This window comes from Heteronotia binoei, chromosome 16 (assembly GCF_032191835.1).
Source record: "Heteronotia binoei isolate CCM8104 ecotype False Entrance Well chromosome 16, APGP_CSIRO_Hbin_v1, whole genome shotgun sequence".
NCBI lineage: Eukaryota > Metazoa > Chordata > Lepidosauria > Squamata > Gekkonidae > Heteronotia > Heteronotia binoei.
Window position 1 is genome coordinate 44,748,809 of NC_083238.1, and position 144,179 is coordinate 44,892,987.

Sequence of the window (144,179 nt, forward strand, 5' to 3'; positions counted from 1 at the left end):
CTTCCTCCCCAAGGGAGAAGCCTCAGCCATTGGAGAAAATAGAGGTTATGCTCTGTAGCTCCTGTGTGATTGAGCAAACCTTGCAAAGCAAGCTGTGATGCACAAGGAAGCAAGAGAGAAAAGGAATCAGATGACAGCTAGTTGCTCGGGGGCCTGAATGGAGCTCTCTGGGGGCCGGATACGGCCCCCGGACTGCATGTTTGACACCTCGCACTAGGGGTGGGTTGGGTTTCAAATGTAAATGAAATGGGGAATTAATCGGGGCAAGATCGTTTCAAGCTTTCGGAGTACAATGTGAAGTTATTGAAAAGGATTAATCATCCAATGGCGTTCCATTTCAGCTTGCCAAGCTACAAAGGTAGGCACAATGAAGAACTGCCTTAATGGGAGTCTCGTCACAGGACCCCGGGAATGGAATGTTCTTTTAAAAAACAGAAGTCCTAAACCTGGCGGAAAGTGGCATCCCCCCTAAATGCTGCTGTGCTTTTTTGTTGTCTCCCTGTTACTCTTCTGAACGCTGCTGTTGCAGAACAGGTCATGCACACTGCAGGAGTAGGCATATGCGCTGAAGTTCCTGGGATGCATCGCGCTGCTGGCACGATGGCAAAAATAATGGGTGTAACTGGGCCCAAGGTAAGCTTTTTAAAAGATTCAGTGCCTTCAGTGGGGAAAAGGTCAGCCCACGTGCCGTGAAATGCAATGAAATTTAAACACATTTGACTTGGGCTGGTGATGCTCAACAGCTTGGATCCCACCTAGAATATCTGTAAATTCAGAGTGTTTGCAGGGCTTTTTTTGTAGAAGGAGCTCCTTTGCATATTAGACCACACCCCCTCCCCTGACGTAGCCAATCCTCCAAGCTTCCAGGGCCTAGTACAGGGCCTACTGTAAGCTCCAGGAGGATTGGCTACATCAGGGGGTGTGGCCTAATATGAAAAGAAGTTCCAACTACAAAAAAAAGCCCTGAGTGCGTGCGTGTGGTTTTTAATTTAATTTTTAGATTTATATCCCAATTTTTTAAATATATATAGCCAATTCACTGCTCCCACAGGAGACCTCTATTGACTTCCAAGCTATTCCCTGAGGGTTATCCATTCTTTTGGAGGAGTGATGTTTTGGGAGAGTTCTGGACTGCCACTGGAGGGGGGAACTGGCTTGTGCACCAAAATTCTAGATGTAATCCAAGCCCAAATATTTAAAGGGCAACAGGAACCAATTTTGCTGCCATGTAAAGGGTCAAATGTCTAAGGGAGGAATTATGATGTCACAGCACCCAAACAAAGGTTTCATTAATTGTTCATGCGCATATTAATGCTCAAGTGAATGTTACTTAAAGGAGCATTTATTTTCCTCTAGAGTCCATATCTAAAGGTTATTTTGCTTTGCTGTTCTTTCCGGTGCGCCACCACTTGCTCCCTGCTTCACCCAGCACTCATATAACTCAAAAATATTCCTGCTCAGGGATTACTTCCAGTGGGAAAGGCTCTCCTCACTGTCCGACCAATCAAAAAGTCTTATCTGGTAGGCACATGGGAGAGGGCCTTTTTGAGGGCTGACTATGGAGCAACAACCTCCCCACAGAGATGCACCTGGCCAGTTAACTTTTGATCTTCAGGAAGGCAGCTGAAGACAGTTAATCTACTTTTGTATTGTTGCAATTTTAGTATTTGTGCAGCCAAACTAAGCATACGGTAGTTTTAATTAGGACTGCATTTGAGTAATTTTTTTTAATTGACATCCCTAACTGGAGATTTTGAATTGTGGTTTTTAAGGTTTTTCCCCCCCTTTATAATAATTTTATTTACATTGTAAGCCACCTTGAGTTCTGCAATAAATAATAAAATCTGTGTGGAAATAGCATCTCTCTACTGGAAAGAAGAAGATATTGGATTTACACCCCGCCTTTACTCTGAATCTCAGAGTGGCTTACAATCTCCTTTACCTTCTTCCCCCACAACAGATGCCCTGTGAGGTGGGTGGGGCTGAGAGAGCTCTCCCAGAAGGTGCCCTTTCAAGGACAACCTCTGCGAGAACTATGGCTGACCCAAGGCCATTCCAGCAGCTGCATATGGAGCAGTGGGGAATCAAACCCAGTTCTTCCAGATAAGAGTCTGCACACTTAACCACTACACCAAACTAGCTCTCGGTTGCATTACTCTACTGGCATGTTCTTTGAGTTACAGTGTCCTCGCTTACAACCAGAGGCCCTTCAACAGGTTCCATATGGTACATTAGTAGTACCTTATGCATGTTTCCTGAGAAGTCCCACTGGATTCAACTGGCTCTCTCGAGTGAAAGAGTGCAGGACTGCAGTGCAGTGCAGGATTCCCAAGGAAATCACTGTTTCTGATTGTCAGGTACATATAGATCCAAACCTTCCCTTCCATGATTGAAGGCATGGGGTTAGATCTCTGGGACAAAAATGGACAGACGCACTGTTGCTGGAGGCAAACAAGAATTGTCTAGCAACTCATGACACTTGATGGGAATCCTCTCACTGACAGAGGCGGCTGCGGCACAGCCAAGTGACTGCATGTCTGCGGCAAAGAGGGCATTTTGCAGACCACATTCCGTCGCCCGCCCGAGGATTACAAGCTGCCTGTGTGTCAACTGCGGCAGATGCTATTCTGCCCTGTGTTTGACCCTAAGAAGCCACAGTACTGTGGCAACTATGGCAAAAGGCATTCAATGATGTGAAATCCAACATTAGCTGGGAAAGCAACTCCCTTAGACCACGTGCTGGGATAAAGAAAAAGGCTCCTTTGGAAAAAGCCAGTTCAAATTTAGACTCTTGTCTATAAACAGAGAAAATCCAGAACCTTGCTGAACCCCAGAAGTTTGGTGTCTGAACACAAGCTTCCACTGCCCACAAATAACCAGGGTTGTGTACTGTAAACTAAATCCTGATAGGTCCCTCCCTTTAGAAAACATGTGATCTCCAAATGGTCCAAAGTAGGTGACTTTCCAGCTATCAGGGAACATGTATTATCTAAAGTACAGGACTGAAGGGGAGACAGGAGATGCCTTTTACAAGGCTATCTGGTGCTAACAGATAGCGCTGCCAATTTGGGGAGTCTATAAAAAGCTCTCTTGCTTTGGTACTAGATATACTGATTTGGGAGAATGAGAATCTACTACCCAAGTGGTCTGAGATGGACTGCATGGCATTATTTTGTTATTCTCCAAAATTTGCATCCCGCCTTTCTGCCCTCAGATGGGGCCACCAATGTGGCTAACGAATCAAAACATGCATGAATAAAAATTCACATTTAGATCCATTAACACAAACACCATCATTAAAACAATTAAAACCAAAGCTAAAAATACTTACAGAGACATAAAAACAACAATTAAAACAATTAAGTAAATGTGTTTTAAAAACAAGCTGTCAGAGTCAATAATTATGTGCACAAAGTTCTATAAAGGTACTAAAGAAAAGTGTATGGAACACTATTGAAAGATTGTGTCTTTTTTTTTTTTAAAAAAATGGCAATCGCTCAGTTGAGACAATTCTGCAGCCACTGCTGAAGCGTTGACATCTATGTAGCTTTGTGATGATAATTAAGCAACAAACAACAATTAATGCTAGATTTAAAACTAATGCACTGTTACCCTTGATTCAACTACAACATTTAAGTTAATCAGCATTAAACAAGTTTTTTAAATAATGCAACAAATTAGCAATGGTCTTCTATAGACGTTGGAATAGTTTTCTAAGTGTTCTTGCTACTGTTCACGCTGCAAAGGATTCTATAGAGATCTGGTCATAATGAAAAAAATAGCTAAGCCTGCTGAATACCTTGGCAGGTATGAACATTGCCCACCTTAGACAACATTTTCTAAATCTGTCTTTTATATTGGAAGCATTTCTGAAAAATTCACCTACGATCAGTTCTTCAACTTTAAAAGCCCAATCAGACCTCATCAGTCCAACTTCAAGCCCAGAGAAATTAAAAGCAATTTCTACACTGGTCATGCATTTGAGAGAAAAAATGTTTCGAAAACATATTAGAACTCAGATCCTGGATTTCAAGATGCTGATAAGAATTTTATTATTATTCGTTTCATGTTGCATTGTCATGAACAAAGAAAGGGGTCAAAATTGAATAGGAGTTGCCCTGATTAGTATTTCTAACCTCCCTTAATCACTGTCCATCACCTTGCGGTCCAGACATCTCTCTTTCCCGACACGTGAAGTCCTATCCGTTCACCTTCTCTGCAGAACCAAAAGATCCCCCCATTCCGCCCAAAATCATCCATCCCACCTCAATCTCAATTGCCTTACACACACACAAAACCCCCCACGCGCTATATTGCAAGGACACTTTTAAAACTTACCTTTGCAGAATTGCCAGACGAGCAAAAAAGTTATTAAACTTCAGGGATGGGGAGGAAAAAACCCAAAACCCTGGCCTGATTTTTAATTCCACCCCCCAGAAAAAAATTATTAAATCATAGAGGAGGAGGAAAAAAACTTACTCCAGGATTCCTTGCCCACCTTTTTTTTTTTTTAAGTTGCAAGACAGCTTTCCAAGAGAAACCGTTTGCTAAGTGGAAAAAAGGGAAGAAGAAAAACTGCAGCCCCACTAGACTTCTACTCCAAGGGGCCCTTTTTCTACAAAGTGCCCTTTCCACCCCCTGTACTTTACTTTACCCTCCTTCTTTCTCCTTCTCCTTTCTGGTCTCTCCTACCTCCAAGATGGTAGGAAAGTTGTTGTTTTGGAGGGCAGAGGAGCGGCTCTCTGGTGTTATGTCCTCTCAGTGCCTGTAGTGGTGCTGTAGGAGGCTGGCTAAGCTCTCTCTCTTCTGGAGCAGCTCCGGCAGCCCTGCCTTCTTTGCTGGAGAATATATTCAGGGATTCCCCCCCTTCATAATCACCTACCCCTCTTCTGAGCACTTTGTAGTTTTTTTTTTATTTTTATTTTTAAAAGAAATAATAATAATAAAGAGCCTCCCGTGCAAAAGCTGGCTTTCTTCTTCTCCCCAGCAAAGGAAATCTGGCGGCGGCGGTGGTGTGTTTTTTTTCCTTCCTTCCCTCCCTCCGAGCCAAGGGGGCAACAACCAGCAGCAGCTCCTCAAGCACTGAAGCCGCTCCGAGCCCCATTCCCCGGTCCCTCTGCTGGGGAGGAAACTCCGGTCCGTCAGCCCAACAGAGGGAAACGGGGGGAGAGGCGAGAGAGGAGAGCGAGAAAAAAAAGCAGCTGGAAAGGTAAGCCAGGCCCGGCCTCCATCCCCGGGCTCGCGTAGAAGGGCAGGCGGCGCTCGCGGGGCGGGGCGGCCGGCCGGGCGCGCTACGCCAGGCCGGGGATTCGGGAGAGCGAAGTAGGCCTCGGAGGCTAAAGCGGGGCCGGCGGGGTTGGGGAGGCCGGAGGGGTTGCCGGAACGGTTAGGGGCCCACTCCGAGGCCGGGAAAAAGGGACGGCGGCGCTGGGCCGGAGCCGGCCGTGAGGCGGAAAGGAGAAGAGGGCCCGGGCCCGAGCGCGGGCCTAGCCGCTTCCCGCCTCCGCGGGGTCCCGCTCCGGCCCTAGAGTTCAGACCCCGAAACAGAGGACTGCCGTCTGCCCTACGAAGGGGTTCGGGGGGACGACGACGAGGAAGGGGCCGTCTCAAGGCGACAGCGGCGGCTGGGCCCGACGCCGCGCCGTGGCCGAGGGAGGGGAGGCGGCGGCGGCGGCGGGAGAGCGATCTGGAGGGACCGGGACGGAGGCTGCGGGGGGCGACGGCGGAATTATGACTCTTTATTGCGAATCTGGAGGCCTCATTTCCCCCCCGGAGGGCTCTCTTGGCCCCGCTGGTTGCTGAGCCGGGAAAGGGGCGGGGGGGGGTGTCCCGGCTGGGTCCGGGGTTGCGCCTGGAGCCGCCGCCGGCCTTGAAAGTTTCATTGCAGGCCTCGCCGCCTTCCTCCCGGGTGGGACCCTGCTTCTCGGTTCCCCCCGTTTGCATTCACACGGGATCCGGACCCAAAACGCGTGTAGGAAGGGCGAGCCGCTCCTGCCTAAAACCGGAGCCGAGAGCCGCCTCCCCCCTCCCCCCCTGGACCTCTCCGGCAACCCCCCCTTGGCAACTCGCCTTTCCCCCTAAAACCTCCCACGTTCCCTCGAACCCACCCTAGTTAGGATCGTGGGAACTCTCCAAGACGCCCCCCTCGCTGGCTTGCCCCCCCCCCAGTTGTGGGGTTAGCAAAGGGTGCCAAGGGAGGAGTCCCGGGGGGCAGTGTTCCCTCTAAGCTGAGTTAGCCCGAGCTAGCTCACAGATTTTGAGCCTCCAGCTCACACAGTTTTGTCTTCGCTCAGGAAGGGTGACCCCAGAGGACACTCATTGATGCAGGAGCTCACAACCTTCATGCCAAGAGCTCCCAAAGTAGAATTTTTGCTCACAAAACTCTGCGGCTTAGAGGGAACATTGCTGGGCGGGTGGGGTGGGCAGGCGGCCGCTTGGCTGAGAGATGGTGCAAAGTTCCCTCTGGGATGGACTATGCAGCGCTTGACCGCAACCTCCGAGGGTGAAGATGGGGCCACTCCCCGATCCCCTTCTCCCCCCCCCACCCCAGTCCTCAGTCGTCTTCCCGCTTGGCCAGTCTGGAGGTGCTGTCAGTGGGAAACCAGCCATGCCAACACATGCCGGGCTTCTCGGATCAAACTTCACTTTTACCCCGTTGTCAGTGAGGTGCAGTCAGGGTCAGATGAACCATTAGGCCAAAAAGGCATTGGCCTATGGGCATGTCTTTAGGGGCCCTGGGCCGCCTCCCCTCCCATTTCCCCCCAGCTTGCAGTCCTCCCAGTCTACATGTGCAGCCAGCAACTGAGCCACTCTTTGCGCAACCTGCCTGGTGCAGTGGCTGCTGGAGTAGTCGCCAAGTTTGCCTCTCTCTGCCTCTCCCTTGCAGTTTAGTAAGAGGAGCTTTTAAGAAGGCTGCAGCAGGGGTAGTGGGTGGCAGGGCGGGCGCTCCGACTCTCAGATAATTTGCAAGGGGGCCCCCTGAGATTTTGACTGCCTAGGGGCCTCCACAGGTTTAATCTGGCACTGGGTGCAATGCTTGGGGCTGATCCCTAATGCTTGGGCCTGGAAGTCATATATACCGCCTGAGCCTCCCAGCCTCATGCAGCAGTGTGGTGTGCAATAAATATATATTTTCGAGGGTACAGATATCATATTGGTGCCATGGTCAGTGTGGGTACAATTGCTCTTCCGAGCCATCCCTCACCCTGTTGCAGCTGACTCAGATGGACCTGTTATACTCTGTAAATTTGGACTGATTTTGCACTAGGGCTTGTTCCGGTTGGAGAGCCCTTTTGATCCCTGTGCTTTGCTTCGTTTTTGCACAAGTTGCCCTGGAGCGGCGAGTTGGCGTGCTGTTCTCCTGAGGCAAGCAGAAACCGCTTGCAAGAGGATCCTGCTTGCTACGGAAGAGCACTGCTCCAACTCGCAGCTCCGGGGAAACTTGTGCGAAAACAGAGGGTGTTTTCGCACTGACCTTAATCAGCAGCGACGCCCCTCTTCACCGCGCAGGATTGGCACGGATTTCGCACTAATTGCCGCGGAGCACCCGGAAGAGCCGGAAAGTCCCGCGGCTTTTGGAAATCCGCGCCGATCCTGCGCGGTGAAGAGGGGCGTCGCTTCTGATTAAGGTCAGTGCGAAAACGCCCAGAGAGACGCCCCGGGGAGCAAAAGGGCTCTCCAACCGGAACAAGCCTCATGCGAAATCCGTCTGACAAAGGCTAAATCCAGTGGCACCTTTAAGACCAGCAAGTTTTATTCAGCTTTATGAAACCAACAAGTTTCATTCAGTGCAAGCTTCTTCAGATACATTGGAAACGGTGTTGGTCTTAAAGGTGCCACTGGACTCAGACTTCGTTCTGCTGCTTCAGACCAATGCAGCTACCGACCTGACTCACTCTGTAGATTGTTCAAGATGGGCAGCAGTGTTAGTCTGTCTGTAGCAGCAGAAAAGAGCAAGAGTGCGGTAGATTAACAGAATTCTAGCTGTACCTGATGAAGTCAGCAATGACTCACGAAAGTTCATACCCCGCTACAAATTTTGTTAGTCTTTACGGTGCTACTGGACTCTTTCTCCTTTCTGGAAACTGTATGTGAGTAAAATATGGTTTGGGGAGTTGGGAGTATCTCTGTAGAGGTCAGCATAAGGCTGGTATCTTCAAACTGTTTGTTAAGGACTGGCAGTATGGGAAGAGTTTGGATGCCCATAATATGTTCATTTAACCCACTTTAAAGATAAACTTTTAGCCAGGACCCAGAGAATGGTATATTTAGTTCTGCATGCTCAGGTGGTTTTGGAATTATTTCATTTTTTAATGCTTTTAAAATTTATATCCCTTTTCTCCCTGATCAAGAGCCAAAGCGGCTTTTTACGTCATTCTCCATGCCTCCGCCTTATCATCACAACAACAGTCTTCTGAGGTAGGGTTGGCTAAGAGATTGTGACAGGCCAGTGAAAATCCATGGCAGCGTCGGAATTCGAACCCTGGTCATCCCAGATCCTAGCCTGTTACTCATCTTTAGACTGCAGCTTCCATATGAGAAGCCCCTTTTGAAACTGGGGAGCATTTCAGAGGCAGCTGGTGATGAAGCCTAGAAATTTGTCATTTGCCAGAAAGAGAAAGTTAAAAACCCCCTTTGAATGCATATAAGGCTGTGGGCACCTGGAGATAGCTCTTTAGAAGAAGACAACTGCAGATTTATACCCCGCCCTTTTCCCTGAATCAGAGACTCAGAACGGCTTACAATATCCTATATCTTCTCTCCCCACAACAGACACCCTGTGTGGTGAGTGGGGCTGAGAGGGTTCTCACAGCAGCTGCCCTTTCAAGAACAGCTCTGCGAGAGCTATGGCTAACCCAAGGCCATTCCAGCAGCTGCAAGTGGAGGAGTAGGGAATCAAACCCGGTTCTCCCAGATAAGAATCTGCTTACTTAATCACTACACCAAACTGGCTTTAGACCCCAGCATTCAGAGCAGAGGTTGCATTTCCATGCAGAACAGCTATCCTATCCATAGGGCAAAACCAAATTCATTGAGGAGAAAGTCTGAAAACTGTAATGGGAGAAATTTGTGGGCAGATTGGGCCTCAGTCACGAAAACTGGTTTTTGATGCTTGACTAGGCTGTGGGTTGTTTGCTCCTCTGTCTTGGCAGGGAGCCTGGGTTCAAATGTGCTCGTCCAAAGCACTCAGAGGTGGGCTTTCTCTGAGGAGTGCAGTTCGAGACTGCGTCTCTTTCAGTCATAACATTTTAAGAATAAGTACTGTGATGCTGGGTGGGAGGACAAGAAATCTGCCAGGCTTTAAGAAGGCAGAGCTTAGGAGGAGCCACATAGATTTGTTAGGTACTGAGTGACTTGCTGGGCCAAACTGAACCTGCACAAAAGAGACGGGCTTCACTCGAACCAGAAGGGAACAAGGCTGCTGGTGATTATTTTCAAAAAGGGGGCAGAGCAGCTTTTAAACTAATCCCAAGGGGAAAAGCCAACAGGAGCGGGAGAGTCTCCAGTTTGGGACAGGTCAGTCCAAAGGGATGATTGCATAAACCAGGGGTGGCCAAACTTGCTTAATGGCAGAGCCACATAGAATAAACGTCAGATGTTTGAGAGCCGCAAGACATGAATGTCAGATATTTGAAAGCCAGAAGGAAGGAAGAAGAAGCAGATATTGGATTTATATCCCACCCTATACTTTACCCACCCCCCACAACAGACACCCTGTGAGGTAGGTGAGGCTGAGAGAGCTCTCACAGAAGCTGCCCTTTCAAGGACAACTGCGAGAGCTGTGGCTGACCCATTCCAGCAGCTGCAAGCGGAGGAGTGGGGAATCAATCCCAGTTCTCCCAGATAAGAGTCTGCGCATTGAAACCACTAAACAAGGAAGGAAGGAAGGAAGGAAGGAAGGAAGGAAAATAGATGACAGGAGGGAGGGAGAGGTGGAAAGAAATCAACTTTTAACTTTAAATGCCTTCTCCAAGCTGGCTGATAGAGTGAGGGGGGGCTTTGAGAGCCACAAAATATGTCTGAAAGAGCCACATGTGGCTCCCAAGCCACAGTTTGGACACTCCTGGCATAAACACTTGGCGTAGTACTGATAGGAGCATAACATATACTAATTTAGATACAATAAGTATCTCAAAAACGGTGGAATGGGAAAAATCTACGGGATTCAATCACTCCTGAGTATAAGCTCTGTATGCAGGACAGGGAGGGATGGGTTGTTGTTGGAGTTGCGTTGTGCATCAAAGAGGGCATAGAATCAAAAAAGTTAGACTACATCAGGGGAATTAACTCCGCAACAGGAGCAATATGTGTGGGAATACTGGGCCTTTTAAGGGTTGGTTCCGCAAAAGGGAAGTTGTTTCACCAACCTTTTGGAGTTCTTTGAGAAAGTGAACCAGCATCTAGACCTGTCAGACATGACATCTTTGGACTTTCAGAAGGCTTTTTGACAAGGGACCTCACCAAAGACTCCAGAGTAATTTAGCAGTCATGAGATAAAAGGATAGAGTCTCTTATGGATTAAAAATTTATTAAATGGCAGGAAACAAAGAGTTGGGATTACTGAACAGCTCTCACAATGGAGGGAAATAAGCAACGGGGTCCCATAAGCATTGGTATTGGGGCCGGTACTATTTAATTTAGTCATAAATTATCTGGAGCTAGGGGTGAGTAGTGTAGAGGCCAAGTTTGCAGATGACAGAAAATTATTTGGGACTGTGAAAACCAAGGCTGACTTTGAAGAGCTCCAAGAAGATCTCCACAAACTGGGTGAGCAGGTGACAATGTGGCAAATGAAATTCAGCGTTGGTAACAGCGTTCCCCCAAAGCTGAGTTACTGTGAGCTAGCTCACAATTTTTTTAGCCTCCAGCTCACACATTTTTTTACTTCGCTCAAGGAGGATTGGCCCCGGAGCAAACTAATTTATGCTGTAGCCGAATCACTCACAACTTTAATGCCAGTAGTTCACAGAGTAGAATTTTTGCTTACAGGACTCCACAGCTTAGAGCAGGGGTGTCAAACTCATTTGTTATGAGGGCTGGGTCTGACATAAACGAGACCTTGTCGGGCTGGGCCGTGTGTGTACCTATTTAAGATTAGGTAGCAGAGAAAGGGCCCCATGGCACAGAGTGGAAAAGCTGCAGTACTGCAGTCGGAGCCCTCTGCTCACGACCTTTCAATCCCAGTGGAAGCTGGTTCAGGTAGTCGGCTCGAGGTTGACTCAGCCTTCCATCCTTCCGAGGTGGGTAAAATGAGTACCCAGCTTGCTGGGGGGAAAATGTAGATGACTGGGGAAGGCAATGGCAAACCACCCCGTAAAAGGTCTGCCGTGAGAACGTTGTGAAAGCAACGTCACCCCAAAGTCGAAAACGACTGGTGCTTGCACAGGGGACTACCTTTATCTTTACCAGAGATATAAGCTTTTTAAAGGACACAGACAAACACAACTTTAACCCCCCCCTTAAAACATGCTTAAAACATTAGCACTTGGTCTTAAAGGTGCCTTCTTTGTATTTCTCCTATGGGATCCCTCTCTCTCTCTCGGCTTGGCTTCGCGAACGAAGATTTAAGAAGGGTGCAATAGTCCACGTTTGCTGCAGGCTCGCTGGTGGCTGACAAGACCAATGTGGGACAGGCAGGTCCGGCCACAGCGGCTGCAGGGAAAAGTCTGATTTAGGGTTGGTCCTGTAGCAGTGCGATTCTTCCTCAATCTCCTTTTGTCCTCAAGACCAGCTATGCGTGTGTTCTCAAAGGAAGAGACAGCCTGGTGGATGGTGTGCCTCCATGCTTTGCGATCTGAGGCTAGGTCAGACCACTGGTGATGGAATTTGCTGCTGGGCCGCATGTTTGACACCCCTGGCTTAGAGGGAGCATTGGTCAGTAAGTGTAAGATGGTGGTCATTGAGACAAAAAAAAAAAATCCCAGCCTCAAGTGGGATCCAGGGAACTGGGCAAAGGCGGCTCTGGTTGTTTCCCCCCCTCCACAGGGGGCCAGGAGGGGGAGGAGCCTCAACCACTGTAGAAAATAGAGGGTTTGCTCTGTAGCTCCTGTGTGATTGAGCAAGCCTTGTAAAGCAAGCCGAGATGCAGAAGGAAGCAAGAGAGAGGGAGAAGGAAGCAGATGACAGCCAGTTGCTGGGGGCCTGAAAGGAGCCCTCCGGGGGCCTGATTTGACCTCTGGGCCGCATGTTTGACACCCCTGGCTTAGAGGGAGCATTGGTCAGTAAGTGTAAGATGGTGGTCATTGAGACAAAAAAAAAAATCCCAGCCTCAAGTGAAAGCAAATGGACTCTGTACTTGCTGGGGCTGAAAGGGGGAAAAAATCTTGAGGGATCATAATGAATAGCTCATTTGAAAGTGTCTACCCATTGTGTTGCAACAGTGAAAAAGGCAAACTCTGTGTTAGGGATGGTTAAGAAAGGGATTGAAACTAATATGCCTGATATTATTATGTCCCTGTATTGATCTATGGTGCAGCCTTATCTGGAGCACTGTGTACGGTTCTGGTCGCCGTATCTCTAAAAGGATATTGCAGAGGTGGAAAAAGTACAAAGGGGGGCGACCAAGATGGTTAGGGGGTTGGAGCACCTTCCCTACGAGGATAGGCTGAAGAGTCTGGGGCTTTTCAGTTTAGAAAAGAGATGACTAAGGGGGGGGCATGATAGAGGTTTATAAAATCACGCATGAGGTGGAGAGAATTGACAAAGATTAATTTTTTCTCCTCTCAAAATATTAGAACTCGAGGACATCCAATTCACGATGGACAAAAGGGAATTGCTTCTTTACACAGAGAGTGGTTATAATGTGGAATTTGCTGCTAGAGCATGTAGGGATGGCTGTAGGAATAAACAGTTCTAAAGGGGAATTAGACAGAGTCATGGAAGATAGATCTATCCCTGTATACTGGCCATGGTGACTGAGGGAAACCTCCATATTCAGAGGCACTAAGCCTCTGGGTCCCAGAGCCAGGAGGCAACAACAGGGGAAGGCCTCGACCTCCATGCCCTCTTGTTGGCCATCCAGAGAAATTGGTTGGCCGCTGTGTGAGCCAGGATGCTGGACTAGATGGACCACTGGTCGATCATCCTGAAACACAGCTCAACCATCCTAGACATATATAGCGTTGGAATTGCACTGAACTATTTTGGTGTACTTTATTATAGGCAATTCACAGTGCCAGTAAGCAGAGTTATGCTTTTTTAAAGCCTATGACTTAAAACAGTAGTCCCCTGTGCAACCACCAGTCGTTTCTAGCTCTGGGGTGACGTTGCCTCACGATGTTTTCATGGCAGACTTTTTATGGGGTGGTTTGCCATTGCCTTCCCCAGTCATCTCCGTTTTACCCCCAGCAAGCTGGGTCCTCATTTTACCGACCTCGGAAGGATGGAAGGCTGAGTCAACCATGAGCCAGCTACCTGAACCCAGCTTCCGCCAGGATTGAACTCAGGTCGTGAGCAGAGCTTGGACTGCAGTACTGCAGCTTACCACTCTGCGCCACAGGCCCATGACTTAGAAGGGTATAAATTCTAGTTTGGGGAAGCATGGTGTCCAGAACACGTGAAGTGATTATATCCTTTGCTCATCTAGAGTAATTTATTCAGTTTTGGCTACCACAATTTAAGAAGGATATAGACAAGGTGGAACAGGTCCAGAGGAAGGCAATGAAGATGGTGAGGGTCTGGAGACAAAGACCTATGAGGAAAGACTGAAGGAGCTGGGGATGTTTAGCCTGAAGAGAAGATGACCTAGAGGTGATATGATCGCCAGCTTCAAGTATCTGAAGGGCTGTCGTATAGGGGATGGTGCAGAATTGTTTTCTGTTTCCCCAGAAGGTCAGACCAGAACCATTGTGTTGAAATTAAAGTTTCCAGCTAAACCTTAGGAAGAACTTCCTGACAGAGCAGTTCCTCAGTCGTCCTCTTGAGGTGGTGGGCTCTCTTTCCTTTGAGGTTTTTCAACACAGGCTAGATGGCCATCTGACAGCAATGCTGATTGGGCAGATCGTGAGAGGGAGGGCAGGAAGGGTTGCATCAGTGTTCAGTTCTCATGGCCCTTTCTTACACACCCAGGGAAATGCTGATTGACACTTTGAGATCAGTCAGCAGTTTTTCCCCAGGCCAGTTTGACCAGGGATCCTGGAGGTTTTTGCCATCTTCTAGGCATGGAGCAGGGCTCACTGGGGATGTATGTGAAGGGGAGAGAACGCATGGGGTTGGACTAGATGACACTGGAGGTCCCTTCCAGGGCTTTTTTTTGTAGCAAGAACTCCTTTGCATCTTAAGCCACACACCCCTGATGTAGCCAATCCTCCAAGAGCTTACAGGGCTCTTAGTGCAGGGCCTACTGTATACTCCAGCAGGATTGGCTACATCAGGGGTGCTTGGGCTAATACGCAAAGGAGTTCCTGCTACAAAAAAAGTCCTGATCCCTTCCAACTCTACGATTCTATGAGATGGCACTGTCAGAGCTAAAACTGAAACATGCTGTCATGAAGCTATATGAAAAAAAAATAATCTCAGAATAACATCGACATCTTTCAGGATTTTCTCGCATTGTTTAAGTATGAGCATTTTGGGATATGCTATTTGGCTTTGGTAAAGTCATGCACGTCTGTCTTCCTAAGTCAAGAATGATGTTTTTATTAAGTTTCATATGTACCGTAACTGTCTTGTATATCAAGCATCCCAGCATTTAACAGCCAATGCTTGATTTCGAGAATATCTGCTCTGCCCCCCCAACCTGAAATCCTAAGCCTTACTCATTTATCAGTTTGCTTTGTTAGAATAAGTAAATATGTTTCAAGGATACCAAAATTGCTTGCTCTCAGATTGACAATGTGCACGGAAGACTTCTAATTAACGCACACTTCTGCTGTTTTTCTTGGGCTCAGATTTTTCTAACATCCCACATTTGAAATGAGATGTTCGCTGGGATATAAAAATTAATCTAGTTGCGGAACAAAACAATCATTGTGTGGGCCATCTGCCGCAGTTTCAGAAAAGTCAACTAGCCCTTTATTGGGTACACACTTCGCTGAACTGCCGATTAAGACCGATTGACGGGTCAGTCCTCTGCCTTTGGTGTGCCAGATTTTGTTTTTTTAAAAAAACATATTGGATCCAGTGCAGTTAGATCTGAGTTTAGTTACACCTAGAGACCAACAAGAGAGTCCGTTTGGTGTAGTGGTTAAGTGCATTGGCTCTTATCTGGGAGAACCGAGTTTGATTCCCCACTCCTCCACTTTCAGCTATTGGAATGGCCTTGGGTCAGCCATAGCTCTTGTAGGAGTTGTCCTTGAAAGGACAGCTTCTGGAAGAGCTCTCTCAGCCTCATCTACCTCACAGGGTGTCTGTTGTGGGGGAATCATAGAGTTGGAAGGGACCTCCAGGGTCATCTAGTCCAACCCCCTACACAATGCAGGAAACTCACAAATACCTCCCCCCAAATTCACAGGATCCTCATTGCTGTCAGATGGCCATCCAGCCTCTGTTTAAAAACCCACCACCTCCCGAGGAAGACTGTTCCACTGAGGGACTGCTCTAACAGTCAGGAAGTTCTTCCTAATGTTGAGCCGGAAACTTTTGATTTAATTTCAACCCATTGGTTCTGGTCCTACCTTCTGGGGCCACAGAAAACAATTCCACACCATCCTCTATATGACCGCCCTTCAAGTACTTGAAGATGGTGATCATATCACCTCTCAGCCGCCTCCTCTACAGGCTAAACATGTCCAGCTCCTTCAACCTTTCTTCATAGGGCTTGGTCTCCAGACCTCTCACCATCTTTGTCACTCTCCTCTGGATCCGTTCCAGCTTGTCTATATCCTTCTTAAAATGTGGTGCCCAAAACTGAACACAGTTCTCCAGGTGAGGTCTTACCAGAGCAGAGTAAAGTGATACCATCACTTCATGTGATCTGGACACTATACTTGTGTTGATACAGCCCAAAACTGCATTTACCTTTTTTAGCCACTACATCACACTGGGGGAAGAAGATAAAAGATATTGTGAGCCTGTATCTGAAGGGCGGAGTATAAGTCTGTGGTCTTCTTCAGGGTGTTAGCTTTTCAGTGTCAAAACTCCCTTCTTCAGATACAGGCTGGAATGGAGATCTCTTGAGCCCTGATATCCTCAGTCAGAAGCTGGGAGGAAGTTTTGGATCTTGAAAACTTCTGACACCCACCCCACCCTCCCTCCTCAAAAAAAATTCTTGTTGATCTCTCAAGGCGCTAGTGGTCTCGAATCCAGCTGTTCTACTTCAGACCAGCACAGTTTACCCCCATCTTCACCAACGGATCCAGCGCAAAACCTTTTGGTCCGGAGCACCAACAAGAACTGTGGTATTGCACCAGTGTGGTGAAATGCTCTGAATACCCCTGCGATGGAACAAATAATTGCATTTCAACTCTGCATTGCGCAAATTAGAAGCGGGCAGAAAGAGCACATAGCGGGGACAGGATAGCAAAGCAGCAGTATCCAGCAAGGTCTTGATCAGCCGGTAGAAACCAGAATGCTGCACGGGTGTAAGGGTGTGAACACAAAACAGAACTATCCATTCAAAACCTGCAGAGTCTAGCATCAACAAACTAAGCTGCAGACTAGCTTGCCCTCAGACAGGGGCAGCTCTTTCCCCCAAAAGGGACTGTTCTGCAATCCTGTTGGTTTTGATAGTATTAAATTAGAAATATTTGGCCTAAACTAGTTTGTGACACAAGCTGTAGCAGTGGTTCCTAGGTGCTGTAAGTCTGAGTCTCGGATCAGGATGAATTCAGATGAATATCACTGACTTGCCATGGTGGACATGTAGTCATATAGAAGAAGAGTTGGTTTTATATCTCACCCTTTACTACCTGAAGGAATCTAGGAGCGGCTTACAATCACCTTCCCTTTCTCTCCCCACAACAGACACCCTGGGGCTGAGAGAGTTCTGAGAGAACTGGGACCAGCACAAGGTCACCCGGCTGGCCTCATGTGGAGGGGGAGTGGGGAATCAAACCCAGTTCTCCGGATTAGAGCCCGTCGCTCTTAACCACTACACCAAACTGGCTGTCATGGGTTAGGGTTAGGGTTAGGAAGTTGACAAAGAGAAATAAAAGGTGCTAGTTACCTTGTACATTGGTCCATGGGGAAGAGAGAACTTTTTCATGTGTCTGAACAGAAATCCAGGGAACTAGGAGAGTGCTAAGAAATCTCATCATGTGGATGATGCCATGAAATAATGATGCACCATAGGTTGTATATACACAGCAGAAAGAGCCAGTTTGGTGTAGTGCGCGGACTTTTATCTGGGAGAACCGGTTTGATTCCCCACTCCTCCACTTTCAGCTGCTGGAATGGCCTTGGGTCAGCCATAGCTCTCACAGAGTTGTCCTTGAAAGGACAGCTTCTGGGAGAGCTCTCTCAGCCCCATCCGCCTCACAGGGTGTCTGTTGTGTGGGAGGAAGATAAAGGAGATTGTGAGCCGCTCTGAGATTCAGAGTGGAGGGCGGGATATAAATCCAATATCATGATCATTGTCGTCTTCGTCTTCTTCCTCATATGCACTTGGTGAATACTCTCCAAAAGTATGTTTGTACACAAGTGCTGTCAAATCGCCTCTGGCCAGCAAGAGGCTTCCAAGGCAAGTGAGAAGCAGAGATGGTTTGCCATTGCTTTCCTCTGCAGAGTCTTCCTTGGTGGTCTCCCTTCTCTGCAGAGTCAGTCTTGCTGGTCTCCCATCCAGCTTAGCTTTTGCGATCTCACCAGATCAGACTATACCTTGCTGCCTTTGCTCCTGCTCCCCTGAAGTATAGAAATCTATAATGTAAATACTACTCTGGAGGTGTTTGTTCTGCAAAGTACTGTAAAGGTTGGGATTCCCTGATGTAAGGCATATCATAGCGTTTTGTGAGGGAAAGGAACACTCCTCTCTCAAGTAACAGATATCTGTCAATGAGATAGTACACCTTTTTTAGTTGAATATTTTGGTTCCACCAGCCTACCCTTTTTCAGACTTTAAAACTACATTAGTTTTAGAAAGACAGAATGGGGGCAGTTTTGTCACTTCTAGTTTCTGGAGGTTTTTTTTTTTTAATGGCTTGAAGTGTTCAAATATAGAATTGCAGACGATAATGAGAAAAATGCTACTGGGATTAAATTAACATCTTTCTGATATGTGGGAGTTGGTACTGAGCACAAGATGACATGAGTCACTTTCATTCTAATTCTAGATCCATAATGTGGAAATAACTCCCGTTAATTTGAGTGAAACTTAACTTTCACACTACAGCTGCAGTCCCAATGGGTGCAGTTGGGCTTACTTAAAAATGTAAGAGAAGCCACGTTGGATCAGGCCAATGGCCCTTCCAGACCAACACTCTATCACACAGTGGCCAAAAAAAAACCAGGCGCCATCAGGAGGTCCACCAGTGCACTTGTCCACGTTGAACCTCATTTGCCCCATTGACAGCCACTAACCCAGCCTCGACAGATCCCTTTGGAGTGCCTCACAATATTCTTTTGGAGTGCCTCACAATAAATGTGCAGAAGCGAGTCATTTCTACTCAGTGCTTAGTGCACAGACTTCACCAAGAGCTTCTCCTAGATCAGGGGTGGCCAAACTTGCTTAATATGAGCCACACAGCATAAACGTCAGATTTCGAGAGCCACAAGACATGAATGTCTGATGATTGAGAGCTGGAAGGGAGGAAGGACGGAAGACAAATAGATGGTGGGGAGGGTGGGAAGAAATCAACTTTAAATGCATTCTCCAAGCCGCTGGCTGGCTTGGCTTGGAGAAGTGATTTAAAGAGACAAATGCTTTCTCCAAGCTGGCCAACGGGGCGGTGGAGGCTTCGAGAGCCAAACAGTATGTGTGAAAAGCTGCAGTTTGGCCACCCCGACCTAGGTAATTCAACTGCATAAAGCTCTATGCCAAGGGGGAGGGGGATTGCCAGGTCCCATGGGAACACTGCTGCCCCTGAAGAGTGACAGAGGCCATATACATATGTGCGCGTGGATTGCATTTTTGCGTGAGGCCTTTCAGACCATGGCTAGCATGCTTACATCCTGGAGCCAGTGTGGCATGAAACATCCACCTCTCTGAGACATCCACTCCACTGGGGTTGCCAGAAGTCAACCATGACTTCCAGGCATGTACTCACACACATACATGTGTGTCTACACATGTGAGCACACAAAGTACCCACGAAATGGCTGTGGTGGTGATCATGGGACCTGCATAGACAAAAGCTATGTGGGATAGGGGCTGCAGTAAGTGGGAGGAGTTACTCACAGCATCATAGAGTTGGAAGGGACCTCCAGGGTCATCTAGTCCAACTCCATGCACAATGCAGGAGATTCCCAAATGCCTCTCCCTCCACACACCCCAGTGACACCTGCTCCATACCAAGAAAATGATGGTGATGACAGCAATAATAATAAACAACCCTCCAGGATCCCTGGCCAAACTGGCCTGGAGAAAAATTGCTGCCTGATCCCAAAGCAGTGAATAGCATTTCCCTGGGCGTATAAGAAAGGGCCACAAGAATTAAGCACTGATGCAACCCTTCCTGCCCTCCTCATGATCTGCCTAATTCACAGACTCAACATTGCTGTCAGGTAGCCATCTAGCCCCTGTTTAAAAACCTCCAAGGAAGGAGAGCCCACCCCCTCCCAAGGAAGCCTGTTCCACTGTGGAACTGCTCTGTCAGGAAGTTCTTAAAGTTTAGTTGAAAACTCTTTCTGATTTCATTTCAACTTGTTGGTTCTGGTTTGACCTTCTGGGTCAACAGAAAACAGCTCTGCACCATCCTCTATATGACAGTCCTTCACATACTTGAAGATGGTTATCGTATTACCTCATAGTCGTCTCGTCTCCAGGCTAAACATACACAGCTCTTTCAGACTTTCCTCGTAGGACTTGATCTCCAGACTCCTCACCATCTTTGTCACTCTCCTCTGGACCCGTTCCAGCTTGTCTATATCAAATTGTAGTGCCCAAAACGGTACACAATACTCTAGGTGAGGTCTAACCACAGCAGAGTAAAGCGATACCATCACTTCATGTGATCTGGACACTATACTTCTTTGATACAGCCCTAAATTGCATTTGTCTTTTTAGCTACCACATCACACTTCTGACTCATGTTCAATGTATGGTCCCCTAAGACTCTTCAGATCCATTTCACACATACTACTGCCAAGACAACTCTCCCTCATCCTATAAGTTTGCATTTCCTACCTAAATGCAGAACTTTACACTTATCCCCGTTAAAATTCATTTTATTTGTCTGAGCCCAGTTTTCCAGCCTGTCAAGGTCATCCTGTATCCTGTCTCTGTCTTCTACTGTGTCTGTGACCCCTCCCAATTTAGTATCATCTGCAAATTTAATAAGCCCTCTATTCCTTCATCCAAATCATTTATAAAGATGTTGAACAAAACAGGTCCCAGGACAGATCCTTGAGGCACTCCATTTGTCACCCCTTTCCAAGAGGATGAAGAACCATTATAACAAGTACTCTTTGGGTGAGATCTGTCAACCAGTTACAGATCTGCTTAACAGTAATAGAATCCAAACCACATTTTTCCAATTTGTCAACAAGAATATGATGTGGAACCTTCTCAAAAGCCTTTACTGAAGTTAAGATAAACTGTCTACAGCAGTGATGGCGAACCTTTTAGAGACCGAGTGCCCAAACTGCAACCCAAAACCCACTTATTTATCGCAAAGTGCCAACACGGCAATTTTACCTGAATACTGAGGTTTTAGTTTAGAAAAAACAACTCATAGTGAAATTAACAAAGAACATTTGGTCTGGATAGCATTTGCTTAGGAAACTAACAAAATAGTTACATGTCAGAATGAGAGAATGATGGTGAGAGTGTCATAAGGCAATAAATGGAGGCTGTTCATTGCTCTGTTGCTTGCAGGTCTGGGTTAAACTGAGAACATGCCTTTCCCAGAGGTGCTCCTGTCCACCTAATTTACTTTTTAACATATACATTATAAACATCATTCTAGTTTGCCATTAGGAAAAAAAGAATACATTAAAATATAGTGTGTTTAGTAGGAGCTGGTGGTTAGGGTGTCCAAATCAGATCTGGGAGATCCTGATTCATATGCCCACTCTGCCCTGGCAATTTGCTGGGAAACCTTGGACCAGTACTCTGAGTTAACCCACCTCATAGGTTCGTTGTGAGGATAAAAGAGAAGGGGAGAGTGTGTCAAACCATTTCAGTGTCCTTTTGGGGAGGAAGGCAGGGGATACATGATGTTAGTTAATAAGTTGATGAAAGGAGTCAACTGATTTATATGGCTAAATCTGAGTCCAGCAGCACCTCAGAGAACAAGATTTTTGAGAGTCAAAGCTCCTTTTATCTAATCGAGGGAGCTCTAATGCTGGAAAGTTTGTGCCCTTTCCCCCAAATCTTGTTGGTCTCTAAGGTGCTCCTGGGCTTGAATCTAGTTGTTCTCCTATGGACCAGCATGGCTACCCTTGGAAACTTCAGGGATAGTCTGAATTGTATTAACTAGAGAGTCTGATGTGAGAAAGGAAGGCCAGTTTGGTGTAGAGGTTAAGTGTGTGGACTCTTATCTGGGAGAACCGAGTTTGATTCCCCACTCCTCCACTTTCAGCTGCTGAAATGGCCTTGGGTCAGCCAGAGCTCTGGCAGAGGTTGTCCTTGAAAGGGCAGCTTCTGGGAGAGCTTCTCTCAGCCCCACTTACCTCATAGGATGTCTGTTGTGGGGCAGGAAGATAAAGGAGATTGTGAGCTGCTCTGAGACCCTGAGATTCAGAGTGAAGGGCAAGATATAAATCCAATATCTTCTTCTTTCTTTAAACTAAAACTGCAATCCTGTGCATGTGTAGAGAGTAGGTGCCACAGTGCTCACTGTAGATTACTTCCGAGAAACCATGGAGAGCAAGCCCAGTGAGGAAAGGCTAAGGGACTTGGGGATATTAAGTCTGGAGAAGAGGAGGTTGAGGGGGGAGACATGATTGCTCTTCTGAAGTATTAGAAGGGCTGCCACTTAGAGGAGGGCAGGGACTTAGAGGAGGGCTGGCAGCAGAGGAGAGGACTGGCATAGGAAAAACTTTTTTAACAGTAAGAGTTCAACAGTGCAATTGACCCCCTCACTGGCAGTCGTTAAGCAGTGGCTGGACAAACACTTGTCAGGGATGCTCTGGAAAACCAGAACAGCAGTGCAACAGTTCAAAAACAGCTGATCAACAATTTGCCTTATGGTCCCTGTAGCTTGAAAGAGCTCTGCTCAAATACTGCTATCAGAAGCATCATATTTGAAAGCAAGGAAGCCTGCAGTTCCTCCCTTTCCACTTCAAAACCAGAGGCAATCCCAGCTGCTGTTTCTGCCAGATTAGTGGGCTCCACATTTCCTGTAATAAACCCACATCCCTTCAAAAAAACATGCTTGATTCAAGGTCCTGATCTCTCTTCCCCACCCCACCCCCATCCCCACACACCCATGCTCTCTTCTTCCCTTTGGCTTGGACCGTGCCACAACAGTTTTGAAATAGAAAATGCAACCAGGTCTTGGCCACATGAAAACATGAAGCTGCCTTATACCCATCTCTCTAGTGCAGGAGTGGTCAAACTGTGGCTCGGGAACCACATGTGGCTCTTTCACACTCATTGTGTGGCTCTTGAAGCCTCCACCAGAGAAGGCATTTGTCTCTTTAAACCACTTCTTCAAGCCATGCCAGCCAGTGGCTTGGAGAATGCATTTAAAGTCCAAGTTGCTTTCTTTCCACCTCTCTCTCTCCCTTCCCATCTACCTTCCTTCCTTCCTTCCTTCCTTCCTTCCTTCCTTCCTTCCTTCCTTCCTTCCTTCCTTCCTTCCTTCCTTCCTTCCTTCCTTCCTTCCTTCCTTCCTTCCTTCCTTCCTTCCTTCCTTCCTTCTCTCAGACATCTGATGTTCATGTCTGGTGGCTCTCACACATCTGACATTTACTCTGTGTGGCTCTTACGTTAAGCAAGTGTGGCCTCCCCTGCGCTAGTGGGTCCCATCTAACCCCCTCCCTAAAACTGCAAGAACACCTGCAAGGAATTTTCCTCTGTGTGTTGTGCCTGGGGGCTGCGTTGTGGTTGCACCCCCCCACATCAGAATTCCAAAGGTGCCCACGAGCTCAAAAAGGTTGGAGTGCCCCGTTGTCTCTCTGAAGGAGGCCCAGTTAGGATTGCCAGGTTTGGGTTGGGAAATACCTGGAGATTTGGGGGAAGGAGCCTGAGTTTGGGGAGAGGAGGAGCTTCAATGAGATATGACTCCAGGGCCTCGTGCACGGGGGGTGGGGAAGGAGTGTGCCCACAGAGAAGGCTCCAAGTGCTGCCTCTGGCACCCGTGCCATAGGTTCACCACCACTGGTCCACAGCATTCCCTTGACCCAGCACGGTAGTAACTTTCTCAAAAAAAGAGATAAGATTAGTCTAACATGACTTGTTCTTGAGAAACCCAAGCTGGTGCTTGCAGTCATGAAGTATAGTCAGTAACGCTCCGGTATCAGTTCAAAACTAAGCAACAGCATTAATCCACATTACTGGTTTTGGAGATACATTTGTACATGTCTTCATGCGGGGTCAAAAACGAGGTTAAAGGATTATTTGCCAATCTGAGTTGCCACTCAGTTGCACAGTCGCTTCCGCAGAATTATATTTTTAAAACCATGTTGAATCTCTTCTGTGGTAGTGAGAAGTGCAATCTTTTGCATTTGTTCAGGTCTTCTTCAAGGACTGGAATCTTCTTGCCCTCCAAAGCAAGAGACAACGCTGAGCATCTGTGTTTGTACACAAAAACAGTTCCCACCATTCTAGTGTGACTAAGAAACAGACAGCTTGTTCATTTTGGGGCCATTTCCTAGAATTTATCCAGCCAGTCCAAAGCAAGCTGTAGGATTTTTGGTATTGTCTGCTCGAGTCAGGTCTAAATAGTATATGTAGGGCTTAGTCTCTAGGAAGTTATTACAATAGTAAATTCAGGCTATTTTCATATACTTAAAAATACAGTGGTTTATTTATTTTTGTTAATTTGTATTCCTCCCTTTCCTGTGAAGTGGGCTCAGGGCGGATAACAACAAAAGTTAAAGTACTTAAAACTGCAAGCTAAAACCACAAAATACAATAAAACAAATAGCATATATATCACAGGCGGCGGTTTCCATTGGGCGCATTCTATATAGCATTACAGCAGTAGGCCCAGAGATGGAATAATAGATTAAGATAAGATAATATAGAAGAAGAAGATTGCAGATTTATACCCCGCCCTTCTCTCTGAATCAGAGAGACTTAAAATCTCCCATATCTTTTCCTCCCACAACAGACACCCTGAGAGAGCTTTCGCAGCAGCTGTCCTTTCAAGGACAACTCTTGTGATAGCTATGGCTAACCCAAGGCCATTCCAGCAGCTGTAAGTGGAGGGGTGGGGAATCAAACCCGGTTCTCCCAGATAAGAGTCTGCACACTTAACCACTACACCAAGTTGGCTCTCTTATATAGCATCATGACAGGTAAGGGAGGCCAAGCACATGCAAATAAGGATGTCCGCTGCCTCAACCGAAGACCCAGTGGAATAGCTCTGTCTTGCAGGCCCTGAGAAATGGCATCAAATCCGGTAGGGCCTGGATCTCTACAGGAAGCTGATTCCACCAGGCCGTGGCCAAGGCCAAAAAGGCCCTGGCCCTGGTCGAGGCAGGTTGTGCAGATCTTCCTTGAAGTTCTTTGTTTGAATTTGCTGTAGAACTATGAGCCCCAGAAGGCATAAAGCAGTTCAATCTGCACAGAATTCACAAAAAAAGAAAGAAAGGGGAAAAAAACAAAAACTGAAATAAGCCTTGAGTCAAGGACAAAAAAATATTCCATGTGACTTTCAAAGCCTAGAAAAACGCAGAGCATCTGCATACATGCAAATCAATCCTGAACTGTCCTGACGCTTCCTGTACAGTCTAGTAAAGGGTATTCACGTTTCCAATTAAAAACCACATGTAAGAAATGGAGGCCATATCCAGTTAGCAGGAAGTAGAAAACAGTACCCACTTTTGAAATCTAGTTCAGATTTCCCTTATTCATTCATTTTATACCCTTTTTTTCTCCCCTGTGGGGATTCAAAGGATCTTACAACACCATAGAATTATCGAGTTGGGAGGCTCCTCCAGGGTCATCTAGTCTAGTCCTCTGCACAATGCAGAAAATTCACAAATGCCTCCCCCACCACTACCCCAGTGACACCTGTTCTATGCCCAGAAGATGGCCAAACAAACAAACGAAACCCTCCAATATCCTGGCCAAACTGGCCTGGAGAAAAATTGCTATGTGACTTCAAAGTGGCAAATAGCATTTTCTTGGGCATGTAAGAAAGGGCTATGAGAAGTAAGCATTGATGCAACCCTTCCTGCCCTCCTTCCCATGATCTGCCTAATTCACAGAATCAGCATCGCTGTCAGATGGCCATCTAGCCTCTGCTTAAAAACCTCCAAGGAAGGAGAGCCCACCACCTCCCGAGGAAGCCTGTTCCACTGAGGAACTCCTATAACTGTCAGGAAGTTCTTCCTAATGTTGAGCTGGAAACTGTTTCGATTTAATTTCAACCCGTTGGTTCTGGTCTGGTCTTCTGGCACAACAGAAAACAAGTCTATACCATCCTCTATATGACAGTCCTTCAAGTACTTAAAGAGGGAGATCATATCACTTCTCAGCTGTCTCCTCTCCAGGCTAAACATACCTTCTCCCCTTTTCCATTTTATCCCTGTGAGATTTGAGAGAGCGTGACTGACCCAAGGACATCCAACGAGCTGCCTTGATAGAATCTGAGCCTGGGCCTCGTCCCCCAGTCTGATGCATTAAACACTGCAGTACACCACACAGTCTTGGCCCCAGCTTTGCCAGTTTCAGTTGCACGTTTCTTCCTCCTGTTTTAGGAGCCCCGTAGTGCAGAGTGGTAAGCTGCAGTACTTCAAACTCTGCTCATGACCTGAGTTCGATCCCGGCGGAAGCTGGGTTCAGGTAGCCAGCTCAAAGTTGACTCAGCCTTCCATCCTTCTGAGGTCGGTAAAATGAGTACCCAGCTTGCTGGGGGGAAAGTGTAGATGACTGGGGAAGGCAATGGCAAACCACCCCGTAAAAAAAAATCTGCCAAGAAAACGTAGTGTGACGTCACCCCATGACTTGGTGCTTGCACAGGCGACTATCTTTACCTTTATTGCCTCCTGTTTTTGCCCCTCTCCCATGAAACTGGAAAGGCCCTTTGCTGATATTGCGATGTTTTGTGATTCACCCTGGGCACCAAAATAATTGCAAACATGTCGACCACCAGCTGTTGTCTTCAAAGAGAAGAGAATCCCAAAATGTACTATATTTTGAAAATCCACACCTGTTTGTTGGGTAAAAAGACCCAGAACACAAGTCCATTTGCAGTTTCTATGCCCTTCCAGAAAAGTTTGATGGGAATTATTTGCTGACAGCAGGAAAAGTGGGAGATGGCCTCTGCAAACTCAGCCCTGTTTGTGATGGGTTCACAATGTACATCTCCAACTTGTCTGAACAAATTTAGCTTATTTGGTAGATTCTGCGCAGGCAGATGGAGGTCTTTTTGAGGTTTGGTGATACAGCAAGCCGAAGTGTTCATTTTCATATATGGCTGAGGACCTGTCTACCTTGGAGACCATCTCTCCCCGTATGTTCCCCAGAAAGTACTTAGATCTGGATCGCAGAATTTACTGTCAATCCCCAGGCCAAGGGAGGCAAGACTGAAGGCTACCAGAGAAAGAGCTTTCTCAGTTGCTGTCCCCCACTGGTGGAACCAACTCCCAGAAGATGCAAGGGCCTTGCGGGACCTTGCCCAGTTCCACAAGGCCTGTAAAACAGCTCTATTTCGACTTGCCTTTAGTTAAACTACAGTATAAGTAGATGCCCAACATTGCTGAATGTAATGGTACCAACACTAGCACCAAAAATTGTTTTAAATTATTTTAAACTGTTTTAAATTGTTAATTGGTAATGATTGTTAATTTTAATTGTTTGCTTACTGTTCTATTGTTTGGGTTTGATTGTTGTTAGCCGCTCTGAGCCTGCGTCGGCAGGGAGAGAGGGATATAAATGCGAGGAATAAATAAATACTACATCTGCAAAAAAAATTTGCAATGCTTTAGATATTAAAAAAAGGTAAAGGTAGTCCCCTGTGCAAGCACCAGACTCTGGGGTGATGTTGCTTTCACAATGTTTTCCTGGCAGACTTTTTATGGGGTGGTTTGCCATTGCTTTCCCCAGTCATCTACGCTTTCCCCCCAGCAAGCTGGGTACTCATTTGACCGACCTCAGAAGGATGGAAGGCTGAGTCAACCTTGAGCCAGCTACCTGAACCCAGCTTCCACCGGGATCGAACTCAGGTCGTGAGCAGAGCTTGGACTGCAGTACTGCAGCTTTACCACTCTGGGCCCTCATTGGTCTGATCCAGCAAGGCTCTTCTGATGTTCTTAGGAAGGCCTTGGCCTCTGTGCGCTGTTGCTGGTTGTCCAGAGGAACTGGCTGGCCACTGTGTGAGACAGGATGCTGGACTAGATGGACCACTGGTCTGATCCAGCAGGGCTCTTCTGATGTTCTTAGGAAGGCCTCAGTCTTCCATGCCCTGTTATTGGCTGTCATTGTCGTCAACATCATCATCATTATCTACAAAATTCATATCTCACCTTTTGGCCCCTTCAAGGGTCACCAAGGCAGCTAACAATTTGAAAACTATATAATTACATAATAAAACCATTCTAATAAAAACACATATTAAAAACCACTCTAAGAAGAGTTAAAATAAAAGCAAAACAGTTAAAATACATAGAAACAGGGCTTTTCTTTGAGCAGGAACGCAGTTCCAGCTGGCTTGGTATCAGGGGGTGTGGCCCAATATGCAAATGAGTTAATGCTGGGCTTTTTCTACAAAAGAAGCCCTACATAGAAAACATCAAAACACTGGTTAGGAAGGAGAGATTGTTGAAAGAATGCTAAACAAAATGAAAAAATCTTCACCCACTCGTGGCAGATGTCAACAGAAGGGCAATGGATAAATCTCTCTACAGAGAGAATTCCAGAGCTATGGGGTCATGACTGAAAAGGCTCTCTCCCTTATAGCTACTTGCCTGATCTCAAAAAGTGGAGGCACTCCTATCAGGGTCTCAGAAGATGACCGTAATGGTCATGCGGGTTAATAAGTAAATTAGGTGGTCCTTCAGGTGTGTTGGTCCCAAGCTATTGAGGGCTTTGAAGGTCAAGACAAGCACCTTGAATTGTGCCTGCAGAAGATTCCAATCAATAAATAATGAACTAAATTAATCAATTTAACCAGCCTCTGGGAAAGCTACAGAAATAGAATATGCTGTGTCAACAGCAGTGAAGTGTATAGGTTCTGGGACTGCAGAAGAAGGCTTTTAAAATCCTTAAAAACTCAACTTAAAAAAAACAAATCTCAACTTCACTGCCATACTTTTGTTGGCAGGGTTTCTATGCCATTGTGTGACAAGCAGGCATTGAGCAGGTGAAGTGTTTGTGATGAGACGGTGAGCACTGCACTGTTAAATTGTTACCTGTCCCAATGCAGTCAAATGTGTGGGAACTCTGTCAAGAAGAGAAAAAGAGCACCTTTCTCTGGTGAAGCTCTGTAAAGTGGGTTTATGTATTTGAAATATTTCTTCTCGGCCTTTGCTGCTTCAGCCTCATAAGGACATCAGAAGAGCCCTGCTGGATCAGAGCAGTGGTCCATCTGGTCCAGGATCCTGTCTCTCAGTCACCAACCTCTGGAGGCCTTCTCCTAGAGATGACAGCCTCCAGGTGGGACCTGGGGATCCCCTGGAATTACAGCTCATCTCCAGACTCCAGAGATCCATTTCTCTTGGAGAAAAGAGATCCTTTGGAGGGTGGACTCTAGGGCATTGTACCCCACTGAGGGCCCTGTCCTCCCAAGGTTCTATCCCCAGATCTCCAAGAGTTTCCCAACTGGGTCTGGCAATCCTAAAAGCAGGTTTATGTATTCATCCTTTGGCAATGGCCAGGGGGACTTGGCAATCCAACCTTCTCCTAATGTTGCCTCCTGGCTCTTGGATTCAGAGGATTAGTGCCTCTGAACATGGAGGTTCTCTTTAGTCGCTCTGCGTAGTAGCTGATGATAGACATAGCCTCCATCAAGCAAGACAATCAGATGTAAAACGGGATGCAGAACAGCAGGGATGGAATTCTAGCAGGAGCTCCTTTGCATATTAGGCCACACCCCTCTGATGTAGCCAATCCTTCATGAACTTACAAGGCTCTTTTTTGTTAGCTCTTGGTGGATTGGCTACATCAGGGGTGTGCAGCTTAATATGCAAAGGAGCTCCTGCTAGAATTCCACCCCTGCAGAACAAATTGCTTGAATAGTTACTGTCTCTGCTAGCAAGTCTAGGATTTTATTTTGTAGCCACTGAATCTTAAACATTTCCTAGAAGTATGTACAGCACAGTACTCATGTTTATCTGGTGAAAGGTTTAATTTTGTCTTTGCAAACTATCTGAGCACTAACAATTATGTCTACGTGATGTAGCTGCTGATGTAGAAAAATGTTAGGCTCTGATATGGCTGGGAAATAACAACCCAATAAGGGTAGTCTATATTTAATGTGTAGATTAAAAGACATGTTGGGAACCCAGCAGAGAAACATTCAACAGCTGGGGGGTGCAGGAGCAATTGAGAGTATAAGAACAGCCCTTCCACATCCCCCCCCCCCCGGTATGTGTCCAGACCTCTGGCTCCTGAATGAATTTTTTTGTGTGTGTGTGTGGGGGGGAATCATCATCAGCAGGGGGTTGGGTTTGACTGCACACATTAACATGTGCGATGTGTTGGACATCCTTAGAAGACTTTTAGCGAAGTCCTTCCAGTTTCTGAACGAACCGTGATTCGATACACAAAGGACATAACGCGAGCAGATCTCAGAACTGCAACATTTAGGGAGCGGAGGACGTCATCTGCCCCATTCTTGACCAGTAGAATTCAGTAGAGTATCTCTGAATGACGGTTGGCCCCTGATATAACCTTCAGCAAGATCTTATGAGTGCGGTTTTAGACTGGCATTTCAGTTAATAGTAGAACTTAGGGTGATGGGATTCATTCAGTTGCATTCCATTGGGTGATACAGTCTTTTCTGTCTTGTACACCATCATTAATGGGACTTCTTTGTCTTTCTCTCTCTGGATTTTTTTTGCCTTAGACAATCTGCTTCATCTCACCTTGCCATCATTCCAGGAAACTGGTGTCCCTGGGGCTGCTCTCCCTGATAACAGTGACATGGTACAGATGATTTAAGATCAGGTAATTGGTTCCCTCCAAATGGATTAGAACCAAACATTCCTCCTCCTTCCCCCCTCCCACTTTGAAAAATGGTCTTAATTTGTTGTTGTTGTTCTCCCCTTTCAGCTGATGTTCACAAGGAAAAGAGTCACGTGATGTATGAAGGCAAACACATACACTTTTCTGAGGTTGACAATAAGCCGTTGTGCTCGTACAGTCCCAAACTGTGCAAGCAGAGGCGACTCAACGGCTACGCCTTCTGTATCCGGCACGTTCTGGAAGACAAGACCGCCCCCTTCAAGCAATGTGAATATGTGGCCAAGTACAACAGCCAACGTTGCACCAACCCCATCCCCAAATCAGAGGACCGCAGGTGAGCGATGGAGGGGGGAGGATACATACATGGTTCCCAAAAGGAGGACACTCGTGGGTATGACAGGAGTTTCAAACTCATTTGTTAGGGTTTCCAGGTTAGAGCACTCACTAGGCACCAACTCTAAGATCCGTTCAGCAGGGACATGCTGGCTCAAAGCATCAACCCTTTATTTGCAAGGTCACACAACTCCAGCAAGGAACAGCTTCTAACTGACCATATAATCACTGAAAAGTGGAACTGAGCTTTCCTTAATGGAAAGTCCATTCCACATTTTCTTGGCAGCTTTGCAAGCCCAGAATTGCTTCCTACTTCAGCCTTCAAAGACAAGAAGGAGCTCGAAATTTCGGCAGGCGGAGCTTCATAGGGTGAGGATGGGAAGGGGGGGAGTAAAGAGCTCCAGGGGCCTGATTAAAGCCCTGGGTGGGTCATTCTGGCCCGCAGGCCTGGCATTTGACACCCTGACCTAAGCAGTAAAACACACGTGGCTGTTCTAGGCAGTCCAAGAATAAAACACAATATAGCAGTTGACTTTGACTATCCAGATATTGAGCAATAACTTCCCTCCACAAATTATTCATGCCCAATTTGAATTACGAGTCTCCAAAGCACAAGTATGGCCTTTTCCAACCTGTTCGTTGCTTTGTGGAATGCTGGCCGGGGTTCTCGAGCGACAGCCCAGCTTCATTTTTAGCACCCAACAGAGTTTTAATACTGCCATATTCCACCTTGAGAATCAGAATGCCCTGAAGGCTGGTGACCAATGTTCCCGCTAAGCTGCAGAGTCTTATGAGCAAGAATTCTACTTTGTGAGCTACTGGCACTGAAGTTGTCAGCTACTGGCATTAAAGTTGTGAGTGACTGCATAAATTATTGCGCTCTGGGGTCATCTTTCTTGAGCTAAGACAAAATGCGTGAGCTGGAGGCTAAAAATCTGTGAGCTAGCTCACGCTAGCTCAGCTTAGAGCAGGGGTGTCAAACTCATTTGTTATGAGGGCCGGATCCGAGATCTTGTTGGGCCAGGCCATGTGTGTCATAAAATGTAATGCCAAGTAGCAGAGATATAAACTTTATAACGCACACAAACACAATTAAATGTTTTTCTTTAAAAAAAACTTAAAACACGCTTAAAACATTAGCACTCATTGGCCTTAAAGATGCTTTTTTTGTATTTCTCCCGTGGGATCCAGGGAACTGAGCAAAGGAAGCTCTGGCTCTTTCCTTCTTTCCCAAGGGGACCAGGAGTGGGGAGGAGCCTTAGCCAATAGAAGGAAGAGAAGCTTGGCACAGTAGCTCTGCTGTGCAATTGAGAGAGCCTGGCAAAGCAAGCTATCCTTTCCGCTCTCCTCCCCAAGGGAGGAGCCTCAGCCAATGGAGAAAATAGAGGCTTTGCTCTGTAGCTCCTGTGCAATTGAGCAAGCCTGGCAAAGCAAGCTGAGATGCAGTAGGAATCAAGAGAGAGGGAGAAGGAAGCTGATGACAGCCAGTTGCTCGGGGGCCTGATCGGAACCTCCGGGGGCCTAATTTGGCACCCAGGCCGCATGTTTGACACCCCTGGCTTAGAGGGAACACTGCTGGTGACCTGCCATGATATAACCAAGGGCATTTGAGGCTTGCAGTTACATGTTAGCATCCCTTTCTTCTCTGGCTTGGTAACATTGGAAGCAAAATAAAAACTTCGTTAAAGGATGGCCTGGTCTGTTAGAGCAAGCTGGCAGTGTGTTTGCTTTCTCTCATCTTCAAGCACAGGATCGGAGTGTTAGGGATGCGAGTTTTCCCACAGAAATGTGTTAAACCTAACACAGCTATTTTTATGAGAGTTAGAAGAAGATTGCACTGAAAGGCTTCTGTTGTGTTTAAATATCACATCTTCCAGAAATGGTCTCTCTATAAATGCAGGCTTTAATTTTTGCAAATGTTCTGGTGTGCATATTACATTGAAAGTGCATGATTTATGTGGCTAGAATTTATCTAATGTAACCCCCCCACCCCCGGTAATTCAAAGCATATCTTTATTTTATTTCGTTTGGAAGTTTGCAGCTAATTGCGAGATGATTGTTTAAATTTGCTCCATCCGTGGTTTGCATATACAAGAACAGGAAAAAAAAATCTTATCATTAAATTATTTGTTGGTTATTTTGATCCTTTCATTTTTGCTTTCTAAGTTTCCCCACCAGGGCTTTTTTTTGGAGCAAGAATGCACAGGAACACAGTTCCGTCTAACTTGGTGTCAGGGGTGTGTGGCCTAAGATACAAATGAGTTCCTGCTGGGCTTTTTCTACAAAAAAGCAGTGTGAAACAGTGGTGATGTCAGGTGGTGTGGCCTAGTATGCAAATGAGTTCACATTGGGCTTTTTCTACAAAAAAGCCCTGTGTGAAACAATGGTGACATCAGGGGATGTGGCCTAGTATGCAAATGAGCTCACACTGGGCTTCTTCTACAAAAAAGCCCTGTGTGAAACAGTGGTGATGTCAGGGGGTGTGACCTAGTATGCAAATGAGCTCACACTGGGCTGCTTCTACAAAAAAGCCATGTGAAACAATGGTGATGTCAGGGGTGTGGCCTAATATGCAGATGAGTCCACACTGGGCTTTTTCTAAAAAAAAAAAAAAGCCCTGCCCCCGACCATTTATAAGCATGCTGAGGGGGAGAGATAATGTTGCTCTTTTTGCTTTTCAAAGGTACTGCAACAGTCACCTACAGGTTCTTGGGTTTATCCCGAAGAAGGAGAGGAAGAAAAAGAATGATCCAACAGAAGAGGTGAAAGTTCGGCACCAGATGGATTCCATGGCTTTCAGCCTGACGGTTCCCCCACTGGCCTTGAAGATGCCCAACGGGCTGGACGGGATGTCCCTCTCTCCGCCGGGGGCCCGACTTCCTCTGCACTACCTGGAGGCTGACTTGGAGGACCCGTTCGCTTTCCACGAGGAAGACGAGGATCTCAAGAAAGGGGCGACCGTGAAGAAGAAGCTGCAGAGCAAGCTAGCCCAAAACCGACAGCGCCAGAAGGAGACGGAGATTCTGAGAGTTCGCCAAGAGCACTTTAGCCCCCTCCCTGCACCGCCGCAGCAGCCTCTGCAACAGCAACAGCCACCGCCGCAGCTGCCGCCCTCCCATCTCTCACCTTTACCGACCGCTTTAAAGCCAGCAGGGCTACCGCAGGGCTTAGTCTGCAAGTCACCTCAACCTCAGAACACCAGCCTACCAATGCAGGGAGCGGCGCCCCCCACCCACACGATAGCACAAGCCAGGCAGCTGCCGAACAAGAGACCCCTGCCTCTCCTGCACCCCGTCAGGGGTCCTGCCCCAGACCTGCCCCGGGCTGACAGGATCCTCATGAAAGCCACCGCCTTCTCGCCACACTCATCTTGCATGAGCCGGCTACAGAGACTGGTGAAACTGTGCACTCAGAAGCAGCAGCTGGACGCTGATCTGTTTCCACATTTAGGTAGGCAGGGGATTCTTCCCCCCTTCCGCCCGGTTTTGTTCTTTTACCTCAATTTTTATTCAAATGTTTGTGCTTGACCCTTCCCCATCTATTTTCCTTCCTTCCTTCTTCCCCTCCCTCCCTCCTAGCTCTCAAATATGTGACGTTTATTCTATGTGACTCTTACATTGAGCAAGTTTGGCCACCCCAGGCTAGCCCAATCTCGTCAGATTTCAGAAGCTAAGCAGGGTCGGCCCTGGCTGGTTCTTGGATGGGAGACCACAAAGGAAGTCCAGGGTTGTTATGCAAGCAGACAATGGCAAACCACCTCTGTATGTACCTTGCCCTGAAAACCCTACAGGGTCACCATAAGGTGGCTGCAACTTGATGACACTTATAACCACTAAGCTGCATATTCGTTGGCTTCCTTGTGTATTGTTCTAGCCTTCGTGGCAGATCCTAAAGGTAAAGGTAGTCCCTTGTGTGCAAGCACCAGTCGTTCCCGACTCTGAGGTGATGTCACATCACAACGTTTTCATGGCAAACTTTTAACAGGGTGGTTTGCCATTGCCTTCCCCAGTCATTTACACTTCCCCCCCAGCAAGCTGGGTACTCATTTTACCGACCTCGGAAGGATGGAAGGCTGAGTCAACCTTGAGCCGGCTACCTGAACCCGGCTTCCGCCGGATCCTAACCAGGGCTTTTTTTGTAGCAGAAACTCCTTTGCATATTAGGCCGCACACCCCTGGTGTGCCAATCCTCCTGGAGCTTACAGCAGGACCTGTGCTAAGAGACCTTGGAAGATTGGCTACATTGGGGGGGGGGGGGTGGCCTAATATGCAGAGGAGTTCCTGCTATAAAAAAAAGCCTTGATCCTGTCTTTTCTTGGGCAGAAGACACTTCTGCCAACGGGAACTGGGGGCAATTATTCCAAATTCTCTTCTCCTTTCCCACTGTAGATCCCTGCTTTTCCTCCATACTGTTCAGTGACCCAAATAGACATGAAGCAGATGGTTTGCTGTTGCCTTCTTCTGCAGAGTATTAGTTATGCATCCAAGTACTCACCCTGCGTAGCTTCCATGATCTGATGAGATCAGGCTATACCCGGGGTGGTCAAACTTGCTTAATGTAAGAGCCACATAGAATAAATGTCAGATATTGAGAGCCGCAAGATGTGAACAAATACTAGTTTGTCGCTTCTGAGCCTCAACAGAGCAGAACTAGAGGCTCCACAACCTCATGAGACCTTTTCTACATGTCACTTCACCAATAAAAAAAATTATTGTCGTCAGACAGAGTACATCAGATGAAGGCATTCTCTACAGCATCCTCTACATATATTGTGTGTATTGTCCTAAGAAATTCTTGGATACTTGGGAACAGCTGAGAATGTTTGTTGTGTTTAATTGAATATGTTTTCTTTATTATTGTCATGTTTTAATGGTGGAAGCCGCCCTGAGCCCACCTTGCGGGATAGGGCGGGGTATAAATTTAAATTCAATTTTAAAAAATGTTCTTTTAATTCTATTCTTTCCAGGGTTGGACTGGTCTGAAGACAGTGGTGAAGAATGGGAGGAGTGGGAGCAAAGTTCACCATACCAAGTTGCGTGGTCTATCCGAGAAGCCCTCAGATACGAAAGGAGTCAGTAAGTACATATGATTTCATTGTATATGAATGAGAAATCCAGAAAATGATGGAATTGTAAGTAGCAAGCCTGTTAGGGTTCCCATTCCCCCACTGCTGGTGGAGGTTCCCCCGATTTCGGGGCCTCCAACCCACCACAAGGGGACTGGCCAGCGGGGGGAGCCCCATCCCCAAAGAGCGCCAATGTGCCTCACGTGTCTGGTGCAATGACATCACCTAGAAGGACGCTCTAGCATTTGGGTAAAAACTCTTATGATAAACATAGAGTTTTCCCTAAAAGCTAGTGTGTCCTTCCAGGTGACTTAAGTTTCCCCCCAAATGATAGAGGGCCCCCCCCCGTGTGATGTGCTCGGCGTGATGACATCATTTCCAGGTGATGTCATCGTGCCCAGCACATCGGGCGTGCAAAGAAAGACCTAGGGAGGTGGGCCATTAACCCCCACCAGTTGCCAGATAAGACCTGGAACCCTAACACCTGTTCAAATACTCTCTAAACTCTTTTGCTGTTCCGGAGGGGAGTAAGTGGAAGGAAGTGCTGGTGGATCGAGAAAGAAGAAATTAAGTCCTTTATTAAATAAGATTTAATCTGAACCCGATGATCAGAACTTCCACATTCTCAAGGTTGGATCCCATAGGTCCGTTCTGCTAACAGCGATGCCTTTCGCTGGCTCAGGTCAACAACAATAAAAAGCAGCAGCAGGGCTGTTGTCACCAATCTGAAAATGCTTGGGCAAATAGGTAGGTCTTACTGTAGGTCTGGGGCAGTGATGCTCTGTATTCTTGGTGCTTGGGGAGGGCAACAGTGGGAGGGCTTCTGGAGCTTTGGCCCTACTGGTGGACCTCCTGACAGCATGTGGGTTTTGGCCACTGTGTGACACAGAGTATTGGACTGGATGAGCCACTGGCCCATCTTATGTTGTCTTATATTCTTGCTGTGCTCTGGAAATCACGTCAAGTAGGTGTGGATAGATACAGGGAATTCGAAAGATGGAGCCTTAAGTGACAATGAACCCGTTGTCTGGTTAAAAAATGGCTAAAGTATGCTATGGGAGCTGAAGTCAAAATGAAAGCAGCCAATCACGACCAGCAGTGTTCTTTTTCCTTGACATCAGTGGTGGTTCTGGCTAGTGTTCATTTATGACCCAGTTCAGTGAGTGTTGCAGTGGGGAAACATAGGTTGTGTTCACACTACACTTAATACTGTGTTTGCAGCTGGATTTTTACTGTGTAAGAATAGAAAAAATCCTGTTGCAAAATGCATTATTTAGTGCAGTATGAATGCACCTATAGTGTACAATCTGGCCATAAAGAGCTGTGCATCATCTGAAGTCTCTGATTGCGGGTTTATACTAGCAAGAGGGTATTGCATCAATACCTGCAAAGTAAGTTTCTGGTGCCAGGCTTGCAGAACAGCCATCATTGTGGGATGAGTAAATAAAAAAACCGCTAAGAGACACCACAAATTTTAAACAACAAGACAGTTTAATGTAGAGGTCAGTGGTGTACTGACAAAACTTGCACATAGAACATCAAATAGAAGGGTTTCTTTTAGTTCCATGAACTAAATACTGGACCATTGTCACTCCTTTGTGACTGGAAAGACTGCTTTTGAACTGTCTTCTGTTTCTGCTTTTTTGCTACATGCTTTCTATTTGAAGTTCTATGTGCAAGTTTTGTCAGTACACCACTGACCTCTACATTGCACTGTCTTCTTGTTTAAAATTTATGGTGTCTCTTAGCGGTTTTTTTTATTTACACAGATGTACGCTAAGATCCTATAGTTTCGCTATACTCCTTTAAGGAACCACTGTGGGATGAGGCAGAGAGGCGTTGCACAAAGCTGGTGCGTGTCCCAGCACTGAGGGGAAGAGAGAGGACACAGTGGCAGAGAGGAGAGCAAAGCTGGAAGATACGCTTTTTGCCATTTAATGGCCTTTTGGGCACAAAACCAACCATGTTAGATTTGTTTGAATTAGCTTGTGTTGTGTGTAAAGGTAGACATAGCTATCTAGTTATAGATAAAAAACAATCTCCTGGGAACAGCCCACTAGGCAGCTGCTCATGACAGAAGTGCAATTGATAAGGGGGGGGGGGAGGGATCCTTTTCCAGTATTATCATAGAGGTGGAAGGGGCCATAGAGGCCACCTAGTCCAACCCCCCCGCTCAATGCAGGATTAGCCTAAACCATCCCTGATTGTCATTTGTCCAGCCGCTGCTTGAAGACTGCCAGTGAGGGGGAGCTCACCACCTCCCTAGGTGGTCAGTTCCACTGCTAAGCTAGAAGGAGGAGGGGGGAGGAGGAGGAGAAGAAGAAGAAGAAATTGGATTTATCTCCCGCTCTTATCATCTGAGTCTCAGAGCGATCACAACCTCTTTTATCTCCCCCCCCCCCCCACAACAGACACCCTGTGAGGTAGGTGAGGCTGAGAGAGCTCTCACAGCAGCTGCCTTTTCAAGAACAACTCTTGTGAGAGAGCTATGACTGACCCAAGGCCATTCCAGCAGCTGCAAGTGGAGGAGTGGGGACTCAAACCTGGGTCTCCAAGATAAGAGTCTGCGCACTTAACCACTACACCAAACTGGCATTACCGTAATGCATTTTGTACAGTAACAGTTGACAGGTGATAAAGGAAGCGAAACAGCAACCTTAATAGCCCAGACTAGCCTGATCTCATCAGCGCTTGGAAGCGAAGCAGAGTCAATTCCGGGATAGGAGACGGCTGAGGAAGGCTAGGGTTGCTACGCAGAGGAAGGCAACGGTAAATCACCTCTGCTCATCTCTTGCCTTGAAAACCCCCTGGCCTTGGGGCTGCCATGAGTACATTGCGACTTAATGGCATACGATTAAAGGAAGCAAAAAGGAGTGGAAAAGCGAGAAAAGGCTTGGAGATAAATATGGAAAGCAGGGGAGTAGCCAGTGGGGTTTAGGGCTGTGTGGCAGGAGGAAATACATCAGGAGACCTGGAGACACACCAGGAAATAGCTGGTTACTTGATGATTCTAAGGAAGGTCTGTAAGAGATCACAGGCAAGTTGCATTCTTTAGGGGTTTTATTTAGTGGAGTTCTGTGCAGCCTTTTAGCCCTAAACAGGCCTGCAGGGCAAATCACAGCAATAAGAAAAGCATCCTAAATATTTAAAACATCCTAAAACAAACCGAAGAACCCATTAAAAGAGGAGAAGGTGCCATCGGCAGTCATCCCGCTACTATGCTCGTTCAAACGACCTTCAGGCGGCATCAGCCTCTCACGTCTTAGTTCTGTGTAGCCACATTAAGTCTGTCACCAAGAAAGACTAAACCGCTTATTGTAGCATTGCATCTGATGAAACGGGCTCGAGCCTTGTAAAAGCTGAGGCTATAATACAGCCATTGGTCTTCAAGGTGTCACTGGGCTTTTTGTTAGGGATTTTGTTTCCGCTTCTCAAAGGATGATGTTCCCCAGTCTGAGGAAAAGCAGGGTCTTCCGCAACATGGTTGGAGCCCAAACTGCAAGGCTGTTTATCGATTGTGGAGGCTGTGACGGACAGGCTCGGTTCCGCTTCTCTCCAAGAGCAACCAATGAGAGCTGATGGAGTGTTGAGAAAAGGAGACATGAAAAACAGCCATTGAAAATGGCAGTTGGGAGTTGGCAGCAAAGGAGTTGGCAAACTTAGGATCTGAGGGGAGGAAAGGAGGTCTGACAGAGTAGAACTGTGCGGAAATGCTGCTCAGAGCAGGCTGAACGTAGTCAGTTTGTAACTGAAAGATCTCAGTTGCAGGAATAAGACGACAGTTCTGAACTTGCAGTGAAAGTGAAGCATTGACCTTACTTTCCTTAATGTTGTGGTCATATAAATAAAAGGTTCCTTCTTTTATTAAATCATAAGGATTGCAAGTCTAAGAAGCACACACACAATTGAGTATCTCAGTCTATACATATAGGCAGGATTTTTTTTGTAGCAGGAACTCCTTTGCATATTAGGCCACACACCACTTGATATAGTCAACCCTCCAAGAGCTTACAAGGCTCTTCTTACAGGGCCTACCGTAAGCTGCATGAAGATTGGCTACATCATGGGGTGTGGCCTAATATGCAAAGGAATTCCTGCTACAAAAAAAGCCCTGCATATAGGATATGAATAAATTGGGGGGGCAGTGAGTGATCAGAACAGTGTTTGAGTCCCAGTTCCAATAGCTCTGTGTGAGGGACAGCTTGTTATAAAAGGGGGCTGGCCTACTCTGTCTGTAGATGTCTGTGGAAGTGAGAGAGAGGACCTGAGGTGTGAAACGGTCATGGTGGTCTGTATATTTTAAAAGAGACAAAGAAGCATAACTTGTGCTATCCTGACCTACATATAACCCATGACCTGAGTGAGAAGTTAAAGAGAATAGTGGGCAGGGGTCATATTGTAGAAAAAGAGGTGCCAGAGCTTATTAGCACAACTTATTTACATAACTCATTTGCATGTGCCACACACCCCTGACATCACCAGAAGGTGGACTAATTCATATCAGTTCAGCATGTACCTTAAAATGCTTCTTGAATTAGAATTGTCATAAGAAAACCGTTCCATCCTACTTTTCCAGTTACTTTCTCCTATGTGGCCACAGTGGCATGATGAAGATTTCCATCTGTCTGCTTCATATGTTTTGGTTATTTTCCCATTTTTTGTGGGGGAGTTAAGAAAGCAAGAGCACAATACAAGTTAGAGGTTTCTGTGAGCTTCTGCCCAAAATGAGGCCTGGTGGGGGGGTGCTCTGTGTGAGTGGACAAGGGGCGTCATAGAAGCAAATCCGCAACCACCCCGATGTAAAAGAACAGACACCGTTCAGTCTGGGGTCTAGAACCCTGCTGCTGTAGTTTGCCCTATACAGAAAGAGATGGCTATACAAAAAACTGATATTGTTAACAAAAAGAAAAAACTGTATATAAGTAACAACTGTTGATACAATCACAGAGAGACACTTTGATTCTGACAAAGGGTAACCCCTAATGGAAGACTGTTGATCTCTGAGGCTCCAACTGCAGCTGTCTATACAACAATTGTAAAAGCTGGAGAGTGTCTAAATATAAGTTTGAAGTTTCAAGACTTTACCTAGTGTATTGCAGTCTGAAGAAGGTGAATGAAATGGATAGTTATCTAGTCAATCCATTGCTGCTGCTGTTGATGTAACATCAGCCCTCTGTTGTAGTTTTGCCAGTGTTGTTAAAATCTGGCATCTAGTGTGTAGTGTTTTTTTGTCAATAATATTGATAATAAATTGTTTGTTTCAAAATATGGAGTAGCAAGCCAAGACTTGTATCAACAGTTCTTACTTTTATACTGTAGTTTGCCCTAGCTGAGGCATCTGGACTGTCTGCAAGGGCATTCCCAGTTAAAGAATATTACAGCAGTCTAATTTTGATGTTGGTAAAGCAAGTCTGACCAACCAGATCAAGGGTTGGATCCAACACCAAGTACCTTTGAAGGATCCCTCATCTTCCCAGCTCTCTCTTCCTGCCAGTAGTCTTTTTTGACCCCAGGAATCCCCCCACTTCCCGCCGGTGTCATGAGACCTGTGTGGAACTTGTCATGTGCAAGATGTGGAAATTTTGCCCCCTCCCTACTGCAGCCTTCTGACCCATACAGCTGTTATTCTACACAGGTCCCCCCCACTCCTGCAATAAATATTTCCCGAGCCCGGAATTGCTGCTTGGGGGAGGGGAAGATCTGCAGCCAGAAGCACTTTTTGCTGATAAGTCATGGGATCTACCTGCAGAGGTACAGATGGCCACTAGGTCCAGGATCCTGTAAGAAGGTGCAGGGATGCCATATTTATGTTTTCTATATGGTGCTATAACGCCTGCCATTAGCATTGGAACCAGCATGTATATAAAACATATGGTTGCGTTCTATGAAAATGTGATTTTGGTGTTAAACGTATGACCTCGCCAGTAGCACAGATGATGGACTTTCTCGCTGCGAAAACCCTTAGGTTTTTAAAATTTAATTGGAAACCATTCCCTCTTGTATATTCAGTCCCGGCCCGCCTGGAAGCTAACAAGAGTCCTGTGCGCATGCTAATTTCATGATAATGCGGCCTTTGAATCCCCCCTCTCTGACTTCTCTCCCTTTCCTTCCCTCCCGCCCCCCCCCCCCCAAATTCCCAGGTTGGACGACAACAACGATGCCAGCGGCAGGCGTTCTCGCATTTCCCAACTTTGCACTTACTTCCAGCAGAAATATAAGCACCTCTGCCGCCTGGAGCGAGCGGAATCGCGTCAAAGGAAATGCCAACATACATTCCGAAAAGCGTTGCTGCGGGCAGCCAGCAGAGAGCCGGAATGCGCTGGACAGTTAATAAGAGAACTCCAGAGAGCATCGTGTGGTCGAACCAGGTGAGAAACCACCTTGCACACTTGTGCAGCAGAAGAGGAGGAGGAGATTGGATTTATACTGCACCCTTCACTATCTTGAAGGAGTCTCAAGAGCAGTTTACAATCTCCTTTCCCTCCCCTCTTTGCAACAGAGCTCTGACAGAAACTGCTCTTGAGCAGAAAAGCTCTGAAAGAGTTATGAATGACCCAAGGTCACTGCAGTTGCATATGGAAGAGTGGGGAATCAAACCCGGTTCTCCCAGATAGGAGTCCATGCACTTAGCCACTACAGCAAACTGGCTCTCACCATGATAACAGCTGTAATAAACGTGAGCCGGGGCGCACATATTCCAGTGATTTCAGAACCTGGAATGAAAGCTTTTGTAGAGGAAGCAAAATGTGAAAATTTAAATTTTTTTAAAAAACCCTACCCTCAAATGTTCCAGGTAGCCAATCATAAGCCAAGCAGGGCTCGTCATGGTTAGTAGTTGGATTGGGAGACTAGCAAGCAAGACCTGGGTTGCTGTGCAGAGGAAGGCAATGGTAGTGGGAAAACCCCCTCTGCTCATCTCTTGTCTTGGGAGCGTGGTCTAGTGGTAAAGAGCAGCAGACTCTAATCTGGAGAACTGGGTTTGATTCCCCACTTGTCCTCCACATGAAGCCAGTTGGGTGATCTTGGGCCAGCCACCGTTCTCTCAGCACTCTCTCAGCCTCACCTGTTTCACAAGGGGCCTGTTGTGAGGAGAAGAGGGAAGGGCAATTGTAAGCCTCTCTGAGGCACACAAGGCCTGCTGGGGGACCTCAGACCAGTCACGGTTCTCTCAGAATGCTCTCAGCCCCACCTACCTCACAAGAGGCCTGTTGTAGGGAGAGGAAGGGAAGGTGACTATAAACCGCTTTGAGATTCCTTAAGGTCAAGAAAAGCGAGGTATAAAAACCAACTCTCCTTCTTTTTGACAGCCCAATAAGTTGGCTGCCCTTCTTACAATGATGATTATGGAACTTTAAAGCACTTTAGTTCCTCATCTGATGAGACTTCTTTTTTTCTAGCTTTGCTTTTCGTAAGGTTTGCTATCTTTGGGGTCTGGCTTTGTTGTATAAGCATTCAGCAGTAGAGCATCTGCTTTGCGCAAAGAAGGTCAATCTCTGGCATCTCCAGCTCAAAGGGTTACAGTAGCAGGTGGCATGGAAGACTTCTGCTGGAGACCCAGGGCAGCTGCTGCCAGCCAGAGCAGACAGTACTGATTTCGACAGACCAGAGGGCTCAACGGAAGGCAGCTTCTGTATTCAAGTGCATGTGGGACAACGTGACTGTAACCTGGAGCTGTTTGCTTGACAACAAAACCCGTAAAACAGAAAGCTGGTATAAATTTTCTTAGTGATCAATGTTTCATAGCCATCGACGTTCCAGTAGATAATTTGGAATTAAGCTTGCTGTCTGAAACTTTGGAAGCGCAATTTTTGAATCGGGAAACCACTATTTTGTGGTCGACAGTCACGAATTTTTTGTTTTCCAAAAGCTGGAAGTAGCAATGCATAGAGCATTCTCTCAGGATATAAACATTTGCACTCAGTTAGAATTAAATGGCCGTGAACTCTGAATTCATCCTGTCTCCAGTTTTACACAGAGAACTGGGCTACACAAGCTGAGAACTGTGAAGCCACTCTGGGCTTTACAATGCAAAGGCTCAATATGGCAAGATTCAAGTACAATAGCATTTTAAAGACCCAAATAGATTTACTAGAAGAGCCCCATGGCACAGAGGGGGAAAGCTGCAGTACTGCAGTCTAAGCTCTGCTCATGACCTGAGTTTGATCCCGGCGGAAGCTGGGTTCAGGTAGCCGGCTCAAGGTTGACTCAGCCTTCCAATCCTTCCAAGCTTGGTAAAATGAGTGTCCAGCTTGATAATGTTAAGGGGTTTTACAGGATTTTATATTAGGTTTCTCTCTCCTTTTTTTGTTCTTTAATTATGTCTTGTGATCATGATTACTGGCTTTTCTTCCTCTTTAGTTAAGCTTCTTGGTTTCAAATTATTTTGTATTCTGTTTTGTAATTTTGATTTGTAGTTTTATTATTCAGTGTCTTGTTTTATGTTGAACTTATGACCATTGGTCAAGGAAGCTAATAAATAAAAGGAAGGAGTAGCCGGCTTGCTGGGGGTAAAGTGTAGGTGACTGGGGAAGGCAATGGCAAACCACCCCGTAAAAAAGAAATCTGCCAAGAAAATGTCGTGATCAGTGTTCCCTCTAAGCTGCAGAGTCTTGTGAGCAAAAATTCTACTTTGTGAGCTACTGGCGTTGAAGTTGTGAGCTACTGCATAAATTATTGTGCTCTTTCTGGGGTCATCCAGTTTGGTGTAGTGGTTAAGTATGCAGACTCCTATCTGGGAGAACCAGGTTTGATTCCCCGCTCCTCCACTTGCAGCTGCTGGAATGGCCTTGGGTCAGCCATAGCTCTGGCAGAGGTTGTCCTTGAAAGGGCAGCTGCTGTAAGAGCCCTCTCAGCCCCACCCACTTCACAGGACATCTGTTGTGGGGGAGGAAGATAAATGAGATTGTGAGCCGCTCTGAGACTGAGATTGGGAGTGGAGGGTGGGATATAAATCCAGTATCATCTTCATCATCCTTCCTGAGCTAAGACAAAAATGTGTGAGCTGGAGCTCACACTGACTCAGCTTAGAAGGAACACTGGTCGTGATGCGGCGTCACCCCATGGGTAGGTAACGACTCTGTGCTTGCACAGGGGACTACCTTTACCTTTTAGGTTTACCAGGTATAAGGGAGGAAGGGAGTTTTAACTCTTGAAATTTTATACCTCAAAAACCTTGTTGGTTTCTTAGGCACTACAGGCCTTGAGTCTTTCTGTTTCACTGTGGACCAACATGGCTGCCTCAAAGTGGGTTGGCTGTTTTTCTTCTCCCCAGCCTGCCAGTAGGTCCTGGATCCTGGCTGTATGAGGAATGCTCTCTGTATAGCCAGCGAAAGATATTAAAATTAATCATGCTAATACAGCTGGGTCTCCCCTCCCCGAATAATCATTTCAAAAGGGAACAGCTGTAGCTTAAAGGCAGGGCACATGCTTCACCTGCAAGCTGCCCTGGCCTTTGATCTTTGGCAAGTTTGTTTAAAAAAAAAAGTCTCGGAGTTGCAGGGCTGGGAGAAAGAAACTGAAACCAAATTGGCCATTCTGGGCTAGATCAATTAATGATCTGACGGGAGACAAGCAGCCTCAGTGCTCCAAGGACGGTTATGGTCATACTGAGAGTCTATGCGGGCGTTATCTCTATCTTTGTTGACAGAATATAATATTCCGATGCAGAAAGTGATAACTGCCTGTCTTAATCCAGTAATTTTTTAAAACTTTAGGCGTGCTTAGTATATGGAGCGAATGGTTTTACCTTTTTTTTTGCCATCAAGTCGTGGCTGAGTTAAGGTGACCTTACAGGGCAGGGGTACCCAACCCCTGGGTCATGGAGCAGAGATCCATCAGTGGCTGTTAGCCACAGTATATTATTGGAACTGTCTGGGGCAGTGATGCTCTGTATTCTTGGTGCTTGGGGGGGGGGGGCAAAGTGGAAGAGCTTCTAGCCCCACTTGTGAACCTCCTTTTTTTTTTGGCCACTGTGTGACAGAGAGTGTTGGACTGGATGGGCCATTGACCTGATCCAACATGGCTTCTCTTAGGTTCTTCTGTTCTATTGATATTTAGTGCTGAGGTAAAGCTGGTTTAAAAAAAAAACCCTTGTTGACTAACATATGTGTGAATTTCAGGTTGCTTTCATGTGACAAAATAGCTCTGCTGCCTTGGCATGCATGGTGGAGGGCAATACTCCCTCTAAGCTGCGGAGTCTTGTGAGCAAAAATTCTACTTTGTGAGCTCCTGGCATGAAAGTTGTGATCTGCTGCATGAATTAGTTCACTCTGGGGCCATTTTCCCTGAACTGAGACAAAAATGTGTGAGCCGGAGGCTAAGAAAGCTGTGAGCTAGCTCACACTAACTCAGCTTAGAGGGAACACTGGTGGGGGGTACTTAGCGTTGCCAGGTCTTCCCCAGCCACCAGCGGGAGATGGAGGGGTAGGGTTGGTAAACTGCTGGCAGTTTGGGGATTGAGCCTGACGGGAGAGAACAGGGACCTCAGTGGGGTACGATGCTCTAGAGCAGGGGTGGCCAATGGTAGCTCTCCAGTTGTTTCTGCCTACAACTCCCAGCAGCCCCAGCCATTGGAAGGAAGGAAGGAAGGAAGGAAGGAAGGAAGGAAGGAAGGAAGGAAGGAAGGAAGGAAGGAAGGAGACTGCAGATTTATACCCCGCCCTTCTCTCTGAATCAGAGTCTCAGATTGGCTTGCAATCTCCTTCCCCCACAACAGGCACCCTTTCTAGGACAGTTCTGCAAGAGCTATGGCTGACCCAAGGCCATTCAAGCAGGTGCAAGTGGATGAGTGGGGAATCAATCCAGTTCTCCCAGATAAGAGTCCGCACATTTAACCACTGCACCAAACTGGCTCTCTGACGAAGGAAGGAAGACAGGGAGGGAGGGAGACAGGGAGGGAGACATGGAAAGAAAGCAACTGTAACTTTAAATGCATTCTCCATTTAAAGCTTGAATAAATGATTTAAAGAGACAAATGCCTTCTCCAAGCTAGCCTATGGGGTGGTGGGAATTTCAGGAGCCACACAATGTGTGTGAAAGAGCCACATGTGGCTCCCAAGCCACAGTTTGGCCTCCCCTGCTCTAGAGTCCACCCTCCAAAGCATCCCTTTTCCCCAGGAGAACTCTCTAGTCTGGAGAGCATCTGCATTCCTGAGGTCCCACCTGGAGACTGGCATCCCTAGATTTTGTTCTTGTGTTGGGAATGAGAGGCAGGCAGAAGGAGGCCAAGTCCCGGAGTTGCATCTTTGGCATCAGCTCCTACTAGGCTTGTGTTACTCACCTGTGCAGTTGACTGCAGTCTGTTACTAAAGAACAAAGAAATGCCGTGAAAATTGCTCCTGGGAGCCACTCCACTCAGCAGTTGGCTGTATGGAATAGGAGTTCTCAAGTAGTCACCCATTTGCTGAAAGAGCTGCTCTGGAAAGTCATCGTCTTCCTTCTGGGTGCAATTCAGAGTGCTGGTTTTTACCTTTAAGGCTCTAAATGGCACCTGAAAGGCAGTGCCTCCCCATGCTATCCAGCCTGCTAGTTAAGATCTGTCTTCCAAACCTTTCAGAGGCGGGTGTTAAATAGAAAAAGGGCACTTTCTGTAGTGGCACCTAATATTTGGATCACCCTCCCCTTTGAGGCTCATCTGACACCTGCTTTACTTTCTGCGTGCCAGGTCAGAAACACATATTTTTACCTGGGCTTTTAATCAGGGGTTATATCTTACCAGCTTTTAAAAAGGCTTCTGTTGCTTCCAATGGCTTGTTTTAAATGGCTTGTTTTTAATATTGTGATGTGGTTTTAGGCCACCTGAGCAGGGCTCTGAAGAGGCAGCCTAGAGACCTCATAAACAAGCAAACTATGTTGTACAGCAGGAGTGTCAGGCATGTGGCCCGGGGGCCGAATTAGGACCCCAAAGGCTTCCTATCAGGCCCCTGAGCAACTAGCTGTCATCTGCTTCCTTCACTCTCTCTTTATTTTCTCCATTGGCTGAGGCTTCTCCCTTGGGGAGGAAGGGGAGGAGGGATAGCTTGCTTTGACAGGCTCTCTCAATTGCACAGCAGAGCTACTGAGCCAAGCCTCTCTTCCTTTTATTGGCTGAGGCTCCTCCTCTTCCTCATCCCCTGGGGAAGGAAGGAAAGAGCCAGAGTTTCCTTTGCCCAGTTCCCTGGATCCCATGAGAGAGCTACCTTTAAGAGAAAGCACCTTTAAGACCAATAAGTGCTAATGTTTTAAGCATGTTTTAAGATTGTTTTTTTTAAACCCTTTAATTGTGTGTGTCTGTGTCCTTTATAAAATTTATGTCTCTGCTACCTAATCTTAAATAGGTACATACACGGCCTGGTCCAACATGGCTTGGCCCAACAAAGTCTCATTTATGTCAGATTCGGCCCTCATAACAGATGAGTTTGACACTCCTGCAACCTTCCTAGCCAAATTAGACAAGTGTTATAGGCCTCAACAAATCTAGTCATGTTCACCTCCCAGGCAATTATAATAATAATAATAATAATAAAATTTTATTTATATCCCGCCCTCCCCACCGGGGCAGGCTCAGGGCGGCTGAGATCTGAAAGGTTACTCAGAGTGGCAGAATTCTGTGACTTGCCTAATAAATGTTCTGCGGACTGAGCAAGTTTGCGTTTTTCTGTACGGCTGATCCTCCAACTTTTGTTATTTTGCATTCTTTGCTAGTCTAGTTAAAGACATGGAAGCCTTGCATTCTGCCAGCCACATTTCCAGTTTCTGAGATTTCAGTAGGCTTTGGCTGCAACGTTTTGAGTGCATCTTCTCTGCTGTCAGTGCTCTAAAATTGCTTTAAAAAAAAAAGAAAAAAGCAAAAACTGAAATTGAACTCTGAAGTTGAACTTCAGTGGAGTCACAGCCCATGGATGATAGCCCTTGAGCTGTTCTCGCCAATGTTTTTGTTCCCTTTTGTATGCCTGGCAAAAAGACCCAAAGAAATCCGTTAATTCTCTTCATTCAGCCTTTAAATTATGGTATAAATAGATGGAGGCGAGGTTGATCTGTAACTATGTACCAGGGCTTTTTTTGTAGCCGGAACTCCTTTGCATATTAGGCCACACACCCCTGATGTAGCCAATCCTCCTGGAGCTTACAGTAGGCCCTGTACTAAGAGCCCTGTAAGCTCTTGGCCTAATATGCAAAGGACCTAATATGCCTAATATGGCCTACTATGCAAACCCTGTTGGATGCCAAGAGGTATCAACTGGGGATAGATGGCAGCAGCATCCATGCTTGTGAACTTACCATACTTACCTGCCCAGGTGCTAGCAGAATGCTCAGCTGGACGCAGTTGTTGTGACATCAAGGCCTTGCCCCCCCCCCCTCCCCGGCAGTTCTTTGGTCTCTTACGTTCTCGCTGTTCCTTTCTTTCAGTACAAGTGAAGTGAAGCAGAGGGCTGCGTCGCCGTGTACGGGAACCACGAAGGGTGAACCATGCACCAGCAACGCTCTTCCATTCACAAAACATTGCTTTCAGCGTATCTTTTTCCATTGGGGGTTTTTAATGTTCACATTGAAAGTATAATTGGTTACTTCTGGCCACTGCCCAGTTGCTTACCATTTACTACAAGTGTGGACCTGCAATAGTCGCAGGAGGGGATCCCCCACGTACTTCCTCACCAGGCTCCTTGGCTGTTTCTGGACTTGGTCTGGGCCCCTGCCAGCCACAGGCCCAGCACAATGCATGGGTTGATCAGCTTCTGGCTGTGTGTCCCACATTTTTTGAGGATGAAGTACATACCCTTGTTTCAGAAGCTGTTTTCTGCATGCCTTTCAGCAGCCATTTTTAGAAAATAATGTAATACAAGGCTAAAGCAAATGAAGGTGTTAGCTTGGAAGAACATACCTTGTGAATAAGCTTGTAGAAGCAGGATGATCTGGTGCAGTAAATGTGTCATTTACAGGGGAGGGGTTTTGTAGCAGAAATCCGTTAATTCTCTTCATTCAGTCTTTAAATTATGGTATAAATAGATGGAGGAGAGGTTGATCTGTAACTATGTACCAGGGCTTTTTTTGTAGCCGAAACTCCTTTGCATAATAGGCCACACACCCCTGATGTAGCCAATCCTCCAAGAGTTTACAGGGCTCTTAGTACAGGGCCTACTGTAAGCTCTTGGAGAAATGGCTACATCAGGGGGTGTGGCCTAATATGAAAAGGAGTTCTTGCTACAAAGAAAGCCCTGGGTATTTATCTATCTTTTTTCTCAGATTCAGGATTCGACATATTGACTTTCTCTGTACCTCATCTATTAGAAAGGGAGGAAGAAGCTTGCAAACATTATGGCATCTGATATGCGGATGCCAGAAGCCATTTTTTAAAAGTATTCTGAGTATGGATTGTCCTAAGCTGATTAGGAGGCAACTCCCATCGATGGCATTGCGCCTCTCCCATGATGGCATTGATTTTTTAAAAAATTTCAAGGAAACTGACGCAGGGACTCATTAGCAAAATAGCTACTTCAATAAACTCATCTTAATAAATTGTAAAAAAATCATCAGTGGTTCTGCGTGATGGCAGTTTCCCGAATCTGTTGACTTTGCATCTGCTCTAGACGTGAGGGAAATGTTTAATTTGGATCTCAACAGAACAGGACTCCTGTTTTTTACTCACTGCGCAAAATCAAATGGTCTTTTGATTCCCTCCAATACTGCTGCGTGTGATTCCTGACCCAGATGTGTCCAGATATCCTCTTGAACCGTTCGCAGCAGCTGTTCTCGAGCTGCACAGCCAAGTTTGCCGACGGACAGCAGTGCTCGGTGCCAGTGTTTGACATTACGCATCAGACACCCCTGTGTGAAGAACACGCCAAAAAAATGGTAATTTATTTATTTATTACTTTCCATTTCTATCCCGCCCTCTCCGCAAGTGGACTCAGGGCGGCTAACAATCAGTAGTATAATACAATTTTTAAAAACAGTAAAATTCAGTTTAAAACATTTTAAAACAACATTTTGTGGTGCTATACAGTTTTTGATACGCGAGATCTTTCTTCTTGCTATTTACGATCATATGATGTCTGTAACTTCTCAGCGATGTGAGGTGGCAGCTCTTCCTGGTTAGGTATTGAAGGCCTGCTGGAATAATTCAGTTTTGCAGGCCCTGCAGAATTGAGAAAGGTCCCACAAGGCCCTTCTGGCCTCCGGGAGGGCATTCCACATTTCTGGAGCTGCCACCGAGAAGGCCCTAGCCCGTGTGGAACAGTGCCTGGCTTCCTTTGGTCCGGGGATGGACAGTAGGTTTTGTGTCCCTGAACACAGTGCTCTCTGAGGAACATGCGGAGAAAGACGGTCCCATAGATAGGGGCCCCCGACCATAAAGGGCTTTAAAGGTCAAACCAACACCTTGAAATGGACTCGGAACATATGAAACATATGAGATATAGTCAGGGCTTTTTTTGTAGAAAAAGCCCAGCAGGAACTCACTTGCATATTAGGCCACACTCTCTAATATGTTTTTTTTTCCTGAAAAAAATTCCAGGGATGCTGGGGGAAAAAATTGAAAATATGCAGTGCAATCTTACTGAGCCTAAACTTGTTTTACTGCTTTAACATCATAAAATGCTTTCTTTACAGTGCAATCCTAAGGGCACTTTCTTGGGAGTAAGCGCCAGTGAATAGACTGTAGTAGAATTAAAAGTAGACCTGCTTAGGACTGCCCTGTCAATGTCATAACATGCAGAATTTAGAACTTAACATATAGAGTTGTACTCTGGGGCATATATATTACATTTAAAAGTGTGATGCCTTTGTTTTCTACAAGCAGCATTGCAGATATGCCCAGTACTAAAGAGATGAAAAGCTGCAAACTTCTGGCCTATTTTAGCACATGTATTTTAGGCAGGGGTGGAATTCTAGCAGGAGCTCCTTTGGATATAAGGCCACACACCCCTGATGTAGCCTGTCCTTCAAGAGCTTACAAAAAAGAGCCTTGTAAATTCTTGGAAGATTGGCTACAACAGGGGTGTGTGGCCTAATATGCAAAGGAGCTCCTGCTAGAATTCCACCCCTGATCTTAGGGTTTTTTTTGAAAACCAAAGACACAAGCTTCATTAAAAAGGCTGTGTATATTATTTGGACAGCAGCAGTCGCATAACATATCAGTCACATAGCAATCATAAGAGTTAGGAGAGTATTTGAATGTTGAATTCAGCTTTATAATAATGAAAGCGCTGAACTTTCCAACAGCGCTGTTCTCATTATAGCAAATTCATTGTGGGGAAATTTAGTCACATTTAAACAACAAATAAGTCCTTGAAAAGACTATGTTTACAGCCCATGTATGGCATTTATTGTCTCTTCCTATTTCATATAAAAATTGTCATAATATACATTTGGAATGACTAAAACTTGGTCTTAAAAACATTTCCACTCATTCTGAAAGAGGAAGTATTTAATTGGAGTTTTGTTCTGCTTTCCCTCAGACTCTGCTCAGCTTTCTCTAGCTTGAACAGTGATGGGTGCAGGATTTTATTTTTGTAGCAGGAGCTCCTTTGCATATTAGGCCACCCCTGATGTAGCCAATCCTGGAGCTTACAGCAGGCCCTGTATGAAGAGCCCTGTAAGCTCTTGAAGGATTGGCTACATCAGGGAGGTGTGGCCTAATATGCAAAGGAGTTCTTGCTACCAAAAAAAAAAAGCCCTGGATGGGTGTGATAGAGGTTTATAAAATTGTACATGAGGTGGACAAAGTGGATAGAGGTAGCTTTTTCCCTCCTCCTCCCATGAGAGCCAGTGTGGCTTAGTGGTCAAAGTGTCAGACTAGGATTCAGGAAATGTGGATTCAGATCCTCATTCCGCCATGGAAGCTTGCTGGGTGACCTTGGGCCAGTCACACCCTCTCAGCCTAACCTAGCCTATGAGTTGTCATGGGGATAAAATGGAGGAGAGGAGAACGATATAGGCCTCTATGGGTCTCCAGTGGGAGAGAAGGGTGGCAAATAAATCAAACAAATAACTAGAATGTGAGGGCATCCGATGAAGTTGCTGGACAATAGGTACAGGAAAGACAAAAGGAAATACTTCTTGACCTAACACGTAAATTAACTGGTGGAGTTCACTGTCAGCGGATGAAGCGATGGCCAAGAGTACAGATGGCTTTTAAAGGGGGTGAGACCCATTCATAGAGTTGCCAGGTCCGACTCAGGAAATATCTGGGGTCTTTGGAGGTGGAGCCAGGAGCAAGCACAATTGAACTCCGAAGGGAGTTCTGGCCATCACATTTAAAGGGACTGCATTTCTTTTAAATGCCTTCCCTCCATTGGAAATAATGAAGGATGGGGGCACCTTCTTTTGGGGTTCATAGAACTGGACCCCCTGCTCCAATCTTTTTGAAACTTGAGGGTTTTTTTTAAGGAGAGGCACCAGATACTAAGCTGCAAATTTGGTGCCTCTGCCTAAAACAACAGCCTCCTCTGAACTCCAGATACCCACGGATCGATTCTCCATTATACCCTATGGGGACTGGTCTCCATATGTTATAATGAAGTGTCTAGTGGACATCCCCCCACCACTTTCTGATAAGCTCGAAGCGGGGAGGGGAGAGCCTCCAAACCAGGAGATTCTTTGCCCCCAACTGTGGATTGGCAACCCTATACCATGGAGGAAAGTAGTTGTAAGCAGGTGGAATTCTAGCAGGAGCTCCTTTGCATATTAGGCCACCCCCCCCCCCACTGTAGCCAATCCTCCCAAGAGCTTTCAAGGTTCTTTTTTGTAATCTCTTGAAGGATTGGCTACATCAGGGGTGTGCAGCCTAATATGCAAAGGAGCTCCTGCTAGAGTTCCACTCCTTGTGGTGAGTGAGTAAAGGGAACCTCCATATTCAGAGGCAAGTAACCCCTGAAATGCAGTCAGTTCCATAGAGTCTCAAAACCATTCTTTCTAGTTTGACAAGTTTTTTAAACCTGCAGAGGGTTAAAATTTAGTCAAAAATACAGACTGGTATGGTTGGAGTTTGAAATAGTTTGACTTTCATGTGCTTCCTTCTCCCCTCCCCCCCCAAAAAAAACCCCCACTCAGCTTTATTGCATGCGAGTGCTCAGGTCTATGCTGACATGTACATGATACAGAAATATTTTGGTACGCCAAGAAAAGACGAAAGAGCTTGTTCTTCACGTCCTTTCCATTCTGTCTCCAAAAGGATAGCTTCTTGCGTGGAGACAGCTCTCGCAAAGTCCAGCACCAGCAGCAGAGGAAGCCCAGGAAAAAAACAAAGCCGCCTGCACTCACCAAAAAACACAAGAAGAAGAGAAGGCGGGGGCCACGGCGACCCCAGAAACCGATTCCTCCTGCTGTGCCCCAAGGAAACCTCAGTATGCCCACCAGCGTCTCACTGCCAATGGAGATCTCCCATATACGGTAAGCGGCTCTTCCTTTTAAACTGACCAGCCAGTGTAGGAAAAGGCTGTGCCATGAATGAAAAAGCCTGATTCGTCGCTTCCTCTATATAATTGGCTGCAATCCTGTGCAGGCTTCCTTGAGGTTTTAAGCAGCACAGAAGGCAGAAGGACAGCTTGGTGACTGTACCTAGGATTGGGATGAAACAGGCCCTTAGCCAAAAAATTTTAGTTGGGGGACCCAGGGAATAAAATTTCAGGTGGAGCCCCCCCCCCCCGCTCTGGCGGCCCCCACTCTCTCCACCGCCGCTGCTCTGGTGCCCCCACGCTCCCCACCACTCTGGCGGCTCTGGAGCTCCTTTGCATATTAGGCTACACACCCCTGATGTAGCCAATCCTCCAAGATATTACAGGGCTCTTCTTACAGGGCCTCCTGTAAGCTTCAGGAGAACTGGCTACATCAGGGGAGTGTGGTTTAATACACAAAGGAGCTCCTGCTGTAAAACAATCCCTGCATACAGCCAATTATTTTACAGCGTGCTTGAGAGCTCTTTCTCATATTGTAGATTTCAGGGGTTTAAATTTCTACAGTGGTCTCCCCTTGACAGTTCTGGTGTCTGATCACTTCTCGTGATCAGGGGTGGAATTCCAGCAGGAGCTCCTTTGCATATTAGGCCACACACCCCTGATGTAGCCAATCCTCCAAGAGCTTACAAAAAAGAGCCTTGTAAGCTCTTGGAGGATTGGCTACATCAGGGGTGTGTGGCCTAATATGCAAAGGAGCTCCTGCTGGAATTCTACCCCTGCTCATGATCCAAAGGAAGTGGGGAAAGAGAGGGCTACTGCTAGCCCTGGTACATTGGGTCATAGCAGACGCCATATAAGAACATTTTTACAGGAATAGAATCCTGCATACGTGTGTCAGTCAGTAGCCAGGGTTCCAGGCATCTCATCAAATTGGCTTTATGGTATTCCTAGGAGCCCTTCCACACCGGAGCTGAGTACGGATGAGCTACCAGATGACATCGCCAATGAAATTTCAGACATTCCACATGACCTCGAGCTGAACCAGGAGGACTTTTCTGACGTCCTTCCGAGGCTGCCTGACGACTTGCAAGACTTTGATTTCTTTGAAGGTAAGTCCCGCACCCCACCCCACAGCTCTAGTTTGGTGGGCAGCAAATGGAAGGAAAGCAGTTTGGAGTTGGGTCTTGGGTATAGTGGGAATGAACTCTGCAGCTTTTTTTTTCCTTTGAAAGCTGCTTTGGATGTTTTCCCAAATCAGTTTGCTGGTTTAGGGTACTGGAATATGTAAATGATAGCTTAGGACAGACTTCCAGTTTTGAGCTCTTTTCAAGAACTCCACCTCTCATACTAGAGTTGAATTTGAGAGTATTAAGGAGGCGACGTTGTTATCTGAAATGTATGAACTTTAGCTAGGAACAGAAAACAAAGGTGTACAATTTTTACATGGTCAAACAGCTTACATTTTCCTTTTCTCTATTCTGTAAAGCCATCTTCGTACTTTTAAACATTTTATATATAACTGTTTTAAACTTCATGTGAGTTTTTGCAAGAAATACCTTTTTCTTTTTTTTGCATCTTGAGGAATGTAAATTTTTGGTAGGATTTTCAATGCTGCTTTTATGTTAGTGTTGCTTTTATGCATGCTCAGGTTATTTATTGATATTTGTCTGAAGAGGAATTTTGACTGTCATAGGCTGAAGGAGAGGTTGGGCTGGGTCTGGGGTTCCCATAAGTGGAGCGAAAATCACAAAAGTAATTTTTGCTGCCTTCCTTGAGCAGTCCTCTGGGGTGCCCTCAAAAACCTCTGCTGAGAGCAGCACGACGTGGCATTGGAGGAGGGGGGGGCTGTAGCAAAATGAGGGAATTTACCTGGATTCTGTCCCCTCCCCCCCCTTTTTTTTGCGTGAGCTTTTGGGTCCGTTCATTGAGTCAGCTCCATTTGCACAGTAGGCATCTATACCGGTTTGGCAGGTTTCCCCTTGCTGTCGCAGCCCACCTTGCAACGTGACATGTTATTCCAGCGGGTCCTCTGAGCCTCCATTGTGTTTTTAAGGGACTACTGAGGCAAAAGGAAAGTGGTAAAAATTTCTTCCCCAAACTTTGTTCTGTTTATGGAAGCTTTGGAGCCAGCTCTTCTATTTTTACTCTAACGAATATTTTAAGAGTAGAAAAAGGCAATGTTATTGCCAAATTGAACACACTGGGGGAAAAGCTTAGAAGCCTTTTAAAGGTAAAGGTATCCCCTGTGCAAGCACCAGTCGTTTCTGACTCCGGGGTGACGTCATATCACGATGTTTTCATGGCAGACTTTTTACGGGGTGGTTTGCCATTGCCTTCCCCAGTCATCTACACTTCCCCCCAGCAAGCTGGGTACTCATTTTACCGACCTTGGGAGGATGGAAGACTGAGGCACCCTTGAGCCGGCTACCTGAAACCGGCTTCCGCCGGGATCGAACTCAGGTCGTGAGCAGAGAGTTTGGACTGCAGTAATTCAGCTTTGGGGAGGGGCAGTTTTTCAGTTATAGAGCATTTGCTTTGCATGCAGGAAGTCCCAAGTTTAATCCTCAGCATTTCCTGTTTAAATGACCAGGTGATGCAGCAGATCTCTGCCGGGGACCCAGAAGAGCCACTGGCAGTCTATGTAGACAATCCTAACCTTGATGGAGCAGTGGTGTGGTTCAGGCTTGCTGTTATGGGAGGGCAGCTTTTGAAACACAGAGCATAAAACTCTTCTTAGGTTAACACTGGGCCCATGTTTCTGAGGGGGCGTTCCCAAGACCTGCTCCTGCCCGAATATGTAGCCTGGGATAATTATACATAATTAGGTCAGAAAGAAAGAGAGAGACTGCAAGATTCTAGAAACAGCTGAGAACTGACTGCATCTCTTTCTCTTTCTCTCTCTGACCCATTTACACATGTAAAGCTTTCCCAAAATGGGAACTGTCTTGCACAAATGTTCCGGTATCATGAAATGGCAACACAGAAGTCTGCTGTAAAAGGGAATTACTTGCAATGCAAACCTTTGGTGCATTTATTTTTTCCCCATCTCTTATGCCTGTCATCAACCACTATGGGTCAATTAACAGGGCCCTTCTAGAGAAAGCTAGACTATGCCTCAGTTTTTCCTTGCAACCAACAATCAAATTGCTACTTTTGATGCAGTTCAAACTGCATGTGGCTTTCTTGAAGACAGCTTCCATTTCTCATATAAAACAAGGGAAAGAACTGACCAGTCAGAGCCTGGAGGCTTCTCCACTACCGACCTAACTGTGTAGTTTTTGAGTCGCTCAGTGATAGAGCACCTGCTTGGCATGCAAAAGGTCCCAGGTTAATTCCCAGCATCCCTTGCTAAAAATATCAGGTAGCGGATGATATGAAAAATCTCAGTGTAAAACACTGGAGAGTTGCTACAGCAGTTTCACGCGTTTATAAAATTTTAATACCTAACAAAACGCATTAGAAAATGATCTTTGAAAACACCCAGCGCATAGAGCTATGATCCAATCATTTCACGCTGCTCACATTGTTGTGAAGTGTATAAATATTTTGTTTATTTTTACAAGATGCTGCAAGATGGCACAAATCCAGTGCACCCCCAAAGTGCCTTTTTTTGCTGCGTGCTCTCAAATCCAAGAAATCCCAAGTTTATCAGGAAGTATAAAAATTAAAATGAGTCCCATTCCCAAAGTAACCACTTCTGTGCTTGATACTGGATTCCTTGTTTCCGCGTCAGTCACATAGAGTAAGCACAGGCCTAACCAGTAAGGCTTACACTGATACTTTCAGTACATGAGATTATTTTCTATTGAATTTGCAGCTGAAAGGATTTCTTCTTCTCTAAAACAAAACGACACCCCCCCCCGCTCTTTTAACACTATCCAAAAGGGTTAATGCACCTTCTGTGCATTAAACCAATGTAAAATTGTTCTTTGACCTTGCGTTGCAGAAAGCCTAAAACTTACTAAGGCTCAAATGTACATCTGGAATTTTGGACCCTTAGAGATACCATTAAAATGAGGTATTCATTTCCATTGGGCCATCCTGACATACTTAACCCCTTTTGGACAAAGGGGGAATCGGGTTTAGACCAGACCATACATTGGTCATGATCATTATCAGGCACTTGATGGAGGTGGGACTATGTTGTATATGGCTCTGATTGGTAAAAATAGCCTCTGACCTCAGAGTTGGGGATTTGCATGAGATTGGAGAAACCAGCTTGTCATTCTTAGGAAAGAGGCTGGCTTAAGTTCAATGTGCTGACCATGACCCAGGCGACACTTTACACGTACAGTCACTGGGCTTTTTGCACGTGGTGACTTGCCGCTCACTTTGAGAACCAGGGCTGGCCCTAGACTGTCTGGCACCCCAGGCAAGACAAACTTCTACCCCCCCCCCACACACTGATAACATCACTGAGTCACATGAGGGGCTCACAAGAAGGCAGGTGCCCTGGGCAGTCACCTAGTATGCCTAGTGGCAAGGCCAGCCTTGGTGAGAACTGACCTCTTTGCAATGCATTGTGGCACTGAGGCAGTGTGAACATTTTGGCATTCTGCTTTGTGGTGGTGCACGCAAATCACCACATTGAGAGCTGTAGTCATCCAGGGATAACGTTGGGAAAACCCTTAAGATTCCCAAGCCCCCTTTCCCAAGTTCAAATTTGGTGGGTAGGGTTGGCTGGGCACTTCCTTGCCAGAGAGAGGCAAGCTTCATTCTGAATTCAGTTTATTATGTTCCAAGTAGATATTAAGTAGAATACAGAAATACAAAAGGCTCCTTGGCATTGATGAGCAGCCCTGACCATTAATAAACCAGAGGTATATATATTTCTTGGAATTATAGCTGCCAATGTGCCTACTGACATACCCATCACATAGGACTATCCTGGAGGTGACGCAGGCCAAACTAGAAATGACAAGAACTGACTCAGTGTATCGACCCAAACCCCTTCCCCCTTCTTTCTATCTCTAGAGTTTAGGAAGAAAGTCAAGGAGGCTAGGTTCGAATACCCTATCTAACTAAGCTTTGACGGTGGCACACTAACTCCCGGAATGTATAAACATCCTCTAAGGCAAAAATCATGTACAGGGTTATCGATACCAGAAGGCCACAGCACCAGCAGAGTTCTGCAGCCTCCTGGGAACAGAACCAAAGATTCAATTACAGAGGCTAATTTACTGTAGAAATTAAAGTAACAGGTTTAGTAAGGGACTGAGGCTCAATCCAGTCTGTAATTCCACAACATGTCTTTGTAAACACACCTGTGGAAAACGCCCTTGATGCAGAATAATTCTTTTCGTGCCACTCTCTGACCACATTAAGTTGCAGGCTTAAGAATGTTTCCCAGGGAGTAAGCCCGATTGACAAAAATGGGACTTATGTCTAAGTTACACCTGCTTAGGACTGCCATTTAAACAGTATATGCATGAGTGTCTGTAAATATTCAGCCTCTTATCGGCTTGCTTCATCAGGATCTCGATTGTTAAGCAGCATGGTGTCTTGTTCATTGTAATTATTGCAGGTAAAAATGGAGATCTCCTTCCCACTACCGAAGAAGCGGAGGAGCTGGAGCGGGCCCTGCAGGCGGTAACTTCTCTCGAGTGCCTGAGTACTATCGGCGTACTCACACAGACGGACGGCGTGCCGGTTCAGGAGCTCTCGGACAGAGGGATCGGGGTGTTCTCCACGGGTGCGGGGACGCCGGGAATCCAGTCCTTGAGCCGAGAGGTCAACGCGGATCTTGGCGAGCTGCTCAATGGGCGCATAGTCCATGATGATAATTTCTCCAGCCTGGACCTGGACGAGAGCTTGCTCCGTTCTGCTACCTTATCCAATCCACCGACGCCCCTGTCCGGGCAGATTCAGGGGCAATTCTCCGCCCCAGCCAACGTTGGCCTTACTTCTGCCACTCTGATAAGTCAGAGTGGGCTTGGGGAGAGAGCCTTCCCAGGACAGTTCCAAGGACTTCACGATGGCAGCCATGCCTCCCAGAGGCCACACCCTGCCCAGCTGCTCAGCAAGGCAGATGACCTAATCACCTCACGACAGCAATACAGCAGTGACCATTCACACTCCTCACCCCACGGAAGCCATTACGACAGTGAGCACGTGCCGTCTCCCTACAGTGACCACATCACGTCCCCCCACGCCGCCTCCTACTCTGGCGATAACTTGGCAGCTACTTTTTCCACGGAGATGCCCATCATAGCACAGCACTTGCTACCGTCGCAACTCGAGGTGCCGCTCAGCGGGGTGGTGAACCCCAGGACTCACTGGGGGAGCCTCCCTGTCAGCCTCAGTGACCCTTCTCCGTTCAGCAATCTCCTCGGCGCGGACGGACACCTCCTTTCCACCGCCTTGTCCACGCCGCCCACCACGTCACACTCAGAGACCACACAGCCTGCCTTCGCCACCGTGACCCCCAACAGCTCCAGCGTGCTCCCCGGGTTACCGCAGACCAGTTTCAGTGGCATGGGGGCTGCGTCTTCTGAACTCATGGCCTCCACCTCTCCCAAGCAGCAACTCCCGCAGTTCAGCGCCGCCTTTGGACACCAACTGAGCTCCCACAGTGGCATTCCCAAGGACCTGCAGCCCAGCCACAGTTCCATAGCGCCCCCAACGGGATTCACAGTAACAGGTGCCACAGCTACTAGTACCAATAATGGATCTGCTCCCTTCACCACCTCCAGCTGAGCTTATCTGTCTGCGAATTTCAGGCAGTCGGGGACCCTACGTTCCCCCTCTTCCCCGTGTCCCCCCCCTTCCCCTCCTGTCTTCTCTTTCCTCATTTTTGTCATCCCCTTCTTTATAAAAGACAATTTTTTTATTAAATAAAAAAAGAAGGGGCTAAAAATAAAAGTCCTGATTCAGTACAGACCAGGGTTTCCCTGTCGCTAGGCTCTGCTCTAATGATCTTATGTGCTGTTTTATGTATTGGTGCTCATTTACTTCTGGCAGGTTCACTATGCCCCAGTTTAAATACCCCTAGGAAATAATACAGTACAGTTGCTGGATGTAATTGACCTTAGATCGTGAAATGAGAAGATACCTCAGATAAAACTAATGCAAGTTCTTGTTTTCCTGAAGTTCAGATCAGAGCTTTCAGTCCCGTTAGCGTTTTGTGGGGGGGGGGGGCAGGCAATCGCTTTATTATATACATATATATATATTTTTAAAGGTGTGATTGGGACGAAAGGCAGATCAGCCTTCTGATTGGGTAATTGGGCACTGTAGAATTAAGCCAAGACCATCACTGAGTTAATCTGTCAACAGTGGGGTTTTGAATTCCTCAAGTGCAAGGGTGTGTGTGTGTGTGTATGTGTGTATTTGCTGGGTACCTCATAGTTTTGTTCTTTTTCTCCTCCTGAAGCAGTAATTTGAAACCAGTAACTGTTCCTTCTGCATACTAATTCATTTCTTAAAATGAGATTTATTAAAAGAATTGGATAGGGAGGTCATCAAATTTTGGATTCAGGCTGTCTAAGATTGCTATTAAAAAGATTAGATTGGGAGGAGGAAAGAGAGAAAAAGAAGTGCTGAGAATTGGAATAATGACTCTCATAAAATGTTTGTTCCAGAAGCCAATTACAGTAGTGTTGATTCAGTCTTAGGCGTAATCCAGAATTTCTCACATGGATCATAGTTTTAACAGAATCAGGAAGAAGTGGTTTTTGAACCCCTTTTTACCATGCAAACCAATCTAAATCAGAGCATCTTAGTGATTTTACCAGGTTGTCACAATGTCTATGTCTGGAGCTCTTGAACATTCTTACACTGATATTTGAGCCCTTGGTCTACTATAAAATAAATTAGCCATCTTTTGCAGAAAACCAAGTGTGTGAGAGGAAACCAACTGGTTTTCTAACCAGAAAAGAAGCTCCTGGAAGTGAGACAGGCGTCATCCTAACTTCTCTCACTGGCCTTGCTAATAAATAAGTTAGAAGTGCAGAAGATTCCATCTGTACCCCTTCATGCTTTCTGAAAAGCCACAATAATTGATTTGTGAGGTGTTGGTCAAAATAAAGCCTAATTCCCTTGAGGCATTTTCCCCCCTACAGAGGCGGGAAATGTTGTTTGTGAAGCAACCCACAGGTAAACTTTCTCTTTCCCACATCCCAGATTTCTCTCACAATTACATTTCTTATGGTGATTTTAATCCCCCCCCCCCCTCCATGAAGACTAGGTTAACTCATGGTTTCTTTCTCTTGTGAAGTTGTTCTACTCAGCGGAGATAATCAGAATTCCTTGCTCTGTGCTTTATTTCCTGGGGTTGGTATGGCCCAAACTTTTCCACACCAGCCCCCACCCCCCAATCTTTTGTTATCTCTTACAAGGAAACGTTTAGATCATATACAATGTCACCTGATTTAAAATGTTATAAAGAAAAGGCAGACTGCTTAAATTGGTTTAAGATTGGGATTAACAGAACTCAGCAGCTCCTTTAGGACTGAAGAGCTGAGCAATTATTTTCCTAACATCCCTCACAGCGGTGCTGAAGCGTAAGAGTGCACTCACATTACACTAGATAATTTGTTTTACATCCGGATTTTTGCTATTCTTACACAGTAAAAATCCAGATGTAAAACATTATTTAGTGTAGTGTGAACGCACCATAAATTCTGGCCTTCTTGTCCTAAAGTTTGGGAGTGTGGAGGGCTTCAGGATTCGAGCCTCTTGTTATCCTACCAAATTTGAACCAGTTCCTTCTTTTTAGAGCTTTGCTGCTGCTTATTTCAAGCGGATCAGAGAATAGGGATTGAAGCTGCAGGCATATGTAAGTGGAAAAGGTTTTCATGCTTTGAACCTTGTGAAGTTCCGTTAACACTCAGGCCCACCAAAACATATCTGATTAAACAGTCTCATTAACAACAAACTGTGTTTCTAATGGAAGAGTTTTGTGCCGTGTCGAAAGCTGAAGTAAAGCTTCCCCAAACTTTCCCATGTTATTTCCTTATTCTTTGCCACCTTATTGTTTTTTTTTTAATTTGTCCATGCTCAAGCAGGTTATTTTATTTTTCACCTTTTATTTTATTTTTCACCCTTCTCTTTTTTTGCTTCTTTATATTTTGGTTGGGGAAACTTTGGTGACTTGCGGTGCATTCCTATGCAGAGTTATTCCAGTCTAAGCATGTTGATTTCAGTGAGTTACACCAGAGTAAGGCTGCAGAGGATTTCACTGCTGGGCAAACTGCAAGTTCTTCTTTATACTTTGGGGGAATTTAATTCCGGTTCCTGAAAAAGCAACCTCTGACCGCCTACAGACATCTGCAGGGAGGCAAAGGCCTTTTCCTAGCCCCCCCCCCCCCCCCTTTTCGTATTGCGGCCTCCCCACACGTACTGAGAGAGCTGCCTTCAAAAGAAGGACATGGTACCTTCCAGAGCAGAGTTCTGTGAGCTGAAGGGATTTTTTTCCTGGAGGGAAAGCCAGCAAAGCTGTGAGTGAAAAGTAGCCAGCTGCAAATATCAGTTCAAATTTCTGCTAGTTCTCAACTGTATCCACAGGCTTCCCTTTTTAAAAAATTGGAAACAAAAATGTTGACTCCATTTCTGTCCCATGCAACACCTTGCCTGTGTATCTAGACATGGCAGCCCACGTGTGTGCCATAGCGGGAAAAGTGTGGGAGGTTATCGTAAACCATAGGGGGCAATGTACATGGGCAGGCCGCTCTGTTTGGGAATGGTATTAAATACCACTTACGTCACCTCAGATTACTTTGATGGTCCAGTTCAGAAAGGCAGCTTTTTGTTCCATCTTATGCCACATCTGTTGTTCTTGTGCATGGTTTTGTTTTTAAGACTGCGGCGTCATCCGCTTGTGTGACATGCATCATGCAGAACATGTTTTTGCGCATGGCAAAGGAAGGGTTGTGGGTGAGAGTGGTATTTCCACACATTTCTTTCCCTGTAAAGCAGATCCTGTAGTAATTTTCCAGCCGGGCAGGGTGGTGAGAGTAATGTTAATTTTCTTTCAGTGCATTGAATAGAATAGCTCAATTTGAAGGCCCTCTGTTCAGTTTGGACCTGATGTGAAAATTCCTGTTCTTTATTCTAACAGTTGGTTCGCAAACAAAAATTGCAAAGAGTTAAGTTTGCCACACATGCTCTTATGAAAGGTCATGTTTAAATTAAAGTAAAATTACGTAGGATCAGCAGTTCTTACAGAGGCGTCCGTGATTGCACATGAAAAACAATTAGTTGGCCCCAGTAGTTTTTTGCCAAACACTGCTGATGATGTTGTGTATCGCTAAGCAGTGGACTCTGGTTTTCTCCCCTCATTCTTTTCCTGGTAGTTTGCTTTTGAGCTTTCCTACCTTCTCAGAATTCAGAGTTGTGCTCAACTGTGAAATAGAGGGAACTGCTTTTGTGTGGTCACTGGGGGGCAGCATTTGGAAAGATTCTTCTGATCTAGACAGGCTGAGATTGTGACCTCTGTTTGGTTCTTTCTTCCCTTTTTTCATTAACGAGTTAAGCAAAATGTGAGGTTGAAAAAATGAGAAAATATTCAACGTAATTCCTAAACCTTTACCCTTCTCACGTGCACACATACACATGGAGAGTCTGTAAATGTGTGAATCAGATTAATACGTTGCATTTGGTCTACTGATGTGTCTTGGGGCCCGTTAAATTACGTAGGTAACATTCTCAAATACGTGCTATCGAAATTGTGGTGCAGTTGACTTTTAGACAGCTACCTGCTTATGCCATTGCTTATATCATGGGGTAGGCTGATTTACCCTGAAATGGCTCTCTAACCTGTATCTTAAAAGATAAAAAAGATAGACTAGAAATGGGTCCAGTCTGGAAAGACGGACGGTAGAGTTAGGCATGGGCATGTCTATGCCCGGGGGAGGGGGGTGCGAACCAGTTTCTCTGAATGGTGATGTTAATCGCTGTCCAGTGTGGGGCATGTCTCAGGGATTCCTTGTGGAAATAAGGGCAGTTAAGGTAGTTTTAATCGAGTAAACTAGTTTTTAAGGTAGAACATCATCGAAGCATGAGTGCACAGAAGAGGAAGAAATGCCCTGTTCCTATTTTGTAGCCTGTAGTGTGTCGTGCGTGGGGCTGCTTTCTCTTCTTAAAAACTGTGCTCATGAATGACGTACAAAATTGTTTTCCCTCCCATTATGCTTAGCTTTAAGCTTTTATTTAAAGATACATTTCCCTGCCCTGCCCACACCACGAGCGTTCAAAATACTTATTGTAGATTTTTAAGAGAAAAAGGTATATTAATTTATGCTATTAACACCATCTCATAAATTATAAGTTTTATACTAAAAGCTGTATTGAGTGTAATGAATTATGTTGCATATGTGTTTTTAATAGCTATAAAACTATACACAATTTTTTTAATGACAATGGAAGACCCCCTTATAGTAAAGCACCTTTTTACACTGGATCTGTGCCGTGTCAAGGTGTACAGCTATTCTTTGCTACCTTGCAGATATAAATATATAAATAAAAGTATAAAATATATACAGTGAAAAAAATGGTATCTTGTATTGACAAAAAAAATACAGAACTCTTCTCGACCCATATATTTCCACTCTGAGGGACTTTTGTCTGCAATAATTTATCTGTGGTATGTACCTATGACGGTTAGAGTTTTTTAGTTACAGGGTGAATAGATCAGATTTGAAATCTAATTACTGCAGCTGAGAATTGTGAACCAATGTTGTAAGTCTGTTTCCCCCCCCCCCCCCCCCCCCATTCCCTAAATATATTTATTTCCAGTTATCTCAGCAGGTTGGAAAGTTGAAAATGAGAAAAAGTTAAATCTAGGGATTCACGGTGTCTTATTCAGGAATTTTCTCTCCTCCTTTTCTCACAAAGGAATTCCCACTGTGACTTATAAATAGAACTTAGGTATCTTGTGTGCATGTATGTATACTATACACACACAAAAATATGCATTTGGGGGGAATGTATGTGTGATATATGAATGTGTATATTGTACGTAGGTTACGGGTTTTTGTTTTTGTTTTTCCGTTTTTTTAATAGAGAAAAGTAGTTGAGGGGGTGATAGAATGTATTGTGGAAATGTGCTTACTTAGTCGGGACTTATTTTGTGCTCACTATTGTACAATTAACCAAACTACATTAAGTTTTCTTATTTCAAGGCTAACTCTGATATCATGTTGCTTTTTTCCTTTAAAATATTCTCTATATCCAGATGCGCTGAGCTCTGTTAAAACGACAGAAATTGCCGTGTTTCCCAGACAGCCTTTTCCCAGAAACTATTAAAAGGGGTATTGCGTAAGGGGAGACTTCGGTGGAATTTTTAGAATTGCCAGGATTGCGAGTCACAGGAACCTGCTCTACACATTCAGGGCGTTAATAGAGTCTTTTGCCTTCAGATTTATAACTATACATGGTTTTTTCATATTATAAACCTTCCTGTTGGGTGGCTTTCCATCTGTGTATTTGGGTTTTTCACAACAGAATTCTCTACCTGGAACCTCAGAAACGGATCTAGGTGTTTTCCCATGTTTTGGAACTTTGATGGAGGAATAAAGTTACTTTGGGTTTTGCCACACCTGGATTTTTCTCCTGCTGGCTTCTGTACTGTGTTGGGCTTTTTTGTCCTCTCCGTGACAACAGATGGTTGTTGCTCTCCCTGTTTTGCTTTGCATTTTCTCCCGCTTTTTAAAGAGTGGCCTGAAAAGACCCAGTAAAAACTTCTGGGGAAAACACAGACACTGGAGAGCAAGGATTGGCAAACGATACAGCATGTAAAGGATGCAGTTAAGAAGCTGAGCTGCAGTATAAATCCAGTGCAGAAAGACCCTTGCAATATAGCTCTAGTTAAAACTATTTAGTTAGTTTATAACTTGAGAGGGATGGGACTCTCATTTGGCCAGTGCAGACACAATGCCAGTTGCTGGTTAACTGTGGTTAGCAGACGGAGTAGTTTGCAGAAGGGCATGTTTTCCTCCCGCAGCCATTCTTTTCCCGGGAGCAATTTTTTTCCACCATTCCCTTTGGTTGCAGTGAACCAGTTCTTAAATTACTGTTCTCTTAAACCAGGGTCTCTGAAGGCTCTTATAACCCACAGATTTAGATCACGGTTTCAAGAAAAAGGCCTGGCTTCTGTTAAACTTTGTCACCTTACCGCTGGTGCCGATATGCTGCATAGCTGCAGGAAGGGGTGGGGGGAAATGTTTTCTCCAGCGAGTGGAGGGGGCCGTGCCCAGGGCTATTTTTGTAGCAGGAACTCTTTTGCATATTAGGCCACATCCCCCAATGTAGCCAATCCTCCTAAAGCTTACAGTAGGCCCTGTACTAAGATCCCTGTACGCTCTTGGAGGATTGGCTACATCAGGGGGGTACGGCCTAATATGCAAAGAAGTTCCTGCTACAAAAAAAGTCCTGGCTGTCCCCATCCTTCCATTTTGTAGCTATTGTTAGCTGGGAGCCAGTATTGTTGCATCCGCACCAGCCTTTGGTGGTACGTGAGAGGCCTCAAACTTTGTCTGCTCTCCCTCTCTTTTTGATGCACACAGAATGGCAGGATCCATGTTGGAAATAGCTGCACCTTGAATGCATGTGAATTCTTTGGCTGTCCATCATAATAAGGAAATCATGTCAGAGAAAGTAAAATGTTCACCAGAACTTCTATTCACACATCTTCCATCCTGGGGCTTCTTAAGGACTATTTTCTTTGACATGATAGGTAATTTTTTTTAAATCTGATTTTTCCCACTGATGGTTTATATGTTAGTTCCTCCCCCTCCCCCCATCCATGTGCTTTATGGAAATCATATTGCTTGTACATATGCATGCCAATGACAAGTAGGGGGGGAATATGTGGGTGGTTCGTGGTCTCTACTTCCTATTAGTTGGTGAACACGGGAGGTACCAGAGTAAATCTATTTATGGGGAAGAGTAGACACCTTTTGTGTATACGTGTACAGAGAGTTGTATATCAGATGTGGCAGCACTTCGCTGAATGTGGAATTGCCCTTTCCATGTATAAAAGATAATACGAATGTGAGACTTCTATAGATGTGTGCATATTTGTCTCCGTATGTTAAGTATACATGAGCCACACATGCAAAAAATTATATATGTTACCATGAGCTGTGTGCATTGGATAAAGACCTATGTATAAATTGTTGAAATTGTCATTCCAGGTGAGGGGTTTGGGATGACTTTAATACTGATTTTTGGTTGTCACAACTTTCGTTAGCATGGAAATCTCTTCATGTCTTTGTTCTTCGTTCTTACTATATTTGCCCTACAAGATCTTTTCCAGGTTTCCCATCTTTTCTGCTATGTCTTTTTCAAAATTCTAACCGCTCTCCTTTTATGTTGGGATGGTTCTCTCCCTTAGTGTCCATACTTTACCTAGCTCTCTCACAGTTCAGTTCACTCCCCCATTGAAATTCCTGAGCCATCCACTTTTCTACTAGATACATTGCTTGGATTGAGAGAATCCCTTACATTCACCCCCCCCCCCCAAAATACTGCATGGAATTGATATATAAAATCTTATAGATAATACTTAGTCTGGTCCAATTAGCGTAAAAAAATTGTCCACAAGAATTTTTTCATACTTAAATGACAGACCCATGTGCAACTCAAAATTAACCCTGCGACTGGGTGACTTGAGTACATAATACATTTGAATCACACAATAAAGTCATTTGATTGTTCCATTGCAATCCCACAGTTTTTCAACACATAAAGTCTAATACATGGGGGAAAGTCAGTTAATTTGTCCACAAAATGGACCAGTTGTACTGCACATTGATCTTGAGCCAATTTTTGGCCGTATGAACTGTCCTCATTTGGACCCCCGTAGCTTCTTGATAGAAGATCCAGTTCGTTTAGTTGTATGTAAGCCTCTCTGAATTAAAAGCCAAATGATACTTCCATTGCAATGGAGAATATATCTTCAGATTTTTCGATCTCCAGGGCTTCACCAATCAGGAATATTTCTTTTCCTATTACTGAGGGTAACTTCTGCCCTCTCCCCTAAATAATATCATCCTCTAGCCTTCCATGCACAAAACCAGAATTGATATGGTAGGGCTAAATGTTTCCATACATGTATGCGAATATACATAACACATTCTTTCAGTGCATAATATATACGTACACAATATAATTTCTCCCATCCCCACACTACGTTCATGAATATAAGAGATGCTGTAGTGTTCTTCATGCAAGCTATGGTTCAATTTTGACTTTTAGCAAAATGCTGTCCCTTCTGGAGTATTTAAGCTGCAGTTGTCTGTCCTAGAAAAAAATGACAGAAGAGAATATTTATAATGATCAAAAAGCCATTTGAAGTTGTCTTTTCAGCAAGGAGGAAGTTGATTTGTTAAATGCTACCCTGCGTCAAGGTGCCTCTTTCTAACTGGGATCCTGTTGACTCTTAATCAGTTGCCTTTTCCTTTTAAAATGGTAAACGGTTTGCATTTTGCTGTAAACATTTTTTCCCTCCAGTTTTCCTCGTGATCAACATAACTTTCATCACTATTTACCTTGTGTAACACTGGCGTCATTGAAAAGAATATATTTTGTTTCCTGCAAGTTAAAAAAAAATATTGCTTCGTTGTTTATTCTGCCACAGGTAACACCCCTTGTCAAGGGTGGAGGGGGGGGGGAGTCTTTATATGACAAAAACTTTTAGAAATAAGTCTTATTTTTTATTCATTGAGAAAGTTCTTCATGGGGAAACTATTGAGTTAAAAAAAAATCTCAGGCTGTTTTCTACATCATGCCATTATGTAACTCTCTTTTCCAAGCTGAATTTCTGTGTTCAAGTATAAAATGGGAAAGGGTGGGTCAGTGGGGATTTAAAGAACAAGTATGTCTGGTTTGAGCAGGTCAGAGCCAAATACTTTCCTCCAAATAAATTTAAGATAGGACAAATTCTTCAGTTGGTGGAAGGTTCGCCAGAAACAACAGAAAGGCGCTCTCTTTCTCCAAGTAAGAGAATTTGTGTCATTTTAAATGTAGCTCCGTTACGCCTTGATATCAGAAACGGCATCTGAACAAAGAGCTCCATGCCACCATTTGACCACTGTTGTGAAACTGGGCGGAAGTTGCAGTGGGAAAGCCAAGGTGAGGCCCCAGTGCATTGTGGAAAGTATAGCTAGCTCACGCTAGCCTGCGTCCTTCAGTCTTAACTGCATGGTAGCAAGGATTAGCAGTCTGCACCCGTTCGTGGTTCCCATCCCAATGTACTCCAATGGGTGCTTTCTTTCCTGTATGTCGAATTAAGAAACAAAGCCTTTGTCAAAGGTTTAACCATTGAGCAAAGGGAAACATACCACCTCAATCCTAGCACGTGTAAAATAGCAAATGTAACAGCTAATAGCAAGTGTAACAACTAACAGTGAGGATGAGGCCGCCAAAGCGAAAGTTGTATGTCCCCTGAAAATTCCAGCATGAAATAGAACTCTGCGCATGAATGAATTCGGCTACTGGAAACATTCAGGGATGACATTCGGCTACTGGAAACATTCGGGGATGAGTGGTGGCCCCGGCATTGGTACTTTCCCCTTTCCGTTGGAAGACTTAGCTCATGTGTTCCTCACAGTTCTCAGTGAATGTACTGCATTGCCATTTAAGACAAAAAAAAGAGAAGTAAATAAATCAATGAAATTATAAGATTGGTTTCCTTTGGTTATCTGGTCCTTGTTTAATTGGTTTAAGGGTTTTTTGTATACAGAAGTTTACATTTTTATGTATATTCTTGTGTAAAAAAAAGGATGTAATATGTGTATAAAAACACTTGTATGTATTATCTGTATATAGTGTGAGAAAATGATTTTTTTCCCTTTCTTTCTTTTGGATGTATTAATAAATCTTGCTGTGAAGTAGCTTTGCCTGCTTATTTTATTAGAGTGAATTTCTGATTTCTGTAGTGCTTCACTGAAGGCTGCTCTGGATTTCAATGCTTATGGTGGGTAAATATTGTACAAGACATATAAAATTCATGTGTAATGAAGTGATCTAAAGTTGCACAGAGTCTTGCTGCTGAGTGCTAACTTAACTGCCTGCAAGAGTGTCTGGAACCTGCACAGAATCTTGGGAATATAAGAGCACTTTCACACATGCTAAATAATGCAGTTTCAATCCACTTCAGCAACTGTTTGCAAGTGAACTTTGCCGATCTTCATCGTGGTCTCTGTGCAGTCCCACACTTGGGTACTGTGCTCAGCCACGAACCCTACCTCGGAGAATGGAGTAGCTAGCCTCAGGCTTTTTGGCGCACTTTTCCTCTCGCTCTGGGGAACAGGTATCGACTGCACATGCCTGGCGCAAGGGAAGAGCACCCCTCTCAGTTTCTTCCTAACCGCCACTCGGATCACACCTCTCATTGTGTTCCTTCTAAAATTCTCCTCAGGCCTCACTTTGTCGTGCTCTTAGTCTGCTCATTAGACAGGCTTCTGGCCACCAGGTGAAAGGGAAGCCCAGTTCCTGTACTTTTGAAAATTACTCAGAGGAGGGAATTCTGGGTGAATGCAACTTGCTGTGGAGAGGCGAGAAAAGCGATGAGTGCTGAAATTCCCCTTTCTTTCACCCTCCTCAGAGGCAAGACAGGTTCTAGTTGCTGGCATCTCCTACCACATTCCCAGAAAAAAATGAAAGCCATGTAGCCAAAAGAAGCCAAGCATTAACTGGATCATGTTGCTTCCACAATCCAATTACATTCAGATTTCTCTGCACCCTTGCAAAAAAACAGGTTACTTGCCTGTAACTGGTGATCTTTGAGTGGTCTTCTGTGCAGTCACACACTTGGGTACTGTGCTCAGCCCCAAACCGTACCTTGGAGAATGGAGTAGCTAGCCTCAGGCTTTTTTACACGCTTTCCCTTTTGCTCTGGGAAGCTGGCATCAACTGCGTATGCCTGGTGCGAGGGAAAAGTGTCCCTCCCACTCAGTTTCTTCCAGCCGCTATTGGCAAGTCCAATCAGGAGGAGATCAAAGAGGAAGAGCCAGCAGTGAGGAAGGGTGGGCATGACTGCACAGATGACCACTCAAAAATCATCAGTTATAGGTAAGCAATCTGTTTATCTTCATTGTGGTCTCTGTGCAGGCCCTTTCTGCACTGGTCATTTCCCTCACTTTCTCCACGCATCTCCGTCGCCAGTATATTTAGTTCTGCATTTCATCCCACTTTCATCATGCATGTCTGTTGGCTTTTCTTCATTCTGCATTGCTTTTTGCCCATTCAGCTCTCAGTTCGCTTTCCTTCCGCTTTACCCCCTGGTTTTATTTATTTATTAAATTTATATCCCGCCCTCCCCTGACGGGCCCAGGGTGGCTAACAACAGTTTTAAAACATTAACAATTAACAAACAGAATATTTTTGGCAGGCTTTTCACTTGCCGCGCTTCCACGTCAAAGGTAATTCAGAAGCATACACATTTCCTAGGATCTTTCAACCCCGCCCTGTTCCCGACTCTCATTTTTGTCAATCCCACCACCAAAATAGAGTTTTGTTGTTCTTCCCACTCTGCACCTTCCATCTTCCTTCTGCTTCAGTATTGCGAGGTCTCCCATTTTTTTAATTTTTTCTTAACAAGCTCTTTGTGACTATATAAGTTGATACCTAATCATTGATCAGCCGAAAAAGAAACCGTTAGCAAGGAATGCTTAAACAGTTTGGCTGCAGTTAAAGGATAGGTGGCAATTTTTTGTCTCTCCTCCCTGTGGCAGATGGATTTCTTAGAGCCGTTTGAGAGCTTGGGGAAAAGTGATGCTTTTCTCACACACACACACACCCCACTGCTTGTGAAGAGCCAGTTTGGTGTGGTGGTTAAGTGTGCAGACTCTTATCTGGGAGAACTGGGTTTGATTCCCCACTCCTCCACTTGCAGCTGCTGGAATGGCCTTGGGTCAGCCATAGCTCTCGCAGAGCTGTACTTGAAAGGGCAGCTGTTGTAAGAGCTCTCTCAGCCTCACCTACCTCACAGGCAGTGTTCCCTCTAAGCTGAGTTAGTGTGAGCTAGTTCACAGATTTTTAACCTCCAGCTCACATATTTTTGCCTTAGCTCAGGAAGGATGACCCCAGAGCACACTAATTTATGCAGTAGCTCACAACTTTCATGTCAGTAGCTCGCAACTTTAATACCAGTAGCTCACAAAGTAGAATTTTTGCTCACAAGACTCTGCAGCTTAGACGGAATATTGCTCACAGGGTGTCTGTTGAGGGGGGGGGGGAAGGTAAAGGAGATTGTGACCGCTCTGAGATTCAGAGTATAGGGCGGGATATAAATCCAATATCATCATCATCTTGTGCTCCCCCACCCTCCCTAAAACCAGCACAAGGGGAAAGGGTGCTCTCTGACAATCTAAAGTGCAAAGGGGGGGGGGAGTTAGGAAACCAAGACCAGGGGCTGACTCATCAGGGACAGCTGATGATGTTAAGCCAAGAAGAGGGGAGGCGGGGTTAGGGTTAGGGAGGCAGGGTCCCCGGAAGTGAAGATGCATGGGTCTAGATTGCCAAGGGGGGGGGGGGACTAGCACTAGTGATCCCACCCCAATTAAGAAAAAAAATGTGGGTTTTGGTTGCAGCTGCAGTCTCTCTGATGGAGGTCTGTCCATGACCATGGTCTCCTGGTGACACACAAAAATAGTTGTTTACAATAAATGGAATAAAACTGTGGAATGGCTTTTTAAAAACACCTCTGCGCAACTCAGCAGCCAGCTCATGGCAGGCTGTGCTGCCCTCTCCCACCGCTCGTGGGGAGCCTTTGATTGGTGGACACTACTGCGCAGCTGCAACAGGGTGATTTCATTAAAAAAAAATTGGACGCCACCCCCCCATGTCACAAGTAACATCCCCCCCCCCCAATTTTTAAAAGTGTGGTTTTACTATTGAAGCTGCAGAATAAATACACCAGAGGGTGTAAGACTGGTGCGGACGGCAGGCACAGAAATCCATACTCACAAGAACATAAGAAAAGCCATGTTGGATCAGGCCAATGGCCCATCCAGTCCAACACTCTGTGTCACACAGTGGCCAAAAACCCCCAAGTGCCATCAGGAGGTCCACCAGTGGGGCTAGAAGCCCTCCCACTGTGCCCCCCCAAGCACAAGAATGAGTATCACTGCCCCAGACTGAGAGTTCCAACAATAAGCTGTGGCTAATAGCTACTGATGGGCCTCTGTTCCATATGCTTATCCAATCCCCTCTTGAAGCTGTCTATGTTTGTAGCCGCCGCCACCTCCTGTGGCAGTGAATTCCACATGTTAATCACCCTTTGGGTGAAGAAGTACTTCCTTTCATCTGTTCTAACCCAACTGCCCAGCAATTTCATTGAATGTCCATGAGTTCTCGTATTGTGAGAAAGGGAGAAAAGTACTTCTTTCTCTGCCTTCTCTATTCCCTGCATTATCTTGTAAACCTCTATCATGTCACCCCTCAGTGAACATTTCTCCAAGCTAAAGAGCCCCAAGCGTTTTAACCTTTCTTCATAGGGAAAGTGTTCCAACCCTTTTGCTCGCATACTCACCAATAAATTGGGAGTGCAGAAAGGGCCACAGTAAAATCCCATTGCTAAATGGATTTGAAACTGCACTATTTAGTGGGTGTGAAAGAACACTAAGATTTCTTGGCCTTTCTTTCCCCCTTCCTTCTGCAGGGTACGCTCTTGACCCAGGGAGGGGGAAAGAAAGGCCAAGAAATCTTAGGGTTTTTTCACACACACTAAATAGTGCACTTTCAAATCCATTTAGCAATTTATGAGTATCAACTCCCAGTTCCTTAAACCCCTTTAGAAGTCTCAGGAGATGAAAAACCCCTGAATGAGAGGCAGAAATGTGTCCATATTTAATTTCTTCCCATTGCAAAGCATGGAGGCACACCATCCACCAGGCTGTCTCTTCCTTTGAGAATGCACGCATAGCTGGTCTTGAGGACAAAAGGAGATTGAGGAAGAATCGCACTGCTACAGGACCAACCCTAAATCAGACTTTTCCCTGCAGCCGCTGTGGCCGGAACTGCCTGTCCCACATTGGTCTTGTCAGCCACCAGCGAGCCTGCAGCAAACGTGGACTATTGCACCCTTCTTAAATCTTCGTTCGCGAAGCCAAGCCGAGAGAGAGAGAGATTGCAGAGCTGGAGGGGTGTTGTTGTTGTTGTTGTTGTTTGGAATTTGTAGCATTCTGTTTTCTGTATAAGAACCACCAATGTACAAGATTGATATTTTTTTATACATGTTGGCTCAAGTAATAACATCTTACTAACTTCGTTCTAGCACTTCTGACCTAGTGATAACTGGAAATTCCAAGCTGGTCTTCCTCTAAGTCCAGACCAGGACTGCGCCTTGCCCAGGGGACTTTGATAAGAGTGCACAACCTGAACTGCAAAGTGGATCATGCCTCCTTTATGGGGGAAGGTCTTCTTCGCCTCAGATATTAAGGTGCATCCTCACATGCACAGGAATGATCGCTGCAAAGTGAACAATTCCATTGATTCAAATGACTTGGGCACGCGGGTGCAGAAAGTGCCACCATGTCGCAACCAACCGATGGCAACCCCAGCAAGAGGCTTTCAAGGCATATGAGAAGCAGAGGTGGTTGGCCATTGTCTTCCTCTGCAGAGCTGTCTGTGGTGCTCTCTCCCTTCCAAGTATGGACCCTGCTTAGCTTCCAAGGTCTGATGAGATCAGGTTATACCAAGGGTGGCCAAGCTGTGGCTCTTTCACACATATCGTGTGGTTCTCGAAGCCCCCACTGCCACCCTGGAGAGGGCATTTCTCTCTTTAAATCACTTCTCCAAGCCAAGCCAGCCAACGGCTTGGAGAATGCATTTTAAATTAAAATTGCTTTCTTCCCACCTCCCCCTCCCTCCATTAGCCTACTTCCTTCCTTCCTTCCTTCCTGAGAGAGCCAGTTTGGTGTAGTGGTTAAGTGCGTGGACTCTTATCTGGGAGAACCAGGTTTGATTCCCCACTCCTCAACTTGCACCTGCTTGGATGGCCTTTGGTCAGCCATAGTTATCACAGAAAGGGCAGCTGCTGTGAGAGCCCTCTCAGCCCCACCTACCTCACAGGGTGTCTGTTGTTGGGGAGGAAGATAAAGGAGATTGTGAGTCACTCTGAGACTCTGAGATTTGGAGTGAAGGGTGGAATATCTTCCTTCCTTCCTTCCTTCCTTCCTTCCTTCCTTCCTTCCTTCCTTCCTTCCTTCCTTCCTTCCTTCCTTCCTTCCTTCCCTCCCTCAAGCATCTTACGTTCATGTCTTGTGGCTCTCAGACATCTGACGTTTATTCTATGTGCTCTTAGGTTAAGTAAGCTTGGCCACCCCTGGGTTATACCATACCTCCTTACCTCCTGGGCACACATGTCTTAGGAAAAAATTGCAGACAAATGTATGCATACAGACCGTTATAGCTTGGAAGGAGATGGCTGTTATTTCTCAGTTTGTGGGGCAACTGAGCAACCATTCATAGTTAGGTATGCCCTAATTTGTAGAAAAAGAGGCGCTGGAGCTCATTACATCACCGGAAGGCGTACTAAATTGTATCAGCTCAACATCTACCTTAAAATGCTTCTTGATTTATAATTGTCATAAGGAAACCTTATTCCCATCATACTTTTAAAATTATTTTTTCCTATGTGGCCACAGTGGCATGAGGAAGATTTGCATTTGTCTGCTTTATATGTTTTGATTATTTTCCCGGTTTGTGTGTGTGTGTGGTGGTGGTGGGGAAATATTAGAAAGTTTGTCAAATCTTAGAGTTCAGCAAAATTCTCACAGGGGGTTTGAATAATGGAGCCCAGAAGCAAGTATGGAGGGGGGAGTAAGTAAGAAAGAGCATAATAAAATTTAGAGGTTCCAGAGCTCCACTCCTGTGAGCTCCTGCCCAATATGAGGCCTGCCTAGAACGACACTAAAAACAATTTGCTTGCATCTATTCATACAGCAATTCGTATTCTGACAGTAACTAGTAGCCCTCTCCAGATGTAACCTGTCTCCTGGGTAGTAAAGGGTGGAGAAACAGTGTGGCAATGCCAGGGTCTCTGTCATGCCCTTTCCATTTCCTGATGGGAGATGCCCACCTTTTTAAGCTTGAGTCACAGCTTGGAGAGCAGTCAAAATGCAATCCACAGACACATTCCCAGTTTAACCCAGACTTGCAAGCAACAGAGCAATTAACAGACTCCATTTATTGCCTTATGACACTCTCACCATCATTCTCCCATTCTGACCTGTTACCGTTTTACTGGTTTCTCACACAAATGCTATCCAGACCAGATGTTCTTTCAATATGTTAATTTCATTATTTTGCCACTGGATTCTAACTCTGTACCCCTTTGCATTCTTAACCCTTGCCCACTAGCTGTATGTAGCTCTGCGCACTGTACCCCATTCCATTGTCTGATGAGATATGCATGCGCACGAAAGCTGACATTCAGAAGGAAACTTTGTTGGTCTTCAAGGTGCTACTGGACTCCTATTTTGTTCTAATCCACAAAAACAACGGCGGCTGCTTGGCAGCTCTTAAATCTCAGTTGCTTTCTGATGCTGCTTCCCTGGACTCCGCTTCTCCAGTTGGCGGCACCAAAGCCCTTCAGTGCCCAATTTCTAGCGAGCTGCCCAGTTTTCCTCTGGCAGCAAAGGCGCAGCTTCTTCTCCCTGCCCTTGTTTATCCCCCTCTTCCCTGGGAGGGAGGGAGTCGACAGCCCGTTCTGAACAACTGGGATCTTCTTGAAGGATTTGTGCAGCATTTACGTTAGGCCGAAGCTCTCTCCGATCACCTCTCCATCTTTTCCTCAAGTCTTTCTGTTGCAAGGTTTTGTGTGCCGTCGTGGGGAATAGAATCAGAGTTGAGGGATGGAGGAAGGGAGGCGATCTGGGTGTCCCAGAGGGATGAAACACTCTTGGTCCCTTGGAAGGGCGAGGAAATATTGACTGGGGCTTTTCCCCTAATGGGAGAATTTTCTTTGACATCCTCTACCGAGGGGACTACAGACTGCTTTTCCATTTGGGCGTTAACCAGAGCTTTCTTTTTTGAGCAGGAATGCAGTTCCGGCTTGGTGTTAGGGGGTGAGTCCTAATATGCAAATGAGTTCTTGCTGGGCTTTTTCTACAAAAAAGCCCTGTGTGAAACAATGGTGATGTCAGGGGTATGTGGTCTAATATGCAAATGAGTTCCTGCTGGGCTTTTCCTGCAAAAAAGCCCTGACGTTAACAAATCTTACGACCCATGAGAAATGGCTTGTGAGCTGCTAGAATGCCTTTAATAGCAGTCAGAGCGAGTGTTGCCAGCCTCCAGGTGGGGCCTGGAGATCTTCTGGAATTAAAACCAGATGCAGATGACAGAGATTAGTTCCCCCAGAGAAAATGGCTGCTTTGGAAGGGGGACTCTAGGGCAATATATGCCTGTGAAGACCCTCCTCACCCCACAGGCTCCACCCACTAAATCTCCAAGAGCAGTCCTCTGTACACTCTCTCAGCCCCACTTACCTCACAGGGGGTCTGTTGTGGGGAAAGGAATGGAAAGGAGATCGTAAGCAACTCTGACACTCTTGAGTGAAAGGCGGGGTATAAATCAGATCTCCTCCTCTCTTCTTCTCCTTCTCCTCCCTCCCAACCCAGAGTTGGCAGCCTGGGTCAGAACAGCAACAACTAGGTAGGTGGGATCTCCCCCATCTGAAGGAGTAGCTTCACTTTCTACTTTGATGTGTGCTGAAAAGAGAATTGTAATGAAGAAGAAAATGAAGATATTGGATTTATATCCCACCTTTCAGAGCAGCTCACAATTTCCTTTGCCTTTCTCCTCCACAACAGACACCCTGTGAGGTAGGTGGGGCTGAGAGGGATCTCACAGCAACTGCCCTTTCAAGGACAGCCTCTGCGAGAGGTATGGCTGACCCAAGGCCATTCCTGCAGGTGCAAGTGGACGAGTGGGGAATCAAACCCAGTTCTCCCAGATAAGAGTCCGCACACTTAGCCACTACACCAAACTGGCTTGGAAAAATGCCAGGTACATCCGAGGAAAGAGATCTTGTTAAGATGACCAGCAGTGCAAGAGACAGGAAACACAACTGAAGGCCATCACAGGAAAGAAGGTGCCCATTCTTCTGGCTGGGAAGGTGAGTCTTTTACTAAAACTAATAGACCACATTTGAGCAAGTAACAAAACAGAGAGGTTTGGGGAGCAAAGGGGGCTGAGGATCCCAGCAAACCGGGCTTATATTTTAGAATATGCCTGACCAAAGGGTGATTAGCATGTGGAATTCACTGCCACAGGAGGTGGTGGCGGCCACAAGCATAGCCACCTTCAAGCAGGGTTTAGATAAAAATATGGAGCAGAGGTCCATCAGTGGCTATTAGCCAGTGTGTGTGTGTGTGTGTGTGTGTGTGTATATATATATATATATATAAATTTTTTGCCACTGTGTGACACAGAGTGTTGGACTGGATGGGCCATTGGCCTGATCTAACATGGCTTCTCTTATGTTCTTATGTACCAGGGCTTTTTTTTGTAGAAAAAAACCAGCAGGAACTCATTCGCATATTAGGCCACACCCCCAACACTAAGCCAGCTGGAACTGTGTTCATGTGTGTTCCTGCTCAAAAAAAGCCCTGTGGATGACTGAATGCATGTAAAGTATACTTGAATGGTGCTGGAAGCTATGCATTGGCCAAATCAATGGCTAAATCCATGGCATCTGTTCATTGCTAAATCCAAGGCAAGTTTGAGAAGTCATTAAGTGTTATCAGGCCAAAGGAAAGAAATGATGTAGGATGAGCTATTATAGGTTTCTCCAGAATGTTTAAATTAAATTGCAAGATGTAAAGTCATGTTTTCAGATATGTGTCCATTTTATGGATCAGTGTGCCTAAGAAAATGGGTTACTTCATCTATCAAATCCATATCCAGCCCCTATAGCCGCAAAGTTCTCAAGGTAGCAGTAACACAAAACAGGGCAACAAAGAATTATCATTTGAAGCCAGCAAAAGTAACCAAACTCAGACTAAAATAACAAAAAAAAATAGAAAAAAGAAGACTGGATTTATATTCCACCCTACACACAGAGTCTCAGAGTGGCTTTATCTTCCTCCCCCACAACAGAGACCCTGTGAGGTGGATGGGGCTGAGAGAGCTCTCCCCAGAAGCTGCCCTTCCAAGGACAACTCTGTGAGAGCTATGGCTGACCTAAGGCCTTTCCAGCAGCTGCAAGTGGAAGTGTGGGAAATCAAACCCAGTTCTTCCAGATAAGATTCCGCACACTTAACCACCACACCAAAATAAAGTGCAGAATTGTATCATCCCAAAATCATACCCCCACACTCCATGGAAAAATTGTCTTCTACAAAACTGGTCCCCAGTGCCAAAAACGTTGGGGACCACTGCCTTTGCATATTAGGTCATACCCCGTGATGTAGCCAATCCTCCAAGTGTTTGGCCCTATTATAAGCGAAGAACGATGATGACGTTGGATTTATATTCCACCCTCCACTCAGAGTGGCTTACAATCTCCTTTATCTTCCTCCCCTACAACAAACACCCTGTGAGGTAGGTGGGGCTGAGAGAGCTCTCACAGAACATACCCTTTTAAGGACAACATCTGTGATAGCTATGGCTGACCCAAGGCCATTCCAGCAGCTGCAAGTTAAGCTTAACTCTCCAAAAAGCTTTCCAGAAAAGCAAGGTCTTGAACAATAACAAGGGCGCTTACCTGGTGTGAACTTCTCTAGGGAAGAAATTACACAAGACAGGTGCCATCCTAGAAAAAGCCCCGCCCTTCATCACTATCATCTGCTGAGTTGTGGAATAGTGGGCTCCGCCCCCTGTGGAAAAGCTGGGAGGGGGCAGACAAGCTCACTGGTGGTTGACACTTGCCACTGGGTTGGGTCTGCAGCTGAGGCCCACGGGGAAGTGACCTTGTTGCCCAAGCAGTGGGGATCCCTGGGTGCTTCTGCAAAGAACCCATCCATCACATTTTTACCCCACCCCCAGGGCTCACTTTGTGGCAGGAACTCCTTTGCATATGAGACCACACACCCCTGGTGTAGCTGATCCTCCAAGAGCTTACAGTAGGCCCTGTAAGAAGAGCCCTGTAAGTTCTAGGAGGATTGGCTACATGAGAGGGGTGTGGCCTAATATGCAAAGGAGTTCCTGCTACAAAGTGAGTCCCGCCCACCCCTCCTTCCAGAACTCAGGGTTCTCCCCTCCTGAGACCTGCCTGGCACATACTCTGCTTTTGTTAAAGTGCCAGGCTAAAACATTGTTTCCACCTCGTCTTCTAACTTGAGGGTTTATGCGATCTTTTAAACATTTTATGGTCTGCTTTTGGCCCGAGGAGCATTTTATCGACGTCATTTTTGGCTGTCGGATGTGTATTTTTATGTTGCTGTTATGTCCTGGCAGGCGTTAATGGTGTAGGCTTGTTTTTAGCAGCTTGCTTTAACAACTTTGTTTATCGTGCTTGTGTTTCCATGGGTTAAAACAAAGTTTGAGTCCAGTGGCATCTCTAAGACCAACAAGGTTTAATTCTGGATCTAAACTTTTGTGTGCATGCATGCAGGGCTTTTTTTTGGGGGGGGGTAGAAAAAGCCCAGCAGGAACTCTTTTGCATATTAGGCCACTCCCCCTGATGTCACCATTGTTTCACTTGGCCTTTTTTGGTAGACAAAGCCCAGCAGGAACTCATTTGCCCAGAGTCTCAGAGCAATCTACCATCTCCTTTACCTTCCTCCCCCACAACAGACACCCTGTGAGGTAGAGAGAGCTGAGAGAGCTCTTTCAAGGACAACTCCTACGAGAGCTATGGCTTACCCAAAGTAGAGTTGCCAAGTCTGATTCAAGAAATATCTGGGGACTTTGGGGGTGGAGCCAGGAGCACAGTTGTGGCAAGCATAATTGAACTTCAAAGGGAGTTCTGGCCATCACATTTCAAGGGGCTGCACACCTTTTAAATGCCTTCCCTCCATTGGAAATAATGAAGGCTAGGGGCTCATAGAATTGGATCTTTTGGGGCTCACAGAATTGTATCCCCTGGTCCAACGCTTTTGAAACTTGGAGAGTGTTTTGAGGAGAGGCACCAGATGCAATGCTGAAAATTTGGTGCCTCTACCTCAAAACACCCCCCAACCCCAAATACCCACAGATCAATTCACCATTATACCCTCCACAGGGAATAATGGAGTGCCCAGTAGACATTCCCCACCCCCGCCGCTTTCTGATGACCTTGATGCGGGGGGAGGGCCTCCAAACCGGGGGATCCCCTGCCCCTACCTGGGGATTGGCAACCCTAACCCAAGGCCATTCCCGCAGGCGCAAGTGGAGGACTGGGGAATCAAACCCGGTTATCCCAGATAAGAGTCTGCACATTTGACCACTGCACCAAACTGTACTGCTGCTACCTCAGATCTAGCCATGGTGAGCTGCATAGGAAACACCTTCATCTTCTGCAGTCCAACCTGGATCTTGTAGAAGTGAGCAGCATGGGAGCCACTGATAAAGGGGAGAGGCTGAGGCATCTCTGGTAGCTCTAACCTGAAGTCACGGAGGCTTCCAAATCCTTGCCATGAAGGCTGCTGAGAGCTGCCATAGGTCCCAAGACCATAGTTTCCTCTCGCTCCACCTAGGCCCAATCCAAACTTCACATGAATACCAATAAAATAATTTCTCTGAGTGCCCAGGATTATCGAGACTCCTAGAATTTGGCACCCCTCATCTCCCACCGAGCTGTTCCATCCCTTCGTAAGCCCACAAGAGAAGCCATACTGGATTGGGCCCAGGGGTTTTTTTTGTAGCAGGAACTCTTTTGCATATTAGGCCACACACCCCTGATGTAACCAGTCCTCCTGGAGCTTACAGTAGGCCCTGTACTAAGAGCCCTGTAAGCTCTCGTAGGATCGGCTACATCAGGGGTGTGTGGCCTAATATGCAAAAAAGTTCCTGCTACAAAAAAAGCCCTGACCATGCCAATGGCCCAACCAGTCCAACTCTCTGTGTCACACAGTGGCCCAAACCCAAGTGCTATCAGGAGGTCCACCCGCAGGGCCAGAACTCCAGAAGCCCTCCCAAGCACTAAAAATACAGAACACCCCTGCTCCAGATATAGTGTTTCATCTAGAGTAGACCTTGTGGTTAATAGCCACTGACTGACCACTGCCTCATATGTTTACCCAATCGATGCTATAGGACACTTTCACCTTCACATATAATAAATGTAGGAAACAACGGTTGAACGCATTTCCCTGTTGCTCATATGCCCAGAGAGGAACATGTGTTTTCTCATTTCTAAGGTGTGAAGCAGTCCTAATTACTTGGAGCAATTGTGTGTGCCCAGCTTTTCTTTCCCAGGTTACTGTAAATCTATATATTGGCACAAGAAGCAACAATGTCTTTCAGGAGGCCCATACAATTAGCACTAGAATGCATTATGGAGGAGACTTGGGGGCATGAACACAGGGGGAAAACAGTTCTCTGGCTGGCTGTCAAGCCACCGAGGTAATGCGCAAATTAGACTTGTGGAAATAAAAAAAGAAGAAATAAGGCAAGAAAAACAATGACCAATGCAAACAATTTCCTATCATAATAGCCGTGGATGGCCCCGAGGTTCACCAGCCTCCAGCTGGTGCCTGGGATTCTCCTGGCTTGAATTTAAATTGATTTCCAGAATACAGAGATCAGTCACTCTCAGGAGTGGACTTCTAGCAGGAGCTCATTTGCATATTAGGCCACACACCCCTGATGTAGCCAATCCTCCAAGAGCTAACAAAAAAGAGCCTTGTAAGTTCATGGAGGATTGGCTATATCAGAGGGATGTGACCTAATATGCAAAGGAGCTTCTGCTAGAATTCCACCCCTGATCCCTCTTCAGAAAATTGCAGGCTTTTTTGGGGGGTGGGGGGGAGACAGGGATGCCATCTCTCCCCAGGCATTGCTCCCCACTCCCAAGCTCTAGATATCTCCCAGTCTGGAGATGCAAGGATTTGTTTGTAGCAGGAACTCCTTTGCATATTAGGCCACCCCCACCCTCCGATGTAGCCAATCCTCTGAGAGTTTACAGTAGGCCCTGTACTAAGAGTCCTGTAAGCTCTTGGAGGATTGGCTACATCAGTGGTGTGTGGCCAAAAATGCAAAGGAGTCCCTTCTACAAAAGATGGCAACCCTACACTGAACGAGAGGGAATGTAGAGCCGGACTGTATGGAAGGAAAGAACAAAACGGGGTGGTGGATTACCATTCTTCATGAGCCCCCCTGTTTTTATTTTCCATTATTTGTTTGTTTGTTTGTTTACACATACCCTACCCTACCTGCAAGCAGGCTCCGGGAATCTTACTGCAAGATCAACAAATAAAACTTTTAAAACAGTAAGGCAACAATTGAATTTAAAAATGAAGATAGCAAGGCGGAACAAATTCATTAAATCCCCAGGAGCTACTGTGAGTGTATGCCTGATGGAACAGGTATTTAGGAATAAGATGAAAAACACCAGGGCTTTTATTTTTTAGCAGGAACACACAGCAACACAGTTCCGGCTGCCTTGGTGTCAGGGGTGTGTGGCCTAAAATGCAAATGAGTTCCTGGTGAGCTTTGTCTATTAAAAAGCCCTGTGTGAAACAATGGTGACATCAGGGGGTGTGGCCTGATATGCAAATGAGTGCCTGCTGGGCTTTTTCCACACACACAAAAGCCCTGAGAAACACCATTTGTAAAATGGAATATTGAGGATGGAGTGAAGCAGGGGAAGCCATACTCAGGCACCCACCACCTCAACCAAAGGCCTGGCAGAATAATCGAGGGCCCTGGCTGAGGCTAAGTGGATGTCTTTGGGGCCGGGGACCACCTGAAGGTGTTGTTCAGAAGAGCATTTGGGCATATGAGCATATGGGGAACATATGGAGAGAGTCAGTCCTACAGATATGATGGTCCCAGACAGCATATGCTTTTTTTTTGGGGGGGGCGGTATTTTTGGTATATTTTTGTGTTTATTATGTGTGTGCCTGCACCTGGAAGTCATGTTAGCCTCTGGTGACTGACTCCTACTGGGGGACTGGAGGATATTCAGAGCGGTGGCTGAATGCAGCCTGCCCCTGTGCTCCCGACTGCTGGTATTCCTTTGGAGGTCTCCCATCCAAGTACTAACTACAGTTGACCCTGCTTAGCTTCCAAGATCTGACAAGATTGGGCTTGCCTGGCCTATCCAGGTAAGGGTGCATAGGGCTTTAAAGGTTAATACCAGAACCTTAAACCTAATCCAGTATTCTGCTGGCAATCGATGCATATTATAAGTATTCTGCTTTCAAATGCCCAGCTAGCTTCCCGAAAGCCTTGGCTACTCCTATAAAAGGAACAGTTTTAGGTCCAGAGCATGATCTGAAGACATATAATTCAACAATCTTGTAGCAAATCATCCAGTGCCTCAATCGGAGACTGTCAGAGCTAGAAATGTAGTCAATTGGCTGTCAGTGTAGATATTCTAGAACAGGGATGTCAAACATACAGCCCAGGGGCCGAATCAGGCCCCCAGATAGCTCCTATCAGGCCCCAAAGCAACTGGCTATCATCTGCTTCCTTCTCCCTCTCTCTTGCTTCCTTCTGTATCACAGTTTGCTTTGAAAGGCTTGCTCAATTGCACAGGAGCTACAGAGCAAAACCTCTATTTTCTCCATTGGTTGATGCTTGTCTCTTGGGGAGGAATAGTTTGCTTTACCAGGCTCTCTCCATAGCACAGCAGAACTACTGAGCCGTGCCTCTCTTCCTTCTACCGGCTGAGGCTCCTCCCCCTTCTGGTCCCCTGGGGAAGGAAAGACCCAGAGCTTCCTTTGGCCATTTCCCTGGATCCTATGGGAGAGATACAAAGAAAACACCTTTAAGACCTATGAATGCTCATGTTTTAATCTCTGCTACCTGCCATTACATTTTATGGCAGATGTGGCCCAGCCCGACAAGGTCTCACTTATGTCAGATCTGGCCCTCATAACAAATGAGTTTGGCACCCTTGCCTCCCATTCCTTTCATTAGACAGTGTAGAACTGCACAGCAACCTAGGTGTAGTGGTTGGATTAGGATTTGGGAGACCTGGGTTTGAACCTCTGGTCTGTCGTGAAAGCTTGCTGGTTGACTTTCAGATGGCAATTCTTTTTTTCTTTACCTACCCTACAGGGTGAACATGTGGATAAAATGGCAGGGAGGAGAACTGTGGAGTAAACCAGTTTGAGTCCACATCAGGGGGTGAGCAGAATATAAATAAATAAATACATTGTCTTTGCCTAGAGAGAACCTCTATTTTCTCCTGAAGAGGATCACCTTTCACATGCAGGAGGGTCAATAGTTTTTCGGTCAGCTGCACAGGTCACTTACGTGCAGGGGTGGAATTCTAGTAGGAGCTCCTTTGCATATTAGGCCACACACCCCTGATGTAGCCAATCCTCCAAGAGCTTACAAGGCTCTTTTTTGTAAGCTCTTGGAGAATTGGCTACATCAGGGGTGTGTGGCCATATATACAAAGGAGCTCCTGCTAGAATTCTACCCTCGCTTACGTGCGTGGAGCTCTCTCTCAGGACTTTGGTTCCACCCAGCTGTTTCGTAATACATTGGCACTGTTTCAGAGGAAAAGCTGTTTTTTTTTTTAAAACCACACCTTTAAACACACACACTCACTCAGGGGTCATTTAGTAGAAAAAGAGGTGGTGGATAGGGTTGCCAAGTCCAATTCAAGAAATATCTGGGGACTTTGGGGGTGGAGCCAGAAGACATCGGGGCGGAGCCAGGAACAAGGGTGTGACAAGCATAATTGAACTCCAAGGGAGTTCTGGCCATCACATTTAAAGGGACAACACACCTTTTTAAATGTCTTCCTTCCATAGGAAATAATGAAGGATAGGGGCACCTTCTTTTGGGGCTCATAGAATTGGACCCCATGGTCCAATCGTTTTGAAACTTAGGGGATACTTTGGGGAGAGTCACTACATACTATACTGAAAATTTGGTGCCTCTACCTCAAAAAACAGCTCCCCCAGAGCCCCCGAAACCTCCAGCTCAATTCCCCATTATACCCTATAAGAATCGATCTCTACATAGAGAATAATGAAGTACTCAGCAGACTCCCCACCACCACCATTTCTGGCAACACTGAAGGGGGATTGGCCTCTCTACTCACGAGTTGCTGGCAACTTCTTCAAAGTAACACAGACACCCCATCCCAAGAGGAAGCCTTTCAATCAGCGACTGAAGCCTCCGGAGGTAGAAACGCACATGGTCCTCTGGGGGCGGAGCTCCCCCCCCTCCGCCGGCCAGACTCCCCGAGGAGATGCCTGTGGCAGCCGGAGAGGACGCAAGGACTACGAGTCCCAGCATGCACCTCGCGAAGGGAGGCCGGACTGGAGCGAATAGCAGGCCGGCGGTGGGCGGGTCTTTGTGACCTGGAGGAAGGGAGAAGCCTAAAGCCTGTGAGGGAGGGAGGCAGGCAGAGAAAGAGACATGGCGCTGTTTCTCCACCCCCCCGCTTCCAGATTTTTGGAGAGCGGGGGAGGAGGCTTATAATCCAGGGGTCCCCCCGCAGTGCGGGGGGTTTCGGAAGCCTAGTGGTGGAGCAGGAGCTCATAGGAGCAGAGCTCCAGGAACCTCTACATTTTATTGTGCTCTTTCTTTCTTACCCCCCCCCCCCCAATACTTGCTTCTGGACTTCATTGTTCAAATCCCTGCGAGAATTTTGCTGAACTTTCTAATATTTTTCCCAACACACAAAAAAAGAGAAAATAACCAAAACATATAAAGTAGACAGATGGAAATCTTCATGCCACTGTGGCCACATAGGAGAAAGTCATTGAAAAAGTATGATGGTAGTAAGGTTTTATGGTGACAATTAAGAACATAAGAGAAGCCATGCTGGATCAGGCCAATGGCCCATCCAGTCCAACACTCTGTGTCACACAGTGGCAACCCCCCCCCCCCCCCAACAACACCAGGTGCCATCAGGAGGTTCATCAAGAAGCATTTGAAGCTAGATGCTGACAGGGCTTTTTTTGTAGCAGGAACTCCTTTGCATATTAGGCCACACACCCCGCATGTAGCCAATCCTTCTAGAGCTTTCAGTAGGCCCTGTAAGAAGAGCCCTGTAAGATCTTGGAGGATTGACTACATCAGGGGTGTGTGGCCTAATATGCAAATAAGTTCCTGCTACAAAAAAACTCTGGATGCTGAGCTGCTATGGTTTCGGTGATGTTGGGTGTGTGTGTGTGTGGCATATGCAAATGAGTTGTGTTAATGAGCTCTAGCACTACTTTGTCTATGAAATGACCCCCGTTCCATCCAAGTACCAACCAGGGCTGACCCTACTTAACTTCTGAGCTCCGATGAGATCTGACTAGCCTCTTTCCGAAGAGGGCACCGTACCTCCCTACAAAAGAGTCCTGCCATCTGGAATTGCCAATGAGACCTTCTCGCTGCCGCTCATCTGGCAGCGGGAGAAGGAAAATGGTACTTTCAGCTGTCACCTCGTGAATGGGAGCGCTAATGCTGCGTCTGTTATTTAAGCTCCCTAGTCTGTAATCATCCCATTTCTTGCCAGACAGGAAGTGTCTCCTGTTTTATTAATATTATTGCTGAATTTGTGGTTTTGGGGGAAAAAACAAGATGCTGAACTGACATCCTGGGTCCCTCGAGAAGCTTTTATTAAATAAATAGCACATATTTATGGTAGCCTGTAGACAGAGAGTGTTGATGTGTGGCACATGGACAGGCACACTGGGAAAACCAAACTGGATTCTAAACTCAGACGCCCCCAAATTCTGGGCCCAAATTAAGGCTTTATTGGAGCAGGAATGCACAAGAACACAGTTCTGGCAGGCTTGGCATCAGCGGGTGTGGTCTAATACACAAATGAGTTCCGGTTGGACTTCTTAAAAAAGCCCCATGCATGGCAATGGCAATGTCAGAGGGTGTGACCTAATATGCAAATGAGTTCCTGCTGGGCTTCTCCTACAAAAAGCCCTGTGCGAAACAATGGTGATGTCAAGGGGTGTGGCCTAATATGCAAATGAGTTCCTGCTGGGGTTTTTCTACTCTGGTGTCTACCCCTCCTATTTGCCTCCTCACTGGACTCACCAGACAATCCAGAGGGTGGCAGATTGTCAGCTATATCAATCTTTGTCATGTGTTTATTCAGCACTTTCCTTCCCCTTTCAATCTAAACCCATCCACCACAGTCCACTAGCTCATTGGCCAGAGAACCACACTTATAGCTCCCTCTGTGTCCCTAATTGGCCAGCGGACCCACTGGAATCCATTGACCAAGACTGTCAATCTGTCTTGTTCCTCAAGGAGGGGGAAGGGGAAAAAAATCCAGACAAATTAGTGTCTCTCTCAATGGAAAACAGTCATGGCTGCCAAGGTCCCAGTGAACTGGTACACTGTCTCTTTAAAGCCCCCAACACCAGGTCTATTCAATGGAATGAATCCAGATTTTTCTCCATTTCACTCAGGATATTTTCTGTCAAGAAGAAGAAAACTATCCCTTCCTCTCCCCACAACAGGGTGTCTGTGAGGAGCTGGGGCTGAGGGAGTCCTGAGAGAATGGTGGCAGACCAAAGTCCCCCAACAGGCATCATGTGGAGGAGGAGTGGGAAATTGAACCCGGTTCTCCAGATTAGAGTCTGCTGCTCTTCACCACTACACCACATTGGCTTTCAGAAGAGATTCAGAGGTATGTATCTCAAAATGAAGTTGAAGAAGGAGAGCAGGGCACAGGAGGTAACACTCCAAAATAAGATCCAGAGGAGTTAGCCGTGTACGTCTGTTGCTGCAAAATAGTAAGGAGTCCAGTAGCACCTCTAAGACTAACACATTTTATTATAGCGTAAACTTTTGAGGAACATAGCTGTCTTCGTCAGATGCCCTCCACGCATCTGACAAAGAGAGCTGTGTTTCTCAAAAGCTTATGCAACAACACAATTTGTTAGCCTTAAAGGTGCTACTGGACTCTTTACTATATTCCGAAACAACAATCCCTTTCCCAGTCTAGTCTGCAATTCTTTATACCCTTGGTTTGAGATTGAATCCTACTCAGTACAGAAAGACTTACTTCAGATTAAGCATGCACAGCACTGCACCATTAGCAGCAAATTAAAGACAGTGTGTGTCCACATGCTCTGAACCCCACTGAATACAGAAGGACTTCCTTCTGATTAAACATGCGCACAGGATCACATCATTAGTGGTAAATTAAAGATACTGTTGGTACACATGCTCTCAATCATATTGTTATCAGAGCTTGTGAAAACTGGACCCCTTAAAGTCTGTTTTACTGGAACCAGCAAGCCTTTCTGGTTAGGGCTGGGGGTCTGGAATTAATTCCTGGTGGGGGTAGGCTGTGCTTTTGTCTTCTATGTGGCCGTGGGCCTCCTTGCTTTGCGTCCCTTTACAGTATGGGAAAGGAGTTCTTGAAGTTGGGATTTGGAGTGTTCTGAATTAAATCGAGGCCTGTGGTGTTCAGAGCTTGTACTTTTCTCTTCTGATTAGTGTTCTGATTAGTGGGTTTTAGCAGGGGTTGGATTCTGGAAGGATGTCTTTCCTGCATCAATTATTCCAACTGTTTCAGTAGCAAACGGAGAAGTTCTATGAGGTTGAGATATGCATTCAGAATCATCAAGGCTTTTTGGGTAGAAAAGGCCCAGCAGGAACTCATTTGTATGTTAGGCCACACCCCCTGACATCACCATTGTTTCATACCGGGCTTTATTGTAGAAAAAGCCCAGCAGGAACTCATTTACATGTTAGGCCACGCCCCCTGATGCCGAGCAAGCTGGAACTGGATTCCTGCTCAAAAAAGCCCTGGGAATAAGAATATAAGAGAAGCCATGTTGGATCAGGCCAATGGCCCATCCAGTCCAACACTCAGTGGTCAAAAAAACAACACAGTGGCCAAAAATACCTCAGGTGCCATCAGGAGGTCCACCAGTGGGGCCAAGACACTAGAAGCCCTCCCAATGTTGCCCCCTCTCAAGCACCAAGAATACAGAGCATCACTTGCCCCAAACACAGAGTTCCATCTATACCCTATAGCATAAGAACATAAGAGAAACCATGCTGGACCAGGCCAATGGCCCATCCAGAATCATTATATGTTTTCTAGTATCCTTGCAAGGGAGTGCAATTAACCATTCCCCTTGTGGGGGCAAGGATCCCTCACTTTCATGAGTTCCTGCCCACCAGTGGCCAGCTGGCTGGTGGGAGGAAATCCACCCCCCACCCCTGCGATGTTGTGCGCAAAGTACTGACATTATTTGGAAATGACTTGAGCATGTTGATGATGTTGGTGTGTGTGTGTGTGATGTGAAGCTCTAGTTTTTGGGCAAAACTCTATGATTTGAGGGTGATTTTACCATGGAGATCTACCCCAAAACCAGAGGGTCATCCTCGATGTCAGTAGCTGGTCTACGTCACTTCCGGGTGATGTATGCATGTTGTGTGATGTCCCTGCTCACTCCTGGAATGCCCCTCCCCAATCCCCATGCAAGCACAGTAATCAGGCCCGGCAACCCTACAAGGTAGGAAGATAGGCGGAAACTGGAATTAGTTGGCTCTGCCTACCATTGACCACCCTGCCCTATCAGCTCCAGTGTGTCAAAGTTGGAGTGCAGAAGCACCTTTAAAACCAATAAAGTTTTATTCGGAATGTTAGCTTTCGTGTGCATGTACATGAAAGCTTACATTCTGAATAAAACTTTGTTGGTCTTAAACAAGTTGGACTCCAACTTTGTTCTGTTGCCTCAGACCAACATGGCTGCCCACCTGGATCTAGCTCCAATGTGTGTTAGCTTAGAGCGATAGCAGAAGAAAACGGGAAAAGGCTGCTTTGTGTACTTACTGGAACATTTACTGGATAGGACAAAGGTAGGTTTAGGACTCACCAGAAGCTCTATTGCCATTTTGGCAATTCCTAGAACTACCTTTGTCACTTCCCATTAAAAATGTCTAGTATGTACACAAGGCTGCATTTCTAAAATTTTCTCCAGTGATGCTGTGTGCCCCCCCCCCGCACAACGCTCCCACTGGTTGCCAGGCAACCCAAGTGATTTTGTCACGCCAACTTTGACAATGGGTAGGCAATGCTCCTTGGCCTCCTTCTCCACTCCTGCCATGCGCCCAAACTCTGTCTCTGAGACTACTTTCCATGAGTAAATGAGTTGCACAGCTGAGTCCTTTTATTCCTTAGCTTCTCAACAGCGACTGTCAGCATAATGGATGGCTCATGTTCCGATTCCTACGGAGTACACTCCAAGATCTTGTAAATGAGATTTTCCAAGTGCTGTCTCACCCGTGGCTGTGTTATGGAAGACCTTCCGCTCCATAGAATAATTACTGCAGAATAAACATTCACAGCCATGATCATGTGGGCCACAGTCCTCCACCGCAGAAAGCATAAATGTACAGATATACAGCTGGAGATGTTCTCAAAGTTTTCCCTCCAGCTGTTGAGCCAGCTGTACACATTCCTTTCAAGTTGGTTTGCCCGTACAGCAAGATAAACATCTGTGATAAAAGCTTTCCAGAATACTGCTAGTTCTCCCGTGCATATCCTCTGTCTGTGCTATGGTCATTGAGGATCATGGCCATGATTTCATTCTAGGTAGAAAAAGGTAGTCCCCTGTGCAAGCACCAGGTTGTTACTGACTCATGGGGTGAATTTACCGACCTCGGAAGGATGGAAGGCTGAGTCAACCTTGAGCCAGCTGCCTGAACCCAGCTTCTGCTGGGATCGAAATCAGGTCATGAGCAGAGCTTAGGAATGCAGTACTGCAGCTTTACCACTCTGCACCACGGGGCTCCTGTGATTTCATTCTGGTAGATATTTAATACTAGGTTCATGGCAGTTTGTAAAAAGTTTAAATCGAAACATCTGTGTCCTGCTCTTCACACACACACACACAAAGAGCTGAGCAGCAGGGAGAAGAAGAAGAAGATATTGGATTTATATCCCGCCCTCCACTCCGAAGAGTCTCAGAGCGGCTCACAATCTCCTTTACCTTCCTCCCCCACAACAGACACCCTGTGAGGTGGGTGGGGCTGGAGAGGGCTCTCACAGCAGCTGCCCTTTCAAGGACAGCCTCTGCCAGAGCTATGGCTGACCCAAGGCCATTCCAGCAGGTGCAAGTGGAGGAGTGGGGAATCAAACCCGGTTCTCCCAGATAAGAGTCTGCACACTTAACCACTACACCAAACTGGCTCTCCTTCTGAATCAGTATAAGGCCACTTCATGAGTGTGTTGTGTGTTTGCTGTAGTGATTCAGTGTGCGGACTCTTAACCAGGAGAACCAGGTTTGATTCCCTACAGTGAGCGAGAGTCCCCTATTTTCGCTTATATATGGGCATCGTGATCACCAGTTTCGTTGCCAGGGTGCCTGGAGGTGCAACTCAAACACATCTGCTCTAAGACTTGGGTTTTGACCTGCCATTTCCTGACAGACTTATGTGGATACTAAAGGCCTCATCTTTGCAGCAGTACTCTCTATCTCTGAACGAGTGCTAGCCAGGAGTGAAGACAAGCTCCCAGTCGCTCTGTGCGTGTACGTGTACAATATCGCTGTCTCAGTGGAAGAAGTCGCGCCGCCATGAGCTGTCCAGTCAAGCGGTTTCCAGCACTTTTCCATGAAAGCCATGTTCTAAGGCTAACATCACCAGTGACCATTTTCCTGCACAGCCAGACTCCATGATGGAGAAACAAGAGGGTCACTTATCCAGCAGCTGCTTCAAACATCTGCATGAGGCAATCACGCTTATCTTAGGCGTGTATCCTGCCGGACTGCCCAAGCTTTTGTCAAACGGAACTCTAGACAAAGGATGGTGCCAGCCAGAGGAGTAAGAAGAGGAAGACCAGTCTTAATCCCCAGCCAGAGCTATTGTGTAAATCGGGTGTCACCTTAGATATCAATTTGGCTCTCTACTGTCACTTTAGAGAAGTTTGTATAGCTTGTTTAAATCCCCTCCGCCCATGACTCGCCCATGCCTTCCCCAAACTGTCACTTTGGAGCCTCCACTTTTCTGAAGGAATGCACCATGTTATGCCGCGTCATGTCCCATCTGACCCTGTGTCATAAGCCCCTGGACCTCCTAGTTTGGACCTCCTAGAGCCAGTTTGGTGTAGCGGTTAAGTGTGCGGACTCTTATCTGGGAGAACCGGGTTTGATTCCCCCCTCCTTCACTTGCAGCTGCTGGAATGGCCTTGGGTTAGCCATAGTTCTGGCAGAGGTTGTCCTTGAAAGGGCAGCTGCTGTGAGAGCCCTCTCCAGTCCCACCCACCTCACAGGGTGTCTGTTGTGGGGGAGGAAGGTAAAGGAGATTGTGAGCCGCTCTGAGACTCTTTGGAGTAGAGGGCGGGATATAAATCCAATATCATCTTCTTCTTCTACTTCCTAAGGAAATGACTTCCTCTCTCTCTCTCTGCCTAAGCAACATGTAACCAGATTGTTCCTCTCTTCCTACTCTAAGTTAGGAGCATCAGGCATGGCACATGCCAGTGCATGTCTATATCTTCTAGTTGTAACTGCACCCTAAGCCCATCAGGAGCAGGTAGCATATCCAGTCTATGTTTTACCCTTGTGTTACCCCTCTATCAATTTCATATCTGTTTTCTTAGGCCTGTATGTGTGTTGTATGGTTTTATGCCCTTGTATGCTTGTCTTTATTTTATAAAAAACACCCTTGATTATTAGACAACATCTCCTCGTTATTGGGAGACTTCCAAAGGAGAAATCTTCTGTATACACAGACCCAAAAGATCTCGCTAGAGCCTAGTTGCCCACCAACTAATTCCCCAGACCTAATGTTATGGCAATTTGGCTAACACTACTTCTCCACTTGAAGCTGCAGGAATGGCCTTGGGTCAGCCATAGCTCTCGCAGAGCTGTCCTTGAAAGGGCAGCTTCTGGGAGAGTTGTCTCAGCCCCACCCACCTCACAGGGTGTCTGATGTGAGGGAGGAAGAAAAAAGAGATTGTGGGCCGCTCTGAGACTCTGAGGTTCAGAGTGGAGGGCAGGATATAAATCCAATATCATCTTCTTTGTGTCATGAGAAAGCATCTTCTTTCCCACCCACGAGAGGACATTATTTTTGTGTCTTGGGTAAACACGCGGTCAAGAAACTGAAGGGAAGTAACAGTTTACTGCAAGAAATATTATTGGTGCTTAAGTTTTATTAACAGGACTCAGGGACTAAGCCCCACTAATGACCCCAAAGCCTTATTTTAAAGTGGGGTGGGATCCAGGAAGTTGGTGAGGAAACTCCGTTCTGCAACTCCTCAGAGGCCTGCCAAGCTGTAAACAGGGAACACACAATATGGCAGAGTCCAGCGGTTCGGTGCCTCAGCTCCTGAATAGGTAAAGGCAGTCCCCTGTGCAAGCAACAGTCATTTCCGACTCTGGGGTGATGTTGCTTTCACAACGTTTTTAACTGCAGACTTTTTACGGGGTAGTTTGCCATTGCCTTCCCCAGTCATCTACACTGAACAGCTCCTGAACCAGCTGTTAAAAGTTCCAACATCCCCCTACTCGTCCTCTCCTCAGTTGAAGCCCTGGGAAGAGGAAGTGACAGCAGAGGAGGCTTATCTGCCTCCCTGTACTTTAGTGGAAACAGAGCCCCCCCTCCCCCCCGTGTCTTGGGCCATTGCCCGGTGTCCTTGCTTCTGGATCTGCTTTTAGGTTGCCGTGCTTTCAGGTTATTGACACGAGGTGTGTGCTGCCAATAGCTGGAAGCTCGGATTTAAATCTTGGATGACTCTCAGCACATCTTTGTCTTCCAACAATAAATATTCTCATGTTTCCCAGCCATCTCTTCTTTGCCCACAGAATGGGCCACCAGAGCTCTAATTAGGACTGCCAATCTCCAGGTTAGAGAATTGAGCTGTGGTTATCTAGGGTTCTGGAGGGGCTGTTTTTCGAGGTAGAGGCACCAAAATTTTAGCATAGCATTTAATGCCTCTAATCAAAACGCCCTCCAGGTTTCAAAAGGATTGGACTGGGGGGGGGTCCAATTCTATGAGCCCCCAAAGAAGGTGCCTCTATCCAGACCTCGGATTCAGCAGGAGCTCACAGGAGCAGAGCTCCTGCACCTTTCTGAGGGTTCCCCCTCCTCCTCCCCACCTTGTCCATTGAATAGTAGGTGCAGCTGCATAACAATCCCTGGATGAGCTCCACCACCTATTTTTCTATAAAGCGACCCCTGCCCCTTCATTATTTCCAATGGAGCGAAGGCATTTAAAAGGAGTGCGGCCTCTTTAAATGTGGTGGCCAGAACTCCCTTTGGAGTTCAATAATGCTTGTCACCACCTTGCTTCTGGCTCCACCCCCAGAGTCCCCAGATATTTCTTGAATTGGACTTGGCAACCCTTGCTTCTGCAGGTTTGAAAAGACAAATTGACCGCACCTTGAGGGGACTTTACTGTGTTTATAAACTCTTGTCACTTGCGTGTCTCCCCCCCCCCCCACCTCCAACTGCTCCACTCTGCTTGCTTTCTCAATCCATGCTGGCACTTTGCAAGTATGCCAATTAGGGTTGCCAGCTCCAGGCTGGGAAATACCTGGAGATTTTGGGGGTGGAGCCTGAGGGGTTTGGGAAGAGGAGGGACCTCAGCAAGGTTATAATGCCATAGAGTCCACCTTCCGTATATACACCCACACACATATATTGGCCACTGTGTGACACAGAGTGTTGGACTGGATGGGCCACTGGCCTGATCCAACATGGCTTCTTTTATGTTCTTATGTTCCAAAGCAGCCGTTTTCTCCAGGGGAACTGATCTCTGTCACCTGGAGATCTGTTGTAGTTAGGGTTGCCAAGTCCAATTCAAGAAATATCTGGAGACTTTGGGGGTGGAACCAGGAGACTTTGGGGGTGGAGCCAGGAGCAAGGTTGTGACAAGCATAATTGAACTCCAAAGGGAGTTCTGGCCGTCACATTTAAAGGGACCATGCTCCTTTTAAATGCCTTCCCTCCGTTGGAAATAATGAAGGATAGGGGTACCTTCTTTTGGGGCTCATAGAATTGGACCCCCTGGTCCAGTCTTTTTAGTTTTAGTTTAGTTTATTTATGATTTATATCCCGCCCTTCCCACCAAGGTGGCTCAGGGTGGCTCACAGCACATAAAATCTAACATTAAAATATTAAATTAAGCATTTTACACAGTTAAAAATATTAAAACATAGCAGAAATCTAATAGAACTACACTCAGTTTCCTATGCAGGTTAGTTATAGGCCAGCCGGAAGAGGGTTGTCTTACAGGCCCTGCGGAACTGAGCCTGTAAGACAACTTGGTGGGTGTTTTGAGGAGAAGCACTGGATGCTACCTCAAAAAAACAGCTCCCCCCCCCCCGAGCCCCAGATACTTGCGGATCAATTCTCCATTATTCCCTATGGGAATCGGTCTCCATAGGGTATAACAGAGTGTCCAGCAGACATTTCCCTCTCCTCCCCCGCTTTCTGATGACCCTGAAGCAGGGGGAGGGCCTCCAAACTGGGGGATCCCCTGCCCCCACCTGGGGATTGGCAACCCTAGTTGTAGTCCCAGGAGATTTCCAGACAGCACCAGGAGACTGACAACCCTAATTGCAGATGCGTCTCTAATAGCACTCAGACACATACACAGATGGACACACATGTGCAGAGGACTCAGCTCAGTGAAGTGGCATAAATGCCAACCTCTTTTCCCCCCAAAATAAAAGGATCATGCAAAAGGTGCCCAGGTTGTCAGGGGGAGGACTTATAGCTGTGGCCCAGTGGAAGAGCATCTGCTTGGCATGCAGAAGGTCCCAGGTTCAATCCCCCAGCATCTCCAGTTAAAAGGATTTGGTGGTAGATGATGTGAAAGATCTCTGCCTGAAACCCTGAGGATCTGCTGGTGGTCACAGTACTGACCTTTATAGGCTTAAGGGCCTTGACTCAGTATAAGCAGGGGTCATTTTGTAGAAAAATAGGTGGTGGAGCTCATTAACATGACTCATTAGCATATGCTGCCCCCTCCCCAGCCAAAAGCAACCCGACACAAGAAGGGGGAGCCCCAGGCAAGCGAGGCTTGCTTGGGCTGGCTAGAGATCCAGGCAGCCCAAGCAGGCATCGCTCACCTGGGGCTCTCCTGGGCTGCCCCCTCTACAGTCAAAGGGCCAGCAAGCCAGCCGCGACCCAAAATCACATAAGAAGTAGAGAAAGGGTGGTGTGGACTTCTCCAGGGGTTAATGAGGGCTGCTGGGGGTGTGGCAAAGCCCCTGGTGGCCCACTGGCTGCCTGCTTTACTAATCCAGGGATTGTTATGCAGCTGCACCTGCTATTCAGTGGGCAAGGTTGGTGGGGAGGAGGAGGGGGGACCCTCAGAAAGGTTCAGGAGCTGCACTCCTGTGAGCTCCTGCTAAATCTGAGGCCTGAGTATATGGCAGGTTTGTAGGGTCTGCATAGATGCATGAAATGGTGATTTCTACTGCTGTGTGCCTGAAACAACCTCAGGTTGCTTTCAAGGATCCCAGTTTCTGGAACTCTGATTACACAGCCAAGTCATAAGTCTCTAGTACTACCATTTTGACTTATACAAGCGATAAAATGAGCATTCCCAAATGCATTCTTTCAAATCTCATTTTGTAAATAGGATTATTGTTTGTTCATTTGGCCATGTTTTTGTCGCAACCACAGGTGAATGCCTGCTTCTTCCCCTCTCTAAATTAGAGCTTGATTTACGGTAACTTATAGCTGGCCTCTTGCAAATACCCTTATTTTAATTAATCTGTGGAGGAAATTGAGTTCTTATTGGATTAGCATTCATCTAGTAGGGCCAGCCTCATTTTCTTAACTTTTCTTACTTGCTGAAGAGTGAGTGTGGAGGATTATCTCTCAGTTTTGTCACAGCAGCTTTGCTCTGGGAAAGTTGATCTTAATTGCAAGTAATCTCATTCAAGAAAATAGGGTGAACAATTGAGTATTGGCGCTTGACATCAAGAAAACCCTGGGAATATATAAAGCAAAGGTAGCACTGGTAGATAGATTTCAGAACAGATGCAAAGAGGTTGGAGTTCAAACTGGCATACTGTTACGAAAGTTGATAGATTTACTCCTACTCTTCTGTCGTCCGTGTGCCACTCAGGGCTTTTTTTGTAGTAGGAACTCCTTTGCATATTAGGCCGCACACCCCTGATGTAGCCAATCCTCCAAGAGCTTAGAGGGCTCTTAGTACAGGGCCTACTGGAAGCTCCCGGAGGACTGGCTACATCAGGGGTGTGTGGCCTAATATGCAAAGGAGTTCCTGCTACAAAAAGAGCCCTGGTGCCACTGAAATGAAGGTGTCCACTGGAACTATTGGGTAGGGTACAGAGATGGGACTTCAAGATACATCTGAGAGTTATTAGGTATAATAGCTATAAATACTAGATCTGATCTGTAAAGGCACCATCTAGGTGTGTAATGTTGTGATTAGGGTATTGGTCTAGGATCTGGGTGATTCAGGTTTGAATCCCCATTCTGCCATGGGAGATTGCTGGGTGATGTTGGGCCAGTTACACACACTCAGCATAATCTACCTCACACAGTTGTTAGGAAAATAAAAATGGAGGTGGGGAGAATGTTGTAAGCCATTTGGGGTTCTCCCGCCTTAGAGGTTCCCAGCCCGCCGGCCCACATTGGTACAATAGGTACCATAGAGTTTTTCCCTCCCAAATTGCTAGAGCATCTGGGAAAACCATAGAGTTTCCCTGGAAACGCTTAGAGCTGCTGGCACATGGCATCGCTGGTGCCATGATGTCACTTCTGGGTAACATCATCGTGCTGGTGATGTTGAGGGAGGTTTCCCTTGGCGGCCCAATGTGGGCCAGCAGGTAGGGAACCTCCAGGGCAGGAGAACCCCCCTCCCAGCCCAGGGGCTTGGCAGCCCTAGTTGTTAATATGAAGTTTAGAGTTTATTCAAAGACTGAGAATGTTTTACTATAAAGATGGAAACGAAGCTCTTTGAGTCACCTGGTACTGAAAAGGTCTCACGTTTCCTCAGCGGTTGCTCCACTGAGGGGAGATGAGGCCAGTACCATATTTGGAAGCATTGAAGAGGCTCTTTAAGGCTGTTTTATTCACCAGAGATTTTAACTGAGGTTGTGTGCGTGTGTGAAGTGCTGTCATGTCACAGCTGACTTAGCGAACCTGTAGAGTTTTTAAGGCAAAATCCTAACAAAGGTGTTTTGCCATTGCCTTCCTCAACGAAGTAACCCAGGATTTCTTTGGTGGTCTCCCATCCAATTACTAACCAGGGCTGACCTTGTTTAGATTCTGAGAGCTGACATCATCAGGGCCATATAGGTCGAAATGGAGATTAGAGTCATTTTATTGCATTGTGTTAGATCTCTGTAGACCAGAATGAAATCTGGGGTTTCAGTAAGAACATAAGAGAAGCCATGCTGGATCAGGCCAATGGCCCATCCAGTCCAACACTCTGTGTTAGCCAAAAAACCCAGGTGCCATCAGGAGGTCCATCGGTGTTATTTGATGTTTCAATTGAAGGTTTCAACTGATCTCAGGACAATAGATGAACCTTTGATATTTAGATGGGTTTTTAGAAGTTGCACTATGCCACAGTTGGAGTTCAAGGAGGGGGTCCTACCACTCAATAAAACATTCGGACTAATTGGATGGGACTGCAGCACCAATTGGCTAGTATTTAACACACCAAGAGCCTGTAGTCACTGCTCAGTAGAAAAACAGACTGGAGGATGGAGTGGCATTATTGGCTTCACTCAGGGCTTTTGTTGTAGCAGGAACTCCTTTGCATATTAGGCCACACACCCCTGATGTAGCCAATCCTCCTGGAGCTTACAGAAGGCCCTGTAAGAAGAGCCCTGTAAGCTCTTGTGGAATTGGCTGCATCAGGGGTGTGTGGCCTAATATGCAAAGGAGTTTCTGGTACAGAAAAAAAGTCCTGACTTCTGATGATGAGTTCTTAAAGCAAAACCTTGTCACTACATCAAAAAGCTGGTTCAAAGTTGCGGGGATGGAGTTCAACCAAGAAAAGAGAAACTTCACTGTCCTGGCTATCAGACAAGAAAGTTCAGCAGCCCTATCATGTTTTAATTATAGTAAGCCCCCTTGAGCCATTGGGGAAGATGGGATATAAATGTTTTGATTAATTAATAAAAACGAGCACTCCCATTACTGCAACCTACTTTGCATTGGTTGGCTTATGCCTGTGGGGTCCTTATGTTCTGTTTTGCCTCTTGAGTGCTCGGAGCGCATTTAATACTACCGGCAGTTAGCAGGGGCCACAGGAAGGGCTATGAGAGATCTTTAAGGGGAGCTGAATAGGCCACTCTTATTAGGAAAAATGTAGCTTTCCGTCGTTTCCGAAAGGAGCCCCGTTTTAATTCAGCAGTGTAATTGCATTTTACTGGCTGCTCTGAAAAGGAAGCAAGTGCTCTCGTGGTTTTCGAGTCAAGTGGCTCTTTTAATTCATAACACTCCATTGAACGGACAGGGCTCTTCGCTAATGCCGCCATGTCAAAGGCATGCAAATGTGGAGCCTGGGATGTTATTCCTCAAAAGCTTAAGCTGATGGCAATCTGCACGGCTCTGCTCTCTCAACAGCGGCAGGCAGACATTTCTGATGAGGAAAACATAAGCAGAGGCCCAGGTCTAGAGACCCTTCTGTGGCCTGGCACAGGTGTCAAACATGTGGCCCAAGGGCCTGATGAGGCCCTTGAAGGGGTCCTATCCGGCCCATGAGCAACTGGCTGTCATCTGCTTTCTTTTCTCTCTCTCTTGCTTCCTTCTGCATCACAGCTTGCTTTGCCAGGCTTGCTCAATCACACAGGAGCTATGGAGCAAAGCCTCTATTTTCTCCATTGGCTGAGGCTCCTCCCATGGGGAGGGAGAGCTTGCTTTGTCAGGCTCTCTCAATTGCACAGCCAAATTGCACAGGGCATGGTGAAATTATTGGAATATTGCATTTATATTGATTTGGTTGTATGAGCGTTTGTGTGAAATAATTTAGAGCAGGGGTGGCCAACGGTAGCTCTCCAGATGTTTTTTGCCTACAACTCCCATCAGCCCCAGGCAGCATGGCCAATGGCTGGGGCTGATGGGAGTTGTAGGCAAAAACATCTGGAGTGCTACCGTTGGCCACCCCTGATGTAGAGGATTTATGGTTGGTGTATCAAACCTATTCATATGATTGTGTGCATGTGCTGTAAAAACTGTAAAACTACATATTTTTGTAAGTTTCAAAATAATTTAAAATCAATTTAAATTAAAATTGAATCAAAAGAGTTTCCGGCTCAACATTAGGAAGAGCTTCCTGACCATTAGAGCGATTCCTCATTGGAACAGGCTTCCTTGGGAGGTGGTGGGCTCTCCTTCCTTAGAGGTTTTTAAACAGAGGTTGGATGGCCATCTGACAGCGATGAAGATCCTGTGAATTTAGGGGGAGGTGTTTGTGGGTTTCCTGCATTGTGCAGGGGGTTGGACTAGATGACCCTGGAGGTCCCTTCCAACTCTATGATTCTATGAATATTTTTCAATAAAATAAGACAACTCATAATAGCATTCACAGTTTATTTACATAGGGTTGCAACATCTAGGTGGCACCTACAGACCTCCCAATGACAGAGATCAGTTCTTCTGGAGAAATAGCTGTGTTGGTGGAGGACTCTACGGCATTATACACCACCAAGGTCCTTCCGTTCCCCAAACCCCACCCTCCCCAGGTTCTGTCCCCCAAATCTCCAGGCATTTCCCAACCCAGAGAGGGCAACCCTAGCGGAGCCTGAGGTAGGGCTGGCAGTCCACAGGTGGGAGGGGGGGATCCCCTGATTTTGTGAGTACCTGCCTGCTGCTGGCCAGCGGGCTGGCAGGGAAGCCGTGCCCCCAACACCTCCACCCCACACAATGTGCTTGACGCAATGACATCACACAGAAGTGACATCATCACACCAGGTGCATGGTATGGCAACACTCTAGTTTTTGTACAAAACTCTATGGTTTGAGCCCAATGTTATCCTGTCCCCCTGTCCCCGCCCCCAGAAAGCTCCCTTCTACTCCCTGCCAGCACAAAGTAAGGACCTGGCCATTCTAGCCTAAGGATCACAGAGTTTGGGGAGAGCAGTAGGGTACACTGCCATACAGTTCACTTTCCAAAGCAGCCATTTTCTTCAAGAGAACTGCTCTCTCTCACCTGGAGATCAGCTGTAATCGAAGAAGAAGAAGACAGCAGATTTATACCCCGCCCTTCTCTCAGAATCAGATTCTCAGAGTGGCTTACAATCTCCTATATCTTCTTCCCCCACAACACACACCCTGTGAGGGCTGAGAGAGCTCTCCCAGAAGTTGCCCTTTCAAGGACAATTCCTACGAGAGTTATGGCTGACCCAAGGCCCCATTCCAGAAGATTTCTGGCCACCACCTGGAGGTTGACAGCCTTATCTCAGATACTTTGTGCACGCACACACAATTCCTTCCCTTGTCGTTGTTCTTTCAATGCACCTGTGGGGTGGGTGGGTGGGAGATGTGTGGCTTTTACTTTTTTTTTTTTTTTTTGAAGTTATAAATTGTCTTTATTAAGCAAATTCAACATACAGAATGTGAAGGCATCCTTACATGTATTCATAACATAATTAAAACAACATTAGGCAAAATTAAACAAAAAATCATATTAAACCAAACTATATCTAAATAAACAAAAATCCCATATCTTCCCTAATGTACCATAAATTAAGCTTTTACAGATAAATTAGTTTTTTGTAATACTCTTTACTAGGAAGGATGTTTTTTTCATAGAAATAAGAAACCAGAGGGAACCACACTGATACCACGTGTTTTTCATACTGTTCATATTTTATATCATAAGAATTGTAAGCTAATTTTATTAAAATAAAGATTTCCCATACTCTCTGGTGCCACATGTCCACTGTCGGGATAATTTTGCCCGTCCACCAAGTAGCAATAGTAAGTCTCGCTGTTGCTATTAAAATATGAACTAATTCTGCAGTACTAGAACTCACTTCTGGAACAGACCAATTATGGAGTAAAAATATATCAGGTTCTAGTGGCAGGTCTATTTGAGTGATTGAGTAAATTTGCTCTTTGATTTGTTGCCAGAATGTGGTAATGAATTTACATTTCCACCAACCGTGGAAAAAATCAGATTGAACACCACAAGATTTCTTGCAAAGCGGGTCTATTGAAGGAAATATTTTGCTTACTCTTTTTGGGGACCAATACCATCTTAGGAGAGTCTTATGAAATTGGAATTTTAAATTAAAAACCTTAGATTTGTTACAATAAGAACTCCAGATTATTTCCCAGTGATCATCTGGAATAACCTTTTGACAATCTTCATTCCACCTCTTTTGGTATTGGAGTTCTTGTTCATTAAAAAGAAGAAGGCATAACTTGTATGTTTTGGAGAGTATGCCCTTAGTATTGTCCTTAAGGTTTTTGATAAAATTTTCATATTCTGTCAATGGACGCTTAAAAGCTTCCCTCACTTTGACTGAGACAAACATGTCTCTGACCTGTAAATATTGAAACCATTTGATCTCATGGTCAAGTTTCTTTTCCAGTTGTCTTTTTTCAAGAAAGCTATTGTTAACACAAAGATCTATTAATCTAGAATAACCTCTTTCCCTCCACATTAGGTATTCATTATTCTTTTGTCCAGGAGGGAACCATCTCTGATTTAGGAAGGAAGAGTATCTTGACAGTTCAGGAACTAGTTTACTTCGTTTGTATCTCCAGAAAGTCAGTAAGGGGTATAAAAAGAGGTTGGTTTTGTATCTGGTTTTATAAAGTAAATTGCTGTTCCAAATCACATCTGATACGTGATACGGAGTTAAATAATTTGCCTCAATCTGCTCCCAGTCTGATGTAGACTTCCCCATTATGTATTTAGTAATTTGTGCCAGTAAAGCTGCCCTATAATAGGTAATTAAGTTAGGGTAATCCATTCCTCCACGTGATGAAGGCTGAGAGATAATGTTTATTCCAATCCTTGACTTTTTGTATGACCACAGAAATTTATTAAGATCTGCTTGCCACTTGATTAATGTAGAGTTGGGTAAATAAATAGGTAAAGTACGAAAAAGAAAGAGATACTTTGGGATTATGAAATTCTTTATGAGATGAAATCTATCAGGCCACGAAAATTTTTTCTTGTCCCAGTTTTTTAATTGTTGTAAAATCGTTTTATGTAAAGTGTCATAGTTGTATTGTTTGAGCTTAGTAATATCCCTAGGGATATAGACACCTAATAGTCTCCAGGAACTTTCTGTCCAGTTTCCATGTCCTAATATAGTCAATTGTTGATGTGAAGCTTTAGAAAGATTAATAAGGTAAGCGTCTGACTTCTTATTGTTAAAGGTAATGCCAGAGATTAAACTGAATGATTTAAGTAATGTTTGAAGAGCTGTAAGAGACTCTACTGGTGAGGATAGATATAAGGTTAAGTCGTCAGCATAAACAGCTAGTTTGTGGATTGAGTGTCCTATCTCTATCCCTTTTATGTCTTTATTTTGTCTTATTGCCTCCATTAGGGGTTCAAAGGCCATAAGAAAAAGAAGAGGAGACAAGGGACAGCCTTGCCTCGTTCCTTTTTGAATTAAGAAGGGCTGAGAGGAGTTGCCATTTATGTAGAGTCTGGCCGAAGGGCGATTGTATATTGCCTCAATTGCATTTTTGAAGTTTGGACCAAATCCCATAAGATTTATGACCTCTTTCAAATAGAGAAATTCAACACTGTCAAAAGCCTTCTCTGCGTCTAGTGACAGTACTAAAGCTTCTGTTTTATTTTGAGTACAATGTTGTATTACGTTTATAGTCTTTCTAATTGTGTCTGTCATGTTGCGGTGAGGAAGGAAACCGGACTGTTCTATCTGTATATAGTTGTGAAGAATAGATTTAAGTCTGTTGGCCAGGATTTTTGTAAAAATTTTAGTGTCTAAGTTCAAAAGTGAGATAGGGCGGTAAGAGGCTGGAAGCATAGGATCTTTATTTGGTTTAGGAATGACAATGATATTAGCTTGAGCCCATGAAGGAGGCATAATCCCTGTATCTAGTATCGAGTTGCACAGGTCTTTCAATGGTTCAATTAAGTCTTGTTTGAAAGTTTTAAAAAATTCTGGAGGGTACCCATCATTGCCAGGGGAGGTTTGATTTTTTAATTGGCTGATCGCTATATCTATTTCTTGTGAAGTTATTTCTGATTCCATTAATTGGCAGTGTTCTGCCGATAATTTATTGATCAATTTGTTGTGATGTAAGAAAGTATTAATCTCCTGTGTGTCAGGTGATTTGGTTGAATATAGATCCGAATAATATTTTGCAAAACTATTGATAATTTGGTCTGTGGAGGTGTGAATTTTCCCTGTATCATCTTTTAAGGAGTGGAGAAATCTAGATCTTTTTTGCTCTTTCGCTCTCCAAGCAAGGAGGCGGAGTGACTTTTTGGATCTTATGTAATATTTCTGTTTTGTATAAATTAAGTTTTTTTGGATTGCTTCATTTTCCAGAGATTCCAATATTCTTCTTTCTGCTAGTAATTTCTGATAAATTAAATTATTTCCTGTGTTTTTATGTGCTAACTCCAGATTTTTTATCGAGGTGTGCAGCAATGTAATTGTTTCTTTTCGCTCTTTTTTCAGGTGCGTCGTTATTGAAATGCATTGACCTCTGAGGGTCGCTTTAAAGGCTTCCCATCGAGTTAAATGAGATGTGTGTTCTGGCAAATTTTCTTTGAAATATAGTTGAATGTGCTTGGATAATTGTGATCTGACCTCCTCTTGTCTTAGGATTGAGGTCCTGAGTGACCATCTTCTTTCTGAAGAGGTCTGTTTGGTATTGTTAAGCATGCATGTTACTGGAGAGTGATCGGACCATGCTTTGATCTCTATCTCCACTGATGAAATGTTCTCTGCTAGAAGTTGTGATGCTAATATATAGTCTATACGGGAGTAAGAATTAAATCTATGTGAGAAGTACGTATAGTCTCTTGTTATTGGGTTTTTAGCTCTCCATATGTCAATTAGTGGGATTGAGTCAAATAAAGATTGCAACTGAGTAAAGGTGTTTCTTTGGTGTGAGGTGAGATGTTTCGAGCTTGATCTGTCCATTTTCTTATCTGCAATGTAATTAAGGTCTCCACCTAATAGCACTTCTCCTTCAGCAAAATTTTGCAGCTCTTTAAAAGTGTGCTTTAAAAAGGTGATCTGGGCAGAATTGGGGGCATATATAGAGCCCAATGTTAACAGTTGCCCTTCTAGCCAGCCCTTCACAAAAATAAACCTGCCATGTGGATCTGTCAATTGCGCTTTAAGGTCAAATCTGATATTTTTTGCAAATATTATTGCTGTGCCCCTGGCTTTTGAGGAGCCTGGGGCTAAAAATTGGGGTCCAAACCATGTTGACTTGAAGAGCGTCTGGTCAGAGGATTTAATGTGGGTCTCTTGCAAGAATGTAATATGTGGTTTAAGTTTGAGTAAATGAGACTGAATTCTTTTTTGTTTTATACAATTATTAAGGCCACGGACATTGAGCGAAACAATTTGAATTCCTGAGGACATTCCCTAGTAATTGGATGTTACCGTAACACTAATCAATGAATAAACAGTTATATAATAGAAAAAACTGCAAAAAATAATAATAATAATAATAACCTTTTCGTTTTCTATGTTAAACAATTGCAGTATTCAGCAAGATCTGTATAATCTTCTTAATGAGTAAGTTTGCAGTGAAGCTAGCCAATATATATGCAGTTGTGTTCGCTACCAAACAGTTGTGATCCGAAGTAACAACAAATAGAGAATTACAAAAATTTAACCAACCCCCCCCCCAAAAAAAAACCCAAAATAAAAGGAAACTTATTCAAAAATTCTAAAGTTCTTAACAATCTACCACTTATTTCCCCTTACCCCTCTTGCTAACTGTGAATCTATTTTCTACAGATCCTAAAGTAATAAGCTTGTATTTCAAAATTATTATTGGAGCTTAGGTCCTAACTTACTAAATCTCCCTCCCCCCCTCCCTTATAAAGGTAAAGTTTTTGCAATTCTAAAACGGACTTTGCATAAAATAGTTCTAATAACCATTAAACCCTTAATACAATTATAAAACTTTGCATCAATCCACCCTGCAACATATTCCTTTAGATAACCAACAGGCAGGTGAAGGCATGGCCATATTATTTACTGAATCTGTCCCCTGTCAGCTCACCATTGGTATTCAGACACAGACATGCACTAATGTCAATTAGTACTCTTTATCCTGGAATCTTGTTTGACTTCAGTGGAGGTGAAGAAAAGGGCAATTTTCTTTTGTGTGTTTTTGTAGGTAGATCTGGATTAGTGTCCAGTTTTAAGGCTTTAAGTAGTATCATACCCGACTGCTCATCAAATGCCTGAAAAGTCTTGCCTTGGTAGTGCACAGAAAGTTTCCCTGTTGGGTTCCAACGATATTTTACTTGAGCTTCTTGCAAGCGCTTGGTGACTGGCTTCAGAGATTTCCTGATGTTGAGAGCCTCTGCAGGTACATCAGGGAGGACAAGAATATGGGAGCCTTTAAAGTCCAAGAAACCTTTTTCTCTTGCCACCTGCATTAGAGCGTTTCTGATGCTTAAGTCCTGCAAAGTTATTAAAACATCTCTTGGGAAAGGCTTATTTGCAGCTTTAATAGATCCCAGCCTGTATGCCTTAGTAATAGCTATTGGGAAGGATTTATCAACATGGAGCACTGAGGAGAGCCATTGGGACATAAAGTCAGCAATATTTGAGTCTTGTTCTAATCCTTCCTCCATCCCCCTGAATTTTAAATTATTCTGTCTCACCGTTGATTCCAGTGTGACCATTCTGTCTTTCATAGTCATTATGTCTTCCTGAGTTTGTTTACAGTCATCTTTAAGGATCATGCTGAGGTTCATGGCTGATTCTGCAGTCTGTGCTGTGAGAGACAGAGCTTCTGATATTTCTTGTAGCTTCTGTGTTGTTGGTCTCAAAATTTCTTCCATTTTTTCAGTCAGAGTTTTTAACAAAGTAGCTTCCATTTCTTTAAAAGCGCTCTGGAGGGAGGAATGGAAAGACTCTTGAAGGGTGTCTTGTAAAGATTTGATGTTAGAGGCTTCCATAGACATCTCCTCTGTTTTTTCTGCCTCACCCGATTTTCCCGCCATTTTTTCTCTGTTTAGTGTCCTAGGCCGGGTTTTTGCTCTCAAATTTAGCGTGGTATAGTAGCTCTATTGTCTCAAACACGTAACCGCTACGTCTGTAAAGGTTTTAGAAAATGTCATCAGGTAAGGACGCTATTTTTATTTTTATTTTACCGTCCGTTTTAGTGAGTTTCGTGAGGGGGTTTGGGGAGCAGCAGGATCATGCGTCCACCATTACTCGTGGCTACGCTCCGCCCCGCTTTTACCTTTCTCACATCGCTTTTTCTTCCATGCCCAACTCCCAGAGCTCAGTAGGTTCATGTTCATTTGTATTAACTTGATTCATGTCTTCTTGTACGGCTGGGAACTGTAGTTCAGTCCAGGAGACTCTGAGCATGTGCCAACAGACTAAATACTGTTGAATGATTTATGCCATCCTTCCATAATTCAGGCAAACCAATACGTTTTGATCATCAAGAGTGGCTTTCCAGCCAAGCGCCATTTTTACTGCTGTCACCACACCAGGAGAAAAAGAAATCCAAATGCTGCTCATGTTGAATTGGGAGCAACTAGTTGAGGTGCTCATAGGGTTGCCAAGTCCAATTCGAGAAATATCTGGGGACTTTGGGGGTGGAGCCAGGAGACATTGGGGGTGGAGCCAGGAGCAGGGTTGTGACAAGCATAACTGAACTCCAAAGGGAGTTCTGGCCAGTGGCGGACTGGCCAGGGTGTCAGCTTGCCCAATGGCAAGTGGGCCCCATGGGCCCCTGATGAAGTGCCCCCTCTTAAACATTGGACAATATGTTTAAAATGTTAATGACCTTTTAAGTAGCTTGAAAATATAATAGAAGTTCCAATATAATAGAAGTTCTTTATCTCCTGACAACCAATATTTTTAGACCCAGTCTGCCACTGGTTCTGGTCATCACATTTAAAAGGACCACACTCCTTTTAAATGCCTTCCTTCCACTGGAAATATTGAAGGATAGGGGCACCTTCTTTTGGGGCTCATAGAATTGGACCTCCAGGTCCAATCGTTTTGAAACTTGGAGGGTGTTTTGAGGAGAGTCACCGGATGCTATGCTGCAAATTTGGTGCTTCTACCTCAAAAAACAGCACCCCCCTGAGCCCCAGATACCCAAAGATCAATTCTCCATTATACCCTATGGGAATCAGTCCCCATAGGGAATAATGGAGTGCCCAGCAGACACACACACCCCTTGCTGTTTGATGACCCTGAAGCAGGTGGGGGGAGGGCCTCCAAACTGGGGGATCCCATGCCCTCACTTGGGAATTGGCAACCCTAGGTGCTCAAATCAACAGTGAACATGGGAAGTTTGCTTTCCACATTCTCCTTCTGCCAAGACCAAATCCTCCCTGCTGTAGGATAGTCTGCTTCCGGTAAAGACTGCATTGAGATCGATTCCCCACTAGCCTTACTCCGCTCTCGCTCTCCTCTTCTCTGCGGGGCTTCCTTTGGATTTTGCACAAGCTGCCCCAGGGCCGCAGCTCGCTTTGTCTCTTTTGCGCAGCAAACAGAAACCAGTTTTTAGAGGATCTTGTTTGCTGTGCAAAAGAGGTGGAGTGAATTGCGGCCTTGGGGCAGCTTGTGCAAAATCCGATGGAAGCCCTGCGGAGAAGAGGAGAGCGTGAGCGGCGTAAGGCTAGTGGGGAATCGATCTGAGACTCCATTTTGATCCCATGCGTGATTAACAGAGAAGCTGGACAAGATCATGAGATAAAACAGAAACCTGCATTTATCACCCAAATAGCAAGACCGATATTACTGCCACTTCAGGTCCAGTGTTTGACTACACCAGAGGTCTCCCAGGTAGGGTTGCCAGGTGAGGACAAGCCAGCAGGGGACTTACTAGGGATAGGGAGGGAGGCTCCAAGAGAGGAAAGAAGCATGACTGAACTCTGAAGCCTGTTCTGGGTGAGCTGCTGTTGCATTTAAAGGGACTGCATTCCTTTTAAATGCCTTCCCTCCATTGGAAATAATGGAGGATGGGGGCACCTACTTTTGGGGTTCATAGAATCGGACCCCCTGGTCCAATCCTTTTGAAACCTCGGCGGGGATGTTGAGGAAAAGCATCAGCAGCTATGCTGAAAATTTGGTGCCTCTATCCCAAAAAAACATGCCCCTCCCCGAGTCCCAGATATCCACCGATCAATTCTCTTGTATACTCCTATGGGAACCAGTTTATATGGGCAGGAGTGGCCAAACTTGCTTAACATAAGAGCCCTTTAATATAAACGTAAGATGTCTGAGAGCCACATGAGAAGGAAGGAAGGAAGGAAGGAAGGAAGGAAGGAAGGAAGGAAGGAAGGAAGGAAGGAAGGAAGGAAGGAAGGAAGGAAGGAAGGAAGGAAGGAAGGAAGGAAGGAAGGAAGGCAAATAGATGAGGTGGGAAGGAGAGGTGGAAATAAAGCAGCTTTAACTTTAAATGCATTTTCTAAGCTGCCAGCTGGCTTGGCTTGGAGAAGTGATTTAAATGCCTTCTCCAAGCTGGCCAACTGGGCCTTGGGGGCTTTGACAGCCACACAATATGTGTGAAAGAGCCGCATGCAGCTCCTGAGCTGCAGTTTGGCCACCCCTGGTATAGGGCATAATGGAGTGCCCAGTGGCTATTCCTTCCAACAACGTCTCATTTATTCCAGATGCCCCCTTAAAGGGTCCATAAAAAGAGGTAAAGGTAGTCCCCTGTGCAAGCACCAGTCATTTTCGGATGTTTTTACGTCCAGTTTGATCCAGAGTTTTAGAGTCTTCAAATCGCCTGCCACCGTTCCGCCTTAATTATTTTCCTTTTTCATCAGTGGATTTGCTCTGCTCATTTTGCATAGCCAAACTTCTATATTTCCTGCTGAAAACATTTCAATTTGGGGGGTGGGGTCTCTGATCAGAGGGCAGACGGAATACCAGTGCTTAGTTAAATGTATACGATTGCTTGGAAATCGTGTCAACACTGCTAAAACAATACAAATTTAAATTACAAGATGAGGCAAGCAATGATATGTAATAATTTTGAGTGCTGTCAGTTCTCATGCAAATTACTGCACCTTGTGGCTTTTGGAGGAGTCTTTTAAAATGCATGAAAACTTCTACAATACAGGTTTGAAACGCCTGTAGAGAAATGACCGGATCAAAACTAGTTTTGAGAAAAATGTTGCAGCAGCAGCGTCAGAATTCATCTCACCCAAACAAATGTAGATGCTTCGGGCAGCAACGATGCAAAACAGTTGTGAGAATGTTAGCTAATGTAAAAGGTGAGTTTCCAATGCGGTGACAGAGAGTCACAAACTATCAGTGTAAAAACACCCTTCGACTCTGGGGTGACGTTGACTCACAACGTTTTCACAGCAGGCTTTTTTACAGGGTGGTTTGCCATTGCCTTCCCCAGTCCTCTACACTTTCCCCCTAGCAAGCTGGGTACTTATTTTACCGACCTCGGAAGGATGGGAGGCTTAGTCAACCTGGAGCCAGCTACCTGAACTCAGCTTCTGCTGGGACTGAACTCAGGTCGTGAACAGAGGACTCCGACTGCAGTACTGCAGCTTTACCACTCTGCGCCATGGGGCTTTCTAAAGGGTCCATAGGCAGATGCAAAAGCAGAACTGCGAAACCCACAAGCTTTCTCTGTCTCTCTACGCAAGAGGAGAAATAGCCGCAGTATCCGTGACCACGTAAACAAAGCCTGCGTGGAGTTAGTTCTGCTTCAGTCCAAAGGAAAACAGAAATGGGTCCAGTTTCACATTGCCTAACTCTATTTTCCTTGGCAGGGATATCAAAGGCTGGGAGAGGTTTGGGAACTGGGTTTTGCTGCTGGCTCCCGGTCAAATCCTGCTCCTGAGGGGCTGCCTCTGAGAAGAGCTGGCAGTTGAGAGACACAATTATTGCATAAAGCAATCTGTTTTCGCTTTTATCCACTGAGCGTCATCATGTATATTAATGAAGGTCATTCCGGGGAAGAAAGACGCGGCCTGTTAAAATTATTTTCAATTTTCTTTCTAACCTGCAGAATTAAACCTAATTGAGTATGAATGGAAGGTTCTCTGTGCCTTGAGAACGGGCCTGTCTTGATTCAGATTTCCTCTGATGGCAGGCATGGGTAGTGACTAGGGTTGCCAATCCCCAGCTGAGGCGTATGTTAGTTCATGACAGACCAAACAATTAGTCCTTAGCAAAACAGGGAACGTGTTCGCCAAGAATCAATCCAGTCTTTATAGCAATCAATGCTCAGTTCATTCCAAGGAATCCTGGTGAAATCGTCATGCGATTGATCAGTGTCTCTCAATATATGCAGCCAGCAATCCAAAAGGTTGAAAAGAACAAGGTTGTACTGGAACCCTTGTTTCGCACAGGCTTCTTCGAGCTTTTTACAACATTTTCATACCCTGGGCAAAAAATGCCATCCAAGTGCTTTTCTTTTCTCAATGTATATTTTCATTATTATTATACATTATCCATTTCTCTATATGGTTTCTGATATCCATTTTACATTTCCCCCCCAACCCACCCCCCTTAGTCTATACATCCTTTTCTTCTTCCAGCCAGGGACAAAGGACTTGAAGCTTCCACTGAATGTCCACTCTCCTTTCTTCCTTCGCCCATTTCAGATAGGTCTGCCACTTTTCTTTGATTCTTGATCTTCTTTCCTCCCATGATTCTTCTTGCGACATTATAGCAGCTATATCTGACTGGACAAAATCAAAGAGATAGTTATGCCAAGTTCTTTCCTTCCATTTACTTTTATCCTTCCATCCTGCCGCTATTACCGCTTTACCCGCTGATATCATTGCTTTTAGTAAATCTTGATTATTCTTCCCTATTTTTTCATTCCCTAATAAACTCATCTGCATTAGTTCAAAGTTAATTCTCGGCTCTACCTATCCAAGTGCCCTTCAATGTTGTAACGGAATGGCGTTTTTTGCCCAGGGTATGAAATGTTGTAAAAAGCTCGAAGAAAACAAGGGTTCCAGAATGACCTTGTTCTTTTCAACCTTTTGGATTGCTGGCTACATATACTGAGAGACATTGATCAATCGCATGACGATTTCACCAGGATTCCTTGGAATGAACTGAGCATCGATTGGTATAAAGACTGGATTGATTCTTGGCGAACACGTTCCCTATTTTGCTGAGGACTAATTGTATGGTCTGTTATGAACTAATATATGCTTTTGTAAATGTTGAATTGTGTGGTGAGTTTGTTGGTTGTACGGAGGTTGGTTTTCACGGAAAGCCTTGTGCTTTGGATTTCTTTGCACAGTCCCCAGTTGAGGGCAGGGGATTCCCTGGTTTGGAAGCCCCCCCCCCCGATTCAGGGTTATTGGACTTTTATTGCCGAATTGGGCTCCTCCATGATGGTACCCAAGACAACCACCTAGTTTGTCTCTACCCCCCTGCTGCCGCCGCTGCTAGCCACCGCCAGCCCCCTCCCTTCCCTTCTGCCATGCTCCACCCCCCCCCCCAAAGCTCGCCGCAATGAGGCTGGGCCCTACCGGCTTCAGGACAGCCTCATTGCACTTGGGGGGGGACGGAGTACGGTGCTGTGGAGGGAGGGTGGGGGGGCAGAGGCGGGGGACTCCTCAAGAGCCTGCCCGGGGTGCCATGTGCCCTAGGGCCGGCACTGCCTGCTCCAACAGCCATGATGTGCCTTTCCATCTTGACAGGTTTGAAACTTGCAAACGGCTTGTGTTTTGGAAGGTATGCATGTGTCTCTAAATCTCAGCAAGACTAAAGCTGCCTGGGGAGGGGGGGGGGCGAGCAGACAGAGCCACATGGCTTTTCCTATGTGAGAGAGGAAGAGAGTCCAGACCTTCTATTTTGCATTCCTTTCAGAAGTTGTTTGCATGGTAAAGGGGACAGTAAAGAACTAGAATCTGATGGAGGAAAACACTACCCCCTAGACTGCTCTGCTCAGTACTTTCATTTTCCTGTGTTAGTTTGAAGAACCTGGTTGATATACAGCAGACTGCTACATCCAGCGACTTCCGTGAATAAATTGCCCCAGGGAGATCACAAAAGTATGGACTTGCAAACAGTTTCTTTTGGCTGCTTTGTGAGTGTGTGATCATTTAGTGAAAGTGCAACTGCTGGGGAACCCTTGGAAGGCAAAAAAGAGGAGGAGGAAATGAGGACTGTATTCAGTTCCCCCTATATGTAGTTCCCCCTATTCAGGGGAACTACACTGTTGTATTTTTATTATTTACTTGGAATGGGAAAGTCTCCCAGCTCCACTCCTGAAGTTCCCGGATGTTTCCTGAGTTGGACTTGGCAACCCTACACTGGACTCACACGTTTATTCTGCTACTTAGACCAACATGGCTACCCAACTAAATATGCCTATAGAAAGATATATAAGTATAGATACGCACACAATCTTGCCCGTCCCACCTCATGATTTATTTATTTTTTTAAAAACTGTCCTGCTTTTACCATAGCAATTTCTGGCTTTTGCACAGGACATTTCAGAAACAGAGATTATTCTGCTCTCCCCTTTGTTGTTTTTTTTTTTTTTAAGGTAGATGCTGAATTATATAATTTAGACCACCTTCTGGTGATGTCAGGGGTATGTGGCATATGCAAATGAGTTATTCAAACGCATTGTGCTAATGAGCTCTTTTTCTATGAAATGACCCCTGGCTTTATGACACTGTGCCCTACTGAGGTCGCTGTCCTCCACAGGCTCCGCCCCCACCTCTCCAGATGTTTCCCAACTTGAATATAGCAACCCTCCCTTCCCATCCACTGCCGGTGGGCAAGAGGGACCTGGTGACTCTTTATGCCTGTTTTGTGTCTTTCCTCTTCTCAGGGCTGGATTAACAATTAGGCCATGAAGGCACTGGCCTATGAGCTCCCATGCCTTTAGGGACCCTGGGCTGGCTTCCCCCCCCACTTGCAGTCCTCCCAGCCTGCACTTTGGGGAGGGACGGTGACTCAGTGGCAGAGCATCTGCTTGGTAAGCAGAAGGCCCCAAGTTCAATCCCTGGCATCTCCAACTAAAAAGGGTCCAGGCAAGTAGGTGTGAAGAACCTCAGCTTAAGACCCTGGAGAGCCGCTGCCAGTCTGAGTAGACAATACTTACTTTGATGGACCAAGGGTCTGATTCAGTAGAAGGCAGCTTCGTATGTTCGTATGTTCATGTGCAGCCAGCAACTGAGCCGCTCTTTGCCCAACTTGCCTGGTGCGGCTGCTTCTGGCGTTGTTGCCAAGTTTGCCTCTCTCTGCCGCTCCTCTGCAGCTTTGTCAAAGGGGCTTTTGAGAAGGTGACTGCAGGCTGAAGCAGGAGCCATGGGAGGTGGGGTGGGCACTCCGACTGAGTTAATTTGCCAGGGGCCCCCCCAAGATTTCGACTGCCTAGGGGCCTCCACAGGGTTTATTCCGGCACTGCCTCTTCTCGCTCATGAACCATTTCCCAAACGAATGCCTTCTCGACATCCTGTTTGTTCGCCGCATCTATTATCTGGGCTCTAGACTTTATTGACTGAAAGAGCCTACAATCATATTCTTTTTTTGCAGATGCCATTTCCCTGCCTTTTATTGCTGTTGATTACTGCCATAGACTCGGGAAATGTTCCGTGATGAATAATTCTTGAATCAAGCAAAAGCTATAAAAGGGGCTTCCTCCTTCTCTTTTTCTTGTTTGCTTATGAGTCCCACCTATTATAAATCCTTCAGCATCACAAAAATATTTTTCTCCGGATCATCCATAATTCAGCCCGGCTCTGTCATCTGTCTTTTGCTTTTCCCATTAGCTGCTCAGAGTTTGATTTGTAACAGAACGCGGGGTTTGATTTTCAGAGCTCTGCATACTAAAAACAAGCAGCGTGGATCTCCCACGCTTGGCAGGTGACATTTAATGCTCTTCCTTGGACTATCAAAGACACACGCCCTATATTATTTTCAAGTCTGGGGCTGTTCTCTTGGATTACTTTCCGTTCCTGACAGGAAATTACGGCAGTATTATTTTGTGAGGTGCAGATCAAAATTATGGGTTTAGGAATGAAATTCTCTGTATAAAGTTGTCAGAGCAGGAGAATGAAGTCCTTTATCTTGCCCATAAAATAGTTCATGATTGTGAAAAGATATGTTCAAAAGTGTATGGTTACACAGACCACTCACAAGCCACGTGTTAGCAACTGGACCTCAAAGTTCCATTCATTCAAAGCCATCACGTGAATAATGTGCTTTGCAGGGTTGCCAGCCTCCAGGTGGGGCCTGGAGATCTCCCACTTTTACAAGTGATCACAGGGCTTTTTTGCATATTAGGTCACACACACCTGATGTAGCCAATCAGGGCTTTTCTTGTAGCAGGAACTCCTTTGCATCTTAGGCCACACACCCCTTTTGTAGCCAATCCTCCAAGAGCTTACAGGGCTCTTAGTACAGGGCCTACTGTAAGCTCTTGGAAGACTGGCTACATCAGGGGGATGCGGCCTAATACGCAAAGGAGTTCCTGCTACAAGAAAAAGCCCTGGATCTTCAGCTGGCTGGCTGATGTGTGTTTCAGTTCAGAATCAGGAGCTGCCAGATGAGATTACAATCCAGGGATTCTCTTTGTACTGTTAAATCTGGTCTCCGTTGGGAGATGATGCAATTGCTTCTCTCTGCTTGCTCACCAGGTAAGGAAGAAAAAAGGATGGGAGCCACCACAGTTACCCTAATCACCTGATTCAGTAGCAAATTGAAAAGTTCAGGAAAATCTCTGGTTTGCAGCTTGGCAGCTGTGGCTCTGAATTACTGACTGATTGGTTGCCAAACTCATCTTATATAGGAGCAGGATGATTCTTATGTTACAGAAATTGCAGGATTGTTAACCAGAATTTATAAAAAGCAGGGGAGGGGGTGGGGGATCACATATGGTAAAAACTCTGTGCGCTCCCCTAAGAATGACATTTGTGTAGCTTTTTGCAAATGACTCTCCATTTATGCTTTCTGTGTAGGGTTGTCAGGTCCCGGGGGGATGAGGGGGTAGGGTTATATGAACATATGAAGCTGCCTTATACTGAATCAGACCCTTGGTCCATCAGAGTCAGTATTGTCTACTCAGACTGGCAGCAGCTCTCCAGGATCTCAAGCTGGGGTTTTCCACACCTATTTACCTGAACCCTTTTTAGTTGGAGATGCCGAGGATTGAACCTGGGACCTTCTGCTTGCCAAGCAAATGCTCTACCACTGAGCGACAGTCCTCCCCTGAGTTGCCATATCCAAGTTGGGAAACTCCTGGAGATTTGGGGACGGAGCCTGAGAAGGACAGGGGCCTTAGTGGGGTACAATGCCATAGAGTCTATCCTCTAAAGCAGGGGTGTTGAACTCATTTGTTGTGAGGGCCGAATCTGACATAAATGAGACTTTGTCGGGCCAGGCCATGCCGGGTTGGGCCGGGCCATGTGTTTGCCTATTTATGATTAAGTAGCAGAGATATAAACTTTATAAAGGACAGAAAGATTTTTTTAAAAACCTTAAAACATTAGCACATTGATCTTAAAGGGACTTTCTTTGCATTTCTCCCATGGGATCCAGGGAACTGGCCAAAGGAAGTTCTGGCTCTTTCCTTCCTTCCCCAGGGGACTAGGAGGGGGAGGAGCCTCAGCCAATTGAAGGAAGAGAGACTTGGCTCACTAGCTCTGTCGTGCGATTGAGAGAGCCTGGCAAAGCAAGCTGTGATGCAGAAGGAAGCAAGAGAGAGGGAGAAGGAAGCAGATGACAGCCAGTTGCTCGGGAGCCTGATAGGAGCCCTCTGGGGGCCTGATTCGGCCCCCAGGTCACATGTTTGACACCCCTGCTCTAAAGCACCCATTCTCTTCCAGGGGAACTGAACTCTGTTATCTGTAGAGGAGCTATAATTCTGGGGGATCCCCAAGTCCCACCTGCAGGTTGGCATTGCCATTTCCATGATTTTATATCAAGCTAGAAATAAGCCTCATTGTGAGGAAAAATACAATGAGCTCTAGAATGAGACTCTGGGCGAGTGCCCCCTGGCTGTCTTCCCAAGTGAAGGCATTCACTCCTCCCCACTCTTGGTGAGGGAGAGGAGCAGACCCAGCCAATGGGATGTAAGTACAGTTGAGTGGTGGTTAACAGGCCAATGGCTGATGTAGTCCAGGGCTTTTTTTTTGGTAGAAAAAGCCCAGCAGGAACTTATTTGCATATTAGGCCACACACCCCAACATCACCATTGTTTCACTCAGGGTGTTTTGGTAGAAGCCCAGCAGGAATTCATTTGCATATTAGGCCACCCACCCACCCCCGACACCAAGCCAGCTGAAACTGTGTTCCTGTGCGTTCCTGATTTTAAAAAAAGCCCTGTGTGGTACACTTCATGGGTCAATGGGAGAGTTGGAAAGCACCCATGCGCTTAGACTTTTATATATATAGGATCAGGCCTCAGATTCAGCAGGAGCTCACAGGAGCCCAGCTCCTGAACCTTTCTGGGGGTTCCCCCTCTTCCTCCCCACCTACCTTCCTTGTACACTGAATAGTAGGTGCAGCTGCATAGCAATCCCTGGATTAGGAGAGTGGGCAGCCAGCCACCCACCAGGGGCTTTGCCACACCCCCAGCAGCCCTCACTAACCCCTGGAGAAGCCCGCACCACCCTTTCTCCACTTCTTATGTGATTTTGGGTGGCAGATGGCTTGCTGGCTTTTTGACTGAGGGGGGAAGTCCAGGAGAGACCCAGGTGAGTGAGGTCTGCAGGGGCTGGCTGGACCTCTAGCCATCCCAAGCAGGTCTCGCTCTCCTGGGGCTCTCCTTTCTTGCAACGGGTTGCTTTTGGCTGGGAGGTGGCGGCATATGCTAATGAGTTATGCTAATGAGCTCCACCACCTATTTTTCTACAAAATGACCCCTGTATAGGATGCTTATAAAGCAGTTAAAGAATCCCACCGAATGGATCCCACAGATAGTCTGTGGCACACAAATGACCAATATGCATGGGAGAGGAGTGGGCGGAGCTGAAGTTCTGCTGCCAAAGTTTCCCTCGTGGAAGAAGCAACCTGAACAGGGGCCTTCTCTCTTTGGCAATGGAAACATATTAGGGTTGCCAAGTCCTCTTCATCCCCCAGCGGGGGACATTCACGCATGCGATGCATGCACGCGTGACAAATGATGTTACCCGGAAGTGACATCAAAATAGCACCCATGCGGGGCCGTTTTAGGTGTTTCCAGGCAAACTCTATGGTTTTCCTGGACGCTCTAGCCATTTGGGAGGTTAAAACTCTATGGTACAAAATGGCAGGGGAGAGCTTGCTGGTGCCACTATCTGCTTCATGTGCTGAGGCAATGGGGTGAGGGAGGGGGAGGAGCCCTGTAAAATCCACAAGGAGGGTGGGCCCTCTGGGCTCCATAGGGCGCTATGGGCCTTCCAGCAAGGGACTTGTAAGGCAAGTGAGAAGCAGAGGTGGATTGCCAGTGCCTTCCTCAGCAGAGCCTTTGTCAGTGGTCTACCATCTAAGCACTGCTTAGCTTCTGAGATCTCCCAAGATCAAGCTTATACCATGCTGCAATCCCTCCCTCCCCAACCCAAATTTAGCTGGGCACAAAGCAGAGAACCACATCTTCTGTGGATGCATGGAAGGACCTTCCCATTGCAAGCCAAGAGTACATGAGAAGGGTTTGTGTGGACTGTGAACAACAGGGCTTTTTTTGTAGTAGGAACTCCTTTGAATATTAGACCACACCCCCTGATGTAGCCAATCCACCAAGAGCTTACAGTAGGCCCTGTAAGAAGAGCCCTGTAAACTCCAGGAGGATTGGCTATATCAGGGGTGTGTGGCCTAATATGCAAAGCAGTTCCTGCTACAAAAAAAGTCCTGGTGAACAATATTGCTTTATCAGACTCCCATCGTTCTCTTTTTAAAAATCTGCATTGACATTTACCTAGGTTGGGCTGACCAACTATCAAAAGTCTTTACAATGACTTTTTTTTTTAAATGAGGCTTTGAACAGTAATCATCTGCTGGTAAGAAGGAGACAATCAATGCCTTTCGACCCTGTTAAGTCAATTACTTTCAGTTAATCCAAATGGATAGATTAAAATGAAATGCATTTTATATTGTCAAAAATCTCAATGCAGGTGAAGGAAGTGTGTGTTTGCTGATAATATTTAATGACCAGTAGTCACAAGGTATTGCCAAAAAAGTCACCACATAGAGAGAAGGATTTGGTTGGTTGGTTTTGCTGTCAAGCCGTAGCTAATTTATGGTGACCCCTGGTGGAGTTTTCAAGGCAAGAGAGGTTCAGAGGTGGTGTGCCATTGTCTGCCTTCGTGTCATGACCCTGGTATTCCTTGGTGGTCTTCAGGGCTTTTTTTGTAGCAGAAACTTATTTGCATATTAGGCCACACACCCTTGGTGGAGCCAATCCTCCAAGAGCTTGCAATAGGCCTTGTAGATGAATATGAAGACGATATTGGATTTATATCCCGCCCTCCACTCCGAAGAGTCTCAGAGCGGCTCACAATCTCCTTTACCTTCCTCCCCCTCAACAGACACCCTGTGAGGTGGGTGGGGCTGGAGAGGGCTCTCACAGCAGCTGCCCTTTCAAGGGCAACCTCTGCCAGAGCTATGGCTGACCCAAGGCCATGCCAGCAGGTGCAAGTGGAGGAGTGGGGAATCAAATACGGTTCTCCCAGATAAGAGTCCACACACTTAACCACTACACCAAACTGGCTCTGTAAGAAGAGCCCTGCAAGCTCTTGGAAGATTGGCTACATGAGAGGGGTGTGGCCTAATATGCAAAAGAATTCCTGCTACAAAAAAAGCCCTGGACTGGTCTTCCTTCCAAATACTGACCAGGGCTGACCCTGCGTAGCTTCCAAGATCCGACAAGATCGGGCTAGTCTGGGCTATCCAGGTCAAGGGAGAGAGAAAAATTGACCAACTTTAATATTTCCTTTTTCATCACACAACTAAAGTAATCACAACATATGAGCAAACATGCTGAAGATTTGCACCTCTTCAGTTAAAAGTGTTTGCCCTGACCTGGATAGCCTGGGCTAGCCCTGTCTCATCAGATCTCAGAAGCTTGTCCTGGTTCGTATTTGGATGGAAGACCTCCCCCCCCCCGCCGCCTGAGGACAAAAGTACCATAGAGTTTTACCCTCCTAAATGGCTAGAGCGTCTGGGAAAACCATAGAGTTTTCCTGGAAACGCCTAGAGCGGCCCTGCACGGGTGCTGCAATTTTGATGACATCACTTCCGGGTGATGTCATCGCGGGGGGAGCTTCCCCCCGCCGGCCCGTTTCAGCATGTTTCTGAAATATGAACCAGGGGGTCTCAGGAGCTAAGCAGGGCTTGTCCTGGTTCGTATTTAGATGGGAGACCCCCGAGGAAGTCCAGAGTTGTGACGCAGAGGCAGGCCAGGGCCAACCACCTCTGAATGACTCTTACCTTGAAATCCCTATGGGGTTGCCATAAATCGGCCTTCACTTAATGGTATTTTAATGCCTACACAATCACACACAATTAAAATGTATGCCATTAATTAATCAGCCAATGCTTTGGATGACTGATCTAGTTCTCAAGCCATCTAAAATTTGTGCCCCCAGTGAATGCTTACATAAATTAAGCCAACTGAAACCTGAAGGGAAGAGACAATAAAGCAGAAATTAGTGGATAAATATTATTATTTCCTCAAATACAAGGCCTTTTTTGTAGCAGGAACTCCTTTGCATATTAGGCCACACCCTCCTGATGCAGCCAATCCTTCAAGAGCTTACAGGGCTCTTAGTACAGGGCCTACTGTAAGCTCCAGGAGGATTGGCGACATCAGGGGAGTGCGGTCTAATAGGCAAAGGAGTTCCTGCTGCAAAAAAAAAAAGCCCTTCTCAAAGAGAAGCCCATAGTAGATTTTCAGAATTCACAGTGTTTCTTGTCTTAAGAGCAGTGGACTCTAATCTGGAGATCTGGGTTTGATTCCCCACACCTCCACATGCAGTCAGCTCAGTGACCTTGGGCCAGTCAGTTCTCTCAGGACTGTCTCAGCCTCATCTACCTCACAAGGTGCCAGTTATGGGGAAAGGAAGAGAAGGCTGCTTTGAGATTCCTTAAAGTAGAGAAAAGCCTGGTATAAAAACTCTCCTTCTCCTCCCTTCCCCTGTCTTCTTCCTCTTTCTCCTGGTGACCATCCAAGTTAAGGTGTACATCTGTCTCTGTAATGCTGAATCTGTTTCCCAAATGGAACATCCCAGATTCCATGAAGTCACATCTAGAGTAGTTCACCTTGTCTTTTTTTTTTTCATCCTGACTGAAGACACGCGCTATTCTCTTTCAACAGTATTACCTCATTTCCTAAAGTTGATGATGCATTTCCTCTGAGTCTGAGTGATTTGTGTGAAAATGTCACAGTAAGAACACCCAGGATGCAATATCTCAGTGGTTCCTCAGCCCTGGAGAGAAGATATGCATTTCTTACACTTTGTCTCATTACTCTGTAGGAACGGAAATTGCTTTTCTTCGGTAATCTGGACAGCTCCTATTTTTACTGCTTCAACTTTTAGTAAAAGACTTTCACTGCCTCTCCCTGCAAACATGTATCTTGATCAATACTCCCTCTAAGCCGTGGAGTCTTGAGAGCAAAAGTTCTACTTTGTGAGCTGGTGGCATTGAAGTTGTGAGCTACGGCATAAATTAGTTTGCTCTGGAGCCATTTTTCCCGAGCTTAGACAAAAATGTGTGAGCTGGAGGCTAAAAAACTGTGAGCTAGTTCACACTCATTCAGCTTAGAGGGAACACTGATCTTGAGATATCTTGGCATATTCTGCTTTCCTCATACATTTTGGACTTTTTCATTCCTCTGTATAGTTTCCCCCCCTCTCACCAGAAAAGGTGCTTGGGTGTTCTTGACATCTGTGTCACAAACAACTGGGAACTTTTGTGGGCTCCCCACCCCCCAGGTAAGCCAGGATGATCTAATGCAGGGGTAGCCAAACTTGTTTAATGTAAGAGCCACATAGAATAAATGTCAGATGTTTGAGAGCTGCAGATAAAATTGGCATCGCAAATTCTTACATCTGATAGCCCATTGTATAAGACAAATTTTGAAGAGAAATGGTTTCCCTTTTTTCAATATGTAACTTCTTGAATACATATTGTAAATTACCAAGGAGATACTTGAATTTTATTTGCTTTTGATTGTCTGATGGTTTATGGCTAAACTATGTATGTATTATTTTGCAGTCTTGCTCAATTCTGTTTTAGTTTTGCTCTTAATTTTGAGGTTTATTATTTTATTTTTGTATTACTTTTGAGATTTTAATAAACTATTTAAAACTAAAAAAGAAGCAAAAAAAAAAAAGAGCTGGAAGAAGAAGAATCTCCTTTATCTTCCCCCACCCACACCCTGTGAGGTGGGTGGGGCTCAGAGAGCTCTTACAGCAGCTGCCCTTTCAAGGACAACCTCTGCCAGAGCTATGGCTGACCCAAGGCCATTCCAGCAGCTGCAAGTGGAGGAGTGGGGAATCAGACCCGGTTCTCCCAGATAAGAGTCTGCGCACTTAACCACTACATCAGACGGGCTCTCATGAACAAATGCCACAAGCAAGCCTCTTCTACCTGCTCACTTTTCTCCCTTGGTTCTAGCACTCTCTTTCTCCATTTTAGGTCTCTGGGTGACCTCTGCGGTGGAGGAAAAGAGCTCGCAAGCCTGCCTATTTCCTCCTCCTTCCCCACTATAGCAGAAATAGTTGCCTCCCTATGGGTCACCGCACACTGAGGTCTCATGTTACGCACGCTTATTTGAGAGTAGTCCTTCATTAAGTTCCTTCTTGACCTCCAGAAGTCACACAATATGTGTGAAAGAGTCCCAAGCTGCAGTTTGGCCAGCCCTGACCTAGTGGTTAGAGTGTTGGATGAGGAGACGTAGGTTCAAATCCCCATCCAGTCATAGGAACAGTCAGGGGTCATTTTGTAGAAAAAGAGGTGCAGGAGCTCATTATCACCTTTGCACATGCCACACACCCCTGACATCACCAGAAGGTAGACTAAATTATATCAGCTCAGCATCTTTCTTAAAATGCTTCTTTGTGGTGTGCCTCAGGGGGCGGTGCTCTCCCCGATGCTGTTCAACATCTATATGTGCCCCCTTGCCCATATTGCCAGGAGGTATGGGTTGGGTTGCCATCAGTATGCTGATGACACCCAGCTCTATCTACTGATGGATGGCCAGTCTGCCTGTACCCCAGAAAATCTGGATCTGGCACTAAAGGCCATGGCAGGGTGGCTTAAGCTGAGTCGACTGAAGCTGAATCTGACAAAGACAGAGGTCCTTTGCCTGAGCCGTGGCGGCCTGGAAAGGGGAATCCCCCCACCAGCTCTTGATGATGTGCCACTTGCAACGGCGCCCAAGGTCAGATGCTTGGGGGTGCTACTGGAACCTTCACTGACAATGGAGGCCCAGATAGCAGTCACTGCCAAATCCGCCTTTTTCCATCTTAGGCAGGCAAGGCAGTCGGTCCCTTTCCTCGACCGTGGCGACCTGGCAACTGTGATCCACGCTGCGGTCACCTCGAGATTGGACTACTGTAATGCCCTCTACATGGGGCTGCCCTTGTCTCAAATCTGGAGACTTCAGCTGGTGCAGAATACAGCTGGTGCAGAATGCAGCAGCTAGGCTGCTATTGGGGCTCCCCATGTGGGAGCACATACAGCCTGGGCTGCGGGAACTGCACTGGCTGCCAATAGTGTAACGGATTCGCTACGAGGTGCTGGCTATTTATTACCTTTAAAGCTCTATATGGCTGAGGACCTGTCTACCTTAGGGACTGTCTCTTTCCATATGTTCCCCAGAGAGTACTCAGATCAGGAACACAGAACCTGTTATCGATCCCTGGGCCAAGGGAAGCAAGATTGAAGACCACTCGGGAAAGAGCCTTCTCTATAGCGGCCCCCTATTGGTGGAACCAACTTCCGGAAGAAGTAAGAGCCTTGTAGGACCTTGTCCAGTTCCGCAAGACTTGCAAGACGGCTTTATTTCAACTCGCTTTTAATTGACAGCTACATATGAGGATACTCAAGAAGACTGAAGTTATTGAAATCTACCATTAGCACCAAATTGTTTTAATATGTTTTAATTGTTATACTGTTTAAGGTTTTAATTAGTTAATGCTCAATATCTGTAAATGTTTTTATTGTTGTAAGCCGCCCTGAGCCTGCTTCGGCAGGGAGGGCGGGATATAAATCCAACAAAATAAATAAATAAATAAATAAACAATGAAGATTTCCATCCGTCTGCTTTATATGTTTTGGTTATTTTCCCCCTTTTTGTGGGGAAAAATGTTAGAAACTTTGTCAGATCTTGAGAGTTCAGCACAATTCTCACAGGAATTTAAACAATGGAGCCCAGAAGCAAGTATTTGCGGTGTGTGTATGTGTTAAGAAAAAATGAGCACAATCAAATTTAGAGGTTCCAGAGCGCCACTCTTGTGAGCTCCTGCCCAAAATGAGGCATGGGAACAGTAAGCCTAGGCAAATCATTAGCCCAACCTATCTGAAACAGTTGTTGTGAGTGGAACCATATAGGCCACTATAAGCTGTTTGGGGGACTTGTAGGTTAAAAATATAATAAATCAGGGGTGTCAAACATGCAGCATTCTCTCTTATTTCCTTCTGCATCACAGCTTGCTTGTTCCAAGCTTGCTCAATCTAGGCTTCCCAACCCCCCCGCCCTTGCGGGGGACCCCCGAATTTGCAGCGTCATCCCCCGCTCTCCAAAAATCCAGAAGCAGGGGAGGAGGGAGAGAACATGCATGTAGGCATCATGTAGTTGTAGAGCTCCTGATCCGTTTGTAAAATGTGTGCCTTTAAGGCTGGGCAGGAAACAGGAAGGGCTTCATTGGAAAGGGTCAGTTATAGTTTCCATGGAGAACCGCCCCTCCCTTTCTTTTGCTTTCATTTTCACAGCAAGTAGAGTTCTGCAGGAAGAAGATCTAGTAAGTATTTGTGTGTGTGAGAGAGGGAGGGGGCAGGGGATTCCCTGGTTTGGAGGCCCTCCCCCCCTTTCGAAAGCATGGGGGGGGGGAGGGAAATGTCTACTGGGCACTCTATTATTCCCTATGGAGAACGATTCCCATAGGGAATAATAGGGAATTGATCCGTGGGTATTGGGGGCTCTGGGGGGGCTATTTTTCTAGGTAGAGGCACCAGTCTTTTAGTATAGCATCTAGTGCCTCTCCCCAAAATACCCCCCAAGTTTCAAAACGATTGGACCAATTCTATGAGCCCCAAAAGATGGTGCCCCTAGCCTTAATTATGTCCTATGGAAGAAAGGCATTGAAAAGGTGTGCTGTCCCTTTAAATGTGATGGCCAGAACTCCCTTGGAGTTCAATTATGCTTGTCACACCCTTGTTCCTGGCTCCACCCCCAAAGTCTCTTGGCTCCTCCCCCCAAGTCCCCAGATTTTTCTTTCATTGGACTTGGCAACCCTAGCTCAATCACAGGTGCTACAGAGCAAAACCTCTATTTTCTCCATTGGCTGAGGCTCCTCCCCTGGGGAGGAAGGGGGAGGCAGAGCTACTGTGCCAAGCCTCTCTTCCTTCTATTGCCTGAGGCTCCACCCCCTCCTGATCCCCTGGGGAAGGAAGGAAAGAGCCAGAGCTTCCTTTCCCAGTTCTCTGGAACCCATTGGAGAAATACAAAGGAAGCACCTTTAAAGCCAATGAATGCAAATATTTTATTTTTTTAAAAAAATCTTTAATTGTGTTTTTCTGTGTCCTATATAAAGTTTATATCTCTGCTACCGAATCTTAAATAGGTAGACACATGGCCCAGCCCACATGGCCAGACAAAGTTTCATTTATGTCAGATTCGGCCCTCATACCAAATGAGTTTGATAATCCTGTAAATGAATGATACTATATATGTGATTAGCAGGGCTTTTTTTGAGCAAGAATGCATGGGAACATAGTTCCGACTGGCTTGGTATCTGGGGGTGGGGCTTAATATGTAAATGAGTTCATGCTGTGCTTTTTCTACTAAAAGCCCTGTGCGAAACAATGGTGATGTCAGGGAGTGTGGCCTAATATGCAAATAAGTTCCTGCTGGGCTTTTTCTGCCAAAAAAGCCCTGGTGATTAGATTCACTGGTATATAGCCAACTACACAGTATTTTCAACAGAACAATCTTTGCATTTGCGGAAAAAGAACTGGTGAGTTCTGATGACATTCCAATCCCCCCCCCCCCAGTACAGACCCCCGCTTTGCCCCTGTGCTGCTCTTGATGGTCCACTTATCCCCCAGAAACAAAATTTGGTGAGGCTCAATGAGCTGCAGGAGAAGGAGGAGAAAGAAGCCAGAGAGTCCTGTTATGTGAAGTCCACAGATGGTTGGATGTGTGCCATTGTTTGTTATTACTTCTCATTTCCCTCAATCTTGAAAACTGTCTCTAGGACCGAGTCTTGGTAAGCACAAATTAAGCCTTTCCATTTCGACTTTGGCAGCGAGGAGGTACAACATATCTTCCAGCTTATTGTCTTATAATGAATGTTTTGAAAGGAGTTTAGTCCTGTTACCATGAGGAACTGGACATTAATATCCGTTCACAGACGTCAATTTACCAGAAAAGGACATGGAGGTAGGTGAGTTTGGCAATAATTGTCACTCTTACTTTGCTTAATGTTGCCATCTTGCTTCTAGGGCACACAGAGGCCTTCGGAAGTATGTAAATGGCTGCTCTACTGCTGCCCCAAGAGAACTTTAAAAATATCCTATGCAAGGTGGGGGCCTCTGTTAGACTGCTTCGTGTCATTGGCAGAGTCCATTTCCCCCCCCAGTGACACAGAATTCCAAAATAGATAGAATGGAGATGCTTCACTCAATGTACTTTACAAGGAAGTGAGGCTGAGAAGAAGAAGAAGAAGAAGAAGAAGAAGAAGAAGAGGAAGAGGAAGAGGAAGAGGAAGAGGAAGAAGAAGAAGAGGAGGAGGAAGAAGAGAGTGGATTTATACCCCACCCTTCACTACCCGAAGGAGTCTCAGAGTGGCTTATAATCTCCTTTCTTTTCCCCTCCCCAAAACAGACATCCTGTGAGGTAGGTGGGACTGAGAGAGCTCTGACAGAACCTGCTCTTTCCAGAACAGCTTCTGACAGAATTATGACTGACCCAAGGTCATTCCAGCAGTTGCATGTGGATGAGTGGGGAATCAAACCCAGTTCTCCCAGATAAGAGTCTGTGCGCTTAACCACTACACCAAACTGGCTCTTAAAACACTTAACCACTACACTAAACTGTACTTATAACGGCTTTGTAATGTCTGAACGAGCACCCTGCCTCCCCCTACCCCGTTTACCGTTCTATCCACTCAGCCAAATAAGAATCCACCATCCAGATAAATGGTACCTTCAGTCACGAAACGAGTATGTACATGATGTGTCGCAATAATTTGATTCTAATTGTGAGCTCACGGTTCACTCCAAAAGTCTATTTTCTGATTAATTAATTTATTTTAAACACTTATTATCTTAAACATCTATTACTTTACAGGAACTGAAGGTGGTTTGCCATGCTAACAGCTACAAAACACAAAAAAATAGGTTAAAACCACCAATTTAAAACTGCTGGTAGGAGGAAGAATTGAAACGAATCAGATTAATCATGCAACTCATGACTCTTAGATTTTAGGATTACAAAGAGTGACTACTGGTCAGTTTAGTTCTTGTGATAGGAGCAGCGGTGGAATTCTAGCAGGAGCTCCTTTGCATATTAGCCATACACCCCTGATGTAGCCAATCCTCTAAGAGCTTACAGTAGGCCCTGTAAAACAAGCCCTGTAAGCTCTTGGGGGATTGGCTACATCAGGGGTGTGTGGCCTAATATATGAAGGAGCTCTTGCTAGAATTCCACCCCTGGATAGGAGACGTTGTGGGATCTCAGGTAAAGGCTTTCCTAGGCTTGTGGTGTGACATTCTACAGTTTGGAAAAGCCAGAGGATTGATTAAAATTATGGAAATGCGACTCAGAAGAAAAAATTAAAAATCACCACAGATTATTTCTGAGGCCGATTCCACATTATTGTCTCCTTATCAGCAACTCTGCTCATTTTGTTTGTTTGTTTCCATGCAATGTCATCCTCCTTTCTTGTACAAATTGCAAACAGCCCATTGTTTCCCCTGCTAAAAGCTCCTCTTTCTTAAAAACTTTAAAACAAAAGAATCCAAACTTTATCTTTCCCATCATGCCACTACTGGGATGATCTTTTTTCATGTGTCCAGAAGGGAAGATATACATTGTGTTTGGATGAAACAAGACATACCCCCTTCCTCTGCATTGGGTGAACCACCTTGGGAAGTGAAGACTTGGGGAAATGTTGGAGTCCATGTACCATGGTTACTACAGTAGTCTTTTTGGGGGGGGGAGGGTACTTTTTTTGGGTATTTTTGTATTTCTGTGTGTGTGCATGCTTGCACCTGCACCTGGAAGTCATGTTGACATATGGTTGACTGACTCCTACTGGGGGCCTGGAGGATATTCAGGCAGGTGGCTGAATAATCCTGCCCCTGCCTCCCGACTGGGTATTTCAAGGACAGTCTCCCATACAAGTACTATCCACAGCCGACTCTGCTTAGTATTTTCAATGTAAATGGTCACAATGGGACACCTCGAGCCAATTTGGTGTAGTGGTTAAGTGCGTGAATTCTTATCTGGGAGAACTGGGTTTGATTCCCCACTCCTCCACTTGCTCCTGCTGGAATGGCCTTGGGTCAGCCATAGCTCTGGCAGAGGTTGTCCTTGAAAGGGCAGCTGCTATAAGAGCTCTTTCAGCTCCACCCACCTCACAGGTTGTCTGTTGGTGGGGGAAGGTAAAGGAGATTGTGAGCCGCTCTGAGACTCTGAGTGGAGGGTGGGATATACATCCAATATCTTCTTCTTCCTCCTCCTCCTCCTCCTCCTCTTCTTCTTCTTCCAACCATTAGCATTACCAAAGGATTAGAGTGTTGTACTATTTTCAAGCAACACTACGCATGGACCACCTCTTTTATAAAAAGGTGGGCAGAGAATCATGACAACAGCAGAAGGGGGATGCTCGGCATGAAAGAGAAATAACGACTAACGAGAGTCAAGAAACGGATTATCCTGTGTTGTGCAGAATCTTTATTGCAATTACGAACTGATTGACAGTCGCCCTGGCAACATGGCTGCCCATCTCATGGAATCAACCTGAATTATGGGAAGGCAGCAGATGTGCGTCACCCTAACTATTGGTTTGGCTTGGTTTTCAGCAACTCGCAGTGGCAGAACGAAATCACAAAAAGCGTCACATCCATTTTTTCCTAATGACTTTTGAAATGTCTGTGTTCTCTGAAAGAGTCTGGAATCCCTGTGTTTAGTCACAAAGGTGCTGTCACTTGGTAGACAAGCTAGCGTCTTCCTGTCACTGGCAAAGAGTATCCTCACTGCCATCTTAATTTTGTGGCAATTTCAGAGGATTGTGTCTGTGGGACGAATGTGCAATTCAGACACTTGAATGGGAAGCCTTGGGCCTACGGCTGATGTTTGATGAAAAAGGGAGGAGGGTGAACGGTTATGCCAAGGAATGGAAAGACCACTTGGACATCAATACAAGTTGTTGATGTGACAAAATAGAAAAGTTGCTAATTCCCAGCCATCTTTCTTTTTGCTGTCAAATTTAGGGGTAGCCAAGTCCAATTCAAGAAATATCTGGGGACTTTGGGGGTGCAGCCAGGAGACACTGGGGGTGGAGCCAGGAGACTTTGGGGGTGGAGCCAGAAGCAAGGGTGTGACAAGCATAATTGATCTCCAAGGGGAGTTCTGGTCATCACATTTAAAGGGACTGCACACCTTTTTAAATGCTTTCCTTCCATAGGAAATAATGAAGGATAGAGGCACCATCTTTTGTATCTGCTTTGCAACAATGACTTGTTTGTTTAGCCTGTTCTTTCGACCCATCAGGATCACAAAGAAGCTTGCAAAACACTGCATTCTGTAGGATGAGACTGATAGCCAGTGGCAGTTCAATGAGACAGAGAGCTCCAAAGGGGAAGCCACCCTTTGGGAAATCAATTCATGGGTCTCTGGGGGGCTGTTTTTTGAGGTATCAGCACCAAATTTTCAGCATGGCATCTGGTGCCTTTCCTCAAAAAAGTCCACAAATTTCAAAAAGACTGGACAAGGGGTCCAATTCTATGAGCCCCAAAGGAAGGTGCCCCTATCCTCCAGTATTTCCAAATAGAGGGAGGGCATTTAAAAGGTGTACGGGGAAAACTTCTGAGAAAGAAATGCTCTCATTTTGTCCCAGGCTTATAACAATAGAGTGATTAGCAGGCATTCTCACATTTTGGCATGTTACTGTTTTATTGGTTTCTCACGCTCATGCTACCCAGATCAAAGGTTTGCTCAATTTGTTAATTTTACTATTCTGTCATTGGATTTTAAATTTGTACCATTTTGCGTTCTAAACCACTGCCTATCAGCTATGTGTAGCTCTGCTCACGGTACCTGATTCCTCATCTGAAGAAATGTGCATGCACACACGAAAGCTTACATTCTGAATAAAACTTTGTTGGTCATAAAGGTGAAACCGGACTCCTACTTTGTTCTAGTGCTTCAGACCAACACGGCTGCCCACTTGGATCTATCTGGTCCCTTTAAATTTGATGGGCAGAACTTCCTTTGGAGTTCCATCTTGCTTGCCGCACCCTTGTTCCTGGCTCCACCCCCAAAGTCCCCAGATATTTCTTGAGTTGGACCTGACAACCAGTGTTCCCTCTAAGCTGAATTAGCATGAGCTAGCTCACAGATTTTTAGCCTCCAGCTCATACATTTTTGTCTTAGCTCAAGAAAAATGGCCCCAGAGCACAATAACTTATGCAGTAGCTCATAACTTTAATGCCAGGAGCTCACAACTGTAATCCCAGTAGCTCACAAAGTAGAATTTTGGCTCACAAGACTCTGCATCTTAGAGGGAACATTGCTGGCAACTCTAAGGAAAGGTGCCTCTTTTTGGAGGAAAGGAAGAAGCTTCAAGGTTCTGGTGGACCTTCCTGGCACCATTATGGTCTCCTGAGATAGTCTGCGAAGCAAGCCTTACCCATCTTCTGTGTCTTCAGAGCCTCATAACAGGGTTATAATCCTGAGTCCGGCTGTAGTTTCCAAGCCTTCTCCCCATTTGTTCCTGTCCCATAAAGCTCATTAGAAGGACCTAATCTGGAGATCGTCAAGGCATGAATTCTGATAAAGCCTTTGGTATCTTTGATCTGCATCCGCATTATGTGCAAATATGTAACTTTTAACAGATGACGATCCCAACTTAACTGAACGCAGACCATGATATAAAACATTAATAAATCCCCATAGCAGCGTGAGAGACAAAACAGCATTTGCATTATATGAGAGGTACAGATGGGTGAACAATAGCTATTACGAGACAAATGAGCAAGTCCAGAAACACAATGGATTCTTATAAAGCTGCTTTATCTGGCAGGGTGTGACCATGCCAAAAAAGAGTTGAGGTAGTTAAGATCTGGGAACAGGGTGTGTTGCAGACCTCGCTATATGTTATCAATCCCGCCGGTTGTTTAATGGACGACACAAGAACGTTGTATCAGACATGTAATGGGAGTTTTGTTCCTCCCAGAGGCAGAACCAGCCCTTTTAGGTTTGCAGCTGTGCCATGTGGGTCAAAGCTAGGACTGGAGGTATCCTGGGATTAATTGGGGTTTGGCCACTGTGTGACACAGAGTGTTGGACTGGATGGGCCATTGGCCTGATCCAGCATGGCTTCTCTTATGTTCTTAATTCATAGCTGATCTCCAGGTGACAGAGATCAGTTTCCCTGGAGAAAATGGTCATGTGAGAAGGTGGACTTTATGGCATGATCCTCCAGTAAAGCTCATCCCCTCCCCCTTCTTAGGCTCCACCCCAAAATCTCCAGTAGGGTTGCCAAGTCCAATTCAAAAAATATCTGGGGACTTTGGGGGTGCAGCCAGGAGACATTGGGGGTGAAGCCAGGAGCAAGGATACGACAAGCATAATTGAACTCCAAAGGGAGTTCTGGCCATTGCATTTCTAGGGACTGCACATCTTTAGAAATAATGAAGGATAGGGGCACCTTGTTTTGGGATTCATAGAACTAGGCCCCCTGGTCCAATCCTTTTGAAACTTGGAGGGTGTTTCAAGGAGAGGGGCATTGGATGCTATGCTGCAAATCCGGTTCCTCTACCTCAAAAAACAGCTCCCCCCTCCAGGGCCCCAGATACCTGCAGATCAATTCTCCATTATACCCTATGGGAATTGGTCTCCATAGGGAATAGCAAAGTGCCCAGCAGACAATTCCCACCGCCTGCTTTCTGATGACCCTGAAGCAGGGGGAGGGCCTCCAAACTGGGGGGATCCCCTGCCCCCACCTGGGAATTGTGCAACTGACCATATTGAATGGAAGCGATCTTAAGCAGAAGTGGTTGAATTTTGAAATGTCTTTGAAAAGCTCGTAGAAGCAAATAGCGAAACGTGGGAGAAAGTACTACCGCGTCACGTATCACTTTGTGTGCCAAGCTGTGCAACTGAACATAGGCGCATCGGTCTCCATGGAGAACTGCATCGTTGGAATCTTGACCTGCACCCAACTGATAAGGAGTTTTGGACATTGATTTGTCTCTTAAATGGCTGTGGGTGGGGCCACTGATGTTCCTTATTTCGTATCTTTAATTTGTACTAACTGTGTATAATTGTGTTATTACTAATTAAATTTGTACTTTGTATATGATAGGAGACTGGTCTTCGTGGAGGTTTTTACCTATTTTCCTTGCCCCACCTGGGGATCGGCAACCCTAAACTCCAGGTATTTTTCAACCTGGAGCTAGCAACTGTAAGGAAAGCAGTTTCAGCCTTTTCCCTGGTGCTGTTTGTACATTCTCAAACTGGACCTGGAACAGCATAGAAAGAGAATGCCGCACACAGCCAAAGGTTCTCTTCCTGGTTTTCCCCCGGTATCTGCAGCTCCTGTCCATCATGGTCAAAACTCTCTTTCTTCCCTTCCCGTTTCAGAGCTGGAATTTAAAACAGCAACAAAATCAGACCCCAGAAGTTTCTGGGGAGCTGTAAATTAAACATTTTGCAGTGTTAGGAACAGTGTACAAAATATATTATTTTCTAGGTGGCCAGTGACCTCTCGTTTTTCTCTAGTGGTATTATTAACTCCTGGACTTCTTTCTTCGCATTACACTTCTCTAATGTAAAATGAAGTTACTTAGAAAATAGCATGCCTCGGTCATTTCAGCTCATCAAAATAGAGGGGTGTAAAAACCTGGAAAGCTATGCTTCTTTTTCATGGTCAAAGAGCACATCTTTTGTGATCTGTGCTGGTCTTGGTCTCAGAATCATAAATAATGGCAGGAATGTATTTGATGCTGAAGTTTCGCCTCCCACTTGGCTCTCTAGTAGGGGCAGAGCTGAGGCGGTTTCCAAACCCCTTTCATGTCTCTCCAGTCAGAGATCATACACAAGAAAATAACCACAAACCTATAAATAATCCGACATTTTCCAAACTCCCCCACATTACTTAGAAATATGAGAAACAGACTCGGATATTTCGATGCCTTACATTTCCATCTATCAAGACATGGCTAGATGCCCACAGATGGAATTGTAGATGCAAATGAATTTTTGTTGCTCTTTTGCATTTAGCAGAAGGGTCGTTTTGATCGTGGGACCCGTTTGTATTTATACACAGATTCAATTTTAGGGATGAGGAAATGTCCTCTAATCTGTTTATATTTTTGTCAACATTTTCAAGCCTCTGATTTTCACTGTTGATTGTGTAGGTTCCTTTTTGCATTGTGTTCTCATGACATAGGTTTTTGGGCGCATATTATACAGCGTTTATGTGTACCATGTATGCCATGCACATAAAAAGTATAATACTAATTTATTGAGGCACAAACAATGTTGAAAAATGTGTGTGTTTTGTGAAAAGAAAATCAATATGTGGAAACAGAACTTTTTATTTTTGCTGTTAAATCACAGCTAGGTTTGCCAAGTCTCTCACAGCCTCTGGCAGAGGACTCTCTTCATGCGTACTTTGTGTGCGCGGTGTGATGACATCACCTGGAAGTGACGTCATCGCGCTGGTGACATCGTGCGGTGGCCACTCTAGGCATTTCTGGGAAAACTCTATGGTTTTCCCAGTCGCTCTAGCCGTTTAGGAGGGAAAACTCTATGGTACAATAGAGTCTCTTCTTTGTATACCCCGGAGCTGCGATCGATGAAACGACGATTAAGACGACTAGAGAGACAATGGCGTCGCGCTCATGACGAAGCTACGAGAACATCATATAGGTCATTTATGAGGGCCTATGAGATGGCTATTCGGACTGCAAAGAAGGAACACTTTGCATCCAGAATCGCATCTGCGACCTCGCGCCCAGCACAATTGTTTAGTATAATTCGGTCATTAACAGAATTGCCGCAGGGCAAACAAAATAGTAGAGAATTGGAAATAGGCTGTGAGGCTTTTGCGAGCTATTTCGCAGATAAGGTCTCGTCACTCCGACACGACCTACCCTCCATAATTAATACAGTAGATGAACTTGGGGCACCGAGCACGTCTTCTGGTTCAATTCTGGATTCCTTCAGTCCACTCAGTCTGGAGGAAGTCGACAGGATCCTTGCAGCCGTACGCCCTACGACCTGTAGGTTAGATCCGTGCCCGTCCTGGCTTATAAAGGCTAGCCAAACGTGGCTACATGAACCACTACAGGACATCATCAATAGGTCCCTGATTGAAGGGATCTTTCCCACACCTCTTAAAGAGGCAGTGGTCCGTCCCCTCTTAAAAAAACCATCAGCAGACCCGGCCACATTGGCGAACTATCGGCCGGTGTCAAACCTTCCCTTTCTGGGTAAGGTCATAGAGCGGGCGGTGGCGACTCAGCTGCAGGGATTCCTGGAGGACACTTCCGCACTGGATCCATTCCAGTCCGGCTTTCGGCCAGGTCACGGGACGGAGACAGTTCTGGTCGCCCTCATGGATGATCTTATGCGACATCTGGATCAGGGCGGCTCTGCAGTGCTGTTGTTATTAGATCTGTCAGCCGCTTTTGACACGGTTGACCACCAGCTACTGACTGACCGCCTCACCGATGTGGGGATACAGGGATCTGCCTTGCAGTGGCTGACTTCCTTTCTCCAAGATCGGGGACAAAGGGTGGTGATAGGGGAGGAAGCATCCCAGAGGCACTCCCTTAGTTGCGGGGTGCCACAGGGAGCGGTCCTATCCCCGATGCTATTTAATATCTATATGCGCCCCCTTGCCCAGATTGTCAGGAGGTATGGACTGGGTTGCCATCAATATGCGGATGACACCCAGCTCTACCTAATGATGGGTGGCCAGTCTGACTGTACCCTGGAAAACCTAGACCTGGCATTACAAGCCGTGGCCTCCTGGCTCAGACTGAGTCGGCTGAAATTGAATCCGACGAAGACGGAGGTTCTCTACCTGGGTCGGGGCGGTCCGGGGAGAGAGATCCAGCTGCCGGCCCTTGACGGGGTGCCACTGATACCGGTCCCCAAGGTCAAGAGCTTAGGCATGCTCCTTGAGTCCTCCCTTACAATGGAGGCTCAGGTGGCAGCCACTGTTAGATCTGCCTTTTTCCATCTTCGGCAAGCACGGCAGCTGGCCCCTTACCTGGAGCGCAGCGACGGTAATCCATGCTACGGTCACCTCAAGAATAGATCACTGTAATGCTCTCTACATGGGGCTACCCCTGACGCTAACCCGGAGACTACAACTAGTGCAGAACGCTGCGGCACAGCTGTTAAGGGGGCTACCACGACGGGAGCACATTCGGCGAGTGCTGAGAGAGCTGCACTGGTTGCCTGTTGTGTTCCGAGTTTGCTTCAAGGTGTTGGTACTAACCTTTAAAGCCCTTTATGGTCAGGGACCTGCCTATCTAGGGGACCGCCTTTCCCCATATATCCCCCAGAGAGCACTGCGATCAGGGACAAAAAATCTGCTGTCTGCCCCTGGCCCAAAAGAAGCCAGGCTATGTGCAACAAGATCCAGGGCTTTCTCGGTGGCAGCACCAGAACTTTGGAACACCCTCCCAGAAGCTATAAGGGCCCTGCGGGATTTGTCGGTGTTCCGCAGGGCCTGTAAGACCGAACTGTTTAGACAGGCTTTTCTGGTTGACTGAAAATGGGCTGCCACCGGACATCCTACAGAAGCTGGCGATCATAGTCAGAACCCAATACCGCCAGACTGGATTGAGACAGCGCAAATAGTTTTAAATTGATAAGTGAATTATGGTTTTATATGTTTTATGGAATTGATTGTTTTTATGATATTGTAAGCCGCCCTGAGTCCGCTTGCGGAGAGGGCGGGATATAAATGTAAAGTAATAAATAAATAAATAAATAAATAAATAAATAAATTGTAAGCTCATGGAGGATAGGCTACATCAGGGGGTGCAGCCTAATATGCAAAGGAGCTCCTGCTAGAATTCCACCCCTGCCTAGCAATAACCCTGTCCTGGTTTGTGACTGGAATCCATTGAGCAATTCGTTTGCATTTACATGTAATCCCAATAAATATCTTCTGTATTGCCCGTGGGATTTCTGTTGCAAATGTTTTCCCCAGCATCAACTGGCATTTTGTAACGGGAAGAATGCAAATTCCCCATCCCCACCAAAAACAGGCACGTACATAAGAAAGTCAGAATTGTGACCCTGGGTGATTGCTGTCAATGGTTAGTGGCTACAGCTTCAGCAGCAAGAATGAATAGACCAGTCTCCCTGACAACTTTCTAACCTTTGTTGAAAGTGATTTCTTTTAAAAAAATATATTGTTGAATGTGTTCCAAACTCCTGTTAAACGCTTTACTTTATTACATTTCTATCTGGCCAGGGACTCCATTTGGAGAAAGCAGAACATGCTGATAATCATGCCTAAAAGAAAGCAGAAAAGGGCAACTAAAGAAGAAGACATTGGATTTATATACCGCCCTCCATTCAAGAGTATCAGAGCAGCTCACAATCTCCTTTACCTTCCTACCCCACAACAGACACCCTTTGAAGTGGGTGGGGCCCAGAGGACTCACAGCAGCTGCCCTTTCAAGGACAACCTCTGCCAGAGCTATGTGTCATGGGTGCTGGGGACCCTGCAGAGGAAGACGAGTCTGCCAAGGAAACTGTACCCCTGCCACCTGCACCAGTACCCCGGCCTCCTGCTGAAGAAGATCCCAGCCCCCCTGCCTCACCCTCTCGGGTGGCTCGTGTGCGTGACCGCCTCCGTCAGGACCTCAGGGATCGGAGGAGGGCGGCACGCTCACAAGCAAGACGCTCCCTGAGTCCTGAGTTTTGAGAGGATTCTGGCCCTCCTAAGAGCAAGGATGCTTGAGTTGTAACAGGATCCTGGCTGCCTCCCAGAGCCAGCAATTAGCCCAAATGGGCAACAGCCAGCAGAGGGCTATATAGCTGTGGGCTTTGGGAGGAGGCTTTGTGGAAGCAACTAGTCATCTCCCTGACGTTCTAGCATCCACTCCGGCTTGACTTTGGTTCCTGAATCCCTGACTTTGGCTTTTGACTTCTGGACTCCCTGACCTCGGCTTCTGGACCTCGGACCTGCGATACTTGCACAGCGATTTGGATTTGGCACCTCGGACACTCCTGCTTGCTGGCTACAGACCTCGGACTGCCTCTGGACTTTGCCTGACCCGGCCCCAGCCCTGACAGATTGCTTCCACCCGACAAACACCCACTCCACAGGATGGAGGCTGAAGCAAGTGAAACCACCGAACTACTGGCTGCGCTCCAAGCCCAGGTACAGCAGCTAACACAGGCAGTAGTGCACTTGCAGCAACAACCTGTGGCCAGTGCTCCAGCCAAGTGCCCAGTTCCCCCACCTGACAGATTTGGGGGTGCCGTGGAAGAATTTCCTGCTTTCCTGGCACAGTGTCAGCTGTACTTTGAACTAAGAGCACGGGACTTCCCCAATGACAAGACGAAGGTGTGTTTTATCATTAGTCTGTTAAAGGGGCAGGCGGCCAAGTGGGCCACACCCCTACTGGCTGGGTCCTCTCCCCTACTGACTGATTACCAGGGGTTTGAGGCCCACCTGTCTGCTGTCTTCTCCAACCCAGTCCAAGCAGCCACAGCCAACCGGAAAATCAGGGCCCTGAAACAAGGCCAGTCCTCGGTGGCTCAGTATGCCACTGAATTCAAGCTCCTGGCCCAAGACTTGGCGTGGAATGAGGCTGCTCAGATGGACCAGTTTACCGAGGGGTTGGCAGAGGAAGTCCTGGACGAACTGGCCAGGGTGGAGCGGCCCCCCACGCTCCAGGAACTTATCACCCTCTGCCTCCGCATTGATGGCCGCCTGGAAAGTCGCCGCCAAGCCAAGACCCGAGGGCGCCAGCTCCCTGCGCCATGCCACTTGGCTCCTCTCCCATCCCCAGCTAGTACCAGAGACGAGGGTGAGCCTATGCAGCTTGGAGCTGCTCGACCCCGCCTGACTCCAGAAGAAAAGGCCAGACGCCGCACGCAGAACCTGTGCCTCTACTGCGGCACGGCAGGCCACTATGCCTCTGGCTGCCCTGCTAAACATCGGATACCCGAACCTACATTGCCACCGCCGCCAAAAGGCCAGCCCCAGGCGTAAGTGGACCCTCCAGCCTGGGGCGACTAGCTGGGTCCTCCGAACAACAGGCTGATACCCCGGGCCCGTTCCTGCTACCAGTCAAACTCCGTCTGTCCGATGGACGCTGGCTGTTCGTGTATGCCATGCTGGACTCGGGAGCAGCCCACTGTTTCGTAGATGCCGCCTTTGTAAAGCAGCACCAGATTCCAGTGCAGCCAAAAGAGACTCCAACGCTGGTGGAGGCTATTGACGGGCGCCTCCTCCGTTCTGGCCCCGTCACCCAGGAGACCTGTCCCATCACCTTCCACGTCCAGCAGCACCAAGAACAGCTACAGTTTGATGTCGCCCGCATGCCTCGCTTCCCGCTGATTCTAGGCCTTTCCTGGCTGAAGCTGCACAACCCCATCGTGGACTGGGCCCAGCAGGAACTACGCTTCCGAGACCCATGCCCCCATCTGACTCCTCCCACCACTCTAGCAGCCGGCATCCCGAGTGGTGGTCCTCAGCTCCCTCAGAAGTACGCGGATTTCGCCGATGTCTTTGAGGAGACAGGAGCAGATCAGCTTCCCCCTCACCGACCCTATGACTGTGCCATTGATTTGGTACCTGGGGCACCACTCCCGGTGGGGCGTCTGTACCCAATGTCGGAGCCTGAGTTGGCAGCTTTGCGAGACTACCTGGACAAGAACCTGAAACGCGGATTCATCCGACCCTCAACTTCTCCCCTGTCTGCTCCAGTCCTCTTCGTGAAGAAGAAAAGTGGGGAGCTCCGGCTGTGCAATGACTACCGGGCCCTGAACAAGATCACTATCCGCGACCGGTACCCTCTGCCACTGATCCCTGAACTCTTGGATCGTTTAAAGGGGGCCCAAATCTACACCAAGCTGGACCTCCGCGGAGCGTACAATTTGGTGCGCATACGGCCCGGAGACGAATGGAAGACCGCGTTTGGGACCCGATACGGGCAGTACGAGCACCTGGTGATGCCCTTCGGATTGACCAACGCCCCCGCTGTCTTCCAGAGGTTCATGAATGATGTATTCCGGGACCTGCTCGACCGCTTCGCGATCATATACCTGGATGACATCCTAATCTACTCCCGCAATCCTGCCCAGCACGCCGAGCACGTCCGCCAGGTCCTGCAGCGCCTACGAGCCCATGGCCTCTACGCCAAGCTGGAGAAGTGCGACTTTGACCTGCGCTCTGTCGAGTTCCTTGGTCACATTGTGTCACCACAGGGAATCCTCATGGACCCGAAAAAAGTGGAAGCGGTCCTGACCTGGCAGGCCCCTCAGAATCGCAAAGACCTGCAGCGGTTCCTTGGTTTTGCCAACTATTATCGGCAATTCATCCCGGCCTATGCATCTCTGACCACGCCCCTGACTCAACTACTCCGCCCCAAAGAACCTTTCCACTGGTCCCCAGAGGCCGATAACGCCTTCTCCACTCTGAAGACCCGTTTTGCCACCGGCCCACTCCTGAGATACCCTGACCCCCAGCTTCCCTTTACGGTGGAAGCTGATGCCTCCAACGTGGCCCTGGGAGCAGTGCTGTCCCAGCGCGAGAAGCCGTCTCAGCCACTCCAGCCCTGCGCCTATTACTCGCGCCAGCTCACCTCTGCGGAGAAGAACTACACCATCTGGGAGAGAGAGTTGCTCGCAATCAAGGCGGCTTTTGAGGTTTGGAGGCATTACCTCGAAGGGGCTCGCCACCCTGTTCAAGTGCTCACCGACCACCGGAACTTAGAGCACCTCCAGACCACCCGCCGTCTCAACCAGCGCCAGATCCGGTGGTCCCTATTCTTCTCTCGCTTTGACTTCCAGATCTCCTACATCCCCCATACCCAGAACCGGAAAGCAGATGCACTCTCCCGGAAACCGGAATACGCCCCTGCTTCAACTGAGGCCGCGCCCGCTGCTCCCATCCTGCCGCCCTCAGTGTTTGCAGCCACCTCCACTACACCCACACTCGTGGAGGACATTCGTGCTAGCCAGGCCAACGATCCCTGGGTCCAGCAACGCCTCCAGGCCCTCCAAGATGACTCGGCAGGCGAGTTCACGACTCGAGGCGGTCTCTTGCTACACCGCGAACGCCTCTATGTGCCGCCCGGGCCCTTACGGGCAGAAGTGCTACGCCTGACCCACGACTCGTTGCCCGCTGGGCACTTCGGACAGCATAAGACCACCCACTTGCTGACGCGAGAATTCTGGTGGCCACGAGTTCGCTCCGATGTTGCCCGTTATGTCAGCTCCTGTGACGTCTGTCGGCGGGCCAAAGACGTCCCGGCCAAACCCTCGGGGTTGTTACAGCCCTTGCCCGCACCCTCAGGACCCTGGGATACCATCTCGATGGACTTCATCACGGAACTCCCACGATCCAAAGGTCAGACTTGCATCTTGGTGGTCGTCGACCTATTTACCAAGATGGCCCACTTCATTCCGTGCCCGAAACTTCCCACAGCTCAGGAGACAGCTCAGCTCTACCTGCAACACATCTTTCGTCTGCACGGACTCCCAGCCCACCTGATCTCAGACCGGGGGCCCCAGTTCTCCTCTCGGTTCTGGCAAGCCCTCCATTCCAGCCTGGGTACTCGAGTGCACCTGTCCTCAGCCTACCACCCGCAGACAGATGGTCAGACAGAGCGCACCAATGCCACGCTAGAGCAATATCTCCGCTGCTACACCTGCTACCAGCAGGACGACTGGACCACTCTGTTGCCTCTAGCCGAGTTTGCATACAACAACGCGGTCCACTCGTCTACCCAAATGACCCCATTTGCTGCAACCTACGGCTACCACCCTCGGTTCTTCCCGGCGATCCTGCCACCCACGAATGTCCCCGCCGTCGAGGCCTACCTGCAAGAACTCCGCGCCAGCCAAGACTTGCTCCGAGAGCAGCTACAGCGGGCCAAGGAAGCCTATAAACTGGCTGCGGACCGGAAGAGGCAGGAAGGCCCCCCAGTCCAGCCGGGGGATCAGGTGTGGCTCTCGACTCGCTACCTGCGCCGGCCTGGTCGGTCTCACAAGCTGGATGCGCGGTTCATCGGACCCTACCCCGTCATGGACCAAATAAACCCTGTCGCTTTCAGGCTCCAGTTGCCACCTCACCTCCGCATTCACCCTGTGTTCCATCGCTCCCTCCTTGTTCCAGCTGCACCCCCTGACCCAGCTCGGCCTCCTTGCCCACCGCCGCCACCACCGGTGTTGGTGGATGACGAGGAAGAATACGAGGTGCGCCAGATCCTGGACTCCCGGTACCATCGCGGAGGCCTCCAGTACCTTGTGGACTGGGAGGGATATGGCTCAGAAGACCGGTCTTGGGAGCCCGTGGACAATCTTCATGCCCCGGACTTGGTGCAACAGTTCCACAACGACCACCCCGACCTCCCAGGTCCCTCGACGGAGGGGGGCCCTGGGGGGGGGA

The 144,179-nt window shown here is 46.3% G+C and overlaps 1 protein-coding gene across 2 annotated transcripts; it reads left to right on the forward strand.

Moving 5' to 3' along the window:
• The first annotated feature begins 4,966 nt into the window (after positions 1–4,966).
• On the forward strand, positions 4,967–61,932 carry INO80D (INO80 complex subunit D). Of its 2 annotated transcripts, XM_060256869.1 has the most exons (11): positions 4,967–5,209; positions 30,213–30,313; positions 30,419–30,665; positions 33,348–34,114; positions 35,631–35,739; positions 41,870–42,097; positions 49,116–49,219; positions 50,425–50,558; positions 53,878–54,095; positions 55,052–55,209; positions 59,625–61,932. In XM_060256869.1, exons 3-11 carry the CDS (start codon positions 30,448–30,450, stop codon positions 60,794–60,796), a joined length of 3,108 nt encoding a protein of 1,035 aa, XP_060112852.1. In that variant the 5' UTR covers positions 4,967–5,209; positions 30,213–30,313; positions 30,419–30,447; the 3' UTR covers positions 60,797–61,932. The 2 variants fall into 2 exon arrangements, with proteins under 2 accessions (XP_060112852.1, XP_060112853.1); XM_060256870.1 differs by lacking the exon at positions 30,213–30,313 and having other exon boundaries at positions 5,168–5,209.
• Positions 61,933–144,179: the final 82,247 nt, after the last annotated feature.

Bases quoted from the DNA above. Each gene is read 5' to 3' on its own strand.
- INO80D (XM_060256869.1), top strand. From the start codon at position 30,448: ATGTATGAAGGCAAACACATACACTTTTCTGAGGTTGACAATAAGCCG. The intron at 50,559-53,877 runs GTAATTTATTTA...TGTCTCCAAAAG, and splicing joins AAGAACACGCCAAAAAAATG to GATAGCTTCTTGCGTGGAGA. The intron at 54,096-55,051 runs GTAAGCGGCTCT...TGGTATTCCTAG, and splicing joins ATGGAGATCTCCCATATACG to GAGCCCTTCCACACCGGAGC.